General features: G+C 37.6%; 11 protein-coding genes across 12 annotated transcripts; 8 read left to right on the forward strand and 3 right to left on the reverse strand.

Annotated features, from left to right (window-relative positions):
* Positions 1 to 6,647: 6,647 nt before the first annotated feature.
* Positions 6,648 to 9,168, forward strand: LOC131320619 (peroxidase 4-like). The gene is made up of 4 exons (XM_058351367.1): positions 6,648 to 6,959; positions 7,378 to 7,569; positions 7,906 to 8,071; positions 8,554 to 9,168. The coding sequence occupies exons 1-4, from the start codon at positions 6,741 to 6,743 to the stop codon at positions 8,946 to 8,948; spliced, it is 972 nt and encodes a 323-aa protein (XP_058207350.1). The 5' UTR covers positions 6,648 to 6,740; the 3' UTR covers positions 8,949 to 9,168.
* An 11,935-nt stretch (positions 9,169 to 21,103) lies between these two features.
* On the reverse strand, positions 21,104 to 22,219 carry LOC131320620 (uncharacterized). Its single transcript, XM_058351369.1, has one exon. The coding sequence runs from the start codon at positions 22,153 to 22,155 to the stop codon at positions 21,556 to 21,558; it is 600 nt and encodes a 199-aa protein (XP_058207352.1). The 5' UTR covers positions 22,156 to 22,219; the 3' UTR covers positions 21,104 to 21,555.
* A 10,270-nt stretch (positions 22,220 to 32,489) lies between these two features.
* LOC131320621 (WEB family protein At2g38370-like) lies at positions 32,490 to 35,593 on the forward strand. The gene is made up of 2 exons (XM_058351370.1): positions 32,490 to 33,156; positions 34,058 to 35,593. The coding sequence occupies exons 1-2, from the start codon at positions 32,974 to 32,976 to the stop codon at positions 35,432 to 35,434; spliced, it is 1,560 nt and encodes a 519-aa protein (XP_058207353.1). The 5' UTR covers positions 32,490 to 32,973; the 3' UTR covers positions 35,435 to 35,593.
* Positions 35,594 to 43,784: 8,191 nt separating this feature from the next.
* On the reverse strand, positions 43,785 to 46,835 carry LOC131321248 (uncharacterized). Its single transcript, XM_058352251.1, has 6 exons — positions 46,520 to 46,835; positions 46,008 to 46,265; positions 45,356 to 45,924; positions 45,033 to 45,262; positions 44,627 to 44,949; positions 43,785 to 44,467 (listed from the first exon to the last, which is right to left on the reverse strand). Exons 1-6 carry the CDS (start codon positions 46,833 to 46,835, stop codon positions 43,785 to 43,787), a joined length of 2,379 nt encoding a protein of 792 aa, XP_058208234.1.
* An 8,630-nt stretch (positions 46,836 to 55,465) lies between these two features.
* LOC131320622 (adenine/guanine permease AZG1) lies at positions 55,466 to 59,154 on the forward strand. Its single transcript, XM_058351371.1, has 4 exons — positions 55,466 to 55,986; positions 56,077 to 56,350; positions 57,622 to 58,108; positions 58,467 to 59,154. Exons 1-4 carry the CDS (start codon positions 55,571 to 55,573, stop codon positions 59,024 to 59,026), a joined length of 1,737 nt encoding a protein of 578 aa, XP_058207354.1. The 5' UTR covers positions 55,466 to 55,570; the 3' UTR covers positions 59,027 to 59,154.
* A 5,602-nt stretch (positions 59,155 to 64,756) lies between these two features.
* On the forward strand, positions 64,757 to 65,834 carry LOC131321249 (ATP-dependent DNA helicase SRS2-like protein At4g25120). Its single transcript, XM_058352252.1, has 4 exons — positions 64,757 to 64,972; positions 65,342 to 65,398; positions 65,487 to 65,592; positions 65,680 to 65,834. Exons 1-4 carry the CDS (start codon positions 64,970 to 64,972, stop codon positions 65,832 to 65,834), a joined length of 321 nt encoding a protein of 106 aa, XP_058208235.1. The 5' UTR covers positions 64,757 to 64,969.
* A 5,362-nt stretch (positions 65,835 to 71,196) lies between these two features.
* Positions 71,197 to 76,071, forward strand: LOC131320623 (phosphoglucan phosphatase LSF2, chloroplastic). 2 transcript variants are annotated; one of them, XM_058351372.1, is made up of 5 exons: positions 71,197 to 71,534; positions 72,910 to 73,115; positions 73,572 to 73,742; positions 73,986 to 74,197; positions 75,774 to 76,071. In XM_058351372.1, exons 1-4 carry the CDS (start codon positions 71,237 to 71,239, stop codon positions 74,187 to 74,189), a joined length of 879 nt encoding a protein of 292 aa, XP_058207355.1. In that variant the 5' UTR covers positions 71,197 to 71,236; the 3' UTR covers positions 74,190 to 74,197; positions 75,774 to 76,071. The 2 variants fall into 2 exon arrangements, with proteins under 2 accessions (XP_058207355.1, XP_058207356.1); XM_058351373.1 differs by having other exon boundaries at positions 75,784 to 76,071.
* Positions 76,072 to 87,205: 11,134 nt separating this feature from the next.
* Positions 87,206 to 92,697, reverse strand: LOC131320624 (cytochrome P450 94A1-like). The gene is made up of 2 exons (XM_058351374.1): positions 91,927 to 92,697; positions 87,206 to 88,483 (listed from the first exon to the last, which is right to left on the reverse strand). The coding sequence occupies exons 1-2, from the start codon at positions 92,668 to 92,670 to the stop codon at positions 87,689 to 87,691; spliced, it is 1,539 nt and encodes a 512-aa protein (XP_058207357.1). The 5' UTR covers positions 92,671 to 92,697; the 3' UTR covers positions 87,206 to 87,688.
* Positions 92,698 to 102,934: 10,237 nt separating this feature from the next.
* Positions 102,935 to 105,044, forward strand: LOC131320625 (cytochrome P450 94A2-like). Its single transcript, XM_058351375.1, has 2 exons — positions 102,935 to 103,749; positions 104,208 to 105,044. The coding sequence occupies exons 1-2, from the start codon at positions 102,991 to 102,993 to the stop codon at positions 104,994 to 104,996; spliced, it is 1,548 nt and encodes a 515-aa protein (XP_058207358.1). The 5' UTR covers positions 102,935 to 102,990; the 3' UTR covers positions 104,997 to 105,044.
* Positions 105,045 to 116,856: 11,812 nt separating this feature from the next.
* On the forward strand, positions 116,857 to 118,898 carry LOC131320627 (cytochrome P450 94A2-like). The gene is made up of 2 exons (XM_058351376.1): positions 116,857 to 117,767; positions 117,910 to 118,898. Exons 1-2 carry the CDS (start codon positions 117,003 to 117,005, stop codon positions 118,696 to 118,698), a joined length of 1,554 nt encoding a protein of 517 aa, XP_058207359.1. The 5' UTR covers positions 116,857 to 117,002; the 3' UTR covers positions 118,699 to 118,898.
* A 15,343-nt stretch (positions 118,899 to 134,241) lies between these two features.
* LOC131320628 (uncharacterized) lies at positions 134,242 to 134,953 on the forward strand. The gene has a single exon (XM_058351377.1). It carries the CDS (start codon positions 134,380 to 134,382, stop codon positions 134,728 to 134,730), a length of 351 nt encoding a protein of 116 aa, XP_058207360.1. The 5' UTR covers positions 134,242 to 134,379; the 3' UTR covers positions 134,731 to 134,953.
* Positions 134,954 to 138,149: the final 3,196 nt, after the last annotated feature.

Below are 138,149 nucleotides of genomic sequence, written 5' to 3' on the forward strand. Positions count from 1 at the left end.
CTTGCGGTTGTGCTAGCTCCTCGGGAAAGCTAGAGGCATTCGGTTCTTGTAAGCACCCGCAAGACTTACAAGTTGTAATCTTTTAAAGATTAGTCTAACCTTCAAGTAATTGCTTGAGGAGAAGTGGAGTAGGGCCGGACCGTGGACAAATCCGGACCGAACCACTATAAACGGGTTCTATCTCTCTATCTCTCTATTTTGATTGCATACTTATTGTTTGCATATATTGTTAGAGATAAATTTTTATTGGTAATTATTACTAGCAATCCTATTCACCCCCCATCTAGGTTGCATAATTTGGGTAACATAGGCGAACTTTGAAAAGTTATGTGAAAAAAACAATGTCGTTTTAAGAACTTTGAAAAGTTCTTTTTTTTCTTTTTTAGAAAAGATAAAAAGATAAGCCCTAATTACATTCATCTCAAAAAATCTTTACATTCCATCTTCATCTTCACGCCCAAAAAGATATATAGAGAGAGAAGGCAAATCCCACAACTGGGTTCCATCAGTGCCCAGTTGTTTCTTTGACGACGGACAAACTGTTCTACTAATGCCCAATTTTCACGTGGACGAGCCGTGATCTTTATGATTTATTGTAGTAGTGAAATTTAGTTATTTCGGATGTCTTCCAAGTATACACATTTGACACATTAGGTAAAAAGGCAATTATATTATTATGGCTTATCCTTATCTGAAAAGGATTAAAATTTAATTGAGAAGCCACCATTGAAATTAAAATTCAATATAAACACAAAATCCATGTAAAATGGTTAGTTTATAAAAAAAAAAATTTAAAGTTTGTCTATAATGTTACAATGTGCAGGTTGTGATAATTTTCATAAAAATACAAAGCGCATATTACAACAAAAAAATACTATTGTCTACTAAATTTAGTAGCTAAAACTAAATTTTTCACCCCAAGAAAATCTTTTGGTGACCAACAACTAATTTTGATTGGCAAAAGATCTGATGTCATATTTTTAAATTTTTTAAAACAATGTTTATATATGTATTTTTATATATTTTAATATCATGGTAATTTCATTTCAAAAAATTTAGCAAATTTTAAGGAAAATAAAGTTTTCTCACTTTAAAAAGTAAGTATAAATATTTTTGTTTTCTAATGTAACAGAAGTTCTTGGCTAGCTTAGTAGTAAAGGCTTGGGAAATCAACTAAGGATGTGTGAGTTCGAAACTTGGCGCAATGACAAGAAAAGATGGTCAAGAAAAGATCACGCGCAATGATTTTTCATCTCAGTTTATGGTAGTGTGATCATTTTGAACTTTCAATCACGGTTATAGACCATGATCTATAAAGTGACATACAATCACACCCAAAAAAGAGAAATGATCACGCTCAACAGAAACAATCACGGCTTATAACTATGATAAAAAAGAAACGATCACACCTTTTGACCGTGATTGTTTCTCTCTTTCAATCACGGTTTACAACCGTAATAAAAAGAGAGTGACTTACAATCACACTCAGATCCATCATGGTAGCAAGAGCGTGATGAAAAACTTACAATCACGGCTAATAGCTGTGATCTTTATGGTTTATTGTAGTAGTGTGATCTGTTTATATTCACAACACTATGAATTTGAACAGTTCATTTCTCTTTTATGTTTCTTTCCATGAAACACTTTTATACTGTATATTGTATCAATCCCCTGTCTTGAATCCATTCAAATCGAACTCATTGCAAAATTTTATGAAAACGAAACACAAAATGAAATTAAGCTCGGACTCAATTAATCATCTGATAGAGCTAAATCTTCAACTTGTATTCTAAACCCATTACTGGTGACATTGAAAAGGTCACCTTGCGTACAAAAACTTGGGCAGTTGTTAACCAAATCCCCTGAAATTTGAGCACGCCTTTTCGTTTGGGCTGCCTTCCGAAATTAGGCCTCTTTCATGTCATCACCCACCAGGCCACCAGTAGAAATGGCAATACGTCATGTGTCTAAGTCAGCTTACACGCACATCGACTAATATTGGAAAACCAATTCCACTGTTCACTTGCGGGGGTTGCAATTAAAATTAAAAAAAAGCTAATATGGACTAGTCCCAAATAAATTAATAACACCCGAGAAATTTTGAACCTGAGATTGTAGGAGGGAGCGATAGACTTAAAAGTTGTTCTTCACTCGTACCCTACTCATCCTCATACTCGGACCAAACTCTATTCATGAGTTCGACTTGCCCATTGTCATGCCCAATCCAATACCCTTTTGGTCCTTGCCTTGGGTTTGGGCTGATTTTTTCAATCTAAGAAGTGTGATTTACCCACCGAATAAAAGTAAAGAATGAATAAAACTTTTTTTGCCGATAAAAAAAATAAACGTAAAGAATGATAGACTGGACAGTGAACATAATTATAACAAATATAGGTACACTTCTGAATCTTAAACTTTTAAGGCCTGGCACTCTCGCCCCTGCACGGTGTCGCGCATAGCCAGAAATTTAGATCGGGTGGGGGCATCAATGAGTATGATTTCAAAATTTTTTATCTTTTACTTATAGTTTACAACCATAACATGAAAGAAATGAACTTAAGACATAAAATTTGCTACAATACACATACACATAACGAGTATTTATGGAAAACAAGTACATTAAAGAGTACTTTTTTGAAAATATGACAAAGATACTAAGGAGGTAAGTGTTATAAGAGAAAAAATGTGTATAATTTTTTTTAATACAAATTGTTAAAGCATTTATAATTTGAAGGAAAAATAAAACTATTAAAAATTGCAGCGGGGACGCGTGCCCCCACTAGGCACCATGTGGCTCCGTCATTGCGGCACTGCATACATCTTCTTCTTTTTTTTTTTGGGTATACCCTTCACAAATTTTCCTTTATTGGAAACAAGATGGTGCATCAAGTGTGGTTTCCATAGGCAGTTGTCAAGAAAATCAAGGCATAGAAAAATTTCTCTGAATCATTCTAGTAACGTACCAATAATTATAATTTTACAACTCATTTGAATCATTGTGTTCTTCCAACTCATTTGACTTCTTACGTCTAGCAGCCTCTCTCTCTCTCTCTCTCTCTCTCTCTCTCGTGGCTTTTCCTTTTGTTTTATCCCAAAGGAATTCAATCAGATACAACCTAAACAGATGGGGATGTCCAGACTATTTTTAGTCCCCGACTGCTTATTAGGAGTGGCCTATAGCTACAATTTTACGCACCGACACAATAAAGCCTGTACATGCATGTGTGAAGATAATCAAAAAAAACTAAGAGCAGGGACAATCCGCAGGGACAAAAGCGTTTGGTTCCATTTGGATCCTGAAAAAATCTAAAAAAATATCCATAAATTTTTGAATATTATTTTATGGGGCTCTATAAAAAATCAGCTTCAGTGGATATCGGTAAGTATTACTTTTGGATAAATAGGGGCGAAACTGTCAATTCACCCCTACTTAACCAAAAGTAATACTTACCGATATCCACTGGAGCTGATTTTTTACAGGCCCCATAAAATAATATTCAAAAATTTATGGATATTTTTTTATATTTTTTCGGGATCTAAATGGGACCAAACGCGTTTGTCCCTGCGGATTGTCCCTGCTCCTGGCAGGACTGGAAGATAATGCTTGATTGGAAAAATATTGTTCAACATATATATTAGTAAAATATTCGGGAAAAGAAATGTGAAATGAATCGGACGTCTTTATGTTAGGTGCCTTCACTGTCCCAGAAACTGAAGCTTCCAGTGTGGACGTCATGACTAAAATCACCGTTTCATATAATACTAATGGAAAACTCCAAGGGTTTGGACCCGTGGTTTTAGCTCGAGACTTAAAAATTTGCTTCCTCTTAAAGTCAAGTTCGAAATCTCATAAACACTAGCAACTATTATGGGTCTAAGAATTAGATAAGATGCGGATAAGCTAGTATTTGAGTGCTATGTGATATTAAAAAAAAAGAAAAATCCTAAATAATGGACACTAATCAATTGGCATGTTAATCACCTTCGTAGTCAGCTATCTAGGAATAGTAACTTAACGTCCTAATCAAGATAAATTATACTACTTTATTTCTCAATTTCTACTTTTACATGCACGACAAAGGTAATTAAAGTCTAGCTAATTTAGTTGAAAAGTCAAATTTTAATCCTGTCTTTTTTGTGTAGAGAAAAAAAAGTCCACATTTTGCATTTAATTCATTCTCATAATCTCTTCGGTCTTCACCAAATCATCAGTTTAAGATCAAAGTTTGTTACGATATTGGGTCCCTCTTTGACAAATTGCTAACCACGTACTTGTCACAGTACTCAACACTAATTTGCATCCCATGCATGCTGCCAAAAGCCAAACTCGCTCCGTCCCAAGATGTTCGACACTTTCATGTTTTTTATTGTCATGTGTAATTATTGGAAAATTTATATAAATGATCCTACTAATTTCATCTGAGTCTCATTTTCGTTTTTCAAGTATCAATTCCAACTCTTTTGACCTTCAAGTTTGGTTTCGTACTAAATTGGTCCAATTGATAACTTTTGTAAACCAAATTGGACGGAAAAAATCAGATTGATTGCAGTTTGAACATTGTAGTTCGTACCAAATTAGTCCAATTGATAACGTTTGCCTTCAATCTGATTTTTTCCGTCCAGTTTGGCTGACAGATGTTATCAATTGGGCCAACTTGGTACGAAAATCAAACTTGAATGTCAAAAAAGTTCCAATTGATACTTGGAGGACGAAAATGAGACTCGGGTGAAACTAGAAGGACCATTTCTATAAATTTTCCATAATTATTGTCCATTTTGAAAAGTCAAAAGCAAAGTATGGTGAAAGGAAAAGTCTACAATACACACTCTTTAAAAGGGTATACCATATGCATATATTTTATGGTTCATTCATAACATTTAAGTGTGTTTCGTAATTTTTGTTCTAGAATTCATAACCTTTTAGTAGTACGATTTGTAACATTTCATTATGATTCATAACATTTTGGTGTATCTCGTAACCTTTATACGATTCGTAACTTTTTAGCAATACGATTCGTAACATTTTCTCTATAATTCATAACATTTTAGGGGTGCATATAATACACATCCAAATAAGATTGTGTATTGTAGTCTTTCCCATGGTGAAATTCCATTTTACCCTTTTTCTTTTGGGCACAAAATGTCTTCAAATTTTGAAGTACTAGAACAGCAAGATTGAACACTTGGTGTTTGCATGATACAGTATTATGTCTTTTTTAAAAGTTAGAACTCCCAAAAGTACCTAAAATTTCAGGACGGATGGAGTACCAATCGATCATATCCTTTCCATTCAAATTTGGAATTAATACATATTTGATAGACCAAGCTAAGTAATCACATAATGCACGAGCGAGAGTAAAAAGCGACCACATGAACGCGAAGACATCTTTTTAAAAATATTTTAAAATATTAATGTTGTGTTTGGATGAGTTTTTGAAAAATTTTGTAGGGTTATGAGTGAAGAGAGAAATGAGAGTAATAATTGAAAGTATGGGTAATAAGTGTTTTTTGAGTTGAGAAATTTTTTTACATATGTTATTTGAATTGTAAGCCACCCCCAATCTCAATACGCCTAATGATGTAAACCGAAATTCTTAGGACAACTGTGGTTTTTTTTTTTTTTTGTGTGTGTGAGAATTAACCGTTAGGTCAGTAGATTCGAGATATGTGAAGGGGCGGGCGCGGGCGGCACAGGCCACCCCGGTCCTAACTTTTCACAAAAAAACCACAATTTTGCTTCATAACTGCCAACCAATTTTTAAAGGCTATTGTATAACCTTTTTTTTTTCCAGCAAAAGAAATTTATTAATTTCTAAAAAGATACAAAGATTAAAAGGACAAGGACATCTAAAGGAAAAGTTACTTACTTAATAAGACTACCCGAGACCTAAAATGTTGGCAAGAGACCAACAAAAAAGGCCAAGCTCAAATCCTAAATAAACACCCTAAACATCCATCTACACCCAAAAAACAGCCACCAAACAAAGAGGACGCTTACTATTGTAAAACTATTGTTGATGGATCGATGATTAATTTTTGAAAACATGATTTTTTTTTAGGTATTATATAGTATGAATAATATTAGAACACGTGTGCTTTTTTTTGGTAGTAAACACTCTCTCCGTCCAAAATAAAGTGTTCGGTTCACAGAATGAGAACTTAAAAAAAAGCAATTAGGGAAAGAAAAATTTGAAAGTTTTTGAACCAAGATACTAGATTTTAACGAGTTCCTTTAGTAATGTTTTAAAAAAGTTTGAATTTGTTCAAAAATATACGTATTCTGTAAGTTAACTTCACTTGCGGATTGAACATTCTTTAGGATGATGGAAGGATTATATTGACCCTGCAAGTTTGAGTTCTGGCCCCGCAGGCCGCATCTAATAAAGTGTTCGTTATGATCGAGCTAACATTTTCTAAAAGTGGCATACGCTTTTCTCCCACTACTCGCAAACCTTCGCTCAATCAATCAAAAATCAATCCATTCAAACCCCTATTCTGCTTTTTGTTTTTTTCTTCTTTCCACAGTAGAAATGCCATGCCATGCAATGCAATGGAGTCCGCGAGTTAGGTAACCTGCCTCAGCCCCCCACTCCCCGGAGAGATAGCACTCTAGAAACTCTCTCTCTCTCTATATATATACCACCAAGGTCTAAAGCCATTATTCTTCACAACACACACCTAGCTATTCTCCTCTTCAACACCACTTCTTTCTTAAGTCACTTCACATTATATACACAGCAATGGCTTTGTTCTCTTCCTCTTTCAGGGCCATTGTGACTCTGGCATTCCTCATACTCTTCATGGGAAGCACTTCAGCTCAACTCTCGACTACTTTCTACTCCAATTCTTGCCCAAACCTTTTCAGCACTGTCCAATCTGTTGTGAAATCTGCCATTGCAAAAGAAGCCCGGATGGGCGCCTCTCTCCTTCGCTTATTCTTCCACGACTGCTTCGTTAACGTAATTTTCCTTCGCTAGTTATGATTTATTATTATTACATAATAAAAAGCTTTTGGAGCCTAACTTCTGTCAAAATCTTTAGTTCTTGAAGCAACTGAGAATGTGATTGAAGAAAGAAGAAAATCATTGAATAACAACTTGAACTCTTATTTTGTAACTTACTTTACCTCTTGGATTCTTTGTTTTTGCATTGTCATCAAATAACTACTTTAATTGATTTCCGCGCATCCAAAATTAGGCAGATTGGCGAATTGGTAGTGACAATATATACAAATAAAAATCATTAGATTAAAAGTACTTGGTAATTTGGCAACTAGGACACCTAAATAAATGTCCTGTTTCTATAGCTAAAACTTATCCTCAGACCAGCTAGTATAAGTTTTCAAACAATCCCTTTCTCTGTTTTTCCATTTTCCAGGGATGCGACGGATCAATCCTGCTTGATGATACATCTACATTCACCGGGGAGAAGGGGGCAGCTCCAAATTTGAATTCAGTCCGGGGATTTGATGTCATAGACAACATCAAGTCCGCGGTAGAGAAAGCGTGCCCGAATGTTGTCTCCTGCGCTGATATATTGGCCATTACTGCTAGAGACTCTGTTGTCACTGTAAGTAGTACTCAAAACCTATAAAAAATGAAAGCATTCAATCCAATAACTTCTTAAGCTAACCTCAGGGGTTTGGTTAAGTGAGCATGAGAAAGTAAATGTTTGTCCTCCATGAGGTCACATATGTTCAAATCCCATGAAAGCTAAACCTTAGGCCACTGGAGGGTTTTGCTCGGTCGTTAACTTTAGGACTACGGAATCTGTCAACGTGCGCCTAAGCTGGCCCGGAGATCCGTTTTTAAAGAAAAAAATAAAAATAAAAGATCAACTTCTTAAGTTCATGAATTACTCTAATATGTAGTTGTTGAACTTGTTGCATGTGTGATGCTAACGCAGCTTGGGGGGCCTAGTTGGAGTGTAACATTGGGAAGAAGAGATGCAAGGACAGCTAGCCAGGCTGCTGCAAATACCAGCATTCCTCCTCCAACTTCTAACCTTAGTGCCCTTCTCTCCAGATTCAGTGCTCTTGGACTTTCCGCCAAGGACATGGTTGCTCTCTCTGGTTTGTTCTCTCACGTAATCTCTTTTGTAAAAATGAACTTTTGTATCAGCCCAATAGTACTTCAATACAATAGCATAAAAGGCCCATCCAGAAATATTACTACAAGTAGTTTGAATAGAAGTAAACTATCTCACTTTTTATGAAAATATTCACCATAGCCTAAATAAGTTGACTTTTATGATAAAAAAAATACTAATAAGTTGACTCTTTTATAACAAGAATCATAATTGAAAACAGATTTGTCGGACATCTCCAACATTAGTCTTTGGTCGGTTTGTACTTTGTCATAACCCAAATAAATTGACTTATGATAAAAGAATAATAATAAGTTGACTCTTTTAAAATAGTAAGAATCAAAATTCAAAAAAAAAAAAAAAAAAAATTTCGGACATCCCAAACAGAGCCTTAATTCAGACCTGAAAATTGCGAAATTGTAATGACCTATATATAATTTGTTTTATTATCTTCTTTGCAAAACACAGGATCTCACACAATTGGGCAAGCAAGGTGTACCTCATTCAGAGCACGCATATACAACGAGACCAACAACCTCGACTCCTCATTGGCCCAAACACGGCGGAGCAACTGCCCCAGCGCCGTCGGCTCGGGCGACAACAACTTGGCCCCGCTCGACCTCCAAACCCCAACATCTTTCGACAACAACTACTACAAGAACCTCGTTAATCGGAGGGGACTCCTCCACTCCGATCAACAGCTCTTCAACGGTGGCTCTACCGACTCGATGGTCCGCACTCTTAGCGGTAGCCCGAGCACCTTCGCCTCTGATTTCGTTGCGGGCATGATCAAGATGGGGAATATCAGTCCCCTCACTGGATCCAATGGGGAGATTAGGAAGAATTGCAGGAAGAGAAATTAATTAATTAAGTGAGCGATTGGGATAATTTGGGGATTTTGAATAAATGTACCATGGTTGATGTTGGAGATGTGTGTAATTGGGATAGCCCGTTTTGGTCAAGAGAAAATTAGCAGTTAAGTTCGTTCAGGAGTGTATTAGATTTCCAGGTTTTCATGGAAAATCTAGATGAGATTTCCTGTGAAAATCCTAAATAAAAAAACCTTCGTTTTGTGGACTTCAATTCTGTTTTTTCAGTACCAAGTTCCTGAACATTATGCAAAGCAAGGAATTTGCATCAAACAATATTAATTCTAGCACTGCACCCACTTACCCTCCCCCAAAAAAAATAAAAAATACTCACATGAGTGGTGGGTCCCGCTGATGTAGGAGCATAATAATTCTAATCTGGAAAACGAAGAGTTATCTTAATTAGTTCAAAGTGTCTTTTAGTTTCTAGTCAATGTCTTTTAATTTCTGGTCTAAGAATATGTGTTTCTAGTAAGTTGTGTTTTTGTTTTAATAGTGGTCTAGGTATTTGAAAGGTCTAGTTAAGAATTGTGTAGGTTTTATTAGGAATCTTGAATGCAAGTATTTCTTGCTTGAGAGTGAGTGATTCCTCCGACAATCAAGTGTGTGACTAGGTCGCGTGAGTGTCTTCCGCGATTAGCAACATCGAGTAATTCCGTTGCCCCCGGTGAGTGGCTTCCAGGGACTATCCCATCCTTCGCGGGTTTCGGCCTGCATCAAATTGGTATCAGAGCGGTGATCCTACCCTGCTGAGTTTTCATCCTGTGGCATTTTGAGATAAAATGTTGCGCGTGAATGAAAGACCGAGGAAAGATTATGCGTTGGAAAGAATTTTTTTCGATGAAGATTCGACAATTTCTTAACCACTGGTGGATTGGAATTTGCCTCCAATTTATGATGAGTACACTAAAGAAGGATTCTTAATCATCAAACGACATCAATACTCTGGTTCGATAACAATTGGAAAGACCATAGTTAAGTGTTACCAAACCTTTCAGCTATGATGGACATGAGAAGACAATAAAGTTATCTGCTCCAAAAGTCTCACACACTGTTAAGCACCCGTTATTGCATTGGAGGATGCGCTAGCTGTCTAGTCTTAGTTACTCTTATAGCTTAAATAGTTGTTTTAAACTGCTTTTGCTCGTTAGATGTGTTGGCTCTGCTTGTGTAGAAAATTGGCCAAAGAAGGAATTCTAAAGCAAGGCAAGGCAAGGCAAAGCAAAGCGGCTGAAGTTATTGGGTTCGGCATCGATGTAAAGAAATCCATTACATCGATGCCGAAGCAATTAATGGAATCAGACATAAGCTGTTCGGCATCGATGGGAAGTAAGGAGATCCATCAATGCCGAGGTCATTAGTGAAGCAGTGTAAGCCTTTCCCCATCGATGCCGAGGGCTTTAGGAGGACGTTTTGGAGCATCTTGGAGAATATTCTGTGCGCGTACTTGGAAGATATAAAAGCCGTGATGTTACTTTGTAAACAAGTAGAATAGATTTGATTACATCATTTGTAAATCTAGATTTAGATTTTAAATTGTTCTTGGTTGTTCTTTAATTTCCAGCTTTGAATCTTTAATTTTCTGTCTTCATTAATTAGTTTTTGATATTGTCGTCTTCATTAAAGTTGTAGTAAATCCATTGATCTATCGTTTAATCTAATTTTCTTCTAGCGTTATTATTTCAATTATGTTAAGTAGATTTTTGCTTACTCTTATCTCAATAGATATGTGTGAGTAGCTTTTCAAGGTTTGGTCATGGGGTGATTAGCACCTCATGGCTCAAGTAGAATTGTGTTTTTCACCATAAAGTTTAAACCTTTGGTTCGAGAATCGATGTGGGGTTCGGGTTTATTTGTCAAATCGCTAAGGTGTTAATCTCCTTGATCATGTGTATGTAAGAGTTTCGCCTACTTACCACACATGATGCTTGGAGCTCTGATGCACGAGGCATTTGCTAAAAAAATTATAGAGCTGGCTTGGTAATCGAACCATCTTATTTTTCGATTTGGGAACTTTAATTGTGTATCCTGAACCGCGTAATTGGGTGAGAAATGCAGTTTAACTTGAGTCGTGAGTGTTAGTAATTCCTAGACCTAACCTACTTTTTATCTTAGTTTATTCGCTTTTCAATTTAGCTCATTTTACTTTTCACTACACACATAAAATCAAGTTGACTGTCTAAAAGCCGAAAACCCGAGCTTACATCTACAAATCCAGCAAAGCCGTATTAATTATTCCCGTGGGTACGATCCCGGTCTTCCGGATTATCATGTTTCAACTGACGTATTAAGCCCTACGCTTGGGGCGTTATTCCATAATATCGAAGTGAACGAAGCATTTTTGGCGTCATTGCCGGGGATTTCTTATTATGGCTTTCTTGGAGGTTCGACAAACCACTGTAAGTATCCCGCTTTCGTCTAGTAGTAGTTTAGTACTCCTTCCGTCCCTAAATGTTTGGCACTTTCATGTTTTTTATTGTCCCATATTATTTGTCCATTTTGAAAAGTCAAAAGCAAAATATGGTAAATTTCCTATGTTACCCTTTTCTTTTGGGCACCAAATTTCAAATTCAAATTTTCAAGTACTATTCAAAGTACACTAGAAGGGTAAGATTGGACACTTGATTTTTGCACAATACAATAATATTTGTTCCTTAAAAGTTAGAACTCCCAAAAGTGCCAAACATTTAGGGACGGAGGGAGTAGTTTATTTGTTAGTAGTTCATATTTAGTTTGGTGGATACCTCTAACCTGGTTATACCAAACTTGAGGTGTAACGAAGCCAGGCTAAATATTGAGTTTGTTCTTAGTTAGTTTAGCGTAGTTAATTTAGTTAGTTAGCTTAAATTGATTGCATTGCTTAGCCGAGGTGGTGGCATAATCCATCGCATATTCTGTTTGTTGAGTTGAGGTGACGGCATAGCCCCTCCTGTCTGGTAGTTTGTTGGTAGTTAGTTAATATTTGTGTTAGTTTATGCCTGTTTATCGAAGTCCAATTTCCAATCGGCTTCATCGTTCTTCTTCACCGCCAAGAATCTATAACATTGTTAGGGCGTATCCTGCCCACTCTCCGCCTCGCAAATTAAATCACAATCGCAAAGGCCCAATGGCCGAAGAAGCTCCAGTTCGTACTCTACATGATTATCTGAATCCAGAACGGGCTCCTCAAGTATCTCCTATCGTTATTCCAACTCTGACTGCTGGGAATGCATTTGAATTCAAAACTGAGTATCTTCGGATAATTCCAGAATTTCGGGGGCGAGAATTGGAGGATCCTTATTTGCATATCCGGGAATTCGAGAATATTCTACATTCTTTCGTTACAGTTCCGGGGCAACTAGATCAAGCTCACCTGAAGTTGTTTCCATTCACTCTCAAAGACAAGGCAAAACAGTGGTTCAATTCTTTGAAGCCTCAATCTTTGCGTAACTGGGGAGATGTTCAGGATGCTTTCATCACTAAATTCTTTCCAGCAAGCAAGACGAAGTTACTTATCGATCAGATTCAATGTTTCAAGCAAATGGATGAAGAGACTTACCACAAGTATTGGGAGCGATACAAGGACTTGCTTATGTCGGTTCCTCATCACAACCTTCCATTGTATCTCAGAGTCAACTATTTCTACACAGGGTGTTCTCAAGAGAGTAAACAGCTTCTGGATACTATGGGTGGAGGTGATTTTATGGGGAAGACACCGGAGGATGCTTGGGATTACTCTGAGTCACTAGTTGAGAAGACCCAGTCTTGGCAGTTTGCAGATCCAAGAGATAGAGCGATGTTCAATCAAAGTCCTACAAGTTCAAGGAAATTCTCTATTGCGGAGCATACAACTTTTGAAACTCGATTGATCCTTTGGAAGTTGCTCTTACAGCCGATGAGGTCGAATTTCTCGAGTCTTCTGAAATGAGTTATTTGTGTTCATTGTTTAATGAGGAAGATGAAGCTTGCGCTATGAATTCTTGGACTCCAAAGTTTGAAGAGTTTGAGGAGCTACCACCAATCGAGAAGATGGTTCTTCCATCTAGTGTTGAGCCACCGAAGTTGGAGTTGAAACCCTTGCCCAACACTTTGAAGTATGTTTTCCTTGGAGACAATGAGACCTATCCTTTGGTAATCTCCTCCTCTCTTAGGAATCTCTGAGAGATGAAATTGATTACTTTATTAAGGAGACACATGAAAGCTATAGGATGGACCATTGCGGATATCAAAGGGATTGATGCTACTCTTTGCTCTTATCATATTGCTTTGGAGGATAATGTCAAGCTGTCTTGCAAACCCCAATGCCGTTTGAACCCTATTATGAAGGATGTAGTTCGTGCTGAAGTTTTGAAGCTCTTGGATGTTGGGATCATTTATCCCATCGCTGATAGTAAATGGGTGAGCCCAATTCAAGTTGTACCGAAGAAATTCGGAGTTACAGTTGTGCGTAATGAGGAGAATGAGCTAGTGCCAACATGTGTTTAGACGGGATGGAGAGTCTGTATTGATTATCGGAAACTCAACGTAAGCACAAGAAAGAATCATTTCCTTTTGCCGTTCATCGATCAGATCTTGGAAAGGATAGCCGGACATGCATTCTATTGTTTTTTAGATGGTTATTCCGGTTACAATCAAATTGAAGTTGCTCTAGAGGATCAAGAGAAAATGACTTTCACTTGCCCTTTCGAAACTTTCGCTTATCGACGTATGCCGTTTGGTTTGTGCAATGCTCCGGGAACGTTTTCAAGGTGTATGATGGGGATTTTTAGTGACATGGTCGAAAAGATTATAGAGGTTTTCATGGATGATTTCTCTATTTTTGGTGACTCATTCGAAGCTTGCTTGTCCAATTTAGAGAAAGTTCTAACACGATGTGAGGAAAAGAATTTGGTGCTAAACTGGGAGAAATGTCATTTCATGGTTACTCAGGGTATCGTTTTGGGCAACATTGTATCGTCAAAGGGAATTGAGGTGGATAAGGCCAACGTTGATTTAATTAGGAATCTCCCTACTCCAAAGTATGTCAAAGACATCCGTTCTTTCTTGGGGCATGCTGGGTTTTATCAACGTTTTATTAAGGACTTTAGTGCTATCTCTCGCCCCTTGTGCCATCTTCTTGCCAAGGATGTACCGTTTGAATGGTCTCCCACATGCGAGCAAGCATTTGTCAAGTTGAAGGATAGTCTCACTTCTCCTCCTATCGTGCAACCACCCGATTAGAGCCTCCCGTTTGAGCTTATGTGTGATGCAAGTGACTATGCTGTAGGTGCTGTCTTGGGGCAAAGGAAGGACAAACACCCATATGTGATCCATTATGCAAGTAAGACGTTGAATGATGCGCAGATGAATTACACTACCACAAAAAAGGAGTTATTTGCCGTGGTGTTTGCTCTTGACAAATTCCGGTCATACTTGATCGGTGGCGCTCCTATTACCATTTATACGGACCACTCTGCTCTCAAGTATTTACTCACCAAGCAAGATGCCAAAGCTCGTTTGATAAGGTGGATTCTACTTTTCCAAGAATTCAATTTGACCATTAAGGATAAGAAGGGTGTCGATAATGTGATAGCCGTCCATTTATCGAGGCTACAGTTTGAGGATCCTACTCCGAATCTTTAGATTATGGACACGTTCCCGGATGAACAGTTGCTGGCCGTTTCAAGTACCCCATGGTTTGCTGACATTGTGAATTTTTTGGCTACAGGTCTTTTACCACCGCATTGGTCTCCTCAAGAACGTCGTCATTTCCTTCATGAAGTACGGATGTTCTCATACGACGACCCTTATCTTTTCAAGTATTGTCAGATCAAATCGTGCGCCGTTGTGTTCCAGATTCAGATCAACGAAGAATTCTCGAGTTTTGCCATTCGGAAGCTTATGGGGGCCACTACTCATCTAAGAAGACTTCCGCCAAGGTGCTACAATGTGGGTTCTATTGGCCAAGTTTGCACAAGGATGCTTATCACTTTTGCGTCGCTTGTGAACGTTGTCAAAAGCTTGGAAGTGTGACTCGGAAGGACGAAATGCCACTATCAAACATTCTAGTAGTCGAGATTTTTGATTATTGGGTCATTGACTTCATGGGACCGTTTCCTATTTCTTTCGGGAATTTGTACATCCTATTGGCGGTTTATTATGTATCGAAATGGGTTGAAGCAATTGCAACGCATACCAATGATGCCAAGGTGGTGTTGAAGTTCCTTAAGGATAATATTTTGTCACGCTTCGGAATGCCAAGAGCTATCATCAGCGACCAAGGCACCCACTTTTGCAATCGCATCTTTGAAGCCTTGATGAAGAAATTATGGCATCACTCACAAGGTCTCCACCGCTTATCATCCTCAAACGAATGGGCAAGCAGAGTTGGCAAATAGAGAAATCAAGCATATCTTGGAGAAGACGGTGAATCCGAACCGTAAAGATTGGAGTCTTCATTTGACCGATGCACTTTGGGCTTATCGCATAGCATACAAGACCATCTTGGGAGCTTCGCCGTATCGTTGGGTTTTTGGAAAAGCATGCCATCATCCGGTAGAGCTCGAGCACAAAGCATATTGGGCAATCAAGACACTGAATTATCGTTTACCGGCCGCCGGGGCACATAGAAGGCTACAACTCAACGAGCTTGGAGAGATTTGGAGAGATGCTTATGACAACACCGCCATATACAAAGCAAAAGTCAAAGCTTACCACGACAAACGAATTCACCGGAAAGACTTTGAGGTTGGCCAGAAGGTACTCTTATACAATTCTAAGCTTCATTTGTTTCCTGGTAAATTACGTTCTCATTGGGCTGGCCCATATGTTGTTGAACATGTTTATCCTCATGGTGCTGTTGATGCTTTGAATCCAACTAATGGTAAATCTTTTAAAGTAAATGGTCAAAAACTTAAACCATTTCTTGGTATTTTTGAGGTTGGAGAACCGGATGAGGAGTTGATCGATCCAGTTTACACGGTCGATCCGTTGATCTAGCTTGTCTTCACTATATTTGCACGGAGAGTGAAAGCGTAATCGCTGAACTTAATTGTTTGTCGGACCTGGCCCCCAAGTAGGGGGTACCCACCATTGACTTGGGTATACGTAACTTCGCACGCCGCTACTAAAAGAAGGATCGTGTGCCCAGCTCCGGTTCGAAGGGCAAATCATTTAATATCAGTGACATAGGGCTTTAATTAGCTTTTTTGATAGGAGTAATTCACAGTAAAACACTCACGTCTTCCAGATTAGCCCCAACGGGGGCGGTATAGATCCATAGGTTAGGTCTTGATATTCCCGTGCTAACGCACTTGGCTCTATCTTATTGCTTACCTGGTTACGATCTTAGGGGACGCTGGACTTCATTGTTTGGCAGAGTCTAGCTGTGACTTTGACGCTCCGAGTTCTGATATTAAATTGTATATATTGTACTTATTTGTTTTTCCTTCTTGTTTTGCCATATTTTGTTTAGTATGCATGTTTTGTTTAGTTATGTTATGTCTTTCTTGTTTTGAATAAAGTCTTGGAGACACCTCTCATGCAAAAAGATTTCACCAATGTGTGTGTGTAAAAAGGGCTTTCATTAGTTATTCTTGGTAATAGTTTATCGTTAATGATCCATGCTCTCGGTAATTGCCCTAATCGGAGGCAACTTAGGTCTGTGAGTGAGGTTTAATATTGCCTGGAGTGCACACTAGGTTGTATTGTATCTTACTTTGTTTTGATCCTAGGGGACGCTAAACTTAGTTGTTTGGCGAGGTCAAGCGATAAATTTTATTACGGGCGCTAGCATAACAAATTTTCGACGGTCTAGTATAGCCACCCATTTCTCACCCTACCGGTAAGAGATGAGAAGAAAAGTATGATTCGTGAGATCGCGTGATGATCGGGTGGTGCATTGCATTTCATTCTATTTCGCATGTCATTTTTAATTGTTTTGTGTGTTTTCTTAGTGTTTTCTTTACCTTCTGTCTTTTCACTTTTGTTTTGTTTGAAAGCCGGATAACACAGGCCGGTGGTTCTAATGTCATTTGTTTTGTGGAAAGTCGTCCTTTTAAGTTTTCTGCAGGGTTTATTTGCTACCACATCAGCCTTGGTAGTTTGGGCCTAAAGCCGGAGTGAGTGAGGCGTTCAAGAGCCCTAAGCATGTGTGCAGTTAAGTGCCGCAGTTGTTAGTCCGATAAAGCTTTGGATATGGCCAAGTGTGACTAGCTATGGTTTCAAGTTGGTAGAACCGAAGGAGTAAACCTTGGAAGCATCTAATCTGGCTGGAGTAAGGCATTGACATGAAATCCTCCAACTTGGTCGAGGAATTTAGGGGTTGACATTCCCCTTGGACGGTATACTTGCACACTCTTCCTCTCTTTGTTCTTGTTCTTCATGCTATGAGAGCATAGCATCGCTTTAAGTTAGGGGGAGAGGTTAGCTTATGTGCCACTCATTTTCATTTTTGTAAAAATTTAAAAAATCCAAAAACAATACAAATTAAAAATCAAAAAATGAGAAAATTGAAAATTTTCAAAAATAAATAAAAACTTTTTACTTGCAATTCTTCATTTTGTCACGATTTTTAGCTCTTTTCATGACTTGTTGCATATTCAATAATTGTTAGTTGGCAAGAGTTCGTAGCAATCCTAAGAAATTTTGTACTTCTCAATTTGCATGCTTAGTTGAAAATTGAACGGTTTAGGTGTTAAGTAAGTTTTTGAGCAAGTTTTAGCCCATATCCCCATCTTTCAATAAACAATGTTTGTAGTTAGGAAAATAATCGCATGACCATCTCTAATTGTGTTTGAATTTCGATTTTCAATCATTTTGGAATCCAAGGCGCACTTAAAAAAGGATACAAGGCATTCTTTGCATTATCATACCACATATGTGTCACCTTGTCCAACTTTGCATCCGATTATTTTCCCGTCTTTGATCTAACCTAGGTATCTAGTTGTTCGGAGGGATATTGGGATGAGCGTTCATTATAAAAAGGTGTTTTGGGGGTGTTATTTGAAATGTTGGAAGTTCTGGGTTTCAGATTGAAGGAAGGGCAAAATTGCTAAGTTATATGCATCGGCATCGATGGGAAGTAAGGAGATCCATCGATGCCGAATGGATTTTCCAATTATCCAGCTAACAGCATCGGCATCGATGGAAAGAAATACATTACATCGATGCCGAGGTGTCTTTCAGAAGCAGTTCAATCGAGTCCAGTGTTTAACATACACTCTACTATCGAATCCAACTTCAATTTTGGGAAAAAGAAAAGTTGATGGAGTTGAAGTTGAAGTTGTTAGTCATGAAATGATTGATAACTTGGAGTTACATGCAACTGAACCATCCCAACAATTTTCATTGCTTTCAAGAGTCATGAAAGTGTTCTATTTGCGAGTTGGTCGCAAACCAAAATTCAAGGAACATCTCGTGCAAAAGCAAATGATGGAACAACTCATTGGTCAACCCGTGGACCATGGGAAGTTATAATCGAGGTCGAGTTATTTTGAAGAAAGGGAGAATGATGCAGGAGCATAATAATTCTAATCTGAAAAACGATGGGTTATCTTAATTAGTTCAAAGTGTCTTTTAGTTTCTAGTCAATGTCTTTTAATTTCTAGTCTAAGAATATGTGTTTCTAGTAAGTTGTGTTTTTGTTTTAATAGTGGTCTAGGTATTTAAAAGGTCTAGTTGAGAATTGTGTAGGTTTTATTAGGAGTCTTGAATAGTCTTTGTAATGCTTATAAATAGTTGATCTAATGAAATGAAAAGTAGAGTTTGAATTTATGAAAACGTTATGCAAGTATTTCTTGATTGAGAGTGAGTGATTCCTCCGACAATCAAGTGTGTGACTTGGTCGCGTGAGTGTCTTCCGCGATTAGCAACGTCGAGTGATTCCGTTGCCCTCGGTGAGTGGCTTCCCGGGACTAACCCATCATTCGCGGGTTTCGGCCTGCATCACCCGCACACATTGGAGGTGCTAGTGTGTTTGAGACCCATCATTCATGTGTGTCTGGGTGTGTAAATAGGTGTGGTGCTAGCAAAGTTGTACATCAAATACTATGAACGAAATTCTAGAATTCTGACTAGGAATGATAAACTAGCCAAGCAGGTAGTTGATCAAACTTGGTTTGATAACTTAATGAGCATCAAAAATATGTTCAAGCTTAGTTTATTTATGAAGCCGATCTCAAACGAGTTTTAATCAAGCCAAACACGAGCTGTTCTCAAGTAATTTGAATTTTTTATACTCCCTCCGTCCCATTTTTATTGTCTATTATTCTGTTTGTCTCTTTTATGCCTTTTGCTTATATCTTTTAGTATGGATCTTAAAAAATATGCAATATGAATCTTGTTTGATAGATCTCGATTAGTTTTATAATACAAAGTTTTCAAAATTATGAAAAACATATAGATTGAAAGATATAAGCAATTCAAAAATAGCACGAAATTTAAAAATGGATAGTAAAAATGGGACGAATGGAGTACATAATAAGCCGAACGAGTCAAGTAGTAGCTTGTTCAAGCTTGGCTTGAAACCTTAACTAGCTTCAAAAAAAATGTTCAAGCTTGATTTGATTATGTAACAAATCAATCTTAAATAAGTTTTTGATAAACAAACATAAGCTCAGACTCGAATAACTTGATTCGTTTAGCGGCCTTAATTTTTAGTGGTCCTGGCCTCAAACTTTAGTTTATTTTGGGCTTTAACAATGTAATAAATGTCTCACTCTCCCTTGGGCTGAAGCCCACTTATTTTGTTCTGGCAAGCAATAATCTGGCATTCAGCCCGGGAGAAAAAAATATATCTTGCATCGGTGCATCGAATCATGAAGGGATTATTTCGGTTCGCGGGACCAGCTTATTTTCTTATTTTTTTCAAATAATGATAAGATATTTAAAGCATACTCAAATTTTTCTAATTAAAAACTAAACTTGTTTAGCTAGCATTTACTTATTTGTATTTATTTGAGGAAATTATATTTGCAATAATAAAAATAGATATAGTATGAACAAAACCATGTTACTTGTTTGTTCCATAAATTTTTTTTTTTTGTTAAACTTAGATGTCCAGGCTAACAAAAAGAACAATGAGCCAAATAAGCCCCAAGACTGTTAGAAATTTTCAAATTATATTTTGGTTAGAGATTTTTGTGAAAGATTGCAATACATTTTCACATGAGTTGTGTTTTTTATGTATATATAGTTACAACACCCAATAAATTGGAATGTATTTATTTGGAATGATGTATTTGTAGAAGAAGGGATGTGAAATGTAAGAGTGCCTTAGAAGGGACATGACGCCTCCCAATTAATTAGGGTCTACTAGAGACATGATTTTTGCAAAAAAGGTGCCTACGTACAAAGAGGCACGATCCTTCTTAATTAATGGTTCCTAATAGAAAGTGATTTTCCACGTGAGTGTCCCCAAAAGACATAATCCTTTCTATTATGTGTCTAATAAAAATATGACCTTTCACAAAATGACGTCTATAACTTTTGGAGGAAGATGATTTTTTGGAGGAAGTTGATGATTTCGAGGAAGGTGGTTCTCTTTCTTTGGAATTTTAATTCTGAGGTTTTGAGGTTTTTTGGTTTTATTTCATTCGGAATGTTCTTGTTTTCTTGGCGTTGGGTTGTTTAGGCTGTAGCTAGGTTGTTGGTTTGTTTAATTAGGGTGTGCGGGTTTATGTTGTGGTGTTTCGGTTGGCATATTTCCTTCTTTTAGTTTTGGTTTTAGAGTGGCGTTTTCGCTGGTTTACCTGTGATCCGTTTAATCTTTGTAATCCTTTTCAAAGATTAATAAAATCTTTTTTGCCAAGAAAAAAAAACTTTTGTAAAGTCATTCAACATCATCAAAAACTTCATATTGAATTGTGTTTTCTCTGCACACTACTCTATTTTCAGAATTATAGCATGCAAATATTTTGTTATTCGGCAGAAATAGAATATTAGTCTTTGATTCTATTACGTTTGCTTAGTAGATATTTTGTCTATCTTAAATTGTGCAAATGCATACATAAAGAATTTTGAGTTCGGGCTTCGTTCTACTTTGAAGGCAAATTTTATGTAACTTGGTGCATACGTTCTGGTGTGGGAAAATATTATTTTCAAAAAAGTGATTAAGTAACGCGCCTCGAAGTGGTTTTGTGTTTTCAAATTTCCAAATAAAAGCCGTCAAACCCCACTTCCAGAAGACCATATTTCCAACAAATTAAGACTAGTTGCAAATGTAAAATTATTTGAGTCTCTCTGGACAAAAAGAACACAAAGACTAGGAAGGCGGATGGTGCAGCGAGGCCAGCGCCTCAAAAGCGTTGCACCGTGCAACGCTCAATTTCACAATCCATAAGTATTAACTCTTTCCCGGAAGATTTTTTTAAAATCTAGACTATTAATTGCCAAGACGGACGATCTGGATGAAGCGCTACACCGTGCAGCACGCTTGGGGCGCTACAGCCTACTGGGTCCTGAGATCCCCTTTGTAGTGACGAGTAATACACCAGAAACCGAGAATTGCGTTCCCGCAGCTAGCATCCAATTTATTACAACCAAATTCTTGGTTCTGGCACCCAGAGCCAGCACAAAATGTTATAATTTTTTCAACTACTAAACCAGAAACTAAAATGCAGCAGATGAATCACACTAGTCGTGCCTAGCTTGCACCAAACCACAAAGTTGAGGCAGGAGATCCGGTACTGCTTCGTCGCAGCTCAATATCGTGATCCTCTTCATCTACCCTAAAACAGACGTTTGATCTTCGGGGGAACAAAAACCAGCTCCGCGGATTCTTCAGAGTTGAAGCTGAAGAATACGAGCCCGACGAACATGATGACGATACAGAAGAAGATGACAACGGCGGTGGTGGCACATGGTTTTTCCTTGACGGTAATAGCTTAGGGAAAATGGCGAATAGAAGATTTTGTTTGGGACCTTTTTTCGGAACCGCGTTGGTTTTAGGACTGGAAGTGAATCGGTAGGAAGGTGGAGGAGTGAGAGGAGTAAGACGGGAAGAATGAGGACCAGAAGTTAATACTGGGTATTTAGGGGTACCTGGCTGGGACTCCCACGTGAACGGGACTGAACCAGAAGATCCTCCATAGTAGAGGACTCTGAATGATGGTTCAGCCAGCTTGGAGTGGGAACTGATCATCTTCTCGAAGGAAAGCCTTGAGAGGAACTTTTCATCACTAATTGGCATTTCTGCATTTCCTCGAATATTGAGCTGCAATTCAAGAGTCTTTTTCCTCGCCATGAAGAGATCTGAACGATATGAAATAAGGTGAAGGGTAATAATAAAGATATATCTCCTAGCTAGGCAATGTGGTTGGTCTTTATGACTGTATATGTTGGTTAGGAAATCTGTCCTTGATTTTTTTTTTTTTTGGGTTCCACAATCAGAGTGTCGTCGGGTAGGTCATCCACGGTGGTATAATCAAAAATTAATTGTTCTTAAAGTTAAACGATGTTAGTGTAAAAGATGGCACATAATGGTATAATCAAACTTAGCAACATTCTTATAAATAACCAAATTTTGGATTTTGGATAACCAAAACTAGCAACAGTTTTTAATAATCAAAATTTGTGGATCTCACGCCACATAAAGTTAACTAGTTCCAAAATTTTTGTATACACGCGTGTTTCAACTGGTATTTTCTTCTTCTCTTGTTCGCCTACTCTATATCTTCTTCACTTCACCCACAAACTATTTCTCTTTATTTTCCTCAAAAAGTGAAGTTCATATCTTTCGATTATCTACAATTCAACCCATTGTTGCCGGATTAAGGTACTTTACTCTTTTTTCCCGTTTTTATTCCCTCCTCCCCCCTCCCCCCCAAAAAAAAAAAAAATTTCATAATAAGAGGAAAGGAAGTCACCGATTTTTACCCAAAATTAATTAAGAGATGTAATCGATATATTTTTGCCCAAAAAAAAAGTAAATGGAGGGAAGTGAATGGCGGAAAACAGAGGGGGAGAGAGAGAGTGAAATTGTAGTGGACCCTTATTTTGGTTATGGATTAGAAGTGATCATTGTGAAGCTCAACATTGTTAAGCTTAGCAACTTTTTAAGTGAATAATCAAAAACTGATGTGTCAACTTTTGGTTATCATTTTTTGATTATACCATTGTGGATGGTCTTACACACCTTAACTAATACCCTCACCGATCGGGTCAAAAAAAGGCCATACAGTTCTAGAGAATTCTTAAGAAATATGTCCTTGATTTTCGCACAGCAAGTTCTTACCAAAATGATGCGAGTGTAATAATGTCTATTTTATCTTTAAAAAATTAAGATAAAGATGCATGGCTTCAATCACCAAATCAAATCTAATTGTTTCTTGAATAATAGAAACGCGTCTTGGACCAAAAATAAAATCTAAACGCATAACTCTACGAAATAAATAACTCATAAAAAATTAACATGGAATCCACAATGAGCCCAGCATCCGATTGGACAAATTCATTCGGACAAATAAACTGGAAATAACTAGATTTTTTTATTTTTTTTTGGTCAAACGAAAATATGGAAACAATTAGATTTACCTTGGTAAAAGTTAAACAAACACAACTCAGGCCCAAATAAGCCTCGAGTTTTTTTGGGTTTGTCGTCCAAAATGGTGAAAACTGTTTAATGGTTCGATTCAAAAATAAATAAAATTAAAGACCCTTTATATTTACACAACAAGCTGAAAAAGACATGCACATTTAATACAGCTTTCCCTATTTTGTCGCAACATCAGCCACACTAAAGTGGTGACCACTAAAATTATTGTTGCGGGTATATAACTGAGGTTGTCACTTGTCACATATATAACTATGGTACCCAGCCAGCCAGCTAGCACCCAAATTTGTTTAAACTTTTCAATTGTGTCCTTTTGCTTTTCTGTAAATGAGTGCGGCCTTTGATGTGTAGTGGACTCTACCGTGTGTCGACTTCAGCTAGCCATCAACGATAACTTTTGAATTTCTTCGTTTTGGAAATTTTACCACCACAAAATATGAATGGGATATGAAGTTGGCCAAACTAAAATCATACCTGTTGTCTCGTTTTAAATCTACAACTTTGCCAACTACCGTCGAATAGGAACGGATGACAATACACACGCATTCTTCGAATTTCTTTTTTTTGAATAGCACATTCTTCGAATTTCATTGCACATTCAGAGATTTTACGCACTTCTCATAGATAGTGACGCCGTCCTAAAAGTAATTGTTAGTATTTTTTTTGACAATATAAAGTATAAATAAAAGAAAGACCAAATTAATTAAGTATTGACCCCACTTCTCAAAAATTCTGGCTAGCTCCGTGACCAAAAAAAATGTTTTTGTGAGTTGAGGGGACCCCTGTTAGAAATGAGTTTTGATCATTAAAAAAACACGTGCAATGTGAAAGACCTGATACGTACCAACAACCAAGTTTTACACCTCCACTGAAGATGCTCAAAAGTAGGTGCTCCTCTTGGCTTTAACTGGCCGAACTGTGCCTCCAATTCTGTTATTTGCAAACACCAAAATATAGCAAGCCTTTCATTAGAAACGACAAGGGGTCTGTCTTTTTTAGTGCGTTAGATGGTGTAGTGCGTCTTGATGTGCTTAACTTGAAATGTCATCATGACTATTTAAATCGTTTAATTTGTGAAAGATGAAAGATTCTTACTGGAACTTGTACATTTCGATGAACACTTTATTTGTACAGAAAATTAAGATAATCAAATATTGGCTTTCATGAAGATTTGTGTTGCTATTGAATTTACACTGATCATTTATTTCTGTATAACTGTAGGACCTCTTTTCTACCATCTTTCCTAAAACCAATTGGTGTTAGCGAAAGCTTCAATTAAGTCTTTTATGGCATTCGATATCACACCCGCAAGTCTGTTTTTACAGTGGTCGCAGGAAGTGACATTGTGTAACCAAATCCACGTTGCACTCTGGGCCCAACAATAACAAATATTCTCCTTTCAAAGGACAAACGATATTTAATCAATTTGATTAATGTATTTTTTGGATGATTTTTACTCGGTGAACTTCACAAACTGAGCGATTCAGATTGCAAGGATACGATTCCACTAAAACCCTCCGAAGCGCATTATAGGGTTGAAGAAGAAGATTATAGGTTATTGACCCTGTTATACACCCCAAAATGAAAATATCGCCCGAAATATAACTCTGCACAGTACAGTGTGTGGGTCCCACATTTAACGTGAGTGAGTTTATTGTGTATTCGTGTGTGCAAGTATTTGGGGTTTAGAACAAGTGTGTGGATGATGACTTATCAAAAAAAAAGTGTGTGAATGTGTAGGGAGCATTGAATGCAGAAGCTTCATTGATTTGGTAGACCGGCAAAAACAGACCCATAAATTGCCTAGGTAGGTATTAGTGTGCCCAGCAGTAATGACTAATGAATACCTCAGTCTTGGTTGCTGCCATTTGCTTTTAATTTTTGGCGTCACTCTTCCGTTGAGTTAAAGGTTACGGAACCGCGCGAGTAGTAATCTTTCGGCAACCCCACGTCTGGTGCGGTGGTAGTGAATCGTGATCACTGGACCTCAGAAGTCAGAACACTTTTGATATAGATAAGAGTTCGACTCTGCTCTTGTGCAATTCATGTGTTGGCCAGTTTATGCAGCCTGTGTAATATAGGCTTTTGTCCCAGTTTAATTAGGTCCCCCGCTAGTAGACAACAGGAATGGTCTCCCCGACTCTTCCGAATTAGTCGATTTAGTGAGCTTGATATGGCAGAGGCGGCTTCACAACCACTGCAAGGTGATCAATATTTTTTGGTTAAAATGGTAAAATTTCATTGATACAAAAAGGCAGATACATAAGATAATCACCTAAAGGTAGCATTCGTTCTTAATCAAAGGACTAGAAAGCCACAAAAGATTGTAGCCTTTCCGGGTACAAACACCCAGACCACTACTGCCTCTCAAAGCCAAATAATGAAATACATGTTGCTTTAGTTTTTCGTTTTTTGAATACCCAATTCTAATACTCTTGAACAACCAACCAAATTAAAGTTAATAGAACACCCGGCTAAAAAAAAACCCAACCACAACCCAATTACAAAGATGAGAACTTCAGAAAAGTGTGAATTTTTTTTTCCGCCGTATTACTCTTTTTGGAATAGAGGTTATCTTTTTTAACCTCACTAGTTGTACTAATATATGAAACTTTGCCTATATATTGTTGATTAATAGAACTTGTTGAATTAAGATAATTTCTGAAGACCCTACTACAAATTTTTGGAGCTGCTTCTGTCGGATATCGATTCATTAGAAATATATCTGCCATTTTTTTTCTGAAACAATGGCCAATGACCAAATGAAGAAAAAAAAAGATGTCATTATGTGTTAGCTTACAAGCTCATTTGTGCTTTTTTTAAGTTTCAACCTATTACATCAGTGAGTTAAGAAAAATGGTAAAATTGATCAGTACGTATTTCGTACAGTCTTCTACAAAAAAAGATATGGTATTTTTTCTCGACATGTTTTGCAACCACAGGAATTTATGGCTGTGAATGTTCAGTAAATTTAATTACAGGAAGACATGATCAACACTATAAAAGTAGTGGTCAATTTTCATAATTCAATTTGTCTCGATAAGCTTACAGAAAATCAATCTCACCGTTCATTTACTGAGTGGTCGTTTACTACAGTAGTAGCATATTCCTTCAGGGAGAACACAAATGTGTTTTACGCTATTTAATCGACTGGGGGAAGCTGCTGTGCAGCTTTGTGCTGTGCACCCGTTGGCGATGCCTTGCCGGCATTGGTCCGGCAATCAGAGACGTTCACCACGTAGAGCTCGTCGAGTTCTACGTGCGCGCCAAAAATCAGCTCGATCAAATATAGATAAGTACCTCATCCGAACACATATAACTTGAAACAAATGGATTCAGTGGTTTTGATCCAGTGTTTTGTATCCATTACGATTTTTTTTTTCAAGTTATATATATTCCGATAAGGCACTTAACAATATTTGATCGAGTTGATTTTTGCGCGCATAGAGAACTCGACGAGCTCTACGCGGTGAACATCTCCGATTGCCGGACCAATGCCGACAAGGCGTCGCCGACGGATGCGCAGCACGCTGTGCAGCACGAAGCTGCACAGCAGCTTCCCCCAGTCCCTATTTAATTTGTTCTCCAAAACTCTTTGTATGAAATTTGTCACTTGGGCTTTCTCTATTTTGATTCTCACCTTTTCTTTCTTGAGGGACAAGAGAAGGAAAAGATTATATATTGAGATGAATGTGCGGTGAAGAAAGAGTCTGGGCACTGGGCGAATTGAATAATTTTTCCTCCTAGCCACTTTCATGGGTTGCTCTACAGTTCTAGGCTCATATCAATCAATGGGCTCCCGAAACATATTCTGGTTCAGTCCAATAGCGTGGGATGGCCCATTGAAAACCCCAAAATCTTGTGGATTGCATAGGTAAGTTGGTAAATGGAATTATCCTATTGACCTTCGTAAAAAAAATAGAGTGAGGAAGGCTGCATAATATCGGGAAATTTTTAGCCGGTCTTATTTTTTGTTTGGAGTTTCTTGCAAACCTATTTTTGTAAAGCTATCTCATCCAGTCCCTTTCTAAAGATGTTTTTACTATTTTATCTTTGTCACTTTTCAACACTTCCAAAATTCACACACCTGTGAAGAATTCACACACTACAGAATTTATATCCCAAGAATTTACACCTCACAGAATTTACACATCTTTGTAGAATTCATACCCCTTTGCAAAATTCACATATGATTTTTACTATTTATACTTAGTTGCAGAATTCACACTCATTAACAAGAATTAACACCCCTCGAATTGACACTCATTTGCAAAAATTTTAGAGGCGAGAATTCTTGGGAGTGTACATTCTTAATGTGAATTCTGATTTCTGGGGGTGTGAACCCTTACAGAATTTATACCCTGTTTTTGGCAAAATTCACACCCACGCTGTGTCAACATATTACACAATTCACACCTCTTAAATGTTCAATTCAAACCAACATCTTGTTAAACTAAATTTCCGATTGACCAAAAAATAAACAGTACACGATTGACCAAAAAATACAGCAACTTGTGAAAAACAAAGTGGGAAAAACTTGAAACTGGGGGAAGGTGTGTTTCATCTTAACAGTACACGAGAACTCAGAGTAAAAAGAAGAAGAAAAAAAAAGCCAGCGAAGCACCGAATTCGGGAAAATGGAGAAGAAGGCGACGCTGAGAGAGTGGTTCGACCGAGTTGACTCGGACAAAACTGGAAGCACCTCGATTCTATGAATTACCGCCATATCCGCCGCCATCGCCTCCTCTGTCACCGACGCCGGCATCGCCGTAACCTCCATATCTTCCACTGCCGCTACCTCCATACTCGGCGCCACCAGCGGCCCACCGCTGCCTCTGTAACCTCCACCGCCTCTTCCACCGTAACCACCACCGCCTCCATAGTTCCCGCCATCGCAACCACCATAGCCTCCGCCTGCGGATCTGTTGCCTTCGTGATCGTAAGCACCCGACATGTTCTAGGGTTTCCCAAGTTTTTTCATTACATGCAAGATTTTGGGTATTTTGGATATCTTACTTAAAACGGGACTTATGCGAGTAGGGCTTGATATGGTATGGGACGACAAAAATGGACCGGCTTGAAAGAGGCCAAGCCCCGTTTGTTATTTCCGGAGTAGAAAATGGAGTAAAATGAATAAATAAAGCCCCGTTCGGTTTTTCTGGGAAATCAAAATTTCCGAAATTTTTTTTACTTTATCTTCTTTTTCTGTCAGAGTTTAATTTTTCGGTTTGTTTTCAGTAAAAAATCATTTCCTTTAAATTTAAATCATATTTCAAATTAGTCCACTAGAAAAAGCAAAAAAGAAGGAAATTTTATTTCTTTTGTTTTTTAGTTTATTTGCTTTAAACATTATCATTGTTCTCTTTTAGTATATGATAAACAGAAACACTTGACCTTGGATTGCACCCAATATTCCTGTAACATTCATTTGAAATGTGAGATCTGGGATTCGATTCTTATAGGCAGGAGGTTGACATTCATAGTAATCTAACAAATATTAACATGCAAAGAGCATCTAGACAAAATGAGTCTTGTTGGCTATTAACTACCAGAAGTACAATTTTCCGTCTCCAACCGGACAACCATATTTACCAGGCATTTTGCCTATTTGCATTTTCTGACTAGCTACATGTAGTTAGTGAGATGAAATTAGGCTTATTTTGTAACCAATCTTGGGTTCATTTACTTTTGTAATTCGTACTTTAACTAGGCAAAATGGTTAATAGTGTTTGAGCAAATACATTATTTCTTTTTTGAACCGGAAAACTTATATTCATAATGACCAAAATAGTACAAAAGACTAGAGTCCGAACAACATCATAAAATAAACAAAGAAAAAACAAAAATAAAAATCCGTTAAAAAAGAATAGCCGCAGTGATAGAGACTATCAATCCACTCGTGAATGTGGCTGGAGAAAGTAGGAGAAATAAAATCAGCCGCTGAAGTTCATCGCCCATTCGTCCCACCGTCGTCGTTGTTGCAAGGCGCCACCACCGCTGCTGCTGGAGAACACATTGCCAAGGCTGACGAATCTAAGGACAGAAAAGCCCAAATCTGAAAAATCAGATCCAGGCTTCACCATCCAAAATTGATGGGGTAAGTGGGAGAACTTCTCTCCTAAGAATGAGAATCTTGACCACTGTAGAATTGGGGGATGGTGTTGTGTGGTGGTGTGCACAGTACCGTGCTGAGCACCTCCGAGCCGTCAGATCGTGTATCTAACGGCTCAGCAATGACAGCTCTCGATTGTTGACTGTCGAAATAAGATTCAAACCGTCGGATACATGATTTGACGACTCGAATATGCATAGCACGGTGCTGTACGCCTCACTGCACATCACCAACCCGAAATCTCATTCTGTACAGGAAATCCAACTCTTTAAGGGAACATGCAATTAATGCATGTCCCCTTGGAAAGTTTTGTTAAATTTCCAAAGGTCTTTATTCTTTGTATTCAAAACTATTTTTAATCATTTATGAGGCATAGTTTTAGGAAATTTACACACAATTTTTAGTTTAATTTTTCAAAGATGACAAATGTTTCGGGACATTTCAAAATAGAATACCAGCAATATGGGACGGAGAAGCACTTTTCATGTTTTTTTTTTTTGCCAGGTAAAATAGCCATTACTGTTGGAGATGCTCCAACGTCCTATCGTCCGGAAAAATTAACTTCTCAAAGCATTCCAAACCGAATGAGAAAATGATAAAAGATGGCTGCTTTGGGCCAGAAATTGGTTACCAAACTCACCACACTTCGAAAATTGTAATTGCACTTTTGTACCTTCAATTACGCATGCAAGTTCCGCAATCAATTGCAATTACTACAAACAATGCTTTTGTTTGCTGAGTGCTTTTTAAAAGTTAAAAATTATTTCTTTGGCTGATATAAAAAGTGGATAAATTAACACCCCTTTGCTTTTTGCGTGCTTTTATCTCGGTCAAATATTGTACGTGTTGTCTGCACTAGCTTGTGTACCCATGAGTTTTCCCGACCCTTTCCGGAAAGAGGAGAAAAAGGAAAATTTGGGACCATTGCCAACTTTCACCTCTTTTTTTTTTTTTTTAATAACAGGATATCCGGGTCAGCTTGCGCGCACATCGATTAATTTCAAAGTTTTGAAGGTAACGAGCGGATATAATCCTCCGTGATCCCAAAGTTTGAAATATTTGGCCTCCGTAGAAATGAAACATATGACCTCATAAAGGAACACTTATTGCTTTCTCATAAGAACTTGACCAAATTTTTTGGGGTTAAGTTTCACCTTTTGTTGGACCACAAATGTCAATTTCTAGTTTTTTTGTTACTAGCTTCGATTTAATAAGAATTCAGAAATAAAAACAAAATAATAAGTAATTACATTTGAATCGCATCTAGGTCTTTGATTCAGACTAGGATTTATTGATTTTTTAAATCATAATTATTGATAGGGAGTTGATTTCTACATTCCTTGTTTTGATATCCACACTCCTTTTTTTGTTTTTTAGCAAAAAAAATACATACACTTTCAACACTAAAATCTAAACAAGAAGGTGTGATTATCAAAAAATAGAGTGTAGAAATCAATTCCCTTATTGATATTCAATCAGTTTAGTTAGAATGAACATTAACACAGTTTTTTCTAATTCATCCGATTAATTAATGAAGTGTGTAATATTTCATATTTCAGATTTATAGCCATAGTTCAATGAAATAGATTTTTGTATTAGATTTTAAAGTACCATCAATACACGCCAATGATGAATAAATAAATAAATCAAGATTTATTAATTCATGACCTGTTTCTTATATCAAAAATACTATCAACAACCCTAAAACATTAACATTTTGAGTTCTCCTAATAAAATAAAATTAAAATTCGCACATTTCTTTTTAGGATTGTGATTTTGGCACTCGAAAAATTGATGGAGTGGAACTGAACTGTGTTAATACACAAAACTACGTCGTTTTGGAGCCACTCCATCAATTTTTGGAATGCTAAAATCAATTTCCTTCTTTTTATCATCATTTTGCATTTTTTTTTTGGTCTCATTCATGTGGATAATGGATATACGTGACCCTTTCGGTGTGTAAAATCTACATAGCAAAGGAAAGGATAACATGATAAGTTTACAAAAACAAAGAAAATAATATGTGTGGATCTAATTAAGAAACATGTTTTATTTTTTGTTTGAGAAACAGCCAACAACATCCTATATTTATTATAATAATCCACTAAAAGAACATGTTAAGGAGGATCCAAACCGATGTTTAAAAAAAAAAAAAAAAAAAGGTTAATGCGAAGGGTACCGAGAAAAACAGTGATGGGTACTAACCATATGTGGGCTCCACTATGGGATTTTGCAAAATGTCCCAAGCCGTTCATTATTTTTTAAATAACTTTTCAAGTTCACTTGTAAAAATTCAGGTCAATTCGAAAGTGCTTGAAAACTAAATGTTGGATCAAGTACTTACATTTATTGGATCAATCTGAAATTTTACAGGTAAACTTAAAAAGAAAATTAAAAATAATGAACGATTTGAATCACCACGGTTCAAGTTCACACTCTTTTACCGTCCGCACATGCCTTTTTTCAATTGAATTTTGATGATCCAAACCGCTCAATGTGTTCAGAACATGATTTTAAGAGTAGTCGCAAGAAATCGGCAAAAAAAATGACTGGAAAGAGATTGATTTGAGCAGTTTTTTATTGAACCGTTCAATAAAAAACTATTCAGATGAAATCCTTCCTGGTCATTTTTTTTTTGCTTATTTACCTTGAGTACCTTAAAATCACGCTCTGATCATATTGAGCGGCTTGGATCATTGAAATTAGATCGGGAACAATGAAGTGCGGACCGTAACAACATCCGGAATTCCCTGACCGGATCCGGACAGCGATTTGAACCATTTATGAAAAACCCAAATGGGCCACGCATAGTCGGTACCAATAGACGGTAAAAAAAGGAGGATCCAATCCAGGGAGTGGGCGAACTCGGACCCACCGAAACCCACAAACACAGGATTTGTGTCAAAGAGATCGCACGCACAGTCACCACTGCTCTCTCTCTCTCTCTCTCTCTCTCACGTACAGTCACTACTGCTCTCTCTCTCTCTCTCGCACGTACAGTCTACTGCTCGCACGTACAGTCACTACTGCTCTCTGTCACTACTGCTCTCTCTCTCTCTCTTTCTCGCACGCACAGTCACTACTGCGCTCTCTCTCTCTCTCTTCCTTTTGTTCGTCAACAATGTCAAGGGGGTGATGTAGCTGTAAACAGTTCTTTTTCTTTCCAGACACCATCATTACCATCACCCTCCTCCCATTATCCTCCGGCATACCCAAAAGTGAAAAAAAGGAAGCTCTTTTCACACAACACTCCCACATTCTACCTCCCTCTCTCCTCACAAAAAGTTTGGAGACAAGAGTTAATAAATGTCCATTCAGTGACTCACTCTTCTGCAAATTCAATCAATTAACCGAAGAACCCACTTGTTCTCCTAAACTTCTGCGCCCTGACAGACAGTATGGCCGAAACCCCAGAAACGGCGCCGGCGAAGGAAATCACTAGCTCCGAGACCAAGAAGATCGTCAATCCCAGGGCGGAAATCGACACGTCACCCCCGTTCGGGTCTGTTAAAGAGGCCGTGACCCGTTTTGGCGGCAGCGGGTCTTGGATCCCCCATCACCTCCTCCGACTTGCTGCTCATGTAACTCTCAAATTTTTGTACTTGTTTCTCTAAATTACTGTTCTTGGCATTCGTTTGTTACCTTCTGATTCCTTTTTTTAATTTGCTATCCCAATAATTTTTTTTTTTTTTTTTGTTGAATTCAATAATTGGTCCATGCTTATGTGAACATTTGTGTTGTGTAAATTGTAATTGTGATATTAGCTCTGTTGCTCTCACTATTCTGCTAGCATGTGACTGCAATATGTTGATTGTTCTGCTATGTTTGGTTGTTGTTTTCGGAATCGATTTTTGGAAAATAGTTTCTTGTAATTTGTTTGGTTGTCAGTTTTTGAAACTTGCTTTGTCACAATATAAGTCTTAGGAACACTCCTATCGATCAGTCATCTCTCACATGTGTGTGGCCCCACACATATGTGAGAGAGGAGTGATCGGTAAGAGTGTTTGTAGCATGTAGTACATTATCTCCGTCACAATGTAGTACGTAGAATATCAAAATAACTTGAGAGGGATAATTTCTTGAAAATGTTCAGCAAAAAACGACTCTTACAACAGCAGCTAAACAGGCCTGAGTTTTGTGGGTGTGATGATTGTTGACCTGTAATTCTGTACTCTAGTTTGAATTGTAAGTTACGACTTACGAGGCATATCCGAGAGGTACCAAGATTTTCTTATTGTTCGTATTCCATAGAATTTATCCCTAATTTAGAACCAATATGGTATCCTATCAAAATTCCGATGAGAGGATTCCTTGTTACCATACACAAAGTCAGGACTTTTAGAAAATGATCACCCAAGGAAGAAATGGTCGTATCACGTTTCATGGTTATATATTTGTGCGTGTAGCTGTTTTATTAGGATTTGTGCATGTAGCTGTAAGTTTCTTGTCGGTAACATTTTATTTTTTACTCATAATGAGCAGCATGGCTTTGAGGAGTACGATTTAGACAAAGTGGAGGCACAAGCGGCAGCGTTGGAGAAGGATCTTCTTGCGAAAGAAAGGGAAACACTCGGGGTTTTAAGAGAACTCGAAGCAACAAAAAAATTTGTAGAAGGGTTAAAGCTGAAGCTAGTGAAAGAAGTGTCTGAGTGCATGGCTTCCCCCGAGTTAAGCCCATTGGGAACTTTGAGCGCGTGTCCTGCTCCATCTCCAGGCTTAATCCTAATGGAGCTGAATCAAGCAAAACTCAACCTGTGTAAAAGTACAAATAATCTCGCAGCAATTCAAGCTTCTGTTGATTCTTTGAATAAGAAAATGACAAAAGAGAAAACACCCATGGAACTAAATCTCCCAAAGAGGGAAATACCGAATCCTGTACTGGGAGAAAAGATTAACAGCGAAAGAGCAAAGCTGCAGTTAGCAACCCAGGTAGAAAGCAAAGGTGATCCTAGGAATTCGCCAAATATTTCGAGGCAGTTGCAACAGTTTAATTTTGAGGCAGATCAGTTCAAGAAAATAGCAGCAGCTGCTAAGTATGAGGTGATGAAGGCAATGTCAGAGATTGAGCAAACGAAGACAAGTATCAATATGGTTGAAATGAGGTTGATTGCAGCCAGAAAGATGGAGGAGGCCGCTAGAGCGGTTGAAGCTGTTGCTTCTGCTGAGATGAAGACTCGATCGAATAGTGCTATTGAGGGAGTAACTCTTTCATTTGAAGAGTATTGCTCCCTAACCCAAAAAGCTCAAAAAGCTGAGGAGTTGTCTAAGAAGAGAGCTAGGGATGCCATGTGTCGTATTAACGAGTCGAATGCATCCGAATTGGCTATTCTAAATAAGCCAGAGGAAAAGTCCCAAGAAGAAGCTATGGGTAAAGTAGAGGTTGCAGAGAGAAGAAAATTTACTGCAGATGAGGCATTTTTCCGAGGGAGAATGGAACGTGATGAAATGAGACAGTTGGAACAGAACCCTACATTCAAATTCAAGAATTCCTATCCGTCTTATGGTCATCGTGATTCCCCACTGATTGATGAAGATGAATCCAACATGATAAAAGAAAAAACAGTGCCTGTGTTAAGGTCAACGATTTCGATTGGGGATATACTGAGCAGGAAGTTGATTTTGCAAGATGATTTTGTCGTGGGAAATCACGTGGAAGGCCGCACTGGAAGGCAGCAGGTGTCTTTGAGTCAAATGCTTCGCGAACAGAGCGGGCTTATCTTTGAACCTAAGAAGGCAGTAAAAGAGGGGTTTGTTCACAAGCAGTTCTTTACACAGAGGAAGAAGTTTGGATTCATCGATATATCACTCCCATTGACAAAGCAAAGTAAGAAAAAGGCGCAGGCTGGGAATCCGAGGTGATTTGGTTTACAGCTGAATGGTTCTTCCATTACTCTTTATTAATAGTGTGTCGTGTTTATTTGTATTTTTCATGGCTTGAGATCGTGTTTCCAATGTTGTGTTTGTGCTGAGGGATTTGTATTTGGTGATTTTATGTTATTACAGTGATATTTGCATTAATTTGTTTCTATTGCATTCAAATTCATTGCAAACAGATTTATGAAGCATATTCTTTGAAAGGAGACAATGGTGATGAGAACTAAAGCAGAATCGCACAAGTTGAAAATTTGACATATCTTGGTAACTTGGAGCTCTTGTAAAATCAATCATGCTAGTAGCACAAGTTAAGACTCATATCTCTTCTCTTAAGCAACTCTAGGTGCTAGAAGCGCCTCGGCTAGTGAAGTAATTTGGCGATCTCTTGTGTTATTCAAAACGCAAAATAGGACTCACCTTGGTCTCATTTGATAATGCAAGCCGTTCATTTTGAAAGTCTAGATTAATTGAGTTTTGGTAGTATCTGTTTGAACCAATCATACTTGTCTGAAGAGCAATAAATAGTTAGGGTCTAATTGTCTGTCGCTTTTAGAATAATTATGTTTCGATCAAGCAGCTGTCGATGTTCGCTCACCATGATTCATTGCATGAATGCTGTCCAAGTCTACATTATAAACGGCTCGGATCACCAAACGAAATCGTAACGGGTCTCATTTTACATCACGTGAGGGACTGATGGATATACTCAATCACAATAGGAGGTGACCATTATTGGCATTGAAGCCCATAACAATGAGCCCAGCACAGCCCCATTACCGGCCCGCCCTTAGAAGTAGTTCTTGATGTTGTGTCCACCAAGCCCAAATTAGATTACTTGCAAAGCAGGAATCACCAATTACCAAAAGCAGGAATCCACCTCTTGAAAGTGGTACAAACAAAAAGAAGGAAAAAGGGCTCCATCTGAAGACCACAAGTTGCATCATCGGAATAGAGATAAGGAGGATAATGGAGGATTCAATGAGAACAAAAGGTATTTTGATTGAGAGAACAATGCTCAAACCAAAATCTTAGTTTAATTAGTCCACTAAATGGACAGCATGTCGGCCACCTTGAAATGGGTGTACCCAATCTGGTTTTGATGGGGAAGGCTAGAGCTATTATTGTGTTACTGAAAAACTAGTCACTTTTCATAGTCCTACTACAAGCCACTCACGTGACTTGCACGTGGATTCAAGGAAAGAACGTTTAAAAGTGCTTTGAAAAATAGGACCCGGCTTCTTTATAGTTGGGTTTTAAAGAAATCTATGATGTTACGTATTGATCTTCCTTCTTCACAATCAATATGGTTTCAAAATTTAACAGAAAAAAGATATTTCTAGTAATAATTCTAAACCATTGCTAATAAAAAAAATTGAACCATTGGAAACAATTTCAGATGGTTAAGATTGTGGGAGAAGCTGTGTTCTTGAGAATACGAGAGGATAGTAAGTAATCAAGGAGTTGGCGTGGTAGTGAACAGTGATGACCACTTGTAATTAGATATCGCAGGAAATTTTTGATATGACGTTCGACTCCCATCCGTGTGCTAGGGCAACTCATACGGGAGACATTTTTATTGTTTTGATCGGATCCCTTTCTACTAAACGATAGAATTACTTCTCCGAATCAACCAAACCATTAAGCCAAAAGAAGCGGGGGTCTGCTGTCCATAAGAAACGGCAACAGTCCCATTGCACAGGGTCAGCACCCATGCCGTCCTTTGTAGACAACAGATCCCCGCTTCCTAGCGAAATACTCAAATTGTAAAAAAAACCACAATATAATACTAGAAGCCATGCATTATGATTGCCCTGTAATTGGATATTATGAAGGGAACCTTGTATACGTTGTCCATGTTACGTGGCAAACAGTTGTGGTAATCACATAAAAACACACATGTTATGCTTTCAGCTGTCCCACCGTATGTAAAGATTTAAGGGATATACTCCTAAAAGAGATATCTCAATTATAGGGAGGTGAGGTTTCCATAAGCTCAAGTAAATCGAAGGCCCTAATCAGAATAGCCACGCATGCCTAAATACCCCCAAGCTTGCAGTGTACCTTATCTAATCATTGAAGTATGTTTGTACCTGAGATTCCTCTGTGATCTGTCCATGTTTTCAGCTTACACATTGCACAGAAGAACAAAAGCCATCCTCCGAATCCTCCACTGGGAATTCCTGTGCTTTTGGTACAAACACGTACCCTCCTTTGGAGTAACCCCACGGCTCTTCTTTTCTTTTCTTTCTTTCTGACCGGCAAATGGTATTCGGTCCAGTTTATCCACACCTCAACTAATTCTTTCTGGTCCAGTTAAAAGTATGCTATTTACGCTGAAACTAAAAAAATCACTTTTTTTTTTTATAGCCTGATCCCAAGAATTGAATCTTATCGTATATGGATTTCACAAGAAATTACTTTTACTTATACATGAATTGATAGTACCATAGCTAACACCTACTGATGCCCTCTTGCTAAGGTGTCCTGTTAATAATATATGCCTAGGGTTGCAATCAATAGATACCCGGCCCTTCTGATTTATGGAGTACCACATTTCCAGTAATGTAGCTAGTGTTAATTTCTAATTTGGTCCAGTATTTATTAGTGTGTGATAAATAAAGCAGAATACTTCAGCATGCAGTTTATTACTTAACGTGCCAAGTCCAAGTTGTAAAAATTAATTCAGTTCCATTTTAACAAAATTTATTTAGCAGGAATTAAACATCTACAAACAAGTGCTCTTAAGATATACTTATATGTTTATGATCGTGTAGTAGATTATCATATTATTATCTCTAAAATATGTTTGACCAGATTGATCAAACCTAGAATGTACTCGATGAGACAGCATTCGAGGCCCAAAACATTAGAAGGGCAAATTATCCTGATCATTTCTGTTCATGATCGAGGAACATATATATATATATATATATATATATATATATATATATATATATATATATATATATATATAGTTCATGAGATTAAAGATCGAAATTAATTTTGTGCCTTAAACTAAACAAACAAATACTAGCTCCCACATGCTTAGTTGCATGTGTTTCTTTACTTCGAATATTAATTGCAGACTTAATCATGATCATCAGATTTAATTAATCAATTATCACATAAAGTAGAAACTAACTAACTTTAAAGTTGAGACAATGAAGGGTACCTAGCTAGCTAAATGGAGAAATTAAGAGTACTTTGATTCCCTGTTCCAGATTACTACTTCACTTATTAGAGAGTTTAGAATCATATATATTCAGTAGCAATCTAGTGAATACGTACAGTAGTACGTATATGATGAAACTTCCTTCACACTGATCTGTACCTTTGCGAACGAATTTGTTCCAAATTAATGTAAGATGTCGTGCACGTATTTATTTACTTAATTACGTTTTCAAACTGTACGTCGTCATGCACACAAATAACGTTGTACTCCACAGGTAGCAATGGCGGCTAGCTAGCTAGCTTTAATTAGTTACAGGAAAATGATTGTTGAGATCGAGATAGAGAAAGTAGTGAAGCAACTTCAATTCACAGGATACATGTCATGCATTTTACACGGGTGGTGGTGGTTGCGGGTCCTTAACCCTTTTCAAATACTCCTACCTTAAGATGGCTTCCATCTTATTCATGCCCGGACTCACCAAATGAATGTGAGAGAGAGAGAGAGAGAGAAAGATTAGAGAGAGTCGTATGTGTCACGCACAGTACCGGTCCAACGTTTGGATTGCCTAAGTCCAACCGCAGAGAGAGAGCTGAGAGAGTCGTATGTGTCACGCACAGTACCAATCCGATGTTTGGATTGCCCAAACCCGACCGTAAATGTAGTTGTTCAAGTCCGTGGGCTTGTGGGAATTACCCTGAAGCCGGCTCTAGTCACGACTCACACATACACCCATATAAAACATAGTTTAAGTATCTTCTTAAGATTGTTTTTTTATCTTTTTCAAAAGGGTGTTGATTGATTTCGTTTACTTATAACACCTAGCTACATACTCCATTAGCTAGTAATATATATAGCAATTTCAAAATATATCTTGTCTCTTTTCTCTCTTTTTTTTCTTATCATAGTGAAACCCTTCTAGCAATCGTTGCCGTGTTGTACGTTTAGACGAATTAATCATTTAACTTTAGGGTTATTTTTATTTACGCTTTCAATATATTCCTTAATTATTTTGTTTTCCATATATATATACAAATCCTCCAAATCATGTGCTGAATTCTACTACAATGCAAGTAGTCCATATCACAAACTATTAATTTGTAAGCAACTTGTACTTAATTACACATTTCACTGTCAAGCTAGAAAGAGAACAGATCGAGGGGAAGAGCTTATAATAATGCCCTGCTTTCTAAAAAACTATTTATTATTGGTATGTGAAAGCAACAGAAAGCTAGAACCATCCACTAATCGAGGACCATTCATATTAATTTCGTGGACACCAAAGTGCAGCTAGTCCATATCTTCATTTTTCTTTGCATTTCCTTTTCATTGTGCCCATCATTTGAACTCCATAATGCATATCTCCTTTTGTCTTTGCCCAAAGCAAAAGTTTGGATTCAACAATATTGTCCTTAATTATTATGATTAAACAAAACCCAACTTTTGTTTAAATTTTACTATGCATGCATGTGTGCCAGTTAATACCGCGTTAAAAGTCGTCAATTAATTACAGCACAAAATTTTAATCGTGACTTTAATTACCATTATCAAATAATAAAAAAGAAGAAGAAGAAGACGGCTAATGGGCTTTAAATTAAAGGTGTTCGGACAGCTTAAACGCATCTTGATTTATTTTTGAGGGCCAATTTTTAGTATTTTACAATCTTCTATCAATGGAGAGCCGATTAAAGTCAGGAAAAAGCAAGTGGAGTGGAGTGTACACTCGATCCCCTGCACATGGGCAATGTTCGATTTCCGTCAGCACTCATCCACCTTCTTAAGTCTCCTAAAATAGAGTAGATTAGAATCATCAAATGCCAAAAAAAAAGTCAGAAAAAAAAGTCAGCAAAAATAATAATCCATATATACACTAATTTAGATGATCATACATGTGCACAAGGTGTGGGTTGGTCCAACTAAATATTTATGGGAGAATTTTTCATAAATCCACTATACCACTTTCCAAACCCCATAAGTCCACTTCTAAATTCTATAACCTCGTAAGTCCACTAACCTATTAGTAAAGATATAATAACCCCGGTTAGTCTAATATACCCCTGCTTTTCAAAAACATTTCGCCCCATATTTTTTGCCATTTCAAAAAATTTCTATCCGAAAATTTCAGTCCCCATTATAAAACCCCTCCCCCTTCCCCCCCTCCCCCACATTTCCAAAACAAACCAGGCTGAGAGGAAAAAAATGGAGACGGTTTGCTCCTTTGTTCCATCGTCTGTTGTTGTCGACGTTCTTTGTAGTCGTCTTCAGACGATCTCCGTCGTCCACCAACAGTTGATCTCGTTCACCAATAGTCGCCGTTGTTGCCCTTCGTTTCGGTCGGACGCCGTCGCGCTCGTCGCAGTTGTTCGGCTCTGTTTCTCCATCGTCGTCAAATTCTCATCGTAGTTGTTCACCTTTGTTTCATATCCTCGTCGCCGTCGATCAATCTCCGATTTCGTTCGATTCATCTCCGTCATTCTGCATCCTCGTCGCCGTCAAAACCCTTCGGTTCATCCCCATTGCCGTCAATCTCCTCCGTTTGATTCGATCCATTCTATATGTTTCATAGAAAACTAAAAGTGAACGCTGGGTATATATATTTGATAGGTCGGTGTATGGTATGGTTGAATTAAATTAGAAATTCGATTGATAGTATATATGGTTATATCAATGTCGATTGACAGTATATATCAATGTTGGTTAAACTGTGTGTGAATAGTTGGTTCTACGTGATATGCTTTTTAATATGGTTATATGATAGATACAGGTTATATAACCTTATATATTTATTCAGAAAATTCCAAATATATCAGAAGCAAGTCAGAGAGATCGCTACGCGGACCAAATCAATAAGTGATTGATGAAAAGCAAAATTATAACCTTATATTTTTATTCAATAATAAAAAAATCAAATAATCGAAATACATGGTCATATATCAAAATTTGTACAACGTTACAAAGATATATGTAACTCTTAAAAAGGAGAATATATAACGTTATATATGTACAATAACGTTATATATAGTGTATCAGAAAAGGAGAATCTTCGACTGTTATATAACGTTATATAAGTACAACAACGTTACATACGAAACTATATTGTTACTCGAAGCAAGTCATTGAGGCCGCTGCGTGGACCAATTCAACAAAGTAAAAATATAATGTTATATGGGAGTTTTTGTGCAGCGAAACTCCAAAAAAAATTATAGAACATGTACCATTTTATGTTAATATATGTACGTTCAGATGTAAACGTGGAATGTTATATGTTCTTATATTATAATAAAAAAAAATTTCAAAAACTCATATAACGTTAAATGCGAGCCGATGAATGAGTATATAACGTAAAATGTAAGTATCGCACGTTAAATGAGAACTGATGAACGAGTATATAACGTTATATATGTACAATTACGTTATATACAGTGTATCAGAAAAGGAGAATCTTCTGTCTCTTTATTCCAACGTAACTGCTGAAATTTCAAACATAGAATGGATAATGGGCTAAAAATATGGGATTTGAATGGAAAGGATAATCTCTCTCTCTCTCTCTCTCTCTCTCTCTCTCTTGGACTCTGTTTCCCTTCTGGATATGGGAACATTGTGAATATGGGAGATTTTATAGGAGTGAGATATATCAGATTAACAGTTTTTAAAGATAAGGGTATTTTGGTTCTGAACTAATTCCTTTTTTAATTGAATTGGACTTAAGGCCTCACCAAAACCTAATTAGTGGACTAGAGGGGTTATGAAATTTAGAAGTGAATTTAGTGGGTTACAAATATGCTATAGTGGACTTCCCAACAATTTTTTAAATATTTATGGTTTTGTTGAAATTTAAGTCCATGACGTCACCCATTAGCATTGCTTTATTTTTATTTGTATTTTGTTTTTGGTGCTTCGGAAATTCATTAGCATCGCTTTCGCTCAAGCTAAATTGGAAAATCATTAAAAGCCCAAAATCCATTCAAATATATATTTCACTACAAGAAAAATTCAATTGGGTGACGAATGAAAATCGTCACAAATTGCATGTTTTTCGTCACAAATAATATAGGTGACGAAAAAAAATTTGTCGACTAAAGGTTGTCGAGGATTCCTACCTAGTGACGAAATCTATTTTTCGTCACCTATAGTGCCTTTTGATGACGAAATATTTTGTCACCAAAAAGTGAATAATTGGTGACGAAATTTTTTTCCTCGCTTATTGTGCTTTTTGATGACGAAATTTTTTGTCATCAATTATTCCTTTTAGCGACGAAAAAATTCGTCACCAATGAGACACATCGGTGACGAAATTTTTCGGTGTAAAAAATGTTTTCATATGGGAAAAAATATAATTCTTTCTTGCTCTTGCTGGGTTTCGAACCCGAGTCCATTGAGTTTTTCGCGCAAGTTCCAACCAACTGCACCACACACAATTTTCAGTAAATATTTGAAATATCTAATATATAACACATATGCTTAACATGAAAATATATTTTGAATGTAATTTTGAACCTTTAAACATTAAAATTAGCAAATTTGATAAACATGAAAGTTGTAGGCAATTGAGTTATTGTTCAAACCTAATTTGAATTATTTCAATCGGAGTTTTTAGTAAAGAGTTACATCTGAAATACATTTAGTGACAAAGCGCAATTCATAAATTTCGTCACGAAAGGTGCCCATTTGACGACGAAATATATTTTTCGTCGCTGAAAGCATTAAAATGGTGACGAAAAATAATTTCGTCACCAAAGTTAAGCATTTGGTGACGAAATAAATATTTCGTTACTAAATTACTCTCATTTAGCGACGAAATATATTTTTTGTCATCAAATGATTATCTTTGGCAACGAAAAATAATTTCGTCACCTTTTTTAAGCTTTCGGCAACAAAAAATGTATTTCGTCACCAAATAGGTACCTTTGGTGACGAAAATATTTTTTTCGTCGCTAAACAAGTATAATTGGCGACAAAAATTATTTCGTCACGGAAGTTATCAAAATAGTGACGAATTTATTTTTTCGTCGCCAAATATCCTCATTTAGTGACGAAATTAAATTCCGTCGCCACTTTTTCGTTACCAATTTTAATTTTTCTTGTAGTATTTTTTTTGACGGGAAAAAGAGAAGATATTATTAACGGAGAATCCGGTCGAATGACCGGACATCAACCAAAGCAAGATTAGCTAACCCCCCAATTTTCTAGACTAATGCCTAATAGGGAACGCTTAGCCAATGAATAGGCTACCCTATTACAGGAACGATTAACATTCACGAAACTACAAGAGGAAAATAAAGGCAGAAGAACTAAGCAATCCAAGAGAATAGAGCTACAATCTGCAAAAGATTTTTCCGATTGAGTAAGTGCTTGAACAACTTCGAGAGAATCACCCTCCACAACAAAATTTGAAAGGCCTCTATTAGCAGTAAAAACCAGAGCTTCTAGAAAAGCCAAAACCTCAACAACTTTGGGAGATAAAAGCCCAGGAAAAGAGGTAGCCAATATGCCCACAATCTGCCCCATATGATCGCGAGCCACAATGCCAATCCCAACTGAACCATTTTTCTGTTGAACAGCCCCATCAACATTAAATTTTACCACATCAGCAAGAGGTGGTCGCCACATAGGAACACTCCCAGAAGTAGCCAAGCTTCGGAGAGAATGACCAATAACTTGGACAGCTTTAAATTCAGAACAAAGGGTTGAGGCCTTGTCCAGAATCATAGAACCATCCCAGTTAAGGCCATCAAAATGCACTAGATTTCGAGTTTTCCAAATGAACCAGCAAATAGAAGCACAAAAAGCACCCATATCCACCGATGCATCAGACGCAAGAGAATTATGTGGGAAGGAATACCACCAATCTATAAAGTTGAACGAGTTCCACATAGAAGAAACCACAGAACTAAGCGGCGAATCAAGCCACACCGCTCTCGATAGCTTGCATTGGAAAAGCAAGTGTTCTAGCGTTTCGTAACTGGTCTTACATCAAGGGCAGAAGGGAAGAATATCAATACCTTTACAATTTAAATTAGCAAAAACAGCAATAGCATTATGGGAACACCTCCACAGAAACATCTTGATTTTGTTAAGGATCGGGAGAGACCATAAACTTTTCCAGAAAGAGTCGGAAGGAATGCCCAAACTGGACTCACCACGTTCTCGAGAGTGCTGCGGCGAGACGCATTGTTTAGCCAAACGATAAGCTGATTTCACTGAAAAAGACCCATTGTTGGTGTAGTGCCATAAACCTTTATCGCCACAGCCTTGTGAACTAATTGGGATTGACAGGATTGAGTCCACATCTGACTCCGAAAAGAGATCTTTAATCAGTGAAACGTTCCAGCTATGGGAAAAGTTAATGATAAGATCCGAGACAAGATGAATATGACTAAGTGGGGAAGCGGTTGGTGGGGGAGGGCTAAGCACCTTAAAAGAGATCTCGGAAGCCAGGGATCGCACCAAACATCAATAGAAGAACCATCTCTCACATTCCATCTCCAACCCTTACGAAGGATAGCTCTACCTGCCAGAATGCTGCGCCACGCCCAAGAAGCAGAGCTTGGGCAAGAAGCTTCCCAAAATGTTCTATTATAAAAATACTTGCCCTTAAAAAGTGATAGGAATAAGGAAGGGGGACCTTGTAAAAGACGCCAGCCCTATTTTTCAAAGAAGGCAAGATTGAAAGCATAGAGATCGCGAAAGCCAAGCCCACCATCAGCTTTATTATCACAGAGCTTGTTCCAACTAACCCAGTTAATTTTGTTCTCCCCTTCCTTAGAACCCCACCAGAATTTACGAATAGCACAGCAAATATCCTTGCAAACCCGTTTAGGGAAGAGAAAACACTGCATCACATAATTGGGCATAGTTAATGCCACCAACTTGATCAGAACTTCCTTTCCTGCCATATTGAGAGTAGAATCTTTCCAGTTTTGAAGCCTATTAAAGACTCGGTCTTTAACGTACTTAAACACCTCTGTCTTGGATTTACCAATGATGGAAGGTAAGCCCAAGTATTTGCCACCTTGAATTTCACATGTAATATTAAGAGAGTTAGAAATACCTTCCTTCACATTACTAGGGGCGTTTGGACTGAAAAATAAGGACGATTTATCCCTATTCACCAATTGTCCTGACGTCGCCTCATATTTTTGCAGAACCTCATTACTAGCATGATAGCCCGAAGCAGTAGCCTCCCAAAAAAGTACTGAGTCATCGACGAAGAATAAATGAGAGATTGATGGGCAGAATTGCCCAATTTTAACACCATGGAGAGTACCAGCTGAATCCACTGACTGAAGTAAGTAGTGGAAACCTTCTGCACATAATATAAATAAGAAAGGAGATAATGGGCAGCCCTGTCTAATTCCTCTAGATGGGAGAAAAGGTCCCCTTTCTCACCATTGATAACTGTAGCAAACGAAACCGTGGAAACACAGGACATGACCCATTGAATCCACTGGTCGGCGAATCCAAATTTACAAAGGACCGCCTCTAAATACGACCATTCAATTCGATCAAAAGCCTTCGCCATATCAAGTTTCAAAGCCACCCACCCGGTTTTACCATGCCGCCTATTCTTCAAAGAGTGCATCAGCTCATGAGCAATAAGGATACTATTCGATATTTGACGACCCTCAATAATAGCACTCTGATTTTCTGAGATTATGAGAGGGAGGATGGGCTTAAGACAGTTGGCTAAGATTTTTGTATTGATCTTGTAAGATATAGTACAAAGGCTAATCGGGCGGAACTGGCTGGGCTTAGTAGGGCATCTCACTTTGGGGATAAGAGTGATTAAGGTTTGTTTATACTCCATAACATGTTAGAGGAATGGAAAAAGCTTTTCATAGCGGCAATAACATCATCCCCCATAGTCGACCAATAAGATTGAAAGAAGAGAGGGGTCATACCATCGACACCAGGGGCTTTAGTCGGGCCCATACCCTTTAAAGCAGAAAGAATTTCGGAATCTGTAACGGGTCGGACAAGGGAATGGTTCATAGCAGCAGAAATCTTGTGAGGGATGACCTCCACAGTATCATGCATTTGGAGATTAGGGCCGGCCGTGAAGATACCTGAGAAGAAACGTTGGAATTCTGTTTTTACTTCCTGAGGGTCACTTGTCCAGTTACCATTATCCACCTCAATACCAGAAATACGATTACAGGCCCTTTGCTGCATAACCGAAGCATGAAAAAATTTCGTATTCTTATCCCCATTATCCATTCAAATATAAAAGTACAATTATTTGTTCGTTAGAATAATGAAAATATTCTGATTGATTATAGTTGATAGAATCGATTGTAATTGATTAGGATCAAGGATTTGATTATTTTTCCATAGTATAAGATTTGATTTTGTTTCCATATTTTAGGATTCCACTATTATATTAATACAAGAGCCTATGTACATTTTATATCGAATTCAATAAAACATTTATTCTCTTATATTTAACGGTTCCACCAACAGATTTTTATATTCTTCTGCTGTGACTAATGTGCGGATTACAAAAAAAAAAAACCGTCTATACGTACAAAATGGATACCGATGGGGTATCAACGGACACGATCGAGAGGCTCACTCCGATTCCCGCACAGATAATTCGAGCCGTTTAATAATTAAAAAAATTCGAGTCAGTACGCCAAAAATCAATTCAATCCGATATATGTATGTTCTCTAACTAATCTTCCACTTTTCATTTAGATTACAAGATCCTGAAATTTGAATTAAAAAAAATGAAAGATTAAATTAAGCACCTACACATATCAGATTGAGCTGATCTTAAGCGGGAACTACTCGGTTTTTTTTTTTTAAATTATTAAACAGATCAAATCATCTATACGAGACAAGGAACGGGCCTTGTGTGTTCATCTGTACCCATTAGAGCCCGTTCCAAAACTGAAATAAGAACTTATTTTTTGTCTAATAATAAGGTGTGTTCCACAAAAGGGTGAATAAGTACTTATTTTTTAAAAAAGGTAATTTCAAGCTAAAAAATCATGTGCTTACGCAAATAATTTTCCTATCACTATGGATCTTGTTCGATAGATCTCATTGAGATCTTTAATACGGTGCAAAAAAAATTGAAAAATTATTTTTCATTTATATTATTTTTAAGTTTGAAAATGTGAAAATAAGCTGCTTATTTGGGTTTTGTGAAATAAAGCACCAAAATAAGTACTTATAAAATAAAAAGGTTTCTAGAACGGGCTCTTAGTATCTATTTCGTCGGTCCCTTTGGGATTATGCGGATAGAATAGTGACTAATGGCCCACAAAGTATTTTATCATCTGCAAAAAGTGTATGATGAAGTCCATATATGTGTTTCCGACAGAAAAAAAATACATATACGTTTAATATCGACAAATGAACGAAATATCTGAGTGCCCTAATGGTGGCGCCTTTGTGGTGTCCCCCTAGTTTGGGTTCGAGTCATGGTACTTCTTTCTTTTTCTCAACAAAAAATAAGGTATTTCAAAATCGGGACGGTTTTGGAGACATTTTAAAAAATATTTCAAATCTCAATCTCACAGTTTTCGATCAAATTCTGATGATCCGAACCGCTTAATATATTCAACGTGATTGTAAGGGTATCCTTATAGAAATTGGCAAAAAAAAAGACCGGAAAGGGCTTGATTTGAGCAGTTTTTTATTGAACCGCTCAATAAAAAACTGTTCGGATAAAGCCATTTTCGATCTTTTTTTTTTGCTGATTTCTCGCGAGTATCCTTAAAATCACGTTCTGATTATATTGAGCGGCTCAAATTATCGAAATTCGATCGAAAATTTTGGGGCCTTTTTTTAGGTGTCTCCGAAATCGCCCCGTTTTAAAATTCTCTGCCTTTTTAAAATTATTGTGTGTTATCTAGAAACTACTGTATTTGGCAGTGACTGTAAAAATTATAAAAGTGAAAAGGGAATACGAATGTAGATTTAGTAAATGTGCTTCATTTTTCGAACATCTGAACTCGTGGAGGACAAACACTTACTATTACTTTCTCCAATATCGCACGTCATGTGGGGCCCACTTGGGACCCCGCACGAATAATCTGAACAGTTCAATAATTTAAAAAAAAATTGAGTGGGGCTGTGAATAATCAGCTCAATTCGATATGTGTAGATACTCGATTCAATCTTTCCATTTTTGAAAAATCGAAAAAAAATGCAAAGAATGGATTTTTTGATTTTTCAAAATTAGAAAGATTGGATTGAGTACCTACATATATCAGATTAAGCTGATTTTTCATAAGCCTACTCGGATTTTTTTTTAAAATTATTGAATGGCTCGTGTCACGCCCTCGATTTTTAACATAATAATGATAATAACTTTAAAAAGGAAAACCACCGCGGTATACTTATAATAACCCAAAAGACTTTCTCATATTCATTTATTGAGTGCGATCCAGTTCGAAAGATTACAACAATGGCACTCCGGCCCCAGAGTTCCAAAGTTTAGACAAAGATAAGTTAAATAATTACAATACTTTTGAACCAAGGATTTAAATGAAAATTACAATTTATGTCTTCTCAAAAGAGTTTACAAAGATATCTGAGTTGTTTCCTTGATGTCACTTTCAAATGATGAGATGATATGCACGCCAAGTACTCCATGCTAATACTCTCGAGTTGTACCTGAAAGAATGATAGGTTTGAGCAAAACACATGCCCAGTAGGAAAATCTCTACACACTTTATATGCAAATGAGGAGATTTGAACATAAAAGAATGAAGTCAGAGACAATGATAGAGAATGCAACCATCGTAACTTCACGAGGGAACTTAAGAATTCAAGGGACACTTCACTGGTCATTCATCGATCTACTAGCCATCTTTTTCGTGTTCTTATTGACCAATTTCAGTTGGTACACTTCTGCCGTTATTAGCTTACATTCCGGGTCTTAAGGACCCCGCACATCTCTTATGGACTTCCAATATGAGCTCAAGTAGTTCTTCTTCAATTAACATACCGAATAGTGAGCTTAAGAACTCTTCCGGGTTTTAGGGCCCCATATACCCATAATACCTTTCCGGGTGCTTGGGACCCCATACATCCGTTCTACATTCCGGGTACTCATGACCCCGTACGCCAATTCAAGTTCCGGGTATCAAGACCCCGTATGCCAATTCAAGTTCCGGGTTTCAAGACCCCGTATGCCAATTACCACTCATCTGTATTACCTTTCGTCATATGTGTTTCTTATACTCTGATTTCGCGACTGTCGATAAAGGGAGATTGATTTTAAGTGACAGTCCGCATACCAGTTCATATTTCCATTTTATTTCCAAACTTGTTATCCTCGTACGATATGGCATCAAGTGTCAAATTCTCGCATTTGCGTCTCATGATCTATCCATCCTCTTATCTAACATTCAATCTTATCAACACCCACATTTAGCTCAAGCATGATCACTCCGTCTATCTTAGCATCTCACATTACCACTAATAGTTAAACAAACGCATCAACAAAGCATTAGGACGATAATTTATTCCATTTGATATTTGTGCTCAACGCGACGAGAACCAACGAATGAGGATGACCAAGGGATCATTAGAGTGCGAAAGACTATGTTTGGAAGTGGTTTAGAATAGTTAGAAGTGATCGGAAACCAAAACGGTGAAAAATGAAGCAAAACAATAAATGCTGGAGATAAGCAACAGGTATCGATACCTAACACAAAGGTATCGATATCATTTGGTCAAAAATGGTTCCAGACACAAGGGTATCGATAACAAATGATTTTCTGGGTTTTGGGACACAGTGTTATCGATAACAAGGGAAATGTTATCGATAACGATGGCTTTTCTGGGTTCAGTAATGCAAAGGTATCGATAACAATGGCAAATGTATCGATAACAAGGCTGTTCGAGCAGATTCTAAGCAGATCTTTCATGGATTTCAACTGTAACAACAATCACAATAACCATAGGCACGATTTCATGCACAAAACCAACTCAAGAACATATAAAGAGTGAGAGAAATCCCTACCTCGAGGGTTAAAGCCGAAATCAAAAGATCACCCAAGCCCTAGAACTTCAAACCCCGAACCGAGCCGAATACGAGTCACCGAGCTCCTACGAACGCAATACGAGCTCCAATACATGCAAGGATGAAAGATTGGAAGGTGTATTGTATGGGTTTTGAGCTTTGGTGGTGGAATGAGTGAGAGAGAGAGAGAGAAGCCGGGAGGGAGGGAGAGAGAGTCGCACGGGAGGGAGAGAGTGAGAGGAGGACTTTTTTTCCCCTACACACACACTCACCCTATATATACTAACATATACACTAATCACACTTGCACCCCCTCAACTTCCAATTCCATCACTCAAACCCCAAATCAAACAAACTTAGTAAATTTCACATTTTCCCCAATTTTTAACATTTGTAAACCTTTAAATAAATCCGAAAAATACGGGTCCTTACAGCTCGGATCATCCGTGTGGGGCCCGGAGTAGGCCCCACACGGCGTGCGGTGACTCTAGACTTTTCGTACTTTCTCATACATACTTAGCCAAAATATCTAAAGAATGCGCGCAAACTGACCCGAAGACCACTTTTCATTAAAATAATAAAATAATAAAATCCCTTGGGGTTAAGACGAAGTCTTGTCTTCTGGAACTTCATAGCCAATTAGCCCCTTCCCTAATCCAAATTCAAGGCTATATCTTGCTCTTAATCTTTTTACATATTTTGTCTAAATTTGACTAATTCTCTGCTATATAGAAAATTTAGTCCACTAAAACATTGATGAACTTAAATGTCAGCTCCGTGTTAGTGGGATATTATTTCATTAATCAGCAGTAATGCTACACACACAGTAAAAATGTACAGATTTTGTGCACAGATTTGTTTGTAGGACCCACTTTGAGTCTCACACAAATGATCCGAGCCGTTCATTAAATAAAATTTTTTTTTCTAAGTTCTCCCTCAAAAAATCAACTCAATCCGATACTTATAGGTGCTCGATTTAATTAACTTTTCATTCAGATTTTAAGATAATGAAAAGTTAGATGATTGAATCGAGCGCCTATAACTATTGGATTGAGCTGATTTTTTGTGAAGGCCCTTAAAAAATATTTTACATTTAATGTACGGCTCATATCGTTTGTGTAAGACTCGGAGTGAGCTCCACACACGAATTTGTGCGTGATATGTGTGGAAAATATCTGTGTAAATAGACTTACTAAGTAATTAGTAACGTATGTGCAACTGCTTTATTTTTCTTCCCGAAACCTACTTGAGATTTTCAGAACTTTATTCACTTTCAGCTTTTCAAAATCTATAGAATCGAGAACCTGTTATCAAAAATCATTAGTAAAAAACTCCAAACTGAATTTTAAAAACTAGAATCTCAAAATATTGAAAAATAATTTGTTGTAAACATGCACATAAAAAGTTAGCGACATCACCAAATGTTGTCCTCTGGGCATTTTTGTGGATAAAAAAAAACTATAAAAAAAACGTTGTTTCAGTCGAACTTTTTATTTTTGCTTTCAATTCTCTTTCTCACGAAATTTATTAATTTAAGATATTCTCAGAAGGATTTCTTGCTCTTGCTTTCACTTTTGCTCATGCTCACGCATGCATTATGCCCTCTAAATTAGGTGGCTGGTCGAAGACAGAAAAAGTCACAGAAGGGTTTTTCAATGCCAGGTCAAATCAGAATTGCTTTCTAACTGATAAAGTAAGGACTCGTTCTAGATCACGTTTTTAAAAGATAAGTATTTATTTCAGATTTTTAAATTTAAAAATAACGTAAATCAAAAATAAATTTTTAATTTTTTTTGTACCGTATAAATGATCTCAATGAAATCTATCAAATAAGATCCATAATGATAGAAAAATTATTTACGTAAGTATATAATTTTTGAGTTTGAAATTGACTTCTTAAAAAATAAATACTTATTTCCCATTCGGGAACGAAGGCCTAAGTCTTTTCCACTAACCTTCTTAATTAAAAAATAAGTACTTATTTACAATTTCTAAGTTTAAAAATAATAGAGTTACGAAAATAATTTTAAATTTTTTTTATATGGTTTAAAAGATTTCATTGATATTTAGTAAGCCCATTATTTTTTAGCTTGAAAATTGTAAATAAGTAGTAATTATTTTTGCCTTTTCTGAAAATGGGTTTATTAGAACACCATGGAAAAACCAAGGACCAAGTGGTAGCCTAGAGAATCCACTCAAAAACCACTGGATTAACACGGAAAACCAAGGGAAACGATTGTCACTCATTTTTTTATTAACGTCATTCGTGTATTTTTGCACAAACACAAAACAAATAAAAACATCCAAAATAGTAAACAGACAATAACGACACAGATGTACGTAGCATGCAAAAACAAATTGACAATACACAACTACAATCCACAGCAGTATACTGTAGTACTAAAAAAGATATGCATACAGAGAAACTTTTTTATATCCCAGGTATACAAGGGCTTTTAGTATCCATTTCCGATTCGTTTTCAATTTTTAGTTCACTTCCTAAGCACACCTTGATAATCGGCTTCGTTCATTTTGTAAAATTCGACGAGAACATTAATCTTGCAAAAAAATTATGATTATCGAACTTTAGTAGATACATGATCGGCACATGTGAAAAATGCAAAAAAACAAAAATTGGATCCAAAAACACACTAGATCAGAACCCAATTTTTGTTTTATGGCATTTTTCACATTTGCCGATCATATATCTACTAAAGTCCGATAATCATAATTTTTAACAGGATTAATGTTCTCGTCAAGCCCTACAAAATGAACGAAACCGATTATCAAGTTGCGCTCGGAAAGTGACCTAAAAATTGAAACGGATCGAAAAGAAATACGAAAAGCCCTTGTATACCTAGGATATAAAAAAGTTTCTCATGCATATATAGGGTGGGTGAGAGCCAAGTTGGGTACGATAAAACGTCTTTTTTATTTATTTAATCAGCACCCACTGAAACGTCTTGAATTCAGTCTTGAGTAGTTGAGTTCGTGTCTTTTCCTACTATCTTTGCCGCGTTTCGGTTTCTTAAAAAAAAAACTTTTGAAAAAAAATGTAATTTCATACTAAAAAATCATGTGTTTACGTAAATAATTTTTCTACCAATATAGATCTTATTTGATAGATCTCATTAAGATCTTTTATCTATCAAATAAGATCTTTTAAACGGTACCAAAAAAATTAATTTTTTTTTTCATTTTTATTATATTTGAGTTTGAAATTACTTTCGTTTAAAAAAAAAAAACTAACACCACCTTAGTCATAATAACTTCAAGTAGTGGCGTAGCCGGGATCACAATTAATTAGTGGGGCACGGGCAGAAGTACAATCGAAGTGAGGTGGGCTGTAGCCTAGGTTAACTTAAAAAAAATAAAAATTATTTGTAAAATTTAGTCTGTGTTTTGATTTGAATTTAAAATTTTTTAAAAAATACTTTTTAAAAAGTAAAGAGAACAAGGCAGCCCAATAAATTTTACTCCACCTCATTTTTTTTGGTCCAATAAATTTTACATTGAAAGAGAACTTGTTGAAGATATCGAATCAGATTCGATAATAATGGTTTCTATACATAAATTTTAAATTAACCTAGGACAGATTAGATTCCTAATTCCGCCATTGAATGGGGGTACTTCTTAAAAGTATTTTACCAAAACCTAATTCATAATAGACGATTGTAGAATAATGTAGAAATTGTGCTAAAAAAATAAGAAAAGGTAACATACTACCTCCGTCCCACTTTAAATGTCCCCGTACGAATACCTGTGCATTTTTCAAACCCCCAAAAGATATATTTTCTTATATAATTTCTTTTTACTTTTACACCAAATTAAAGTATTCAATGGGTACTTTTAATTTGGTGTAAAAAATAAAAAATGGAAATAAAATTTTTGGGGGTTTGAAAATGATTGAATTCCCGTAGGGGACAATTTTAGTGGGACGGAGGAAGCATTTATTAAGATAGTTACTTAAGCAAATTATTAAACTAAATTATTGCTTGAAATGTCTCAGCGGGTCAAGTCTAGCTAATAGAAATTAAAAACATGATAGAAAATAGTGATCTTCATCCAATTACAAAGAATATGATTTTTCCAATTTTACTCATAAATCTTCAAATTTGAATTGTGTTGTGGACATTATGACTAAATTATAGATAATCGCTAAAGTATATAATGCATGTAGCCTATGATGGACATTATGTTTTAAGGAGTTTCAAATAGAAATAGGATATACAAAATGTATTAGAATAATTAAAAAGAGAATAATATATAGAAGACAATTTATATAGAAAAATGCAAAATTGAATAAAAAAGAAAAAAGAAAACTTCAATTGGGGCTCGGGCTCTCACTGGACCGTTTATCGCCACCACTGACTTCAAACTGTTACCGCTAACTGATTAAGCTGATTTATTACAGAAATTCTGAATAAAATATTTTAAACAAATCAATGGCTTAAATTGTATTTGTGAAATTTCGAGGTGGGTCCATGACCATCCCATGTACTCATATGTTTTGTTTTATTCAAATGGTAGGAGCGAAACAAAAATCTAATTAGTCTTTGAGTAACTAGTATTTGGTGGAGTAGTAGTTGCTATAACTCATTGATCCTTCTAAAGTCCGAGATTGAAGTTTGATCATATCCAATGGAAAGTTATCTGGTCGCCATATCCTCATCCTATTTCTTAGCGAGAAAAAAAAATGGTCTCAAGTACATTTTTTCATTTAAAAAAAAAAGGGGTCTCAACTCTCAAATACGTTGACAATATACTTTCCCCTACGAAATCCATTCCCTCCTCTCATCCCGCTTCCCTATTCTACCGGACCCACCCACTCTTTCTGCCTAATCTCTTCACTCTCTCTCTCTCTTACACACACACACTCATTCACACACACGCACGCAAGGAGTACATATAGTATCTCACAGTCACACATAAACCCACGGTCAGTTACTCCTCACATATCCAAAACTCTCTCAAGATGGAAATGGAGACCCCACCGCCGCTACTCAACCCAAGTCCCTCCCCGCTCACTCGTCTCAACTCGTTCGTCGCAACCAGCCGGGTCGGGAAACGCTTCAAGCTCGCCGAGCGCAACACCACCTTCACAACCGAGCTCCGCGCCGGCACCGCCACGTTCCTCACCATGGCCTACATCCTCGCCGTCAACGCCTCCATCCTCTCCGACTCCGGCGGACCCTGCTCCGTCGCCGACTGCGTTCCCCTCTGCTCCGACCCCACCCTCCCCCACTCCAACTGCTCCGGATCCCCGAGCCTCACCCTCATCCAACCCGACTCCGCCTGCAAGTTCGACCCGGTCAACCCGGGCTACTCCGCCTGCCTGGACCGGATCCGGAAGGACCTCATCGTCGCCACCGCGGCGTCCTCTCTCATCGGGTGATGATCTTGACATGTCTTAAAAATTCAAGATCCTTGTTATAGTATCTGTTTTCCGCCTGTATATTTAATACAGATATAGATTTACAGGTGCGTGATCATGGGAACCTTCGCGAACCTTCCGCTGGCGCTGGCGCCCGGGATGGGGACCAACGCGTACTTCACGTACACCGTTGTTGGATTTCATGGATCCGGCAGTGTTTCGTACCAGAGCGCTCTCGGCGCGGTTTTCATCGAGGGTTTGATTTTTCTGCTGATTTCGGCGATTGGGTTGCGGGCCAAACTCGCTAAACTCGTTCCGAAACCCGTCCGGATCTCCTCCTCCGCTGGCATCGGCCTTTTCCTCGCTTTCATTGGTTTACAGGTACGAGTCGAATATGTGTAGTGCCACGTCATCGCTGTGTTTATTACTGATCCTAAATGTTAGAAAGTGATTTTCACATTTTTTTTACAATTCATAATCTTTTTTTTTTTTGTCTTTGTCCACATTAATTTTCTATCGTTCTTTTTTTAATATATATATTTTAAACACATTCAAAGGTAATATTGCAAATACATGTGAATAAAAAAAAAAAAGTGCGCACATTAAAAATACGAGTGCAATAATTATTTCTCTAAATGTTTACTCCTAAATTAAGATAAACCTCACTATTTGGAATGTTCTTAACTTCTTAGGTTTTGGATTTAAGGGGGGTAGTCAAAATGGGAATAAGTATCGTGTATCATTTTTTATTTTTTATTTTTTATTTTGAGTTATCATATGGGGATATGTATCTTACTGATTTGTATTGGGAAGATACATTAACTTGTAAATATAGGCTAAATAATAGTCATACCTAATATAGAATACAAAATTTTGTTACAAAAAGTCACAAATAAAATAAGATTTTCAATATTCAACCATATAACTAGTTCTGGAGTAATTATTTCTTTGCTGATAAAAAAAAAAGTAGTTCTAATTAACAAAAAAGAAAAGAAAAAAAGAAGTGACATAAGCATCTTGGACCTTGGAATTAAAATGCATTTCACTGAAGATAAGATACATTTAGAGATAGTTATCTATGTTATTTTCAGACAGATCGAATCATAGGATACGCATCGTATTGTTTGCGAATCCATGTTTCGAGAAAAACACCAGAAATCAGACAAAAAAAAGCATCAAATGTAGGTAACGTGTTATTAGAAAATGAAATGAAAAACAAATGGGGTAGGACACATACTGCACAGCTCCAGTGTGTGGGGTCCATCCCATTTTGTGAGTGTGTAGGTAAGTGTTTGTGTGATTGTGTGTGATTGTATAATTATTAGTGCAGCTATGCCTACACACCGAAATTGTGTACAAATAAATAAAAATAAAAAAAGAATGACGCGATATTGACGTATTAGTATCTCTCCACCAAAGCCATTCTAGTTCGGTGAAAATTCGTGCCCAAATTATTGGCTAATAAGAGTTCATGAAATCTACCAATCACGAACCAATCAACAGAGAGTTAAGTGTCACTCTTCGAATTTACGATTTCACTCTCGATCAATACTAGTATTTCGGTATTTCCTATATTTAGGCCCTCGTGTATTTTTTGTTTGTATACCTCATGTATTGATTGATTATCATAAGAGTATTTTCCTCGTTTACAGAACGACCAAGGAATCGGGCTAATAGGTTACAGCTCATCGACCCTAGTCACCCTCGGCGCCTGCCCCACCTCCTCACGCGCCTCCCTTGCCCCTGTCGTCACCTCCGCCAACGGCACCGTCAGCCTCCTCTCACGCGGCACAGTCTCCGGCGACATCCTCTGCCTCCACCACCGCATGCAGAGCCCCACCTTCTGGCTCGGCGTGGTTGGCTTCGTCATCATCGCCTACTGCCTCGTCAAGAACATCAAAGGCGCCATGATATATGGCATCGTCTTCGTCACCGCCGTCTCCTGGTTCCGCCACTCAAACGTCACCGTTTTCCCTCACACTCCCGCCGGCGACTCCGCGTACAAGTACTTCAAAAAAGTCATCGACATCCATGTCATCAAAGACACCGCGGGCGCCTTGAGCTTCAAATCCATTGGCAAAGGGCATTTCTGGGAAGCCCTAGTAACATTCCTGTACGTCGACATATTAGATACGACAGGTACCAGGCTTGATTAATAATTATATACGTTAATATTTTTTGGGGGTAATTATTTTTATACGTTAATATTCTTTACTATGCCAATTATATCCAATGAATTTGTAGTAGTGTTTAAATAAAATTATGCTAGATATTTTTTAGGATATTTGTTTGATCTATTTTCTTAAAGTGTAAATCTTCACGCTTCTTTTTATACAACACACTCATTTACGTTAATTATACGATGAAGTTGCATTTTTAGTCACCAATATGTTATTCTACCGGAAAAGATATGTACTAATTAAAGAATTATAAAAGTATGTATTTAGTTTACTAATTTGTGCCCCACTAAGCAAATTTCTGGTTCCCTTCGTGGCAGGTACTCTGTATTCCATGGCTCGATTCGCTGGATTCACCACGGAAACCGGGGATTTCGAGGGGCAGTACTTTGCCTTCATGTCAGACGCTTCGGCGATTGTGGTGGGGTCCCTACTGGGGACGTCGCCGGTGACAGCGTTTATCGAGTCGTCGACGGGGATAAGGGAGGGTGGGCGGACGGGGCTGACGGCATTGACAGTGGCGGGGTACTTTCTGCTCGCGTTCTTTTTCACGCCGTTGCTGGCGTCGATACCGGCGTGGGCGGTGGGGCCGCCGTTGATACTGGTGGGGGTTCTGATGATGAGGTCGGTAGTGGAGATCAAGTGGGATGACATGAGGGAGGCGATACCGGCGTTCGTGACGTTGATTCTGATGCCGTTAACTTATTCGATTGCGTATGGTTTGATTGGAGGGATTGGGACGTATATTGTTTTGCATCTTTGGGACTGGGGGGTGGGGGCTTTGAGGGAGTTTGGAATTGTTAAGGGGGTGAAGAGTACTAGTGAGGTGGTAAATACTCAAGTTTCTAGGGATGAAACCACAAAACCATTCGATGTTTAAACAAAAAGAACCTCTGAAATCTCTCTCTCTCCCTTTGTGATTTTAGTAATTCACTTTTGTATGACAATTTTTTGATTTGGGCATAAAGAAAAAGAAGGTAAATAATAGATCGCCCTCTTAGTTGTTAATTTGTATGATTTTTATTACTCATTGAATTGAGATCGTAAATTTTTTTTACAGGCTAGAATTGGAGAGGAGCCGGACTCCTTATAACTTATTGTGTTCTAACATCAGCCTCTCACGCACAATTTCATTAAGATATTGTGAAAACTCTATGCATGTCTTAATGTGTGGCACTTTTTCTTTTTAATCCAGAGCAGTGTCTAAAATCTTGTGTCCGCTTTTATGGTAGCCTAATTTCAAATTGTTTCGAGGCGTGATACATAATTCAAGTCTGGCATGTGCAATAATAGTATAATACTAAGGTCACACAACATACTCCCTCTGTCCCTTTTTAAGTGTCCTGCTTCGTAACTCCAACTTATTAAAAAGACGTCATCATTACACATTTCACATCAACTTTTTCCTCCATTTTCCCTACTTACCCATCATCATTACACTTTTACTCACTAACTTTTGAAAATAAAATCTACTTTTAGGGACAAAATAGACAATACACTAACTTTTACCCCTCTAACTTTACAAAATGGACACTTATTAAGGGACAGCCCAAAATGAAATACTGGACAAAAAAAAGGGACGGAGGGAGTATTTCTCTCTATACAACAAAACGTAGTTAAAGGGAGTATGTCAAAGTCATTCGTGCAACATCATGGTTATTAGCACATTCGAGGATTCAATGCTATCATTATCATGATAGACTATAACTTTGATCATCGGCTACCCATTCAAACTTTTTAATGGCTCCCATATTGTAAAACTGAAGAAAGAAGCATATATGACTAAAGTAAGTATATTATATGGTTATTGCGAAAATTCATGTAATGGATCATAACCCACTTGGTGTCATAATCATATGATGGTTTGAACACCAATCAAGTTGCAAATAAGTCCTAAGGTGAGGTAGCCATTAATATGGGAACAAGTCCTTTATCATGGGTAGGCACCAATTACTATATTCCCAAAAATGGTCCCAAAGTTGATCAATGGGCCATTTATGCTGGACTCAATCTTATTTATTTATTCAAGTGGACATGAGTTCTCTTTTCCTTTTTTTTTTTTTTTTTTTTATGAGCAAAGAAAATTTTTCATATCGTTAATAAAAATGATACAAAACAGAAACCCTGAAATGACATACCAGGGAACATCATGCACAAACGATAGTACCTCACCTATCACTACACCTTACCTCATACTCTCTCCGTCCCTTTTTAAGTGTCCTGCTTCGTAACTCCAACTTATTAAAAAGACATCATCATTACACCTTTCACATCAATTTTTTCCTCCACTTTCCCTACTTACCCATCATCATTACACTTTTACTCACTAACTTTTCAAAATAAAATCTACTTTTAGGGACAAAATAGACAATACACCAACTTTTACTCCACTAACTTTACAAAATGGACAGTTATTAAGGGACAGCTCAAAATGGAATACTGGACACAAAAAAATGGACGGAGGGAGTATATTTTTTTAAAACAGAAAACAAAACAAAACACCCAAAGTTTGTAAGGCACCAACAAACACCCAAAAGGAACCCAGTCCAACTAAGTATGCTAGGCTCAAACACCTAAAATCTAAGAATTTGTTTGTGTTTTCTTTTTCTTTTTCATTTCTCTCGGCTTCTCATTCATCATTGAGGTGCCGTTTCAGGTACCAACAAATGAAGGCCAGGTAGTGATGGTTCTTTGATGAAGCATGCAAGGCCGCGGCGGCAATCCATCAGATCAGTTGGATTAGCTTGCCAATAAGTGCGTGGACGTGGTTCTTGAGAATACACAATGCCTCAATTGACAAGGGCGTGGCCGGCTGCTTTGGAGTTTGCAGGGACGCTGAGAATGGATTTGTTCACTGTCAATTGGCCGGTGGATGTAATGCCCCGATTTTTGAAAATGTAAATTATGTCCTTGCTAAATGATTAAGCAATCTTTAGGACGAATTAAACAAAGCAAACCTCGATGGGTGTTTTCTCTTCTCATGTGATGGTTGGTATCGCTTTCAATAACTCCTCCTTTCCGGTGAGGGATAAATATCGATCTCAAATATATCTGAGAGTTTGTTTGTGTTTTTTCTTCTTTTTTGTTTCTCTTGGCTTCTTATTCATCATCGAGGCGCCGTTTCAAGTTCCGACAACGCAGATAGTACAGTGATGATTCTTTGACGAAGCAAGACGATAGCGGCGGTCGTCTGACTACGAATAAGATCGGTTGGATTTGCTTGCCAACAAGTGTAGGGAGTATTGAGAATACCCAACGCCTCAATTGGCAAGGGTGTGAGCCACATGGCGGGACTTTAGATTGGTGTTGTGCAATGAGATTTACTGCACCGTGCTGCGCACCTTCGAGCTGTCAGATCGTGTATCCGACTGATTGGATCTCATCTCGGCAACCAACGATCGAGAGCCGTTCATTGCCCAGATAAGATCCGTGCCGTTGGATGCACGATCCGATGGCTCGGAGGTGCAGCACTGTGCTGTGCACACCACTGTACAACATCATCCCCATTCCACATGGCGGGTTGCTTTAGAGTTTGCAGGGACGCTGGGAATGGATTGGTTCACAGTCAATGGGGACGTGCATCAGCTAAGAAAGATTCTGGGTAATGAAATGGTATGGGCAGTGGATGTGGAAGTCATCGTTGAAGATATTAGAAGGTTGACCCAATAGTTTCAAAACTACGGTTATCATTTTGTTTGGCGATCGGCAAATGTGGCTGCGCACGAGTTAGCGAGTTTCGGGGTCCAAGGTTTTGGAGTTAAGACTCAAGAAATTAGACCTCTTGATTGGTTATTATTTTCTTTAGGCACATGTCAATATCCAACCAGTAATCCTTTTAAGTATAAAAATAACACTAATAGCGATCAATCCGAAACGGTACCCGGTATTTGACCAGTACCGATACGTACCGTACCAATAGGAAAACCAGTATCCTGACCGGTACGGTATTCAAAACATTGCATACATGTTACCGTTGAACTACGTCTACCATACTTGAAAAGTTATTGACATACATAATATTTATTATGTTTCTTCTATTCGGGGGCCATATGATTGGGTCCAAAATGGGAGGCCCAATGCGGTCGCCTGGTAAACCTATGTCCAAGGCGGACCCTACATCTGTGTTAACTTTTAGTGTACTTATCCAGTCAAATGGAACAAGGGAATATGTTTCCCTGTTGTTTTAGTTAGCTGGATACTTGGAGGATGATCTTTTGACGTAGCGGAATTCACAATAGACTAGCTGCATACTAATCAAATGAATGATAGAACTCGAATTCACTAGCAAACCTTGCGCTCAAAGAAAAAAAGAGAAAAACTCTAAATATTGTTAATGTAAAAGTTTTAAAAGTTTCATAATTGATTAGGTTACAACTCTTTTTATAAAATCCTAACCCGAGAAATTCTTCTGTAAAAGAAATCTTAAATCATGCTAAAACAAGCGGCATTAAAGAAAAGATATTTCCTAATTAATTAAAATAAAATCCCAATTCCTATATACCAAGAATCTTAATAAAGGTAGAAATCAAAATCAAACTAAATACGGAAAGTTAATAATTCTAACCTAAATAAAAATATTTTTAATCAAAATTTTATTTTAAAACAATAAAAATAAAATACAAAAACCCTCCGTCTTTGTTCTACATCATCTTTGAAAGAGAAGGATAGGTTTACATTGTAACGTGGGTTGTTTAGTTGTACTTTTTTTATGTGGTTGCCTATTTCTAGTGCTATTTTTCATTTCATAATTAGGCAAATACTTGCTTGGGCATTGTTTCATTTGCTCCTCCTATGATGGGAAAGACTTGTTTCTGCATTGCCTTATTACTTTGCAATTTGCGCTTCTAGAGTTAATTAGCTGATATATTATTTTCTCTCTCCTGTACAGAAGGGTTCCACCGTTCCAAGGTATAGGCGGCCAATGCGGTACAGACCATACTAACCGCAGATCTTGCATTTGTGGATCTGAGGATACACTCTAGGTTTTGTAATTTTCTCATTTGTGAACAATCAATTGCAGAGTTGAGACATTGTAGGAGACTTGATTTCATAAGAACTTGTACCATGATATGCACACTAGAAAGACAGACCCGCTTTCTTTTCTTTTTGTTCAGTTTTTGTAGCTTACTATAGGAGTCAATGGATTTAAGTTATTTGGTTGCATGCTTCTTATCTATTTCGGCAAAATTTGAAATTGGCAAACTGTACTGAGATGTTTCTGTATGGTGGATTTTATTATATTGGAATCTGACAAGATTTAAAATATTTCTGATTTATGGTTCAATGACAATTGCTATAATAGATGAGTATGAAGAGATGGTTTTTGTCCACCATTAATTGACGAAGCTTTGGTTATAGAACATAAGATAGGCGTTATTTTCCTTAGCTTTTTGGGTTTTTTTTTCCTTCTTGTTTTGTTCTTATTTATATTTTCCTTCTTTTTCAAAGGACTTGGGTCCCGCTAGAGGCCAGTGCAATAAATGCACTATAATAGTGCATGTTGGGGTGACCTTGTGAGATTTCAATAATATGTTTTGAATCGTTCATTGTATAGAATTTGTTGAACAATTTATTTGTGAAACACAAGACAGATATTTATTGAAATGCAAATTTCAAGTGAAACCCCATCTCTCTCGCCAGTGGGAGCCAGAGACACTTTTCCATCTAGGCTGTCAGAAGTTGGAACCTTTTTTTTTGTTGTTGAAAAAAGTAAAGGGTACAGAACATTTCACTTAGAAAATTTGCACTGAAATTCCCGGTGAAATATCTCAAGCAATGGTCAAGGTCAAGGTCTAGGTCTGGACCAGACACCATCACAAATTTTCCACATATTCAATACAATCATACTCATCCATTGCATGCACTTTGAATATTCAAAAATACATATACTATTAGTCAAGCCTGGGGGCTTGGATTTGATAGTTCAGTCCGCTCGGAGTAGCTCTAGTCCATACATTCTCAATGAAGACGAACTAATTTCACCGTAACTCCCACAACACTACAAATCTCAATTTCAATCATTTCTTCATTGTCAATTCTATTCAACATACGACACGCATCTAGTGGGCTTGAATTCTTAACCCCTTAAAGACGCAATTGGGTCCATTTATGTAGCAAACAAATTAATAGTACTAGAAGTGACTGACAACAATGGTTCACAAAATTAATTTTCTTGGAAAACTATGTGGTGAGGAAAATTTAGGTATACAAGTTTTTTACAATCAATAGTGGATTCTCATTCTTAACGAGGGAATTGATTTTTGGATATTCCATTTGTGGTGAAAATTACGAAAGGAGAAGATAATGGGAGAAGAAGATAACAAACTAATTAAAATGAAATACAGAACTAATTATTATTTCTTCTTCTGGGTATCGTTGGGAAATTGAGAAGAAAATGACTACGTATTTGTGAATAAAATCCCCTATTTTGACAATTTTGGTTAATATTTTTATACTTTTTCAATTTCTTTTATTGGGACATTGATTCTTCATCCTCAAAATTTTGATGAAAAGCTAACACAAATGCACTAAACATTTAGGCTCCGTTTGTTTCGATGGAAGGGAACAAACATTGAGGCTCCATTTAGGCTCCGTTTGTTCCGTTGGTAACAAATATCCAACGGAAGTACCAAATGCATGCTTCGATAGACCTGGATGCTGAAGGGAACAAACCTGACTAGTGGGAGCCTTCCTGCAGAAAAGAAAGACCTATTTTAAGTCCTTATACTAGAAATTATTTATCAGTATGATCATTGCAGACAGCAATTGAGAGTTTAGAGGAGTTCAGTACCTAACATGGAGGGTACCTTGTTGAAATCCCAAAATGGTGCAACTCGATTGATCATCAATGCCTGAAACACTAATTCTGCTCTTAATTATTAGGCTGATGGTTATAGTATTTGTAGAACTCCAGCAAAAGCTTTAAGATACTGTATACAAAGTTATGGGGCTTGAATCAAGTCTATGAACATTGAAGATAGTCAAGATACTGTATACAAAGTCATATGGATCCTCTGTTTTCTGCTTTTGACAGGAATGAGATGATGATCATAGTGACGTTATGTAAAATATCAAAAGTCATGTAACATTACGGTTCCGGTTTTTGTGCTATAACTGTACAATAGGATGTTCATGCCGTAGATGTTGCTTTGTTACTCATGCATCCTATAGTAGCATTAATACTAACTTATTTCAGGCTAAAGCTTCTGGAAAGACTGCTGCAGATTGCCGTCAAGAGGGGGATGTTGTAGGAGTAAGCAGAAATTAATTAAGTAGTTTCATCTATCCTTCCTGCTATTTTGATTTGTGTTTTACATTGCTTACTTTTGGTTGTGGTTTAGGCGGCTGTTCTTCAAAATTACGATGACATATTAAGATCCTGTAATGCTTTGGATTACCATGACTTAATTTGCTGTTCAGTGAAGCTGCTCAGCGATTTTCCTGGAGGTTCAAATCCTGTCTACATTTTAACCAACTTATTGGCTTACAGTTGATCTGATGTCTCAACTCTCAAGTATGTTTATTTTCATGAAGTATTTAAGAAGTGCCAGGAGTCATGGAAAGCAATTGTGATAGACGAATTTCAAGACACAAGTGCCATTCAATATGGTCTGCTGCAGCTTCTTTCATCTCATAAACGTATTACCATTGTTGGTGATGAAGATCAGGTGTATTTTTATGTTTCTTAATTGCTACTAATATTGCTATGTAGTTTTCACCATATCAATTAGTTAATTAATTCTTCAATTATCAAAAGAAGAAAGCAAAAGCTGCACTCGTAGTCATGGATGAAAGCATGATCGATCACATGCAATGCAAGACACACAACTCAATGTGGTTTTTCAGCTTGTGATGATTATTTTATTTGTATCCAATGTTATTGGGTTGGTCTCTCCAGAAAAGACAATTTTACTTTTGTTTGTCCTTATTCAAAACAAAATAAAATCATATTTTTAATTTTGCGTTAAATTTTTGTGTATTATTGATTCGTCTCGATAAGAGAAATTCGAAAAGGTGTAATTATAACTTTCATTCAAATATTTTTGAAAATATTCAAAAGAAAAGACTAATTATCCTTTTTTTTTCTTTTTTTGATAATTTTAATAATATTTGGGTAAAAATTATAATTTTTTACTTTTTTGATTTGTCTAAAAAAAATAAAAAGAAAAAGAAATTATTACTTAATTGTGCGTACGTGGTTTGTAGTTGAGCTTGACTTTTATTGACTTGGTAAAGTATAAAGGATTGAGACCTGTTATTTATGATGCCTTGTCATGTCCTACAATCCAAATGAAAAAATAGAAAATTGGATCGAGAACCTATACATATCGGATTAAGCTGATTTTTCACAAGTTCACTCGGTTTTTTTTAATAAAAATTATTGAACTACTCAGATCATTCGTGCGGGACCTAGAGTGGGCCCTGCGTGCCCGGCGGTACCCTATGTATACTCATGGTCGGTCCCCTTAACTTTACTTTAAGGCTCCATTTGTTTGGACATAAAATATTTTACCTATTTTTAGGTGTTTGGTTTTGTAAAAAATGAGGAAAATATTTTATATGTAAAACATTTTCCATCAATTGGATGAAAATAACTTACCCTTAAATCTTCTGTAAGTTATTTTCCGAAATGATCCCGCTGCCTTTTGCTGTAATTCTCATTGCTCAGTTTTCTCGATCGTCAGTCCTGACCCACGTTCAATTTCAATAATCTCATATCTCTCCACCCGTTTAAACTCCTCATCTCTCTACACTATTTTATTGATTTCTGAAAATATTTTCAAGTGCTAACCAAACACCGAAAAATAAAAATTTGAATAATTAGTTTGAATAATAATAAGCTTGTGAATAATTAGTTTGTCAAGACATCGATGGGTATATAAACCGAAAGAAATGTATAACTACATGTAATTTTTTTATTTATTGAAATGTAATAATTTGAGTCTCCAAAATAAATAAAGAATTAAATGGAAGAGAGTATTATATATCATAGGAAGATTCTATTAAAGTTGTTAACTTTGGTAAAAGTTGGAGGTTCCTGTACATCGATCTCCTCCCATTGGATTCTTCATATATATATGTGTTGGTTCCAAACTATTCTTGGGGAAAGAAACTGGTCGGAGAGAATAATGATCGAGTTCTTGCTAATCAAGCATATGATTACGTTAATCCACCAATTATATACTCCATTTATATATAGCTTAATTAAGTACCCATGCATGTTTGGACAGCATAGAATAGAATCCATTTTTGCTTCTAGAACTTTATTAATTAATTTTTCCTTTCGGGCAATGGCAAACACGTGTTCAGTTTTTCACCTGACATTAGAGAAGTTGTTTATTGGACACGTGGCACCCTTGTTGATGGGAGGAACAAAAAGAGAGAGAAAAAAGAGAACCAATTGATCAATCAGATTACAAAAAAAAAAAAAAACGCCCACCGACTTCTATACCACGTGGTTTTGGATCGTTTTCAGGGTGTTGAAATATTTAGTTTTATGGTTCTTTTGGGGTTCTAAAACGATAGGCTTAGAAAATTAAAAATTAATTATGATCCTTACGATAAAATGATCAAAAAAAAATATTTTTGTATCGGTTCGAACGAATTTAAAATTAGATCTTTTTATTTGATTTTATAGTTCTCTTAGGGCTTTTCAACGAGAGCCCTATAATTAAAAATTAATTATGACCCTTTAATATAAAATGATTAAAAAAATAAAATATTTGCACCGATTTAAACGGATTAAAAATTGAAACACTTAATTTTTTAATTATATTTTTAAATATATAAACCATCTAACTAAATTAAGTGTTCCTATTTTTAATCCGTTTGAACCAGTACAAAGATCTTATTTTTCTAATCATTTTATTCTAAAGGGTCATAATTAATTTTTAGCTCTAGGGCTCTTGTTGAAGAGCCCTAAGAAAACCATAAAACCAAATGAAAAAAAATAACTATTCCAATTTTCAATCCTTTTGAACCGGTACGAAGATCTTATTTTTCTGATAATTTTATCCTAAAGGGTCATAGTTACTCCCTCCGTTCGATAATGACAGTCCCACTTTCTCTCTCTTATCTCTTTTCAAATAAAAAAATTAACTACTTCCGTGCATAATTTTTCAAATTTTTTCGCACCGTATTAAAGATCTCGATTAGTACTTTAATTTGGTGAGAAAAAATTCAAAAAATTATAAACGGAAGTAGTTGATTTTTTTATTTGAAAAATGGCACGACTTTTCATAATAGACTCTTAATATGGAACGGATGGAGTAATTTTTAACTCTAGTGCTCTCATTGAAAAGTCCTAAGAGAACCATAAAACCAAATGAAAAAAATCAAGTGTTTCAATTTTCAATCAGTTTGAACCGGTGCAAAGATCTTATTTTTTTGATTATTTTATCCTAAAATATCATAATTAATTTTTAGCTCCAAATCTCTCGTTGAAGAGCTCTAAGAGAACCATAAAACCAAATGTTTCGAAAAAGAAAAAAAACAATCCAAAGCATATAGATTTCAGTGGGAGTTCACCGACGTGGAAGTCGGTGGGCGTAGCGTTATTGTTAAAAAAAAGGGCAAATTTCAATTTGATCCCTCATGGTTTGGGTTGGGTGTGTATACACCCCTCCCCCTTTGAAAATATCACCACATAACACCTGGCCTATGGTTTGTGGACTGATATGCACAGTTAGAGTTCCCGTCTAATTTAACAGGAGGTGTGATTCACTCGCCTATTTTGCGAGTGATTGTGAGTACAACAATTTTAAAACAAAACACCCTAATCCATCCCTAAAATTAGACAAGTGCCATCCTATCCACCTTCATCTTCTACATCTAAACTGGTATAAACCTAAACCCTTACCCCCATGGACCAACATCCACCATGAATCAAATCTTAATTTGTGAAACCCTCAGCAACCTTTGTATGGGTAAAAAATGATTTCTCTTGTCGTCGACCTGAAGCCGACCCACTCGACCATTAACCCCGCTAATCACTAAACCCAAACCACTATATTTGACCGATTGAAACCCTCTGCCATCGCCTTTGCTCACAATCCCTTCATCCACTATCAAATAGTCACATAACCCCTTAAATACACCATCAAATCAAACCAACATTCTGTTTCGCTATCCTGTTCTTCATCATCTCTGTTTGCTGTCACTTTCGTAAGAAGTGATTTAGGCTCAAAGAAAGCAGCTCGGGAATCCTCTTCACCGTTTTCAGTTCGGTTAGTCCTTTCTTTTCTGACTAAATAGAATACATAATCACTCTAAAGATGAAGCTCAAGAAAATTGTGGAAAGACAGGACGAGATGTGTAAGAATTCTGCATCTTGTTGTTATTAGGGCTTCTACTGTTAAATTTTTTATCCGAGAAGAGGGCTTTAGAATGAATGGTATTTGTTTGGGTTAGAACTTGAAGATTGGTACCTTCTGTTGATCGATTTGGGATAGAAAAATAATAATATCTTAGAAAAATTCAAAAAATATGGTGGAATCCATGGCTGCCCATTGAAGGGTTGGGTCAAGAGATGATGATGGTGACGAAGAGAGTGATCTATTGAATTCAAGAAATTGAGACGTTGGTGTGGAAGGAGGAGCAAACTGAGTTGAGGGAGAGGTAGAGAGGGAGAGAGAGCTGGGGTAGTGGTGGGATGAGGAAGAAGACAAGGGCATTATAGTCATTTTATAAATTTTGTTAACAGAGTTAGATGTGCACATCAATCCACAAACCACAGGGTGTTATGTGGTGATATTCAAAAAGGGAGAGGTGCATCCGCACCCGACCCAAACCACGAGGGGTCAAACTGAAGTTTATTGAAGTCATTTATTTCTTTAGAGCAAGTCCAATGGCTGTCATTTTTTGTGCTACACCCATAATTTGGAACCATAGAATAGAACTTGGAGCTCCAATAGGAAGCAATATTTGGTTCTAAATGGCACAATATCAAAATTGGAATCAAGGAGTCATCCTTGCCACATCACCAATCACAACAGATTAAAAGGAATTGGACCAACGAACATGAAAGTTTAGTAAAAAGTGGCCAGAATCGAAAAACGTCGCCAATATTCAAAAAGGGAGAGGTGCATCCGCACCCGACCCAAACCACGAGGGGTCAAACTGAAGTTTATTGAAGTCATTTATTTCTTTAGAGCAAGTCCAATGGCTGTCATTTTTTGTGCTACACCCATAATTTGGAACCATAGAATAGAACTTGGAGCTCCAATAGGAAGCAATATTTGGTTCTAAATGGCACAATATCAAAATTGGAATCAAGGAGTCATCCTTGCCACATCACCAATCACAACAGATTAAAAGGAATTGGACCAACGAACATGAAAGTTTAGTAAAAAGTGGCCAGAATCGAAAAACGTCGCCAAACTACCCTTTAAATTTTCGGAACACATTGGAGTACCCTTCATCCTTGTTGCTGAACTACCTTTAAATGACTATACACCAGGAATTGAATAGAGAATACCTGATTATGTCGGAAAGTTGCCGGAACCGAAAAACGTCACCGAAATCGTCATTTTTCCAATTAACGTTTTGTTCAGGTATTCTGGTGGTGATCAGAGATGGAGATAAGCTAAGTAAGGATGACTAGAGTCCTATAAGCTAATTAGTTTTGATTTTATCAACTTTATTTTATGATTAGTTCCTCATTTTCTGTACATTAGTTCCCCATTCACTCATCCAAAATTATTACTCCAGACAAGAAATTTTTCCCAAAAAATACTTTGGAATACCTCAGGGCAAGGCATTGGTTGGCGTCAAAGAAGGCAGCTTCCTTCAAGATGGTTGGTCCTAGTGATCTTCAAACAAATTCTATTTTTTTTTTTTTCCTAATGTAATTCAGTCCCCCAAAAAAAAAAAAAAGAAAGGCATAATATATGGGTTTTCGCCCTTTTTGCTTGCTTATGGCCCGTGGGCTCTTGTGGGCTTTACTTTTGGACCTGGGCTCTTATGGGCTTCAGGGACAACGCGGATAAATCCAAAGGGCAATAATCTGGTCAAACAGCGCTGGTATATATTCTGCCACACAAAATTGAGTGGAAAATACCAGCAGAAGTACAAGACAAAGTGTAAAAAAAAAATGGGAGCAATTGGTAACACCTTCCTCTCAGCATCTATCTTCACCTCTCCCCTTGAAAACAATCTTCTGTTGTCGAAGCCAAAAAATGCTTCCATGAAATCTTTGTGCGATGTGGCCGTGGTTTCAAGAAATCCCTCATCAAAATTGAGTAGAGTTTCTTGTAAATTAAGTGGGAGCGGGATTGAAGAGAAACCCACGAGCAATAATGGGGTGTCAAACTCCAAGAACAGAATGGAAGAGTACAACACTGCGATGAAGAGCATGATGAGAAACCCTTATGAGTATCACCACGATCTAGGTGGGTTTCTTTCTCATCTCTTCAGAAATAAGCTCTTTCTGGTGTTTAGTATTTCACTGTCGTTAAATGCAAATGTGTTTTTCAAATATGCTCCTGAAAGAAGGTGGGTGTTGCCATTCTTGTGGTAGGAGGAAAATTTCTGGTTCAGTTGTTTTTGATTCATTTTGTCGTGTGATGATGAAATTGTTGATTGTACTTTGAGAATGCTAGCAAAATGGGGATTGAAGCTGGAGTAGAAGCTAATCACCAGTATTTATCTTTTGCGTTTCTAATTCTGGTTAGTTTGTGTGTCATTGTAGACTTCGGTTGCATTCTTGTGACTTTTTTGTCCGGAACTTTTTCCGGTATTTTTTATTTTTCGTAAATGTTTGTTTAGCTTTTCATTGGAAATTTTAGATTAATCATTCATCTTGACGAAACGAATCGAAAAAGTAGAAAAATATAGATAGAAGTAGAAAACAAAAAAGATAGTTGTTGATATTTTTTTTGTCTTTAGTGAATTTTTTTTATTTTTGAGAATAATTTTTTACTTTTTAGACTCTTGTCGTGACGGATGATTAATACAAAAAAATCATGCAAATCTAACAAAATTTTAGAAAAGGCGAACAAAACACATAAAACGAAAAAGGAAAAAACTTAAGAAGAATGAGCCCTTCATATTAATTAAGCTCTTCAAAAATGTCAACCTGACCAAATATCTGGTGTTTGGCTAAATATTTACAGCCCGGATTAATATGTCTTGGATTATGATCCCACATAGCGCGGAATATATAATACCACGGGAGGTGCGATATTATTGGTTTGATCACTATTAATTCACTGGGATTGTATTTTCAGTTGCATTATGTATCTCTTCACTAGTAAATTATCCTGTTGTTTAACCAGCTATGAGCATCCTATTGGACTATGTAACCAAGGTTTTTTGGTATTTGGTTGAACATAGTTCTGATCCAGATTCAACATCCATCGGATATACAATTCCGCAAGTGTGGGGGACGGAGGGAAATATTGTGGATTCTGGAGTAATTTGGAGTCTTCTCTTTGGTTGAGCGTTGAAGTATTATCTGTGAAGCTTTTTCCATGTAGTTAATCGTGTATGATTCTGCAAATATATGACCCATTTGCTGCTACTCTCCAAATAAATGTAGTGGTATTTTTTGGTTTTCCTGTTGTCCATCTCAGCAGATAGTTGTTTGTAAATTGTTCTTGCTGAATAGGGACCAAAAACTGTGAAAGACAAAACTTTACAACAAGATTCCTATTATATGATGATACTCATGAACAAAGCTAAGTTCAATGCACAGTTTTTGTGGGGAAAGTAATGTGATATATTTAGGTCTCTTTGATGCTTTAATTAGTCTTATTATGGCTTCAGGCATGAACTACACATTGATAACAGAGAGTTTGATCGTGGGCTCCCAGCCACAGAAACCTGAAGACATAGATCATCTAAGAAAGGAAGAGGATGTTGCCTACATTCTTAACATGCAGCAGGACAAAGACATTGAGTATTGGGGAATAGACTTGCAGTCAATCATAAAAAGATGTCAAGACTGTCAAATCCGTCACATGAGAAGGCCTGTAAGCCAATCAACACCAATGCTTAAGGACTTTTGCAGACTAATTGCATAACTTTTATCTGCTTTTCAGTTCAGAATCACTTTATGTATGGTCTTTGGTTCGTTGATACTTTTAGACATTAAAAACTATTTCCAAATTCCAACACCCAGCATGAATATTCACAAAGAAGCGTGACAGTTGGGTTTTAGAATCAGCGAAGTTGCATATCATTTGTGGTTATCGTTATTTAGATCATTTCCTGATGTAATCCTTATTAAGTGCTTTTAGTAGGTCTTTCTGGAAAATGATTAGATAGCTAGCTTCCATTTTATCGATGATTTTCTCTCTTGGTGAATGCAATTGACAGTGGCTTCTTTGACAGTCCTTAAATAGGTTGAAAACATCAATTGGTTTATATATTAGCATTGGAAGGTTTTGTTGCTCTGTTACGTTACCATCTTTAGTATGCGTTGGCAGGCAAAAGATTTTGATCCAGATTCCTTGAGGAATGGATTACCTAAAGCTGTTTCATCATTGGAATGGGCCATTTCAGAGGGAAAAGGAAAAGTCTACGTGCATTGTACAGCCGGACTGGGAAGAGCCCCTGCCATTGCGATTGCTTACATGTTCTGGTTTTGTGACATGGATGTAAGTACTCAACTTTTCTATTTGTTATCCCTTCGTGTCGTGTTCTGTAATTGCTCCGGACTCGGGAGATATATTTAATTTTTTATTTACTCTTTCAGTAATAGTATGAAGTTTAACTGCTTTGATATGTTGGGCATGGCTTATCTTAGTGAAGTGATTATTTCACTGCTTACTCTCTTTTTTCGACATTCCTAATTGTTCTCTCATCTATGTATTTGATACAATGGTTTGTGATTGTGACAGCTGAATACGGCATATGATACACTTACTTCAAAGAGACCTTGTGGACCCAGTAAAAGGGCAATACGTGGAGCTACATATGATTTGGCCAAAAATGATTCCTGGAAGGAGCCCTTTGAAAGTCTTCCTGGGCACGCTTTTGAGGGCATATCAGGTTGGGAAAGGAAATTGATTCAGGACCGTGTCCACTCCCTCCGTGGCACTTGATAATACCTGTAAGGTTTCTTTGTCTTGTAATTCATTGAATATGGCACGAAAGCGTAATCATGGACCCATTTTTCAATCCAATTGAACATTTCCCTTCATGTCTAGCACAGTAATTTATGCCTTGCCCTGCTGTTTGCATCACCCTCTCAAAGATGGTGCAAACACTAGCTATACAACTTGGAAAAAAACTTTGTTAAAAGGGAGTGAAGAAACATGTGAAAGATCGAGAACGAAAAGTAAAATCGTTACAGAAACTGAGTTTAATGGCCGTTAGTGTATTTGTTTTATTTTGGATTCCAAAGGCGATGATGGGCGACAAATGGGGACACTACTCTCTCCACTAATCTTGGTAGGGTTGGGATTTCAATTAGGTGCTTACTGGTTATCTTTGCCTTGGGGTGGGCATCGTGTCGTATCATGTTTGAGTCCTGTAATTTTAGGTTTCGTGTAATTTGGGTTTCTTATAAAAAACCTCTCAACTTAAATGTGTCATACACCTAACACTGTTACACATGAACTATTTATTTAATCCAATAACAAAAATGATCACTTTTTCAGTATCTATTCTAGAGTATATTATAAACGGAGAGCAACTTTGAGGCTGGCTCACACTTTCACTTACCAAAATTACCCCCACATTATAACCGCTCACACATCATAAATTCATAACTGCCATAGACCATCTGAATGGTTGATGATAATTTAGTAACGTACATGTCGTGTCCGTAACCCCAATTCCCACTTTTGGTTACACAGCAGTTTTGCATCACCTAACACGGTAAAATTTTCCGCACAACTGTAGAAGCAATAGAGAATGGGGGGTATGTGATAATTCCAATTATAAGATTGCCTTCTCTTCTCCTCATAATGATTTAAGTCCTCATGTAAGATCACTCACTCTCCTGCAAATATTAGTAAATCGCTGTATGCATATATCTTCATCTAAATTAGTGGAAATATATAAAGACATGTCTATTTGGGTGTTCTGTTGTTTTTGTTCATCTAACGGTATGGCTTTGGCTTCGAAGCCTATGGTATCTGTCTGTGATAAATTGCACACGCATCGTGTGTGCACCAAACTCTAGTCACTATAATCCTACTAATTATGAAACCAACAGAAGTATTATCCACAAGCCACACACCAGAAGAGTAAAGATTAAAAACCATTGGGTATCTATTATTTTACAGCACCATATACCTAAAGAGTAAAGAGTTAATTAAGGAATTTAAACCTTAGGGTTCATGCCACATTCATGTGAAACGTGTATACTTGGGGTTAACGGGTCTTTTTAGGAAAGGTTACCACTGTAGTTCTCAAGTTACGTGAGTCCAATCTGTATTGTTTAGTTTAATTTTTGTGTTTTTTTTTTAACGGCATTTTAATTTTCGTGTTGACTATTGTCTGGTCATGTCATGTAAAAACGTAATCGACTCACCCTCTAACTTCCTGTTGGGTTCGAGTTGTGTTAAAGTGTCGTGTCTGAAATATCCAGCCCAATCTTTTCCCATATCTTGTGCTGCCATAGAGTTATACTTCTATAGGTTTTAGTCTATATATATGCTCATGGGTTTGAATATCACCAGGGATTCTGAGCAGATAAATATAGGAGTCCAGAAGACTTTTTCGAGGCACTAGTCTGAAGAATGAAGAGTTACAGATAGCACGGGGCATAAACCCGTAAGTCATCTTTGCCCTTTGTACCAATTAATTCAAGAACCCAAATTTTCACAGAAGAATAAGGAAAATGAAAAGATGGCCTCAACCCATCGCCGTCAGTACAAGCACTATACTGTAGCAAGTCTTTTATGTATGATATCCCAGCTGTCTACTACTTGCTGATTTGCTATCATATACCATTCAATTGGCCGATATTCGCACAGACGTATGCAAACTCTCTTACAGGGGGTGTGTTGGCCGACATATAGATGATTGGATTCACATACGCAACAATAAGGTCCACAGTAAGTGTGTTATAATTTGTGCAAGTGTGTGCAAGTATGTGCGAAGTGCGGTTTTAGAGCATTTGTTTACCAAAAGCTCGGCGGTTTCATCTGGTGATAGAAATCTGCCATTGTTAATCTTCACAACCATTCAATCTCATGAACCAAACCATAAATGCAAAGAGAGGTAGAAAGAACAGTACAGAGTGTGAGACGGAGACGGATTCACGGACCCGCACTCTCAAAATACAAACGTTATAGCTATTTCATTGGAGTTCTATAAATTGGCAGACTAGTAGCATATCCCAGTTATGCTTAAGGGCGTACGATACGAATGTCAAGTGTACATTTACGATACGAATGTCACATCATAGTTTGTGGTGGTGGGGTAGCATGTCACAGTTATGCTCAAGTGTAAAAGCATTTATCAAAGCTAAATTGGGCCAGAACCCAGAAAGCTATGGTTGAGTGGCCCAATTGCAGCTTGGCAAATAAAGATCCAAAATGCTTTTGACTCATTTTAGTAAAAGGGTGATTGACGGGCCGGTCCAAAAAACTGGGCCAAAACTCCTCCAGCTTCATCCCCAATTCTGAAATGCACGCATAAGGTAGTCTCCCTTTTATACCTGAAATACCCTTGACAGAAACGTGTTGCAACGTGTCACCGTAGAAGATGTCGTAGCCGTTGAGCTGGCAGTAGTCCGTACCTTACATTCCATCCTCCAACCCTCTGGCAACCAATTCGGCCTCTCGGGCGTCGCCCTTGAAACCTCCACCAGCGGCTTCTGTCCCTTCCTCCTCGACGACGGCGTCGACGTCTCTGCTGCAGACGAAGGCGAGACGTCGATGCCTTCATTCTCTCAGTCGGACTCGCTAACTGCTCCACCCGGGCCGAGATCGCGGGCACCATCAGCCTCAACCCACACTCAAATCTCCTCCATCCGGCTTGTCAAACCCGTCGACGGGCTCCCCCACGACGTCACCCCATTCCAATCAAGATTCAATCTTTCTTTGATGTCATTTTCTTAAAGGTTATTTGTGTTGGTCCGGACGAAGCTCTGTTGATAGCGAGCAGTCTGACTCCGATGGAGGGAATGGATTTGCTTTGCAGTACTGTGTTTTTTTCTATGGCTAGTAGAACTGTGTGTGGAAGAAACAAGATCTGTTTTACGAGCAAATGAATTCAATGAAATTCACAAGCTCAAAGCTAGCAAAAGTTTGTGAAAATTTTAAACTAGTGAAATTAGTGTAATTTGAAATTAGTAAAATTTAGTGAAATTTGAAAATCAGTGAAATTTGAAAAGCAGTGAAATTTGAAAATCAGTGAAATCTAGTGAAATTTGAAATTAGTAAAATTTGAAAATCAGTGAAATAAGTGAAATTTCTCTACATGAGAGTTTCCCCTCTTCGGAGGTATTCTTTTCTCCTCTTCTTTGTCATTACCCACTATCCCTATTTCCCCCTTCTTCTTACCCAGATCAGTCCAAATTGCGTCCCCTCTCTAGTCTTTCCACTTTTCTTTTTCTTTCTGCTTTATTCTTGGGTTTCATTCATTAAGACGGTCTCCCCTGTTCCGGAGAGCCCTTCCTTCTCTGTTCTATTTGGTTTTCCTTGGTTCTCCATCCCCAGATCTATGGAGAAACCTTTGATCATCTCGCTGGACGATAGCTTTGAGGAGTGTCCCCAGACAACGAAGTTCGTTTTGGTTGGCAAAATCCTTGCTTCCAAGACGTTGAATAAGGTTGGGGTCCAAAAAATAGTCGAGAAAGCTTGGCGTATCGAAGAGGGTTTTTCTATTTCACCATGGAGAGACAATGTCTATGCTTTTGGTTTCAAGAATGAGGAGATCTGTGCCAGATTATTAGCAGGGGTCCTTGGTCAATTATGGGCTCGTTGCTTATTCTCAGGCGATGGGATATGAAAAAAGCTTTCAGTGATATGGATTTCAACTTCAATCCTTTCTGGGTTCAGGTTCATGGCCTCCCGTTGGGTTTTCTTAACCCTAAAACTGGTATGGTGATAGCAGTTGAAGACCCTAGTGAGAAAGGCAGTATGACAAATTTCCTACGAGTGAGGGTTTGGTTGGAAGTTTCAAAGCCACTTAAAAGGGGTTTTTTTTCCTTCTAAGGCCAAATGAGGAAGATATTTGGGTCCATTTCAAGTTCAAACGTCTGTCGGACTTCTGCTATGGGTGTGGTCTGGTAAGTCATACGGTGAATGAATGCAAAGATAAAAAAAGCTTTGATTCGAAGAACTGGAGCTTTGATGGGAACCTCAGAGCTCAAAACGCGGTGATTGATACGATTCAATACGGAACGAACCCTATACCGAAGTTGGTGTATCCGGAGAAAAAGCTGCAGGTGGATAGGGACGAATGTGGCGCGTGTAATGGCAATTCCGAGGCGAGCGTGGGACAGATTGCACGGGATATTCCTATTTCGGATTTGGTGGTGAATCAGGGGAAACTTGTTGCGGATAAGGTATCAACGGAATCAAAGGACGATGACACGTCACATAAGGGGACAAGCATGGGGAGTGGCTCGGTGAGAGGAGTAGGGTGCAAGGATAACTTGATTGTGAATGGATCCCTGGAGCAGGTTGAAACTAGTGGACCTTCATTATTATTTAAGTTACCAGTGGAAGGAGGGCCTAGCTCTAACATCATTGGGCCTCAATATTATGTGGAGGAACCAGGTAGTCCAAGAATGGAGAATTGGCCCAGTAGTACTCCCTTTGAAGGGTCATCTTTAATAGTGGGCTTAGAAGTGGGGTTAAGCCCTTGGTCAAACAAAAGAGAAGATGGTTTGTCCTCCGTTTTTGCTAAAGCTCTGAATTTGAAAAGGAAGAAAGGGGATTCCTTTGAGGAAGAAGAGCTTTCGAAGAAGCCTAGGAGAATTGGGTGGAAAAATGAAGGGGTCTCTAATAATGAAAGAGTGGTTCCTCAATCGACCAAGAAGGAGTACGTTCATAGAGGAAGGGGAACGAGAGAAAGAAGAAGGCAAGGAGGCAGAGCCAGAGGAAGCATGGAGATGGTTTGGGAGGGGAATCCTTTGTCCTCGGATGCAGAGTTGGTGGATGTAGAAGTGGAGGTTGTGGTAGATGGGTTCAATTTCCAGAGGAAGGGAAGTGAGTCAGCGAATTCTGCAGGTGTGGATGGGGGTGAAAGGGCAGTGGTGGCTGGTCTCAAACAGCCACAAGCTCAATGGTGATGCTCAGCTGGAATGTTCAGGGGATAGGACGACCTCTAACATTCCAGATCTTTCAAGGGTTATGTCTGGCCCATCGTCCTCTAGTGGTGTTTCTCATGAAGACCAAGAATAAGAGAAGCACCCTAGAAAGAATAAAAAGAAGTCTTCGTTTCAACAATAGCAGTTACATAGATCCAGAAGGTATTTTAGGAGGACTTGCTCTTTGGTGATCCGATGAGGTATCATTAGATTTAGATTTAAATCAAAAAATTTACTTCATTGTGTAGTTAAATGGCCTGAAGTGTCTCTCCATTGGATGGTGACTTTTGTCTATGCGCTACCTGTGTGGAATCAAAGGTTATTGTTTTGGGAGAGTCTCAAATCCATAGCCCGCGAAAATAAATACCCTTGGTTATGTGTTGGTGATTTTAATGATGTGAGTTCTCAGGCAGATAAGCAGGGTGGAAATACGTGTGGAAAAGGGAGATTGGATAGTTTTCATAGTATGATGACTGAGTGTGAATTCATGGACTTAGAGTTCAAATGTCCGAATTACACGTGGTCCAACAATCAAGAGGGTAGCAATAACATCCAGATTAGGTTGGATCGAGCAATGGCTAATGTGGATTGGCGTAATCTTTTCCCTTAAGCATGGGTGGTTCATGAGTTGAGAGTGGGGTCTGATCACTGTCCCGTTGTGATTCATAGTAGGATTCCGCTAAATCGAGTTCCTTACTCTTTCAAGTTCGAATCTAAATGGACTACGCATCCTGAGTGTAAGGAAGTGATTACAAAGAAGTGGAAGGTTCACCAAAGGGGCTGTGAAGAGGTTCTTTTCTAATGGCTTTCTTTTAAGAGAGCCAATCTAAATGTAATCACTTTCTTTTTCCAATCGTTTTGGGACAAGGTTGGTAATGGCGTATGCAGGGCTGTGAAGAGGTTCTTTTCTAATGGCTTTCTTTTAAGAGAGCTAAATAACACGAACATTACCCTCATACCAAAGGTTTTTTATCTAGAAGCTTTGGGACAGTTCCGACCAGTCAGTCTGTGTAATTTTGCTATGAAAGTGATTACCAAAGTAATGGCAAATAGATTGAAGAGTATACTTCAGGAAGTAATATCCCCAAACTAGTCAGCGTTCGTCCTTAGGCGTCTAATTCATGATAATATTATTGTGGCACATGAAGCGTTCCACTTTTTGAAGATGAAGAAGAAAGGTACGGGTGGATTTATGGCTTTGAAGTTGGATTTTAATAAAGCGTATGACAGGGTGGAGTGGGATTTCGTGGAAGCTTTAATGAATAAGATGGGGTTTCAGGCTACCTGGATTAATTGGATGATGCAGTGTATCTCTACTGTAAAGTTTTCTATTGTGGTGAATGGGAAAGCTAGGGTGCAATGCTCTTTTATTTCTCAAAGTTGAAATTCAGAACTGTCAAGTGATCAAGGATATTCTGTGCAAGTATGGAGAAGCTTCAGGACAGAGAATAAATTTCCAAAAATTTGGTATTGCTTTTTCTTCTAACTTGAATGATGTTGAGAAGCAACTTGTTTGTGATTATATGGATATTCCTTTAATGAAATTAGATTCTAAATACTTGGGGCTTCCATTTTTTTGGGGAAAGTCAAAAGCTGAGGCTTATTTGTAACTTGTTGAGAAATATTTTTGAGTAAAATGCAAGGGTGGAAAATTAAACATATGTCGCAAGGGGGTAAAGAGATTATGTTGAAATCAGTGGTGCACGCTATTCCTTGTTATGCCATGTCTTGCTTTCTTCTTCCAAAAAAGATTTGTGACAAGTTAAATTCCCTTGTGTCTAATTTTTGGTGGAAAGAAGACCCGGAGAATAGAGGAATTCATTGGAAAGATTGGGATATGATGACCTGTGTCAAGTCTGAAGGAGGGTTGGGATTTAGGAATTTTAGAGCTATGAACGAAGCTTTACTTGCGAAGCAGGGTTGGAGGCTGATGAAGAACCCTCAATCCTATTGGGCAAAGATTTTAAAAGGGTTGTACTTTCCAAATTGTTCATTTATGGAAGCAATGAGAGGGAGTAGGGCTTCATGGGTATGGTTAAGCTTGTTGCATGGAAGGGGGATTCTAGAAAAAAGAGTGTGGTGGCAGGTTCAAAATAGGGAGAAGATCAAGTTCTGGGAAGACAAATGGATTTCGTCACTTTCTGGTTTCAAGATGGTGTCTCAAAAACCTATCAATTGCAGTATTGAGTGGGTGTCAGATGTAATCAACAAGAATAGATGGGTCTGGGAGGAAGATAAGCTGAGGCAAGTGGTGAGTGAACAAGAATGGCAAGCGATCACTTCAATTCCAATTCCATGGCTGGAGAGAGAGGATTTTTTGGTCTGGCATTTTTCTAAGAATGGTGACTATTCGGTGAAGTCAGGGTACCGCTTTGCTTTTCAGGAAAGAGATTGTAAAAGAGATAGCCAACCCTCATCCTCGTTCACGCCCAACAAAAATCTCTGGGATGTAATTCGGAAGCTGGAAGTCACTCATGAAGTAAGGCATTTTTGGTGGAGAGTGTAGTAATAGCCTGGCAACAAAAGAAAATCTGATGCGAAGGAAGTGCAGTAACTCTAAAGTGTGCCCCATCTATGGATCATTCGATGAAACTATTGAACATGTGTTGTTTGATTGTTGTTGGACTCGTGCTGTGTGGTTTGGTAGTCATATAAAGCTGAATGTAGGTCATGGCCCCCCTAATTCAGCCAAGGTATGGACATCACAAGTGGTGGATGCTTTGAAAGGCAAGGAGCTCAATCAGTTTTTTAGCAGAGTGGTTACAATAGCGTGGTATATATGGAAATCAAGGAATGAATTTGTTTTCTCATCTAACCCACTTAATCCAGAGAAGACGATGAGAAGAGCTGGAGAAGCCCTTCAAGAATTCATGGAGATTAAAGTCCCAGGTTTGGTTCGCATGGATAACCCTCCGACTATGGACAGTCCTTCCCGGTGGAGGGCTCCGAACCAAGGTTGCTTTTAATTGAATTGCGATGTTGCTATTAAAAAGAATGGGAAGGATGCAATTTGTGCAGTGGTGCAAAGAGATTGGAAGGGACAGGTTTTGAATGGAAGTGCGAATCATGTTAAAGTATCTAGTCCTCTTCAGGGAGAGTTGCTAGCAATTCGGTTTGCTTGTGGAATGGTCAAATCTATGGGCTGCAGAAGGGCGTGTATAGAATCAGATAATCAGCAAGCCATCAAATTGAGTGTGTCCGAGTTCGTTCCCCATGGGATGTGGCCTCCATTGTGATGGATAGAATTGAGGAAGGAGTGTGAGATAGCTCTCAATTGGGTTTGTAGGGTTGCCAATGGACTAGCACATGTTGTGGCTTCCAAGGCCCTCAGAGATTTACTCCCTTGCAACTGAGTGGCTAGTCCACCTCCTTCTATTTTTTCTGTTCTAGCTTTTGAATTTTTCATTTTTGTGCAGCGCTGTGGGCAAGATTTTGACTGTCAAGAAAAAAAACCAGGGAAATTATTGAATTTTGAAATTAGTGAAATTTGAGAAGAAGTGAATTTCACTAGTTGGATTTTGTGTTTTGAGTTCTAATGAAATTCTAGCATTGTTTTGAATTCCAGTGAAATTCACTAGTTTCGTACTAATGATGATAGTTTATCTGTATGATATTGATGCTTAGGTTAATTAGTTTAACTAGTAGTGAAATTCACGAGGTTGGAACTCGTGAAATTCACAAGTTCAAGTGGCAGTTAAATTCATGAGTAGCTCCAAAGTTAGTGAAATTCACGAGGTTGGAACTCGTGAAATTCACAAGCTTCAAGTCACCGACCGGAAAAGTTGCCGGCTAGTTCAATTCATTAGTTTTGAATTTTCTAAAAAATAGTTAAATTTCAGAATTAGTGAATTTCAAAAGCTCCAAGCTCGTGAAATCACAAGGTTAAGCTCGTGAAATTAGTGATTTTCAGCAAAAAAAAATTTATAAAAGTAATGAAATTTTGCCGGAAAATGTCGTCAGAAAAGTTGCTGACCGGAAGTGGTCGCTAGAAAAGTTGTCGGCCGGAAGTGGTTGTGCATTGGAGGTGGGAGGGGGTGGTTGTGTTTAATGAAAGGTAAAAGGGTCATCTTCATATGAGGTTGTCCTTATAGGTAATAAATAAAAATTGAGTTTAGTCTCGATTTTCTAGACCCATGGGTAATTTTCTGTTAGTAATGGTAAATGAGTGAGGATCAAAAAAATATGACTACTAAGGCTCCGTTCTGTTAATGTTCTTATTTTTTAAGTACTTATTTTCTGTTTTATGAGACAGGTTATTCTTGCACAATATATCAACTTAAATTCAAAAAATAAGTACTGTATTTATTTTAGTTAGTAGAACACACCCTAAGAGCATCTCCAACCATTCACTTCAAATTGGAGATGCCAAACTTTTTTTGAAGGCTTATATGGCATTTTGACATCAAATCATTCTCTCCAACCCATATGCTAAATTCTATTGATTTGACATTAAGTTATCCCTATCCAATTTTTAATGTCAACCCTTATGTCAAACTTAAAAGGAAAAGAAAAAAAATCTAACGGCACTCTTTTGAAATTCAAACGGTTGGATTTTTGAAAATTGGCGTACCACTGTGTTGATGTCAAAATTGACATGCTTAACGAGTAACGAGCCTAACGCTACAGAACTGTCAGTAATGATGGCAAAATAGCTTTAAAATGAAGTAGCCATGGACAGCAAGTTCTAGCCAGGCCCCAAAGAAAATGAGGTTAAACAATTTCGGAACTCTTTTTTTATTTTATTCATAAAATAACATTTTTTCGTGAATTATGTTCATAATATAGAAGTAGATTTTGGAATGTTACATTCTTATTCATTGATTAAAATCTATCTATAGGATTTCCATCAATTTTTTTCAACGCATGCATGATATGAATAAATCAATCTTCTTTGCAAACGGAGCCGGTCATATTAGTAGTTCGACCTATGGACTAAAGTTGCGCAGGAATTCTTGAGAAGAATATCAAGTTCATTGTCCCGTGAGTTATGAGATTCGGATGACAATTACGAGCTTAAGATGTTGCACGAGTTATGTCTTTTTATTTATTCGTTTTTTCACGATTGTCGTAAAATCTCTGGCATTAGTTAAAAACAAAGATACGTGATGCACATGCGTGAGCGCAAGCAAATACGAGAGCGTGGAAGTGCCTATTAGAATTTTTTTTTAAAGAAATATTTCATATACTAGTAAAATGGTTTGGAGGATTGAGACCAGAACAGGAGTTCTACGAAAAGGTTACGGTTAATAGTTACATAATTAGGGAACTTTGAAGAAATCAAACAAAAACTATATGATTTATTTATTCATCTTTAAATCATTTCAAGAGATTATTATACTTGGCATTTGATTCGGCCACCTTTCAGATTGGCCAAAATTTGAGAATGGTCAGATGATTTATTATACTTGGCATTTGATTCGGCCGCATTTCTCAGATTGGCCAAAATTTTAGAATGGTCTGATGAATTATTATTATATATACTTGGCATTTGATTCGGCCACCTTTCAAATTTTACAATACTTTTATAGTTTTATATTTCTCTCCTGACGAGATCACAAATGCAATCTAGAGTTGACAAGCTTGTTAAGAATTTTTTAATTTTTTGTTTGAAGAAGCATTTCTTGCGTTAAAGCAAGATTCTGAATTCTAATACATATCAAAACATTGTAGCACGGTGAAAGGATTATAGTTAAACTCCTTTGCCCTTTCACCTTAAGCTTAATTTTAAAAGGGTAAATTTCACTGCCCCCTCCTGAGATCTGCCGTAATAACAGATAACCCCCTCACTTATGAGAAATAGATAGGTATTAACAACTTGATCAACTCCATGGCATGTGATCTCGTCAAGCGAAAAATTGAAGTGTTTCCAAATTTTGAAGATGGCATAATCAAATGCCAAATTGATTTAATCATGTGTTGATATAGTGGCCAAATTTGACTTTAAAAAGTTGGTTACCATCCGATACACCATTGGATTCGCTCAAAAAAAAAGTCATCGAGTTCTCCATCTCCATCTAAATATGTTTCGAGCCTAATTATCTAAATAGTTTGAATGAATATTAAAGAAATAGTTTTATCCACCATTGATTCTCCGCCGCCTATTGATATTGAACATCCATATATGTATGAGATTATATTGGAAGTCAAAAGCAAGGTGATCGAACTTGCATGGTGTTGCAAAACTTGAACATTAATGTTCCGAAGCCGAGCCTGGGCTTTTGCTTCTTAAACCTGCTAGTGTTGGGTTTGATTCTGATAATTACGTACTCCTTTTTAGCTAGCTAAGACCTCGACTAACACTTGTTTAATTAAAATCTGCTTTTGTAATGCGGTTTGGCCCTCATTATTTACAGTCCAGCCGTGTTGGGCTACTGGACTTTGTTTGTTTTTACTGAAAGATTTGAAAAGAGTATTATTCTGGGTCTTCATTTGTCTAGCTGAAATTGGATCGCCCAACAATTGTTTTTTTCGACCCGTTAAGCACTGATGATTATTATGTCTTCTGAGTTCTGACTAGAAAAGCCTGGGCAAGGGATGATCAACTCTAGAAATATATGAAAATATCGATCGAAACTTGAACCCTTGTATAGGTGTGCAATTTCAGAAAGCACAACAAATTGAAATAATAGTCCGTATTGGCATAAGATCTATTCCCATGTTCGCTCCGGACTCTGGTTTGATTCCAATCGCCCAAAACAGACCCAAACAGGCAAATAAAAAATGGAGTAACGGCCCAAATTGGGGCAAGGCGAGGTAAGGTGCATCCGCAGATTGATTTTTATGTCTGTCGTCGTTATCTTTCGGATCTACGTAATGGTTTCACTCCAATTGTTACGTTCATTAAGGTGTCCACATAGTCCAATTGCGCTCATATCAAATGGCTCGAAATTAAGGAACACATTTTGTCCAATACTCAAATTAACCAGAAACAGACTCACAATTTCCTTATCAGGTATGTATGACATTTGAGTGGAAATCATTTGAAGCACAATAGTTGCTTCCTATGTATGTTAGGAATTTCTGGCTTAATGTTTTGGGTAAAGTCGCCATAGTCTTCTGTTGGGGCTAAAGATATATTCCTTAGATCTCGTAATAAAACAGGGGTGAGATTTTACCTGAGTTTCCGACAATAGTTTGCTGGATTTTCTGTAGATCCTTATGTGGTGCAAAGGAAAATATTCTCTAGTGATTATGCGGAATAGCCTATCTGCATATTTATTTGTGTTACCGAACAAAAGATTCATCAAAATTAAGTTCTGACCTCTAAAATAGAGAGTTATGGAGATGGATTAAGAAATCTCTGAGATCAACTAGATGCTCATGGTCCTCTGTATTGCTGTATCATAACAGTATGAATGGGTGGTTTGGGTCCTCTCTCAACATTATCTCTAAAGTTCGTCCAAACTTTTTATATACTACATAAGGATCGATACTTCAATTAATCAGGACATTTAACGGTTTCAAACACAACCTCGTTAAAATTCAAACAATTTTAAATGCAACAACCCCGGCTTATAAGAAAGTTTCAAACACAACCTCGTTAAAATTCAAACAATTTTAAATGCAACAACCCCGGCTTATAAGAAAGTTGCCTAAGAGAGAGATAATCTAGAGACAGCAGTGCGACGTCCAATGCTTTGTTTCACTGCTTTGTCCGTTTCGACAATCAATAGTCCGGATTTTAAAAAACTCTTTTTTCTTGGAATAGTTTTTTAAAATCTGGACTATCCAAAAAACTTTTAAATGGGGAAATTGAAAGCGGTGGGGAATCAGTAATAGTTGAACGGCAGGCACAGACTTTCTTATGCGGAGACATGGCTAGGTAGCAATATAATTACGTTGATCACAAAAAAGACGGCAATCTATATTACAATACACAATTTGTTAGTTTATTCTTACCACAAGATATCCATACAACAGTATTTGATCTAATCATACATGTTATTGTTCAAATACAAAAACAGGAAGAATTATAATGACATACTACAGTACGGTACTTACAAATGCCACTCAACCTTCTATTCCGAAACGGGAGAAACTTATTCACGGCTCAGTTGTGAACAGCTTTTTTATAGCAGCAATCAATCGCGACTGTCCAAAAGTATTCAATCTGGGCGGCCCGGATTTTAATGATTTTTTTCAGAAAAATTTCATTGATATACAAACCGTCCAAAATACTTTAGGATGACCGCGATTAGCGCTGTAAATAACTAATCACGGCACAACCGTGCAAAAAGATTTTCTCTTCCAAGACATATATGCAACACGTACGAAGAAAATTCAGCGGCAGTTAATTACTTGCAATCACCAACCAATCCCGGCATTGGAATCCTAAGCCCTCCTCTCAATCCTGACCGGAAAACCGCCATCCATATGGGCCGTCATGGCCATTACGTAAACCGGTCCCTTACCTTCCTCAAAAGCCGGCACCACCCGGAACCGCCGCAAGACGCCCGCGACCACCCTCTTCATCTGCAGAAACGCCATCACCTTCCCCAAACAAACCCTCGGCCCTGCCTGGAACACCGGGTACGCGTACGGGTCCCTTCCCACGAAGCTCCACTTCCCTTCCCCCCCTCCCCGTGCCGCATCATGATCTCTCTCCAGCCACCTCTCCGGTTTAAACTCTGACCAGTCCTCCCCCCAAATCTTCTCCGACCTTCCCATCGCGTACGGATGGTAGACTACCGACGTGCCTTTCTTGACGAAAGTCCCGTCCGGCAACATGTCGTCGACAGTGGATTCTTTTCCGTCGATCGGCACCGGCGGGTACAGCCTCATGCTTTCGCTCAGAGATGCATGGGTGTAAACCATGTCCTTGACTTCCTCGAAAATCGGGGCTTCGGATTTCTCATGAATCTCCCTCAAGATTTCTTTTTCGACGTTAGGGTGATTGGACACTACCCAAAAAAACCAAATCAATGCGGCTGAGGTCGTGTCGCGACCGGCTAATATGAAGCTGACGACAATGTCCGTAACAAACTCCTCGTCGGAATGGCCTGAGCTCAAAAATCGTGACAAAAGATCGAACGAGTCGATTTCTGATTTTTCGTTTAGCAATTGCTTCTTCTCTTTGATTATTTCCTTGGCGAATTTCCTGACTTCATCCACGGCCTTTCGAAGATTCTGTTTAATATTAGAAGTAACAAAATATGTTAGAAACTTGGGTATTCAGCACAGTTGTGAAATGGGCAGCTGATATGATTGAGAAACTGGGATCAAAAAATGGAATAGAGTTTATGGGCAGAGTGGCTATTATCGCTTGGAACATTTGGAAAGGTAGGAACGACCACGTGTTCGGTCGCGCGATGGTTAACCCTCAGAAAACCATTGCATCCATTCTCCACGCAGAGAAGGAAAGAATAGATGCTCCAGTGAATACTACAGTCCATATGGACAACCCTTTAGTCCAGGAGGAAGTTTCCACCTGGCGGGCTCCGGACTTTGGAAAGTTTAAAGTCAACTGTGATTTTGCAACCTCAGTAACAAAAAATGCTAGCAAAGCTGCTGTGGTCCTCCGGAACTGGAGGGGAAAAGTGTTGGAAGGAGCAGCAAAAACAATGAATGCTTGTTCCAGCCTTGGAGGAGAATTGTATGCCATTAGATTTGCTTGTGAAATGTTACATAGGCTGGGAATGAAAGAGGTAGTTGTGGAATCTGATAATAAGTAAGCGATAAATCTTAGTGTCTCTGAGCTGGTACCACCGTGGAATGTAAGAGCCTTGGTGTTGGATATTCGGCAGTACGCCAAAGAAGGAGCTTTTATTCTCAAATGGGTTCGACGGTCTGCAAACAAGGTGGCGCATGAAGTAGCCTCTCTTGCTTTACGTAGTTCTCTACCATGTAATTAGATTTCGAATCCACCTTTATCTCTTGTATCAGCTTTAAACTCTGATTTTAATGAAAGCCAATAATGGCGTATTTTGAGGATCAAAAAAAAAAAAAAGCAATTAGTAACCTCAATTAGGATTTACTGGCAATCGGGTATTCAGTCATTTTATTTCTTTCAGGTCGGCCTTAGGACATAAGCCCATCAGGCGGCCGTCTAGCGCCCTAAGGGCCCGTTTCTACTAACAAAAAACAATAAAAACTTAACGCATTTTACAATCTCGTTTCCACTAACAAAAAAGTTGTCAACAAAAACTGTTTTTGCTACAGTAATTCTACTCACAAACCTATTAACAACTTATTCACTATTGGAACAAACTTGACATTTCTCAATAACTTATTCACTACCGGAAACACCTAACAACTCTTCAACCATAAATAAAAATCTACAAATTTTTCACTACCGAAAACACCCCTAATTCTTGCCCAACAGTAGGCCCTCTAATTTGGTGTGTAATGTGTACAAAATATTAGCCTATTTTGGTTGCAAGGGAGTCTGGCTAAGCCGCAAATATCTTCTAACTGTAGTCCCTAGTTCAAGGTTCAAGAACTACCCAATGAATTTTCTTGGACATTAAAAATTCTTTATGCCTTTTCGGTTTTGTGAAATTCTCATGTTTTTTGTAAGATATTTTCGACTTTGCCAATTGGTCTTGAGTAGGTCACTCCAAATAGTTAGAACATGAATCATGTTCAAAGAAAAATCTCATTTGACTTTGATGGGTTATTTTAAATTGATTATGATGACCAATTATTGAGGACAAACTGAAAAGAAAAGAAAAAAGAAAAAATTCACAAAAATAAACGAATTTTATCGAAAATGAGGCCTAAATGGTCAAATAAAATATACTTCGGTGTTGCATCTTTAATTGATAGCTCACTAATAAGTTCCTTCTTCAAATCACGTTATTGTAGTTTTCCTACTTGCGTAGTTAAAATATATTCTAAACGTCCCCTCTAAATTCAGAATATGATTTTTATGAGATCTCAATTACTCAATAAAATCAAAAAAAAATGGACATACCTTTAGTACCAAGTTTTAAATCAGTTTAATGTGAAGCAACAAATATGTATTCAACCTTCTTCTTCTTTTTTAAATTGTATTTTATCAACTCGTTAAGACAAACCGAAAAGAAAAAAATCACAAAAATAAACCAATTTTATCCGAAGTGGGGCCTAAATGGTAAAATAAATATGCTCTTGTGTTGCATCTTGATTAATTGATTGCTCACTAAGTTCCTTCTTCAAATCACGTTATTGTAGTTTGTTGTGCCCCAGGGACCGAAACCAACAAACACACACCCCCAAACACACATACACGAAGTATTTACATGGTTCTCCAAAATCGGATACTCTACGAAGGTAAACCGGAGCAATTATTCAAACACTGGAAGCTTTACAAGTGAGGTGAGACAGTCTCCTTACATTGCTACCACAACTGATCCTCACTGGTGTCTCTATTTACAGATGCAAACTACACAAGGCCTAAGCACTCTCTAATAGCCATGCATGGATGGCTCAATGCATTATTTAGAGACAAAATTTACTACGGTGGATGGGAATGGATAGCACCAACTTGTTTGGATGCTCCATGTGGAAGGCAAACCCATGAGAGGTACGTTGATGAAGAGGGGAGCTAGCCGGCCACCATGGCCCCATAGTCAACATAGTTTTCCTACTTGCGTAGTCAAAATTCTAAATGTTCCCTCTAATTTCAGAATATGATTTTTATGAGATCTCAATTACTCAATAAAATCAAATAAAAAAGGGCAAACCTCTAGTACTAAGTAATAGACTAAATCAGTTTAATGTGAAGCGACAAATATATGTATTCAATGTTAGTATAAAATTAATGCAATACAAATAAAGATTGCATAAACTAAATTAAGAAGTGGACACAAATATATAAAAAGATAGTTACTTCAAAAACTAACAAGAGCAAATTAGGTCTTCAGAACCTATTCTATTATATCAGTGTTTCCTCCTTCTGCTCTTTGCTTTTTCTTTCTCAGATATTTCTCCCTTCTTCTCCGTTTGTCTCCAATGGTCTTACAAGTCAATCAATTTATAGGAAAGAAGAGAAACAACCTAATAAATAGGTTGGGTGGGTGGGATAGTAACCTTTGTCTCACAAGTGGATCATCCACAATAATTCACTACATTCAACCTTTTCTACCCAAAAATTGAATTCTACGGTTTTAATTAATATATCAGTCTAGGTGAACTCTTATTTTTTCAAGATTTAAATAATATATCTAGGATCCTTTGTTACAAACTCGCTAAGGGCCCCAACAATATATCTCGTGGCGAGCCTTTGATTATGGGAGTAAACGAGTCGAGCTTTGTAAAGTTCGAGCTCAACTCATTTACTAAACAAGCTTCGTACTAAAGCTCAAGCTCCGGTCATTTGTAAACGAGTCGAATCGGATTCATTTACTCACCGAGCCTACACATACAAGTTTAGCTCTTTCGAGTTGAGCCAAGTCGATCTTTAGATTGTTGAGCTCAGCTCTTTTACTGCATGAGCCTAAAACTTAAGCTCAACTACTAAACAAAATGAGTTGAGCCGAGCCTTGAGCTGTTAGCGAGCTACTCAGTTCGTTTTCAACTCTACCTTTGATATCTTTTTTGACTCCTTGATCTATCGGAAATAGGAGTATGTGCTAATTTTACTCAATTACCTTTTCAGATCCAAGATTGAGGCAGCGCTTAGCCCTCCACAACAGGGGATGAACGTAGTCGAACCTCCGGCTGGTGATCCGAATCGCTTCTTCAAAAGACTCCACGAACTTAACCATCGGCAGAGACGGCACCAACGACGCCGGATCGTACCCGAACGAGATCGCGCACACGTTATCGAACCCGAACCGCCGGAGAATGTCCTGGAGGTCGAGCACGGTGTTGTCAGCCGTGGCGGCCGAGAGTATCGGTATCAGCCGGTCGTTGAGCTCGGCGTCCACGACGTGTTCCATGAACTTGCGCAGCGACTTGGCGTTGAACTCGTGGCTGGCGACCTGCCTCTGGAACTTCCAGCTCTCGCCGTTGATGTTGAATATGCCGTTGCCGAGGAAGTCGGAGAGGACGGTTCGGGCGAGGCTGCCCTTTTGGTAAATGTGGAAGTGGGACTTGAGGATGTGCTGGACGTTGGAAGGGTTGGCCGTGTAGATGGTGCGGGCGCCGAGGGGGCCGTTGAGGAGGAAGGTGGAGGTGGGCGTACTCGTTACTATTTCGGACGTCCATTGGACGCCTCGGTTGATGTTTGCGTAGATTGAGAAGAAAGAGCCGACTATGGGGTAGGATCTTGGGAGTTTAGGATTTTCAGGGGATTTGGATGGGAAAAGTGATCTCCATTTGATGATGAGGAAAATGAGGAGAGGAAGAAGGCAAGAGAGCAGAGTGATACTAAATAGGTCAAGGTCTAACATGGTTGGATAACTTGGATGTGTTTGAGAAATGGGATGAAGACACGCGGTTTTATAGCATCTCTAACCTTGACCCATTTTAAAATTCAAATTTAAAATTTAGACCAAATTAACAAAAAACATTCTCCAATCTTTGCCTCAAATTCTTTTCCATTTTGAGTTTTACCTTTTTTTTTTTCAAATTTGAGACAACTCAAGTCTCTCCCCATTTTTTTCCCAATATTCCAACGGCTCTTTTTTCTTTTTAACGGCTCCTTCCATGTCATTCTGAGAGCATGCGCGACGCCATGGCTTTGAGGCTTTCCCAAGCTTGGATACTCCCCCTCCCCTTCCCTTGGATATCTGAATGCTGAAGTCTCGACGATCTCTTCCTATTCTCTCTGAAAGAATCCTGAAGTTGGTTATGGAATAAGAATCGTGTCGTTAAAAAGAGATGTGTGCTACCCTTTTGGCCGAAATCGTGGGGAAAAAAAGAAGGGAAATAGTATTAAAAGCATAAAAAAATAATACATTTGGGTAAGGAATCATTTTGCCATTGGAATGAGTCTGACCCAAAATGGATTTTTATCTCAATTTTGACCCAAATTTAGGTTAAAATGTGGGTGAAGGCTAGAGATGCTCTTAATGGGTTGTTTAAATCTTTTTTTACTTAGCCCTTGTTCGGTTGTAGGTTTGAAAAAATTTTGAGTTTGATATTTGGGTAATGAGTGATGAGAGAAAATAGGGTAATAATTGGAGATAGAAGTAATGAGTGGAGAGAAATAGAGAGAGAAATGAAATTAATGATTGTATATAAGGGTAATGAGTGGAGAAAAAAATAAAAGTAATGATTGAAAATATAGGTAATGAATGAATTTGGGTTTGAAATTTCCAAACCCACAACCGAATAAGGGCTTAGATGTGACATTGGAAAAAAATCCAAAATGAGCCTTGAGGATTTGGCCAGGTTGGGACGAGAAAGGTGATATATGTTTCTCCTAAATGATTAGTTCGCATATTGAAATTTTAGGAAGCCAAGCGTTCATAATCTTAGGGCTATTGGAGGGTTTGTTTGGTCATTAACTTCAAGACACAAAATTAGTTGAGGTGTGTGTAAATCATTCCAACGCCTGATTATTAAAATTAAAAAAAAAACGAAAATGATTTGATTAAGAAAATGGGAATCTGAGTGCGGCAATGGAGAAATTTGCTAGTAGTATTCTTTCACATCTAATCGAAAATGATTTGATTAAGAAATTGGGAATCTGACTGCGGCAATGGAGAAATTTACTATTTCTTTCGTCTCTTTTCAAGTGTCATATGTTTTAATTTGGGTTGTCCCTAATTAAGTATTCTGTTATAAAATTAGTGGGTAAAAATTGATACATTTTCTATTTTACTCTTAAAAATAGATTTCTTTTTAAAAAATTAAATAAAAGTACAATAATAATGTATTCATGTAGGATAAATATGAAAAATAATATTTTAAAAATACAATTATGTTAACTTTTAAAACTACGTAAAAGTCAAAGATAAATACTTAAAAATGGACAAAGGAGTACTAGTATTCTTTTCATATCTAATCACATGCAATGACTTATTTGCACGTTGAGCAATTACTTTCAAACACATATTTTTGTCTTTAGTCTACTCCCCAATAAATTTTTGACTTTGTAAAATCAAGTCAAAAATTCATTGGGGGACCAAGTCAAAAGTTTATTGGGGAGTCGACTAAAGATAAACGGCTTCGATCATTTTTATGGGATTCGAGATTGGTGCAAAATCAATTCTTTGCGCGGCTGCTGTACAACCTTTGCAGTACCTGTAGCACGACTGCACAAAAATAATCCGAGTCACTCATTTTCTCTTAAAATAATTTGCTAAGAGTTCTTGTAAAAATTTAGCGCAATCAGATTTTCAGAATTTGTAAGGCGAACTACATAGTTTAGCTCAATGAATTTTAAAAATTTTATTTATCGATATTCGATTGAGTTAATTTTTTACAAAAACACATAGAAAATGATTAAAAAAATGAACAGTTCAGAACATTTTTTGAAATCTCAAATGGGCTAAAAAAAAAAGTGCAAGATCTGTGTAATAATATACTCCGTATGTGTGTATAGCAGGATTACTATAGCCGTTCGGCTAAATAAGCCAAGTGGTTTATTTTTTTGTTCTTATTCAATTATTTTCGCATTTGTTAGTTTTTCGTCAATTTCTTGGGGATTATCGTTTCCTCATGACGAAAAGAATCTAAAAAGTAAAAAATTATGACCGAAACCTAAATTTTTTGAATAAAGACAAAAATAAGCCAATAAGCCAATCTTTTTGTCTTTATTCAAAAAAAATTGGATTTCAATCGTAATTTTTACTTTTTAGATTTCTCTTGTCATAAAGAAGTAATAATTCCCAAAAAAACAACAAATGCGAAAAAAATTTGAATGACAACAAAAAAATAAGCCAAGTGACTTATTTAGCCGAACGGCCTTGTCAATTTTTTTGGGAATTATTGCTTCTTTATGACAAGAAGAATCTAAAAAGTAAAAATTACAATCGAAATCCAATTTTTTTTAATAATGACCAAAAGATTGGCTTATTGGCTTATTTTTGTCTTTATTCAAAAAATTTAGGTTTCGGTCATAATTTTTTACTTTTTAGATTTTCCTTTCGTCATGACGAAACAATAATTCTCAAGAAATTGACGAAAAACTAACAAATGCGAAAAAAAATTAAATAAAGACAAAAAAATAAGCCGCTTGACTTATTTAGCCGAACGGCTATAGTAATCCTGCTATACACACATACGAAGTATATTATTACACGGATCTTGCACCTTCTTTTTTTTTAGCCCATTTGAGATTTCAAAAAATGTTCTGAACTGTTCATTTTTTTAAATCATTTTCTATGTGTTTTTGTAAAAAATTAACTCAATTGAATATCGATAAATAGAATTTTTAAAATTCATTGAGCTAAACTGTGTAGTTCGCCTTACGAATTCTGAAACTCTGATTGCGCTGAATTTTTACATGAACTCTTGGCAAATTATTTTAAGAGAAAATGAATGACTCGGATTATTTTTGTGCAGTCGTGCTACAGGTACTGCAAAGGTTGTACAGCAACCGCGCAGAGAATTGATTTTGCGCCAATCTCGGGTCTCACAAAGATGATCGGAGCCGCTTATTTTATTTAGGGTCCCTTTAAAAAATAATCGCAATCCGAAATATGTATGTGCGTTTACGAATCATCCAACTTTGCTTCAAAATTCAGGCCAAATTCTGAAGCAAAGTTGGATGATTCGTAAACGCCCTTAACGATATCGGATTGAGATAATTTTTTACAGGGACCCAAAACAAAATGAACGGTTTCGATCATCTTTATGGGATCTGAGACGGGCGCAAAACTGATCTGTGCGTTGCTGCTGTACAGCCTTAGCTATACTCATATCATTACCGATTTTTTTGAGACCCCAAATGGACCCTCAAAATATCTGTGCAAGATCTGTATTCAAAGGTCTGTGCAAACAAACTTTTCATTTTGTAGTTCTTGATGATTCATTATTGGAAATTGATTTCCGCACTCCACTTTGTACCAGTAACATCCAGTACAAAGTGGAGCGCCTGCATATATTTTTGGAGCGTCAAAATCAGTGTCCTTCATTATTTGGCTCATTAACCAATTGTAGTCAGCCACGCGCGAACACGGCAAAGCATTCTACAATGGAATGGTTTGTGGTGGCACCGCTACCATTTGTTCCCCGTGACTCCATCCTTGGCTCGGTGGACATTGCTCGGACAATCATTTTTTAATAGAGCATATTTTTGTGTGTCTATAAAAATAAAGAGTGCATGTCCCACTTAAGAGCATCTTCCGCTCTCATCCCTTTCTTTCACTTAACCTCAAAATTGAAGTGAAAACACTTCAAAATCAACTCCACTTCTTGACTCAAACTCATTTTAAAATAAGTTTTTTCTCAATTTAAGGGAGGCTCAAATCGTTACTTAGATTTTAGAAAGCTTTGTGCCTCTCAATTGTAACAAATATGTCATTCATTAATGAAGCTTTTAGCAGGAAATTATGCCTAGATTTGACTTTGTTCATTGGGGAGCTCATATCAAATAAAATTTTTACTCAAAATTTCATCCAATTTTGGTTAATTACGAGCAATTAATAAACGAAATCTCAATTCTCAATCCACGAGGAAATAAGGACGACTAGCAGGAAAAACTCGCTTTCGCAACAGCTAATAGCTTTATTCATTCGTCAGTGCATTCGTCACTTTCTACAGAAGATTGCCTTCAAAGATTTTTATCAAATTAAAAACTCATCCATTGGGTCTATTTTTATTAAATGTACAAATTATGGCTAAAAGTCGCTGAAAATAATTTAAACAATACACCAATGAGCACAGACTTGAGATTCTAGAAGATTGTTCCGTGTTGAACAAAAGACTGCGTCTGAGGACTGTAAGGTGGAGGTGGATTTTTTTTTTATAGACAATAAAATTTTATTAAAAATTCGACAAAATGTACAATAGGTGGGGGAAAGAGGGAGGGGAAAAAAGAGAGGGAGGGAAAGCCACAAGGGATTCATTGTTATTTCTTATAGGTGAGGGGAATATGTCATTAAGATAAACTTCAGGGGTATCAATGAATTTACCCAATTTAACTTTGTGATTGGGAGCTTGTTCCAATTAATTTTGGGCGTTGTTATTCGCAGCCTTTTATTTTCTCCCATAGCCTGTTAAAAATTTTCAATTATACTCGACAGTTAGTTACCGAAATTGAGATATATTTTCAGCGTCCAATTACCAAAATATAATATTTTTTTCAACAGCTATTTACCGAAAATGTATGTTCAGCAGTTGTTTACCGAAAGTTGAACATATTTTCGACATGTAGTTACCGAAATATAATCTTGTTTTCAACAGCTATTATCGAAATGTTATGTATGATTTTCAACAACCATTTACAGAAATGTAGTGAGTTATGGAAGAAAATAGAGGGTTGCGAATAGCAGCGCCCTTAATTTTGGCCTCGGTTAAGAGTTCTTTTTTTTTTTTGCCAACCGATACAGACGATATTATAACTCTAATCAAAGATTATATCAAGATGGAAATTCGTCGTTAGACAAAAGATCAAGTAACTAAGACGGTGGAGATTCATCCCATAGATCATACCCCAAATCAACTAAACTTTTTCCTGCATAAACAAGAAACAAACCAACTGGGAACCCACATCAATAAATCGGAGAGAAAACCTCCAAAAAAGGGAGAAGAAGAAGCAAATGATCGCAAACCAACAAGAAAATGAAAAAAAACCTTGCCATTATCATCCACTAACATGGATCTCCAACTCCAGCGACCCAATCATGCACAAAAGCTCCGCACCCACAGTCGCACATCTAAATCGCACCACCAGAGACGAGTCACCGACGAACGGCAAATATGATGGAGAAGGTCTAGCGATAGAGGAACCGGGGAGGCCAAGGCATCGAGAGGTGTGAGGGGAAGACGATGGTGAAGAGTGATGAAAGAATGGGAGAAGAGATTCCGATCGGAGGCCGACGAAGAGAAAAACTACATAGGGGAGATCGCCCTCCCTCCCGCCACCCATTTTAGGGTGGAAACCCTAGGGGGAAGGAGGAGAAGATAGAAACAAAGAAGTGCGATGGCTAGGGTTAGGAAGAGAGAGAGAGAGAGAATCCAGGGACGGATTTAGGCGGGGGCATGCGGGGACACGTGCCCCCACTCCCCCGTGTGCCCCGCTCGAGATTAAAATAATTTTATTATATTTTTGTATATTTTGGTGTAATTATAAAAGTGTGCTAATATATAAACATGCACACTTGCATATATCTTAACAGTCCGGATCTCCTAAGGGATCCCGCACGGCCTTACTGTGCGGGACTCCCATTTTCCGATCGAATTGCGACGATCCGAGCCGCTCAAAGTGATCAGAACGTGATTTTAAGGGTACCCGGGAGAAATCAGCAAAAAAAATGATCGGGAAAGGCTTCATCCGAACAGTTTTTTATTGAACGGTTCAGTAAAAAATTATTCGGATCAAGCCCTTCCCGATCATTTTTTTTGCCGATTTCTCGCGAGTACCCTTAAAATCACATTCTGCACACTTTGAGCGGCTCGGATCGTTGCAATTCGATCGGAAAAGGGAAGTCCCGCACGGTAAGCCCGTGCGGGATCCCTCATTGGATCTTGAGTGTATATCTTAAAAATAAACATATATAATTAGTTTTATGCTTAAATTTATCATATGGTGCATTTATATTTGTTGTTTTACGAGCTATTTATCTGTTTGGAGCTATTTTTTCTTGATTTTCTTTATTTATAACCGTCTGGTTGAAATATATTAAAATAAAATTATTAATAAAACTAGCTCGATCATTCTAAAACTTGTCGATGTTCATTTAAAACTAACTTGAAAAATTGTCTGAGATTTTTGTATTTATTTATACCTAATTTTAACTAAAAGTACACATTATAAACTTTTGTAGCTAGTAATGCATTGTCATAATTTTGTACGATCTTACTGTGGTTGAAAAAAAAAGTAACCTTTTGTCATGATGATTAATAAAGTGCCCCCACTAGTCTGTATTTCTGGATCTGTCCCTGAGAGAATCAATACTCAATAGTCTCCACCCCTTCATCGCCTCGGTTTAGAGTTCAATCTCTGTTTTCTTCACCTAAAAATTGTATATTAGCTGATGTTCTTGATTGTAAAAATGAATGGTATAACTTCACACTATATTTTCGGAAAAGTAAAAAAAAAAAAAAATACTTTAACCCAAATATTTCCAAAAAAATCCAAAAAAAAAAAATCCCAAAAGTCGGTTTTTTGGGCTTTATTTGGGATATTTTCAAAAATATTTAGGTCAAAGTCATAATTTTTTACTTTTTTGATTTTTCTTGACGAGATGAATCAATAATCCACAAAAGTAAGGCACAAAATTGACAGACGAAATTTTTTTTTGAATAAGAACAAAATAAGAAGAAAAAAAACCCACAAAAACTTAGGCCTATTGGCCTAATAAGCGAAATAGCTTTTTTATTTTTTTACCTTATTTAAATTTTTTTTTTGCATTTGTTAGTTTTTCATCAACTTTTTATGGATTATTGATTCGTCATTACAAGAGGATTCTAAAAGTAAAAAATTACGATCGAAATCTAATTTTTTTGATAAAGACAAAAAAAGCTAATAAGCCAATTTTTTGTCTTTCAAAAAAAATGAATTTCAATCCTAATTTTCTACTTTTTCAGATTCTTCTCCTCATGATATATAGCAAATAATCTACAAAAAAATCAACCAAAAGGTAACAAATACTAAAAAAAAAATTGAATAAGAAAAAAAAAGGAATTGATACACACTCATTTTTTATTATTCGCACTTCCTTTTTTATCTTTTAATAAAAAAATATATACACTTTCAGTACTACTCCAAAAAAATGTAGTAAATAACAAAAAGGGTGGGTTTTTTTTTTTTTTTTAACAGAAGGGAGGGTGAATATGAATGGGAAAAAAAATATTCTATCGTACACAAACTGATGTTCTTGACCGTGGAAAGTGGAAACGTCATTCCTATCATACAGAGTTCCTACGGCTTCATTGGTGACGAAAAGCGAAGCCAAAAATGGATGGTACGGTTGCCGATGGGACAAGACACTTCTCGTGCGTGTGAATGGTGATCCACAACGTTGACCAGGGACTCCATGGTTCAATAATATCCAGAAATCATTTGGATTGCGTGACAATTTTATATGACCTCTTTTGACATTAATTATAGCAACCCTGCTACGTCAAATAAGAGTAAATTATATTCATTGGCGGCGTAAATATTTATTTTTTTTAAATCGGTTACATTATGTCACATTTTGAAAATTGTGGTTCCGATTAATTGCAACGTTAGATATTGTAATTGATTTGAAGAAAATAAATATTTATATCGACGGTGTGAATAATTTGATCTCTATCAATAAAAACATTTACGCAAACACTAACTCACGTATTATGTTGTGTGTATCCAAGTGCTTGCGGGATGTGTTTGTGGTTGTAGAGTTTGTTCAATCATAATAGTATCACAATTAGCAAAAGAGAATTGTATGTGAAACTTTTGCTCAAGTCATGTTGGCACCTTGCTTATACGATTGTTTGGGAGCTTAGAGCATCCATTATGTAATAATTAAAAGTGAATAATCAAAACTTGTCACATTCGATTTTGATTATCCATTCAGAGGTTGTTAAAGTTAGCAATATCAACTTTTATATTATTTATTTTTTGCCCATAATCAAAATGAGTTGGCAAAAATTTAAATCTAATAGTCAATTTTGGAGACCAAATCTCTAAAAAGAACCCTGGTCCCTCCAAAATTTTCTCATAAAGTGTAAAAGAGGGAATTAATTACAAAATCTCGCCTCAATATGTGACATCTATTATCTATTTTTGTGTTTTAAAAAATGGGTTGGAGAAACTCTTACAAGTGTTCTTCTAAGGTACATGGAACTACCGGGGGCGCATACAACCATCAGTCCAATGCGCAGTACAAGTTTAGATTTCCCGAAAGTGGATATCCCAAATCCTTGATTCAGAGAGTTAAGAGACCAGTGGTGGATTGAGTTAGGGTCACGTGTCCCCCACTCATTTTTATCGACTTGTATATATAGATTTTTTTTTTATTCACCGTATGTCCCATGTAAATGATCGCAATTGTTCATTTTTAGAGAATAATGTTTAAGCCTTATTTGAAAAATATCAGCACAACCGAAGAGCGCTTAATCCATTCTTTCAACTTTAGAATCATAATTTAAGACTGCAAATTCTGAATCGAAACATGAATGAACAATCAAGCACTTAACGGAGTTCGATAAAACTAGTTTTTGCAAGGAAAACTAAGAATTTGCTCTTTATAAAATTAACATGTCCGATCATTTGAGTGACACTCAATGTAAGATAAAACTAGTTTTTGCAAGGAAAACTAAGAATTTGCTCTTTATAAAATTAACATGTCCGATCATTTGAGTGACACTCAATGTAAACCTGCACATTGCATTTGTAGACTTTTTTGTCCCCAAAATTTGTATGTGTAGAGTTATTAATAGAAAAATAGATAATGAACACATGATAAATTTTTTAATGCAGATTGTCGAGGTGCACAATTTTGCCCAAATAATTGGTCATTAACAAACATACTCCCTCTGTCCTAAATTCTTGGTTCTCTTTCTTTTTTTGGAAGTCTCAAAAGATTGGCTATATTTTTTAATTTATAATTATAATATTTTTTTTATATCAAATATGGATCTTGTTTGATAGATCTAAATGTGCTATATTATACAAAGTTTTTAAAATCACTTCAAAAATTATAAATTATAAAATATAATCAATTGAAAAATAGCACACACTCCCAAAGAAGACCAATATTTTGGGACCGAGAGAGTATATACTTTATACTTTGTTATTTTATTATGAATGAAAAGATTATTTTGGTGTGATTGTACTTAATTACAACTCATGTTTTACCGTTATAAAAAAAAAAAAGTTGTTGCCTCAATTTTGTCAAATTTTTAGGTCCGTAATTGAAAGAGACACTTGAAACAGCCCTTGGCTCGAAACGGTTCAGATCTTATCTCGACAATAAACGATCAGAAGCCATTTATTACCGAGATGAGATTTGAATCGTCAGATAACTGAACTTATGGTTCAGATTGTGCACAACACCATACTGTGCACCTAATGCAGGTCCCCCCGGTTCTGAAAGACTGAAGCAAAACCGTTGGTTCCCGTTTTTCATATTCACATATGCAGCAGCTCAACTCATTATTGAGACCATAAAAGATCTCGTGGCTGCTTCTTCTTTGGGGCAACTGAAAGTAGAAGATTCCCCTTTGACAATTCTTTTGCGGAGTACTAGAAATTAGTCCTTTCCTTTTTCTTTTTTTCTTTTTTTAAATTTCAATGCAACGGTTATTTATAATGTTATCTTACATGATGTAGATCTCATGTATGTTAGGATCCCATCTCATGTAAGAGAAGCGTAACAAATAACTGTTACATTGAAAATTTTCTCGTGTTTGAGCTTGCATATACCTCGACTAATCAGCTTTCTGATCCGATCAACCACAAGTCATTCATGCCGAAACTAAGTAATTTACACGAAATTACTTTAATATGGTATGAATGGAAACTCCGTAAAGAATTTTATCACCTTTTTTAAAATAAAAAAAAACATGTTCAATCACAACCATCTATATAAATACCCATACCTCTAACCCCAGTTTTTGAAAACATCAACAACTATCGAATTTGTATTACTAAAACCACCATATTCACAACAGCCATGTTAGACCTTGAGCTCTCCACTACCCTCCTCGCTTTTCTCCTCCCTTTCCTCTTCTTGTTCATCGTCAAATGGAGGTCCATTTTCACCGCCCTTTTCCCATCCAAATCCCCTCACAATTCTACTAATAAAACCCCAAAATCATACCCATTGATCGGCTCTTTCTTCTCGATCCGCGCAAACCGAAGCCGTAACGTCGAGTGGACATCAGAATTGGTAACAAGCTCACCCACTTCCACCTTTGTCCTCCGCCGCCCCCTCCGCCGCCGCCAAATCTTCACGGCCAACCCTTCCAACGTCCAGCACATTCTCAAGTCCCACTTCCACGTATACCCCAAGAGCACCATCAGTTATTCCACCCTCGGCGACTTGCTCGGCGACGGCATATTCAACACCAACGGCGAGAGCTGGAAGTTTCAGAGACAAGTCGCGAGCCACGAGTTCAACACCAAGTCGTTGCGGAAATTCGTCGAGCACGTCGTGGACACCGAGCTCAACGACCGTTTGATACCGATCCTATCAGCAGCCGCCAACAGCAACACCGTCCTCGATCTCCAGGACGTTCTCCAGCGGTTCGCGTTCGATAATGTGTGCGCAATCGCGTTCGGGTACGACCCGGCGTCGTTGGTGCCGTCTCTGCCGCAGGTTAAATTCATGACGTCTTTCGAAGATGCGGTTCGAATTAGTAGCCAGAGGTTCCAACACATTCATCCCCTGTTATGGAAAGCTAAACGCCTCCTCAATTTTGGATCGGAAAAGGTAATTAAAATTACTACGCGATTGTTAATATACCATTTTAGGTACACCCAATGTACACGATTGTGTGGGACTCCAAGATGGTTTTCACACAAATAAAATTCGAGCCGAACAGTTTAAATTATGTACAAAGTGTTTTTGAAGGTTGTTGCAAAAATCAATTTAATCGAATATCGGTATGAGCTTAATTCAATCATTCAATTTTTGGTTCCTAACTTCTCAAAAACTAAAAATTGAATGAATCGAGCTGTTACTAATGTTTGGTAGTGATAATTTTTTTATACGGTCCCTTCTAAACATATTGTAAACAAATTCTGTTTTCCAACACGGAAACTTGAAAGTTTAACAAAAATGTAAAAAAAAAAAAAAGAAAAAAGACAAAAACGACAGACAAAGACAAAATACCCTAATGATTGAATTTGCGAATTTCTGATATTTTTTTTATGCTGAATCTTTGACAGAATCTCCGAAATGCCGTTGAAGAAATCAGGCGATTCGCCAAGGAAATAATCAAGGAGAAGAAACAACTGTTGAACGAAAAATCAGAGCTCGAGTCGTTCGATCTATTATCTCGATTTCTAAGCTCTGGCCACTCCGATGAAAACTTCGTAACAGATATAGTCATCAGCTTTATATTAGCTGGCCGCGACACGACCTCGGCTGCATTGGTTTGGTTCTTCTGGTTAGTATCCAGAAACCTTGATGTAGAAAGAGAAATTCTCAAGGAGATTTACGAGAAATCTGAATCTCCGATCTTCGAAGAAGTCAAGGACATGGTTTACACCCACGCGTCGCTGAGCGAGAGCATGAGGTTGTACCCGCCGGTTCCACTCGACGGGAAACAAGCCGCCGCAGATGATGTGTTGCCGGACGGGACGTTTGTGAAGAAAGGTACACCGGTGGCGTACCATCCGTACGCAATGGGGAGGTCGGAGAAGATTTGGGGGAAGGACTGGGCGGAGTTTAAGCCGGAGAGGTGGTTGGAGAGAGATGGCGCGGCGGGGTCGGAATTAGGAAAGTGGAACTTCGTTGGAAGAGACTCGTACACGTACCCGGTGTTCCAGGCGGGGCCGAGGATTTGTTTGGGGAAGGAGATGGCATTTCTCCAGATGAAGAGGGTGGTCGGCGGTGTTTTCCGACGGTTTCGGGTGGTGCCGGCTTTTGAGGAAGGCAAGGGGCCGGTTTTTGTATCCTACCTTACGACGAAGATGGATGGTGGTTTTCCGGTGAGGATTGAGGAGAGGGCTTAAAGATTGTGGTGACGGCGGCGTTTAGTGTCTTCTACCGCTGATTTTTTTTCTAAAGAATGCTAAGTATCAAGAAAATGTATCCGAAAATTGTCTCCAAAGAACAAATTAACGATACTAATTTGCTCTTTCAAAATAATTTTTGGATACGTTTTCTTTACACTTGAAATTTCTCTTTTTTCTTATGTGGATCCTTATATTCTTACTGTTCTGTGTAATCATTTTATACTTTAGTTGGTTGTGGACATGTGTTAAAAGAGTTATGTATGTAGCATTATTCAATTTTATATACGAACAATAATATGACTCGGTCAAATACTTTTGTTGGCCAAATATTTTTTTTCAAACTAAGAGTTTATCGGATAAGAGTCCTCAGTTAATAATATTTGGAAAATTTATAAAAATGGTCCTCTTAGTTTCATTTGAGTCTTTTTTTCGCCCTCTAAGTATCAATTGCAACTCTTTTGATCTTCAAGTTTGGTTTTTGTACCAAATCGGTCCAATTGATAACTTCTATCAGACAAAATGGACAAAAAAAATTAGATTGATCGCAGTTTGAACGTTGTAGTTCGTACCAAGTTGGTCCAATTGATAATGTCTGCCCTCAATCTGATTTTCTTCGTCCAATTTGGCTAACAGATGTTATCAATTGAACCACCTTGGTACGAAAACTAAACTTGAACGTCAAAAGAGTTGCAATTGATACTTGAAGGACGAAAATGAGACTCGGATGAAACTAGGAGGACCATTTCTATAAATTTCCCATAATACTTCTTTCATTTCATATTGAGAGTTTCACTCTTTCTTTTTATTTTTTAAATAAAAAAATCAACTACTTTCGTGTATAATTTTTTGAATTTTTTCACACTACATTAAAGATCTCGATTAGTACTTTAATTTGGTACTAAAAAATTTTAAAAATTATACACGGAAGTAGTTGATTTTTTTATTTAAAAAATGACATGACTTTTCGTGGTGAACTCTCAATATGAAACAGAGGGAGTACTATTACTTCTAGTATCGTATATTTGAAATTTGATTTCTAGTACATTGTAACTAAAATTTTATTCCCTACCGAAGATTACAAGCATTAAAAATAACATAAGTTTTGAAGGAATGCTTGAGTAGAATATCAAAATATTCATCATTAGATGCGTTTTGAGATCCAAATGCAGTTTCGAGCTTATGATGTTGAATAACCATGTTCTTTTGCTAAGTCATTATATTTATTTTTGCTCCTTTAACCTAAATTATTAGCGGTTTGTTTCAAATGAAAATCTCTTAAAATGTGGATCCCCCTTTCCTGATCGAATTTTGATGATTCGAACTGCTCAATGTGTTCAGAATATGATTTTGAGTGTACTTGCAAGAAATTGGCAAAAAAAAAGAGACCAGAAAGGACTTGATTTGAGCAGTTTTTATTTGAACCGTTCAATTAAAAACTGTTCGGATGAAGCCCTTCCTGATCAAATTTTTTTGCTGATTTCTCATGTGTACCTCTAAAATCATATTGATCGCATTGAGCGGCTTGGATTATCGAAATTCGATCAAGAAAGAGAAGAAATGGGGATGTCCGCATTTTAATTAAATGTGGGGGGTCCTTAAGGGGAAATGACTGAATTCTTAGATACAAGTACAATAGTTTTGGGATTTGATCTGAGTAAAGGCCCCGTTCTGCAACGCAAAATAAGAACTTATTTTTTAAGAAGGCAATTTCAAGCTCAAAAATGATAAGTTTATTGAAATCTAAACATATGCAATATGGATTTTGTTTGAAATATCTTATTGAGATCTTTAATACGGTGAAAAAAAAATTAAAAAATTATTTTTCATTTGTATTATTTTTTAGTTTAAAAATGTGAAATAAGTACGTATTTTTTAAAAAAGTGTTCTGGAACGGGCTCTAAGTATTCCAACATCAAATCTAAGGAACGATGTCCTATTCATACTTGGTTAAATCTACACATACACATGAATCAGAGCAATTGTTTTCCAACTGCATAATCACTTTTTATTTTATTTTCAAAGTTTAGAGAGGCTGATATTGTACATTATAGAAATTTCAGGCCCTGTTTGATTGGAGGGATTGGATTAGGAAGGATTATAGTTATGGGATTATTAGTCCGGAGACTAAATAGTCCATGGACTATTTGGTTGTTAATCCTCCATATCCCATGTTTGTTTTGCGTATGAGATTGCATGATGGACAAGCCCAATCCCAACTAATCCTTCCTATCCCATGTTTATTTTGAATCCCTCTTGACAAGGATTAGCAGTTCAATTGACTATATTGCCCCCAAAATAATTTACAAACCCACCCATTCTTATATAATCTGTTATATAATTTTTTAAACTAACTTACCATTCACACCGTGAATTTCACAGAATTTTTAAATGCTTGAAAAAAAAAAGAGTTGGTTTTTTTTTGTTCTTTTTTTAAAAAAGGATCACAATCACAGTAAATTATGATCAATGACCGCCTAGGTGAGTTCCCGACTCACCCAACTTTCCACTCTTCCAGACACTAGAAATGATAAGCATAGCATAAACCAAGTGCTACATATAAAAAAGTCATTAGCATAGCCATTAAATCAATGGCCGCCTAGGTGAGTTCCTGACTCACCCAACTTTCCATTTTTTTTTTATTATTATTCATAGAAAAGGGATAAAGTAATGGACATAAACAAGGGTTTGGAACAGCTTCCTCTTACCACAGCTCTGGGGAGGCCGCTGGAAACAGGTGGGAGATAAAAAGAGATGAGGTGTGTTGTTTAAGTATATTTTAGGGCAACTATGAGGGTATTTTGATAACTTTAACTTCTAATCTGGAGCCCCTCTAATCCCCGGGCTATCTACCCCGGTCCGGATTATATTGTCCAATTCAGAAAGGATTATTAGTCCGGTTGGGATAATTAGTCCCAAGATAAAAGCTTACACAAACATGGGACTAATGGGGGTGGGGGGATTAATAGTCCAATCCTTCCTCTAATCCCCCAATCAAGCAAGGCCTTAAGTTACTATATGTTATACAACGTAAAGGGTGATTTTTGCAAAGTTAGGGAAGGCCCGGGCTGGGCCTCCCCACCCTAATACTTACCTTCGTCCTTGATGTTAGAGTTGGAGTGGTGATGGCTGTAGCTATAGTGGCGGTGGTGGTGGTAGCTTTGTGGGATGGTGGCAGTGGTAGTTATAGTGGTTGAATAGGATAGTGGTAATGGTAGAGGAAGTGGGAGGTATAGAAGAACTACTAATAAATTCAATGAGAATTATGTAGTTAATAGGCTAGTTACTTAATTTTTGTAGTTAATAGGGTGCTCGAGAGAACGTAACAAAGAAAAATAATCCTAGGAGAGCTTTGATTAAAACAAATACCAAGAAGTTTATCCCTTCACCTAGAACTGGAACGATGTATAACAACGAAATCTACCAAGCAAAATTAGAAGGCGATTGCACTCATATGGCACGTGTGACATGACACGACAACTATTCAAAATAGTTTCAAGTGATCCTCCTTCAATTGTCTTCCATTCTCTCTCAATTGTCAGCTTCCTTTGATTCTTTCTTTTCTCTGGTGATTTTTTCCCATCTAAAAGGAAAGGAGTTAGATAAAAAAAAATACCCAATAAGTACTGCGAGTCAAACTATATCAAAATACAAGTACCTCTCTTCCGGAGGTTGCCCCACTTCACCCGTCTCTTGCTGCACCAGCCACTACTAGCTTGATGAATCTTCCTCCAACCTCGCGATGGCTCACTCAGCAGCAACATCATCAGCAAAATGGATTTTGGTTATCATTTAAAAAAGTAATTAGTATACCATTCTTTTTTTCTTTTCTTTTCTTTTTTACCTTAGGTTAGATCATTTTAAAAAGTAATTTTCGTTTACATCAACGTTGTCTCCAAAGCCCTATTAGGAGCAATGTTCAACTTCCAGTTGAACCCGCCCAACTGGAATTTAAATTCAAAATGAATAAAATTACAAATTAATTATGAATAAAATACTACTCCCTACCTCTCAATTTAATAGTCCACCATTCTATTATAACGTGACAAAAAAACTAGTTATATCTTTAAATTTGTAATGAATTTTATGTTCAGTATAGATATTGTTTGATAGATCCAATTAGTTCTATAATGGGCAAATTTCACTGACCGTCCTTGAGGTTTCTGACACAAACAGAAATCTCCCCCCCTGAGGTTTCTGAAATAACACTACCCTCCCTTTCTTTAGCTGACAATATCGAATTACCCCCTTCCGTTAGGCTAACTTTAGAAAGTAGATGGAAATGATGATTTCAGTATACATAAACTTTAAATATACCTATATTACCCTCATCCTTACTCTCCTTTTCTATTCACGCCACAAAATTTCAAAGCAATTATCCCAATTGCAAACTCAAAGTAATTATCCAAATTCAGAACCAAACAGAGGCAACCAAGTGAAATGCAGATTTCATTCATCCAAACAGTAGTCAAAACATTAAACTGCCTTCATATGCAAATTCCATTCATCCAAATAGCAGTCAAAAGATTACATAACAAGGCTATATGGACCTCCTGTTGCAGTCAAAAGATTACATAAAAGTGTCATATTCTTAGGTTCCAAATTACATACATGACAAATTACATAACCTGGGCCATTCAATAGAGGGCTATACAAAAAAGAAGAAGAAGAAGTCTATTATGCCCTATACAACCATAAACCGAGTATTAGTCAGCCTCAACTGTCATATACAAAAAAAAAAAAGTGATCTTCAAAATCTGCATGTAGATCCCGAAAAATGCTTCAGAATTCATCATTCAACAGTTCCATTGTAGTTGAGGATGAAATTGAAATATGCATGAGCATAAGGCATGGCTGGAAAAAAAAACAGAAAACAATGCATGGATAAGTACTATACATTCACACAAAAAACCAATTGTGATGTGTTTTTTCCTTATCCTCATGAAGTGAATGCATGACATTGTTCATCTTTGCAAGTGTACAAGCATGTACAAACTCATTGCGGTCATGTGAAAATTCATTGCAGACACATTGCAGTCATGTGCAAATTCCATTCATCCAAATAACAGTCAATATTATCAGGGTTATACCAATATTATCAGGGTTATACCATAATAGCGATCAACATAAAGTACTTCATGTTTTTAGACATCGAAAAATACATAAAGTTCCATGTTTCAGTCATCCAAATACCAACAAATATAAAGTTTCACCACGTGAGCCATCGAAATTACGTATAAGGGCTCTACCATAACTTGGGGGGAAAATGATGGCCCAGGACGTGTTTTGATAATTAATATCTGTCAAGGACATTTTCAGCATTAACAAATGTTCTCAGTATGTCCTTGATAGGTATTAATTATCAAAACACGTCATTGGCCATAATTTTCTGTCACGACCCTAATCCACCCCTTGAGGTCTTAATCATGACAAATGCCAGTGATTTCTCACTAAGGCCAAATCACAAATCAAATATCACCTAAACAAATGATAATCAAAAGGGCTAAAACATAACAGCAGAAGCAAAAGTCAACTTTTATTGATAACAAACCAAAGTCTTACATAGGTTTTACAAACCAAAAGGTAAACCTCTCAGAGCTGTGCTTACTTACAAACTCAAAACCTAAACAGACCATATACAAAGCTAAGTGACCATGAAACATAACTTCCTTTCTACAAGCTTCCAAATATACAACACATCTCAAAAGTAAACACGCCACCACACAACACGTCGCTTCTTGAAATGTGGAAAAGAAAATACATAAGCCAAAACTTGGGTGAATGATTAATACTTAACTCACATGCCTTCCATGGACAATGCAAAATAATTTGATAGTATCTTTAAACAAAGAACTCAAATCCATAAGCCAAATATAATGCACATTCCGCTATTCAAAATTCAAAAGCTACCAGGCGTCCCCGGTAATGGATAAGCCAGACGTTTACGCATTATCCCAAAACACACACCAACCTCAAACACCCTTGCTAGCCATTAAGCCATCCCCTAGCAAGACCGGACGTTGGGAATGCCATTAAATAGATTCGTAAATATTTCACAAATAGGTCCACCTTCCATTGTTAAAAGACTCAACAGCATTTGAAGTTATTTCACCATATCTTTTACCATTAAAGTACGCGTTTGCGTAGTTCTCATGCGGTAATGACTCAACAAACTTCTTTATAATAGTACACAGCTCATCAAGAGCCTTGTTGAAAGTTAACACCGAAGGGGCATGTGCAATATCGTTGAACAGATTGACTAATTTCTCCCTTAAACCCATTTAATAATCGACCAGAAATCTTATCCTTTAGGTTTCCCTTCAAATGCTGCAAACAGTAAGAATGATAGCCATCTGGAAAAATTGCAAGCGCATACTTTACAAGACCGGAATGACGATCCGATAAGAACGTGATAGACTGAGAAGACACAAGAACATGTGCAATATCGTTGAATAGATTGACTAATTTCTCCCTTAACCCATTTTATAATCGACCAGAAATCTTATCCCTTAGGTTTCCCTTCAAATGCTACAAACAGTAAGAATGATAGCCATCTGGAAAAATTGCAGGCACGTACTTTACAAGACCGGAATGACGATCCGATAAGAACGTGATAGACTGAGAAGACACAAGAACAGTTGACAACTTCTTCAAAAACCAGCACCGATTCTCATCAGTCTCAGAGTCTACAACACCAATAGCAACAGGGAATAATCCTACTCCAACAGAAGGCAACAACAAAAAAACATTATATTCTCAGTACAACTTCAATAGATAACTATAACTATCAAAATATATTCTCTGAATATTGATAAGAACATACAGATGTGGTTAACTATGAAACTCTGAACATATAGATGTGCCAAATCTGCTATAGCTCTACTCTGCAATTTTCAAAATAAAGTAAGAAAAAAGTAACATTGATTAGCATCACTTCCTACAGCTCTAAGAAGCGTTCCTTTGTATCTCCCCTTCAAAAGGTACCATTAAGTGCCAAGATAGGGCGGCAATAGTTGAAACCTCTAATGCAAACATCAAATGCCAGAAAGAACCTTATGAAACGACTTGTCTCATTACAATATTCCAAATCCATGTTTATGCCTCGGTTTTCTCCTTTACTCATGTAGCGTACCACTGGAGTTTGTCAAAAGACAATTCAAAATTACTAAATAACTCAATATTCGCCATCTCAACACCTAGCACACATGGTGATAACCTATCATACTACCATACCGTTTCTCAAAATGTCTCAAAGCCTCTATAGGTGCATAAGATGGCTTCGAATGAACCTCCTCAAAAATCTCTTTGGAAACAATTTTTGACGTCATTCGAGGATTTTTTTGAACTGAAAAATGTACCAAGACAGTTATGTTCTTTGTGAAGCTCTCTGACAACAAAAAACCCATTCGATCTTTCCAAAGTAGTATGAATAAACCATATATAGCCATTTAGCTTCTTAGAACACTCAGTCGTTACTCTTGTTTGGTCATTTTTCAAATATTTAAAGTTGAATCCAACTTCAATGGCGTATTTGGACAAACAATTCCTAAACTCTACTACACCACCACATGGGAAATCAAATTAACCTAATCTGCAAAAAGACGCATTGTTTCATAATGAGGATAAAACTTTTCAAGTGGATCTTCTTCCTCTCCACAAAGATTACTACACTCACCATACTCAAAAGTTCCACCACATTCACCATTTTGTCCAGCGAAACTTTTACCATATTCGACAAGAGAAGAAGAAATGATCCCCAAAGAAACATCAACACAATTCACCCCATATGCAGTCGCTAATGCAATCACGGAACCAAAATCGTCGTCATTGTCCAATACACAACCATGATAATCAGCAACACTATATAAAAGCCCTAATCTATAAGAAGCCAAATTCTCCCACTTCTTACAAATGCTTTGAACAAGATCATTGAATCCAAAATCTTTGTAACCATAACAACTAGAGTAAAAGCATCATATTTGCACAGTAGTAGAAGAGAAACGGCCATTGAAATAGTGTAATTCTACTCTGCAAAATCAAACACAAACACAAGTATAAGAGGACAGATAACATTATCTAGTACACTTTGCTCTCTGTATACATCTTAACTATCACATAGATAACATTATCTATTTCACTTTGCTCTCTCTATCATTCCTAATTACATTGTCAAACACCAATCAAAAACAAGATAAATGTCAGTAAAACAACTATAGCACAAATTGTTGAACAATGACAGATAGCACAAATTGTTGAACAATGACAGATAGCACAAATTATAGATTGCACATAGCTCCGAAATCAAAATCAAGGCATATAAACACAATAACGAGAGAGAGAGAGAGAGAGAGAGAGAGAGAGAAGAATATCTTCCAATTCTCGCAACAATGACAGATCAAATCAAACTCAGAACACCAAACAAACAAATCATTGTGACAGAGGAAGAGAGAGAGAGAGAGAGAGAGAGAGAGAGAGAGAGAGAGATCACCACGTTGGGATCAACAAGTCGCGATCGATCGATCACCAAAAGAACAAAGAGAGAAAGAGCAGTTGGCTGTTTGAAATCGCATTTGAAAGAACGCATTTAAATACCGAAGGACACTATTGTCATTTCAAGGACCTTGAACAATAAATAAACCTCAGTAATGGACTGGAAAGGCTACAAAAACTTGGGCTAGATTGGACTCTTATTTGGGCCTATTGTTTTGGACCTATGGCCAACTTTTTGATTTTCAAAATGACATAAAACATTATAAATTACATACAAAATATATTCAATTGCAAAGTAACATGAACTTTTAAAAAGAACTGTTAAATTGGGACAAATTGAGTAATTTATAGTTGTGTCCAAATGAAACGAGTTGCTTGATCGCAAGCAGCTCAAAGCTTAGTTTGTTGAGGCTCGACTCGGCTCGACTCACTTAGTCAACACCACACACGATATTATTAAAACTTTTTTTTACACCACGGACGATAGTTACCTCGCAAGGCAAGAGGGAAGAAGAGATGAAGAAAATAAGGGAAGAAAGAGAGATGGGGGAAGCACTTACAGAGAGTAGTACTGCAAATAAAGTTAAATCGAGGTTTCGATTAGTGGAGTGTTAATTAGTGTGCACTAAAAAATGAGTTCTTTCTTTTCCTTTATAGCCATCCAACTCCTCGATAGACGACTAGGATCATCTTAATTGAAGAGAGCTCTAATTGTCCTTTTAGAATACTCTTTAAAAATATCTGTTCCTTCTTCGTGCCTCTAGAATCTATCTTATAAACATCTCCACTCAAGGCTTGCACATAGTGAAGTCTTCTACCGTTTTTTAGAATATTTTGGTCTCTTTCGGAATTCTATAAGATCGATCTCTAGGTTTTCCCATGTTCTGGAACTTCCACAATATTTGGGAGCTTTCTTCAAGAGGAGCTTAAGCGGATCAAAAAAAAAAAAGAGGAGCTTAAAGTTCTAACTAATGTGAAAAATAATTATCGAACGTACTTAATTACCTACACTTAAGGTATTTAGCTTTACGTATTTATTTGAGTTATCAAACAATCCCTAACTAATACTTTCAGTTTTAAGTGTTAAATTAAGTTACTAAACAACCCCTAAATCAATGTCTCCTTAAAAAGTTGAAAATTTTCAAAAAGACTAAAAATTGTGCGGCAAATCTAGAAATATACAGATTTTTTGCCATTCAAAGTGAACACTTTGCTTACCTTTGCTCAAGGTTATACTAGTATGAAATTATGATACTCCCTCCGTCTGGATTTAATAGTCTTTTTTTAGAGTTCGTGTCATTTTTCAATCGATTATATATTCCAATTTATAATGTTTTACGTGATTTCGAAAACATTGTATTATAGAACTAATCGAAATTTATCAAACAAGATCCATATTCAATATGAAATTCATTACGGATTCAAAGATATAACCCATTTTTTAGCCGGTTAGAATAGAACTAAGAACAATTAAATCCGGACGGAATGAGTATATTTTAGCTGTTGGATGAGTAAAATGTCCACTAACCACTTGCATCGAAATTACTCTTAGCGGGGAAGAAACTCTAGACATTTGCTCAGCCAACAAAGAACAAAAAAAACAAAAAACTCCAAAACATTCCTATCGTAGGAAAGTTCCGATTGCGTCATTGGGGACGAAAAGGCTAGGGAGGTCAAATTGTCTTTAATGGCGGCTGACCGGACGAGCCAACCGGCAAGGTGGCCCCTGGCAATATTTTTCTTTTCGAATGGCGCCCCCAGGTAATATTTTTTTTTTTGATCCGGCCCCCAGGTAATATGACCTTTCTTAATCAAGAAGATATTCTCCTTGTACATGTGGGAGAAATGCGAACCAACATTGACCAAGGCTCAAGCCCCAATTACTGTGGAGGGGGGGGGGGGGGTGGTTTGTTTAGGGTTGTGAAAAAAATGCGGTCAACCGTGAAACCGGTTCGAACCGAACTGATTCGTATTGCATATATAAAATATTGTAGATTGAAAAATATAGACATTTTTTTAGAGCTTTGTAATAGTGAAAGCGGACTCTCATCTTAAAACGGAGGGGGTATGGAGCAACATGGAAGGTTGAAAACATGTGAACAGTGGCCCAAAAAAACATGCGAACAATGTTCCTTGCACCAGTTCAAAAAAAAAAAATGTTACTTGCAAACAAAAAGGTTGAAGACTCAATGAAAAAATTAAGTTAGGAAATTCCTCCCAAAAAAATGTGAACAAGGATTAAAAATAGAAGTATATATCAGAAGGAAAGATTTTAAACCTATTTTCGGGTAAAACAAAATGGAAAACAGAAAATGTGGTTCTGAAATTTTTTAGATAAGGAGTCACGTACGGCAACAAAAGTATTAGATTCGTAAATAACTCAGAATGCCAAAACTTTTCCCGTGATAATCTTGTGCATTTTTTTTTTTTTTTTTTTGAGAATTTTGTCATATGAAAATGAAAATTACAAAAAAAGACACTTGAACAAGAGAAGAGAGATCGACAAAATAAAAATAGGTATTAGTGCCTCGAATATACGAGATTGGTGACTAAATATTTGGAATAGCGATGATACCACTTGCTTGTAAATGTTATAGCAGCTGGAGTATTTTCTTAAGGAAGAAGAATAGACCCCGGCCAGCTGGGATGAGCTTGCTTGTGTTTTTCGTAGCTCGTTCATTTGCAAATTAAACCTTGGTAACCAAGTAATACAAAGTGACGGAATCGCTTACGAATTGATTAGATTTTGAACTAGTCATATTCAACTCTTCGGCATATACCGTGCTGGCATGTGCAATGACGAACTAGGACTTATGATGGGACGAGGGCCACCCCATGATTATCTACTACAGTACTAATTTTTGTATTAAATTAATTTTAAACCTATACATGCATGGCTCCTAAACTGGGAATGAACAATATGAATTAATAACGAGTCTTTTCGATTTGAACTCACTAACCCCACAATTGTTTAGGGTTTGACTTTGCAAGAAAGTAATTTTTTTTTTAATCTTCTAATTTCGGCGTAGACGACATGCCTTTGATCGAACCGGGGACACGATAAGTCAAGGTGCATATAAACTAACCTGGCCCGCACACACCTAACTGACATACAAAAAAAAAAAAAAAGAGTTATTTATATTATGGCACCTCATGGAAAAAAAATCCTGGTTTCATTCGTAGCTAACTATGTAAATACACTTGATTAATTATATGGCTACAACTTTAGTGATTGAGAGACAAATATTGATAGAAATCGAGATTTTGATACACCTCCTCCCGCAAGAAACCAAATACAGTAAGAAACTGAAGAGAACACATCATACAAGCCAATAGAATGTTTAGAGACCAGACAGTCATATATCCTCCCTTTGACGAAATCATTATTATCCTATCTGTTTTAATGTCGTCTTGACTTGAATCGAGACCATCTACATATACCCCTGTACCTCCATCCCCATTCTTCAAGCACATCAACTCTTCAAACTTGCAATTCCAAAACCATCCACACCGGCCATGTTAGACCTTGAGCTCTCTACTACTCTCCTCTCTTTCCTCCTCCCTTTCCTCTTCTTGTTCATCATCAAATGGAGTTCCATTTTCACCACCCTTTTCCCATCCAAATCCCCTCTAAATTCTACTTCTGATAAAACCCCAGCATCATACCCAATCGTCGGCTCTCTCTTCTCAATCTATGCGAACCGGAAACGGAACCGATTAGATTGGATGTCGGAAATATTATCCAGCTCACCCACTTCCACCTTCGTCCTCCACCGCCCCCTCGGCCGCACCCAGATCTTCACGGCCAACCCTTCCAACGTCGAGCACATTCTCAAGTCCCACTTCCACACGTACCCTAAGAGCGCCTTCTTTCGAATGACCCAAGCCGACCTGCTCGGCGACGGCATATTCAACACCGACGGCGAGAGCTGGAAGTTTCAGAGACAAGTCGCGAGCCACGAGTTCAACACCAAGTCGTTACGGAAATTCGTCGAACAGGTGGTTGACACGGAGCTCAACGACCGTTTGGTACCGATCCTATCAGCGGCCGCCAACAGCAACACCGTACTTGATCTCCAGGACATTTTCCAACGGTTCGCGTTCGATAATGTGTGCGCGATCGCGTTCGGGTACGATCCGGCGTCGTTGGTGCCTTCTCTGCCGCAGGTGGAATTTATGAAGTCTTTTGAAGATGCGGTTCGAATCAGTAGCCAGAGGTTCCAGTCCATTCATCCTCTGCTGTGGAAAGCTAAACGCTGCCTCGATGTTGGATCAGAAAAGGTGATCCAATTCAACTCAATTTTCAAAATACAGTAAAGGACAATTTTAGAATGCATTTATGAGAAAGTGAAATAGAAAAATACTCCTAACTTTTTGAATTGCCAAAATTTCTAACGTTTTGTTTGTCTATGTTTTGCAACAGAATCTCCGAATTGCCGTGGAAGGAGTCAGGGAATTCGCCAAGGAATTAGTTAAGGAGAAGAAACATCTACTGAATGAAAAATCAGAACTCGATTCGTTCGACCTTTTATCTCGATTCTTGAGCTCTGGCCATTCCGATGAAAACTTCGTAACAGATATAGTCATCAGCTTTATATTAGCCGGTCGCGACACCACCTCAGCTGCATTGATTTGGTTCTTCTGGTTAGTATCCAAAAACCCAAACGCAGAAGGAGAAATTCTCAGAGAGATTTACGAAAAATCTGAATCTCCGATTTTCGAAGAAGTGAAGGACATGGTTTACACCCACGCATCGCTGAGCGAGAGCATGAGGCTGTACCCGCCGGTGCCGGTCGACGGAAAACAAGCTATCGCCGACGATGTGTTGCCAGATGGCACGTTCGTGAAGAAAGGTACGCCGGTGGCGTACCATCCGTACGCAATGGGGAGGTCGGAGAAGATCTGGGGGAAGGACTGGGCGGAGTTTAAGCCGGAGAGGTGGTTGGAGAGAGACGACGCGGCTGTGGCGGATCAACGGAAGTGGAACTTTGTGGGAAGGGATCCTTACACGTACCCGGTGTTCCAAGCGGGGCCGAGGGTTTGTTTGGGGAGGGAGATGGCGTTTCTACAGATGAAGAGGGTGGTCGCGGGCGTTTTTCGGCGGTTTCGGGTGGTGCCGGCTTTTGAGGATGGTAAGGAGCCGGTTTTTGTATCGTATCTGACGTCGAAGATGGAAGGCGGTTTTCCGGTGAGGATTGAGGAGAGAGCTTAGAGATTCTGATGATGGCTCGATCAGCTGATTTTTTTCCTTCTTCCTATTGCATATATGTCTGTTTGTTAATGTCATTATCATTCTTCTGTTTCTGAGTAGAATGCTGAGGGTAACTTTTGTATGACTATCTTGCTGTGTACAAACAGAACATTTCATATTGTCATGGATAATGTTGTAAAAATCTCAATTTTGATCTCAAATATGCAACAACTGAGGGTGCATGCTGTCCCATAAGGAAGTTGGGCTGATCTTGGCCGTCTATGCCAAGAAATGGACGGTTCAAATTGCATCTCAGCTGAACAGATATTGATCGTTCAAAGTTGTTCGACTGAGATGCAATCTAAGCCGTCTCGCATGCACCAGTAAATTGGATTACTATTACTTTTAAGCTCCGTTTGGTGAGTTTTCTTTAATATCTTTTCCACACTGTTATCATCAATAATAGAGACGTTAACTTCATGTGTGATTTCTAGAACCAAACTAATGTAATTGTACAGATACTAGTGTTATATTTGTAGTTCAAAATTACCTAAATCCGCAAAATTACCTTCCTGGTGGGGTGCCAAGTTTGAATACGCCAACCTCTAGTAGTGACACAGGAGGCACCTTTAGCCTTTCATCCACTGCCCCGGCAATTCCTCCTCAAGGAATTATACCCGAAATTGATTGCCCGTTCTCTTCGAAATAGATTATCCCTTGCTTCGCCTTGATGTGTGAAGGTCCGAGACTGAATGCCGTCCTGGCCTATTGAGCCACAATCAACCTCAAGTGGCTCTTCTTGTAATCAACTCCCTTTCAAGTTACCTATTGATCTCAGCAATCATGCAGATTCTTAATCTGATCAAAGTGGTTATTATGGTCTGTTATCTGATAGCACTGGATGTCGGGGCAAAAAAATTTGATGTGATCGATCTTAGACTGTGATGAAGGCAGGCTAAAGTGCACCTATCGAAGCTTAAACACAAAAACAGAAAACAAGTTTGATTGAAGTATTGAAACAAATATACGATGTTAAACAACAATATACTAGCCTGCGGATAATTAACCAATAGGTAACTTAATGGGGATAAATAAAATCCAGAGAACTAACACCAGGGCTTGATACATCTTGATATTTATTTTTTTTGACATGGATGATACATCTTGATATTCTGGGCCACCATTTTGGGGTTTTGGGTTCTTGTATTTGTCCACCAAATCCAGAAGATTTCTGGGCCCAGAAAACTTCGGCCGCACCATTTTGGGCTTTGGGTTCTAGACCTGACTTTTTAGTCTCACTGCCGTGGTTTTTGTTGGGGAAAATGAGGTCAATGACGTGTTTTGATAATTAATATTCGCTAAGGACATGCTGAGAACATTTGTTAATACTGAAAATGTCATTGGCGGGTATTAATTATCAAAACACGTATTGGGCCATCATTTTCTCTTTTTGTTGTGTTGTCCCAAACTAACCCGGTTTAGACACTGACAAAAAAAAACTACATTTATCCGATTCATTTCACTTCGTTTGGTTTGGTTTGGTTTTATATCGTGTTTTCCTTCCATAAATCCGAGATCCAATTGCAAGTGTAACCTCATAGTAGAGTGAAAGTGAATAACGGAGAAAAGAAAATCATAATATGGCCCCTAATTGTAATAGACTAATAGGATTTTATTTTACTTTCAGCATATCAAAATCTAGAAACAGTACTGGAAAGAAGGTTGCAACTTCAATACGCAGTTAGATTATGGGAGCACAGTTGAGTAGGGATGGCAATATGATCACGATGGTTAATTAGCCAAACCGATCAGGACTGTTTTTAACCGAATTTTTAAACATTGTTAGGAGTAGTATTTTTAAACGTACGTTGTTAGTATTCTGATTCTTAATTGGAAAAACCGACCGGCCGGTTTGGTTTTGGGTTTTTATATGTTTGTCCACTTCTGGCCACTATTTCAAACCTCTCAAAAAATTGTTTAAAATTTTGGCTTTTTGAGCTTTTCCTTGAATATTTTTCAAAATACTTATCTAAAAGTCATATTTTTTTTTACTTTTTCGATTCTTGACAAACTAATATTACATAGAAGTTTGGCGTAAAAATAATAAACGCAAAAAAAAAAAATTTGAATAAAGACAAAATAAAAAAAATTATGGTCCACAACTTATTGGTTAATGGAAAAATCCCCTTAGTCACCTTTAAGCATGTTTGGTTGCCTTGAGTGAGGAATCTAACTACTAGGAATCAAAATCTTCACGAATCTACGCATCAGCTACTTCTATTCAAATTATTAGAAATATTATTATCCAAGTGGGAATGAAAAAAATCAAAACAAGAAATCACATCCAAAGTCAAAGCTGGCCTATTTTTAGAGGGACAAACGATTGTGACATTACAACTCCAACGCCTTAAATTTTTTGTTTTCCCATTGATAAAAGAAATCATTTACTATATCATAGGAGAATATGAATATGAAGGAATGAATCCGGGATACTACATTAATTGTAAGAGTCACGAGACAATCAAGCCCAACAATTCAACTAATACAAGAAAGAAGTCCATTATAGGGTAGAAATAAATAAATAAAGGAAAAAACCCTCTAAGGACCGGAAGAACACCCACACAAGATTTGAACTTCTGACTTTAGTGAGATATTCTCTCTATCTCTTTCTAAGTGTCTACTGCGGTTCTACGTGCCATTTTCAATTGCTATATCTCCTCTCAATGTATATTGTTAAAAATATGTATTGTGGATCATATTTGATAGATTTCAATTATTTCTATAAGACAATATTTCTAAAAACATAAAACATAATATACGTCGAGAGATAAACCATTGAAAATAATACACAGAACCGTAACGGGCATTTAAAAAGAAATAGAAAGAGTACAAGAGGCCTGACCAACTAAGCTAGTTCCAGTTGGTTCAATGCCTTTAATTAGCATTGCCAGTAACTTTCATTTTCGTTGCCCTAGCCTTTCAAGTATATCAACCTTCCCTTTACAAACTAAGCTAAACATCCAAGCATAACTTTTCTTTAAGAATAACCCTAGGGTTTTGCCAGGTACTAGGAATGAAAAAAATAATAAGTATTTGCCTTTTATGATGTCACACAATCATAACAAGGTGGCCAAACACCTCAAACTTTGGAGTAATCGGAGGGTTTGCCGAACCGTTAATTTGAAAGTCCCCAAAATTAGTCGAGCTAGGCGAGCGAAAATTGATGACTCGGACATGCGATTATAATTAGTAACTTTAGTTTAAGAGAATTCATCGATCAACAATATTCATCATTACATGTGAAACGACCCGAAAATTCGGAGACATTAATAAAATATTTAAAAGATTATTTTCACAAAAGAAATTTATAAATTTACTACGTCACTAGTTCAAAAGCATAAGTCATTATTTTACAACCGTTTCGAATAAATCAAAATATTACAATATCCAAATAAACTTAGAAGCTTCCAAAATAAAGTAGACTTAAATTAATCAGAGTGACTATGCGCACGAAAACCAAGGTTTTCAGCTTCTTTCTCAATAGGATTGAACTCGATCGAATCGTACGACACTTCTGCTCCGTCTTCGGTACCTGGCGTTCGAGTTACCAGGGCAACATAGTACCGTGAGCGATGACGCTCAGTAGCCAAAACCCACCCGAACCCATAACTTACAAGCAATAGGAATATAATTGTCATGCATCAAAAATAACATAAAAAGAGAACAATCAACTTTTCTTTCATTACTATCCTTTAACCTATGTGAAATCTCGGATCTTATCCACAGATCCGTTCCTACCCATAACCTCTGGCGTAAGGCACTGGTGTGGTCCGACTCCCCTTTTCCAGATCCGGATGAAAAATACCTAAGTTATATACCCGGTATCCCATCCGCGACCATAAGTTCGGATAAAACTTCACCGGATGCGCACGCGAGCACATTCAAGCCCGGGTTGTGACACAAGCACAATACCACCCTTATGTCCCGTCCCAAACATCCGAGAGCCGATCACCACCATGCCGTAGCCAAGGTTCGTAAATCCATGCTTTCAACAGATCACCACCAATCAACCTCCAACAATTCAATCCCCGGATTCCTTGTCCGGAATCCCAATCACAGTCTCTCACTTTATTCAATTTTCCGTTAATCATATTTCAATGTCTAAGATGATAAGTCCGTACATCGCAACCAACCCATGAACCTATTTGTTCAATCTAACAGTACAACAACATTTCACAGTGCAACATTTATCGAAACATGCTCATAGGCTACCAGCAATTAAATTCGCGATAATAACAAATCATGCGATAAAGCTAAACACGTATTAATTTATCATACGTTCAATTTAATCATGCGATTTAAACAAATTACGTTATTCCTTTTATTTTCTCTTTTATTATTCCAAGCTAAAATTCACGTTTACTCTTAATCATCTCGGGGTGTTGACGGTATTAGAAAAATTTGCATTTACAACCAAACTAAGATCGCCTCGAAACTAATTAATGTTGGGACTTATATTAATAGACTCCAATACACTAGAGTTAGATTTATAAGCTAAACAACTTGAGAGACCAAACTGTAATTTTTCCAAAACATTTCAATAATCCCAGCGGCTGGCTGCCTTTCTTTCTTTTCTTTTCTTTTTCCCTTTTTTTTTTTTTTTTAAACAAAACGGGGCAGTGTTCGAACAAAGTGGTTTCCGGCCCGAACTCGGCCGGCGACGTCCGGTTTAGTTATTATCATACCGAAACACGAAACAATCAAGACGGACTATAATTTATATTTAGGGAGGCGAGTTTCGAACTACCTCTCGTCCGGTGATACGATTTTCGGAGGGATTTCAGTGGCGACGGAACTCGGCTGTTTTTGTGGCTGTTTTGCGGACTGTTTTGCAGCTAGTACCGGGGCCGGAACGAGAAGACTTTTTGGGCCCATTCGGAGAGAAAACAAAGCTGTGTTTCGGAGCCAGAATGGGGCTGATTTCAGAGCTCGAAAGGATTGATTAAAAGGTGGGTTTCCTGACTGGGATGGGCTAGTGGCGCCGGAGGTGGTGGAAGGTGGCCCACGGTGGTGATGGTTGGAGGGGAGCCGAGAGTGGAGGGACGGAGGAGGTGGCTCGGAGGAGCTACGGGTGGTGGCGGTTCGGTGGTGAAGAGATGGACTACGGTGGTGATGCTTGGGTGGCGATAGAGGTAGTGGCCCGGTTGGTGCTCGGTGGTCTACGGAAAATGGAGGTGGCGGAGAGGTGGGGCGGTGGTTATGGTAGAGTCCGGTGGTGGGAAGGGGATTGGCCGAAGGTGGAGGAGATGGCTGTCTTTCTCTCTGCCGAAGGGAACTGGAAACAGGAGAAGGAAAATGGGGGTTTATAAGATGGGTTTTGGAATTTATTTTATTTTATTGGAGTGTTGGGGTGGTTGGATGGGATAGGAGGCATGGTGGGGGAGTTGGTTTCTGATTTTTTTTGCAGGGGAAGAAGGTGGGTTTCGGCTGGGGAGAAGGAGGTGAGGTGATTGTGGAGTATTGGTTTGGATTAGGAAAAAATGATCCGGTGCAACTCATGCACACATTAGGAAAATTACTTGCTGGATACGTGCGCGCACAATCGATTACGGAAATAAAATTAGCGTGACGACATAAATAATTTTTTTTGCATTAAATAAAATAACGAGCAAAATATTATTTTTGTTTTGGAAATTATTATTATTTATTAAAAATACCGGGTCTTTACAATCTATCCCCCTTAAAATAATTTCGTCCTCGAAATTAGAATATACCTTGGATTTGAAACTGTTACAGATAGTTGGCTTCCATTGCGTCCTCGGGATCCCAAGTTAATTCCTCCAGTCCTCGATGTCTCCATAGGACTTTGACTAATTTGATTGTTCGTCCTCGGGTAACTTTTCTCCATGATCCTGAATTTCCACCGGTTGTTCTTCAAAAGTCGTATCCTCATCCAGGTTTGACTTCCTCTTAATTGAACACGTGGGTGGGGATGGGTCATACATTTCCATAGCACGGAGACGTGAAAAAGGTTGTGAACTTTAGTGATCTACGGCGGTAAAACGAGTTGATAGGCTACTTCTCCAATTTGCTTCAAGATTTCGAATGGACCAATGTAGCGGGGCAACATTTTCTCTTTCTTGTTAAATCAGATGATCCCACAGTGCGGCTTGATTTTCAAGAACACCTGGTCTCCCATATTAAACATCAAAGGCCTCACTCTCTTATCAACATAACTCTTTTGTCTGTTCCGCGCAATCAAAAGTCACTCCCTGATCACCTTTACCTTCTCGATAGTTTCTCGGACTAGTTCAGGTCCAAGCAAAACGTCTCCTCTAACCTCGATTCAATAGCTGGGCGATCAGCATGGTCGTTCGTACAGTATTTCATAGGGGGCCATCCCGATACCAGCTTGGTAACTGTTGTTATGGGCAAACTCCACCAGCGGTAGGTGTCTCTCCTTACTCCCTTTAAAATCCAACAAAAACTCGAAGCATGTACTCCAGGGTTTGAATCGTCCTCTCAAATTGTTCATCAGTTTGAGAGTGAAAAGCTATGCTCAGGCTGATATTTGTTCCCAATGCTTTCTGCAGGCTTCCCCAAAAGTTTGAGGTGAAACGGGAGAGTCGATTAGAAACTCTAGATGCCAGCACTCCGTGCAATCAAATAATCTCGTTGATGTAGAGTCTGCTATAAGATTCCCTACCTCTTAGATGACAGATGATACTTTTCTCCAAAATGGATGAGAAGATTACAAAAATGTTCAAAAGGTTTCAACATGAGCCAAATGTCCAAAGGTCATAGCACCAAATAGAAAGTACAAATAGTTCATCTTCCATGAATTGAGGTTCAATTAGGTTTGAGTTGGAGTTGGAACATGAGGACAATGAGAATTAAGTTAACCAAAGTAACTCAATGATTTGGGATTGAAAAGTTCCATCATTGCAATAATAGTGTTGATTAAAGATTTAGCAAGCGAGTGAAACGAACAAGTACTTGGGCTTCAAAACATTGCAATGGAATAAATAAGGTGGGTTCTTTTTAAGAAATTTAGATCTACCGCAATAAGTCCTGAAGGATTACAAGGTCCGACAATGAAACCGAACTAGATATTTATTTTGCACCACATTGGCCGAATGCGTTTCCAAAACAAGCATCTAACTCTAGTTATTTAAAAGAAAGGAAAAATAAGGGGCACGAGTGAAGAGTAAACAATGACTTTCGAATCCAAAAATAGAAAAAGTCACTAATAGAACGATGATTGAATCGTATTAGCTCAAGGCATGATACAAAGCTCAAAGAAAGTGAAACATAACAATAATAAGTGCGTCCAAGGATTTGACAACTCCAATATTGAAGATTGAACTACGTTTACGGAATCAGAGTTTTGTAAGATCGGACACATCTTGTTGTGATATCAAAAGAATTGAAGGTTGTGGATAGCTGATAGTACGCTGGTAAAAAAAATAAATAAACGAGGATTGCTCCAAACATGCAGTATTCAATGGGTCAGAAAGGTTATACTCATAATTGAGTATATTGTTGACTTTAAATCAAATTAAGAAAGGTTGGAACAAAATGATCTTTAGGAATACCCAACTCACAAAAGAAAATGTCACGAGAGTTAGGTACTTGGAATAGACAAGGAGTTCAACAATTTGAGCTTTAGTTGAAGTTGAAGCTTTAACAATGGAGAGTCATAATGAAGGTAATTTTAAGAAGAGCCAAGAGAGATTGAAGGTAGCGAGCAGTTAGGATACAATCGATTGAATGAGAATGGAGACTTAGATGAATAATCGTCAATAGCTCGTCTATCCCCCTTAAAAAAAAAAAAAAAAAAAAAACCTTATCGCAAGAGAATGGTTGCTGTTTTCTCAGATATTCATGACCTTGAGCTCTTCATGATCTGTTTGAACTATGATGGTGCCTTCATTGGATGTAGTTTGCATAGTATATAGCTGGGTGATGATTTCGAATCTCTGACAACATCATGATTTTATTCGTTGATCTATCTGCTTTCTCGAGGGGTCTACGACGCTTGAGGTTGGGGTGTCGAAATAGTCGATGTGTCAATCGCTTGTAGAACTTGCATGACCTCCATGTTACTCGGTATCACATAGGGCTTCGTGTTGCGTTAACCTCGAGGTTGGTGTAAACAAGTTGATAACGTGGGCGGCGTCGGCAGTAGTGTTCATGCGAAATTGTTAAAGGGTTTCTACTACGGATTCGTTGCAAAGGATTTTGAAATTGCAAGAATGAAAAAAAAAAAAATTGAATTTTTCTATACAGTGACATGCAAATACTCCATTTTCCTTCTAGAATTGAAAGTAGTTTTCCAAGTAGTAAGCAACGGTACTCTTTAAAATAAAGCGAGCTTTTCATAGATAAAAGAGGGATACAATCATAAGCATATCCTACTTACTACTACCAAAAGGTTCCTTTTTGCCCTAATGCCACAAATACAACTATGGCTATCAGGACCATATCCTAATACCAAAGATATCATATAAGAACAAATAGTAATCGCAATAAGGCTTTTATTATCAACATAGAAAGAGTACAACTTAGGAGATTCTTAAACAGACAGAAATGATCCTAGTTTCCGACATCCTATATCCCGAAGGATTACAATCGCTCCTAGGTCGGCCTACGATATGCCTAATTGGCGTCCTCGGTCTCGCCCTCCTCGAGATTTCTTACCATCTTTCATCGAACGCTTGGCGCAAACGACGTTCGTATTCTTTTATGAACGCTGCGAGTGCGACGGCCACGACGAGAGTCCAGTACCAGAAGGTGTTGAGACGGTTATTCTCGGCGAACCACCGTGGCATGCCTATTGTAAGTACCGCACCAAACAAGATGAGGATGAAGAGTTGCATCCAAAGGGTTTGGATTGTCATGGTTAGTTCGGCTTGCTCGATTTCTCGGAACACGGCGTCTTCCGGAAATCCTCGTCGTCGGGTTGCCATGGCTCGGTATGATAGGATAGCGATTTGGAGGGGTTAAGATGGTGAGGGAGATGAAGAGATGGAAGTGGTGGCGTGATATATATAGGGGCGGAAAAAAGGGTGTTGTGGGGGGAAAAGATTTGAAATTTAAATTTTGAAATTTGAAGTTTGGAGGGTGCGGTTTTGCCGCGCCTAGTGGGGTTATACTCGGTGTTAGGTTCCGCTCTCGTCCCTTAAGAGCGTGGGAAAAATATTTATCCAAGAACGGGCCGCAAAGGTTTACTAACACCAAAATGTTTTCGAGTTTCTAAATTCCACATTCGATTCTTGATTTAAGTCATCCTCCAATTGTTCAAAAATTCCCAGCTCGGCTGTACTGCCAATTCCGCACCTTTCTTCAATCCGAAGATTCTTTTGACAGAATTTCGCCCAATTTGGGACAGTAAACTTAAACTCAATTATCATTTGTGCAACGGACCACTATCTTATGGTTCTACCCATTCTACCCATGGCCGAGGTTTTGAGCCTAAAGCTCTGATACCATTTGAAACGACCCGAAAATTCGGAGACATTAATAAAATATTTAAAAGATTATTTTCACAAAAGAAATTTATAAATTTACTACGTCACTAGTTCAAAAGCATAAGTCATTATTTTACAACCGTTTCGAATAAATCAAAATATTACAATATCCAAATAAACTTAGAAGCTTCCAAAATAAAGTAGACTTAAATTAATCAGAGTGACTATGCGCACGAAAACCAAGGTTTTCAGCTTCTTTCTCAATAGGATTGAACTCGATCGAATCGTACGACACTTCTGCTCCGTCTTCGGTACCTGGCGTTCGAGTTACCAGGGCAACATAGTACCGTGAGCGATGACGCTCAGTAGCCAAAACCCACCCGAACCCATAACTTACAAGCAATAGGAATATAATTGTCATGCATCAAAAATAACATAAAAAGAGAACAATCAACTTTTCTTTCATTACTATCCTTTAACCTATGTGAAATCTCGGATCTTATCCACAGATCCGTTCCTACCCATAACCTCTGGCGTAAGGCACTGGTGTGGTCCGACTCCCCTTTTCCAGATCCGGATGAAAAATACCTAAGTTATATACCCGGTATCCCATCCGCGACCATAAGTTCGGATAAAACTTCACCGGATGCGCACGCGAGCACATTCAAGCCCGGGTTGTGACACAAGCACAATACCACCCTTATGTCCCGTCCCAAACATCCGAGAGCCGATCACCACCATGCCGTAGCCAAGGTTCGTAAATCCATGCTTTCAACAGATCACCACCAATCAACCTCCAACAATTCAATCCCCGGATTCCTTGTCCGGAATCCCAATCACAGTCTCTCACTTTATTCAATTTTCCGTTAATCATATTTCAATGTCTAAGATGATAAGTCCGTACATCGCAACCAACCCATGAACCTATTTGTTCAATCTAACAGTACAACAACATTTCACAGTGCAACATTTATCGAAACATGCTCATAGGCTACCAGCAATTAAATTCGCGATAATAACAAATCATGCGATAAAGCTAAACACGTATTAATTTATCATACGTTCAATTTAATCATGCGATTTAAACAAATTACGTTATTCCTTTTATTTTCTCTTTTATTATTCCAAGCTAAAATTCACGTTTACTCTTAATCATCTCGGGGTGTTGACGGTATTAGAAAAATTTGCATTTACAACCAAACTAAGATCGCCTCGAAACTAATTAATGTTGGGACTTATATTAATAGACTCCAATACACTAGAGTTAGATTTATAAGCTAAACAACTTGAGAGACCAAACTGTAATTTTTCCAAAACATTTCAATAATCCCAGCGGCTGGCTGCCTTTCTTTCTTTTCTTTTCTTTTTCCCTTTTTTTTTTTTTTTTAAACAAAACGGGGCAGTGTTCGAACAAAGTGGTTTCCGGCCCGAACTCGGCCGGCGACGTCCGGTTTAGTTATTATCATACCGAAACACGAAACAATCAAGACGGACTATAATTTATATTTAGGGAGGCGAGTTTCGAACTACCTCTCGTCCGGTGATACGATTTTCGGAGGGATTTCAGTGGCGACGGAACTCGGCTGTTTTTGTGGCTGTTTTGCGGACTGTTTTGCAGCTAGTACCGGGGCCGGAACGAGAAGACTTTTTGGGCCCATTCGGAGAGAAAACAAAGCTGTGTTTCGGAGCCAGAATGGGGCTGATTTCAGAGCTCGAAAGGATTGATTAAAAGGTGGGTTTCCTGACTGGGATGGGCTAGTGGCGCCGGAGGTGGTGGAAGGTGGCCCACGGTGGTGATGGTTGGAGGGGAGCCGAGAGTGGAGGGACGGAGGAGGTGGCTCGGAGGAGCTACGGGTGGTGGCGGTTCGGTGGTGAAGAGATGGACTACGGTGGTGATGCTTGGGTGGCGATAGAGGTAGTGGCCCGGTTGGTGCTCGGTGGTCTACGGAAAATGGAGGTGGCGGAGAGGTGGGGCGGTGGTTATGGTAGAGTCCGGTGGTGGGAAGGGGATTGGCCGAAGGTGGAGGAGATGGCTGTCTTTCTCTCTGCCGAAGGGAACTGGAAACAGGAGAAGGAAAATGGGGGTTTATAAGATGGGTTTTGGAATTTATTTTATTTTATTGGAGTGTTGGGGTGGTTGGATGGGATAGGAGGCATGGTGGGGGAGTTGGTTTCTGATTTTTTTTGCAGGGGAAGAAGGTGGGTTTCGGCTGGGGAGAAGGAGGTGAGGTGATTGTGGAGTATTGGTTTGGATTAGGAAAAAATGATCCGGTGCAACTCATGCACACATTAGGAAAATTACTTGCTGGATACGTGCGCGCACAATCGATTACGGAAATAAAATTAGCGTGACGACATAAATAATTTTTTTTGCATTAAATAAAATAACGAGCAAAATATTATTTTTGTTTTGGAAATTATTAATATTTATTAAAAATACCGGGTCTTTACAACATGAACTCACCGACATCTAGCACGTGTCATATCCACCATAATAAATTAGTAATTAAACTGCATATATAGTTACAACCTTGGGGATGGGAAAAAGTAACCATCCCCGTTAGATCAAGAGGGATTTTACTTTCTATATACTCGCTTTTCTTGACGATCAAGATGCATGCAATGACGTCAACACGGTTCCACCTCCAAGCAACTGTTTGCGCGCAGTGCCCCTATCCTCCTCAACATATCAAAATATAATGTTATCGGACTGATTGGGGAAGTTAGTTGATGTTAGCTGCTTTGCTCTGCTGACAACCAGTTGAAACGAATTCGATTCAAAAATACTACATAGAATATGGAATTCGTTTCGACCGGTGATCAGCTTACCCAAGGTAGAATCACCTTACCAGTAACCAAACCTAGCTATAGAGTGTTACGTTCTATGGTTAGAAATCTTAGTGGCCGGGTTGCCAAATCATGAATTACCCATGCAATAATTTCCAATATATACTTCACATTTAGTGATTTCAAGCAATATTTTTTACATCATGAGGGAGACCATGTTTTTTAGTCCGAATGTGGTTTTGGACAGTGACCAATTTCGGAATTGGGGATCGTGTAAGGCGGAAGTGCTCTACAGGGTTGTAGTGCACAATCTGGGCCATCCTCCTCATCTTTTTGTATCCTCCTCATCTTTTTGCATCTTCAAGCAAAACTAGAGAAATTGATCAGGCTTTCTGAAATTTCTTGATGCTGAATGGAATGTAATAAAAAAAAAATACACTCAATCTCTAGCGATAAATGGGAAAATAAATTTATAAATACTAAACTATTAATAAAGAGAACAAAGAGATAAAAAGTAGACAGAAAACCCCCCCTCGTTTTCAATCCAAAAGTTGAAATTAAATTGGTGTGCTCTTCGTTTTTAAGAGAGACCCTTGTTTCCAATCTTTCAACCCTTTTGGCAGCAGAGAATTGCTTGTGGTTTATTTAAATTCTAAATGAACCCTCGTTTTCAACTCTTAAGTTTCCTTTCTAATGCAGAGAATATGTTTGATTCAAGTCTCGCAGCAATTAATCACTCAGCAGCAGCGGGAGGAAAAAAAGAAAACCCGCAAGTTTTCTTTTTTATTTGCTCAACGATTTAGTGTCAATGTTAACCATAGAAATTGGGGGGATCTAGTAATTAGAGACGACTAACAAGAGTGATGATAATGTTTAACCTCATTTAGTGAGGGTGAATATGGATGACAGTGTTGTAGTATAATTTTTGGTACAGACACGAGAACGAAAGAGAAAATCTCTTTACGGCTGAATAGTAAAAGAGAAGTTATGGAGCTCAATCGCGACCGTTCAAAGTATTTTTGGGCGATCCGGATTGAAAACCAATTTGACTAGTAATAATTGATTGTGATTAACTTTTTCTAAAAAAAGTTTTATTAAAATTTGAATCGTCCAAAATCGAAATAGACGCGCGAGATTGAACAGCTTCGTAAACATCCTGTTCCCAGCGGAGACTCCGTGAAAAAGACATCCTCGATAGTCGAGAAAGAAAAGGTTGGTAGATGCGGGAAAAAGGAGGGTATTGCGTACACAAGTGACGGGTTAGGTTTGGATTCTGTAAGCAGCAGTGGACAAGGACGCGTAGCCGGGGCAAGAGGAGTTCCCAAGATGGGGCACCGTCACCTCTTCTCCGCTGCGCTGGCAAAAGCAAAAGTAACACAGGTTTTGGAGTCAAAGTCCCCCCCGCGTCGTACCCGAGTAAATCTCCTGTTTGTTGGAGTCAATGGTGTGTTAATAGATGCATTTAGATTATTACTCCACTACCAAGTGATTCATAGCTCGATCTGATGAAAGTTACTGCATTTTTTTTTTGTTTAGTTTCTGTCAAACTGTACGCTGTCGAGTGTGATAGCGATATTTTTGAAATTTCATGGTTTTTCATTAGCATAATGAATTGCAAATGTTAATAGGTAATTCTTTTGTTGAAAAATACTCCTAAGTGAAAAGAGTTATAAAATCACACGACCTTTCTTTTTTCCATTAATGTATAACTTTTAGGTACAATACATGTGTTTTGTGAAATATCGAAACAAAGTGACCATATCGAAACAAGCTCTCTAGTGTGAGTCGAATATAAGTGAATGAGCACCAAATTAGAAATTGATAACTTCTTTTGTCTTACAACGAAAATTCATGCAATCATTTACGTGAGGCAATTGGATGTAACGTGCTACGTACTTAAATGAGACCTAGTACTTAAGATTAATGCATGTGACTGGCGTCAAATTATATATGAAATGATACATAAATAATATATTGCTCTATCACCTAAAAATGGTATTGTACGAAGCTAAAGCTATTTTAATTAAAAATAGATTGAGAAGAATACTTCCTTCCTCCATAAATTTAATTTTAGGAGTGAGCACAAGGTTCGAATTGATGTAGTTCTGCAGAAATTAGTAATCGAACCATCCTAGATGTTTTCAAGATATGGAGAGCCAAAACTTAACCATTATTCATATAGAGCCTAGCCAGAATCAAACCAGATTTGTCTAGTTAAGGTTGGATTTCTCAATTCTACCAAAAAAAATAAAAAACGCAATGTAGTTTTAATTGACACTCAAAATTTAAACTAATTCACAAAAAGTTAAAAATCTTTCACCATGAAACTTGCAAAAGGGAATAAAATACCCATAACATTTATTGGATTGTGAATTTTTATATTGATCATAAGCTCTACCCTAACTTAACTCATTGACAATATAACTTTGGACAAAATTGGATCATTGGTTTGGGTAGGGCAATTGATCAGCTTTTAATCTAAATAACTTAAGTGTAAAATTACAGAGAGATTCATACAGTTTGGTTTGATTCTAATTGTGATTCCCAGTTTCGAACCAATAACGAATCTACAAATTTCCATTTTTAATTATTTTAAAATCATAACCAGATCAATAAACCATTCAGCCAGACCAAATGAAATAGTTTTGGCTCGATTTGGATTTGCTTATCTCATTTTTCTCGATTTTCTTGAACACTAGCATTTTTTTTTGTAACGAACGTCGTACTCAATTTAATGAAGGTTATGACCCCCAACCAATAAATAAGAACAATGATCTCTACTCTTTCCTCACCGCTTTCTCAAGAGCACACATGATTTTGCTAATCTCTCATAGTAAACGAACCCGTCTATGGCAACCAACGAGATGTGCAACGATGGTGCATGGGTTCATTTCGGATTCCACACAAATGATTTAAATCGCTTGTTAATTTTAAAATAAAATACTTTATTAGTGGCATTCGTAAAAGATCAACTTAATCGGATAATTACAAATGTTTGACCCAACTTATTAATTTTTCCTTCAAGAATATATCCACAATCGAAAATCCTGAATTCTGAATAAAAAATTGGTACATTGAATCAAACATTTATGGATATTCAATTGAGCTGAATCTTTGGTGGACCACAAAAAAATAGCTGGAAATTAATGAACAATTTGAAGAATTTGTGAGGGACCCGAGCATAAGCCCAACAGGAGGTGTGTGCAAAAGCGCGTGGGTATTGCACTGTTATTTCCTACGACTTTTTGGCCGCTGACCCTTTCCTTCCACTCCAATCTCTCGACCATCCATATAAACTCCCTGAGCCTCCCCAAGCCTTCCCAATCTTCACCAACACACCTCTCTCCCTCTCTCTCTCTCTCTCTCTCTACACACAGAAAGCTACATACTTCTTCCCAACTCCTCAACCCAAAACCACCATCAAATCACCCAATTGACACCTCCAATGGCCAAACCCAACACCCTCTACCGTCTCACATCAACCATACTCATCTTCCTCATCATATCCCACTCCTCCTCTGCTCGACCATTAAATGGCCTCAACCCATCCGCCCAATTGCCGGAAAACCTCGCCCTTCCCGGCGAGCACCGCGGCGGTCCGTCGGAGAAAGATTCCTCCCAACAAGTTTTCCCATGCGAAATGGAGTCCGACCAGAATTCTGGTTCGGAATTTGCCCCGGCAGCCAGGACCAGGCTCGGCGGACGGTACGGGCCCCTGTTTCTGAGTATGCTTCCGAAAGGGTCGTCGATCCCACCGTCTGGACCAAGCAAAGGAACCAATGACGAGAACAACTAGAAGCAGAGTAATGGAATTACTAATTTTCCAGTGTGTAATTTATATGTTGTTGATTCTTTTTTGTTACTGTTTTGGTTACTGGTGGTTTGCGTTTTATACGAAGAATGTAAATACTATTACAGAGGGGTTAGGAAGGTTTGAGTATCACTTGATTTTGATAGAGAGTAAGATTGGAAAAATGATTATTCATCAGTTATATGACAATTCAAGGGTTGTTATTTTTCTTGCTCTGTTCCAATTTTGTTTTTTGTTTTTTGTGTGATCGGCTGTGTGTCCTTGAGATTATTAATTGGGTTTGAATTTCAGGCCAATTTGGGTATATTTTCAAAATTAAGACGCCAAAATAAGCAACTAAAGAAGGTATCAAACAGGTTTTTATAAGGCTGCGTTTTTGTAAACTTATTTGTCCAAAATTTATTTGGGTATTTTTTACTTTTCGTAATTTTTGTTTAACTTTTCATTGTAATTTTTGGAATTAATTGTTTGTCTCGACGAGACGAATTAAAAAAATATGAAAATATAGACCGACCTTGAAAAGAATTCATATAAGACGATCCTTTAGACAAAAAAATACAACTATTTGATATTTTTTTTGTCTTTAGTGATTTTGTTTTTTGTTTTTTGTCATAATTTTTTACTTTTCAAACTCCTCTAATTGAATTAAATGATTAATCAAAAAAATATAATACAAATCTAACAAAAATTCAGAAAGAAAAATAAAACAACCGAAACACACAAAACGAAAAAAAAGTTTAAAAGAACTCAGTCTAAGGGGTATTTCCACTAACAAAAATCACTAAAAACTTAATGCGTTTATCATCTCATTTCTACTAAAAAAAAAATCTCAGTATTTTATCATTTGGTTTTCACTAACAAAAAAGTTATCACGAAAAACTTTTTTTACTACAGTACCTCTACTTACAAATCTATCAATAATTTATTCACTACCGGAAACAACTTGACATTTCTCAACAACTTATTCACTATTTGAAACACCTAAAACTTCTCAATCACAAATAAAAATCTACGAATTTTCACTACTGAAAACACCCCAAAGTCTATAGATGTCATTTTTCACATCATTATTCTATGTGTGGTGTGATGTTAATTTAGGTTCACATGTCATTATGGTGAGAATCACTGGTACTGAGATCATTCGAGTTTTTAATTATTAGTTGACTATGAAACAGTTTAGCTGGTGAGATTGGACTGAAATAAGTCAACAATATTGCTTTCTTTACTTATAGTTTTCAATTCGATGAGATCGGGAAATCCCATCCACTTTGTGAGGATGGGAGCCCCACCTGATGTATTTGATTTTTATTGTTTTCTGATTTTAATAAAATTTCTTTGAAAACTTTGGTCAAAAAAAAAAAAGGTACCAAACCTAGATTTGTTGCCGTGTTATTTTTCAGCAACTACGTTATGATGTGTTAATGTTTAGACCCCAACCAATTAAAGATGCTTCCAATCGACGCTAGTAAACATTTTTCACTCGTAATCTTCGCGTCTACACTTAAAGAAACACATATATCTGGAACCCTATTTGTGACGTAATAGGGATCCTACACTTTTAAGCAACTGCATATATAAAACTCAAAGTTTCCAACAATCATGATGTTAGGGTTCCACATTTTATTTTTTGGGAGAGAGATGGTTCCGCATCTCAATTAGTAGAATTATGTGGGAAATAATTAGCTATTGCTAAATGGTCCACAATGGCTAAGCTCAAATACTAGCTACCACGGAGTAGTAAAAGAAAAGAGAACATGACTCACATGGAATTAAAATAATCGTTCGCAAAGAAAAGGACACTGGTGTATTTTTGAGAATTTAAACAAAACTATATTGTGTTGCCTTCACGGCTTCGATGGCCCTTCTTGTTGTTTGAAATGGTCTTGGCCGCCTGCCTCGACTACAAAAAAAAAAACATTGAACCCAACCTAAAAGGAAAAGGAAAAGGAAATGAAAAGGAAAAAGAGTAGTCATCATTTGGTTGGTTGGGTTATTGGCTTACAATTAAACCTAAGTCATCACCCACTTGGAGTAAATTCTCCTCGTCACTTTCACCATATATAGGCCTTAACTGCTAATTCAACTTTTATGGTCATAAAGACGACTTCGCGCGCGCGGTTCATGCATTCTCAGGACTCCATTCTGATATGGTCCCGACTCCCATGATAACTCTTTGTTCATATAGTGCGGTCTTGGTTGGGTCTACCTACGCCAATTTAGAAGAAACGTTCTGCATTCTTTCACCTAATTCCCCGCTACTACTTAAAACCATTTGGATCCAAAAATACGCAACGACCGCTGAAACTCCATCTTGACTCATCCAAAAACGTTGCTTTGGCTTAGCCGTGCACCCAAACCTCGGAGTCCATCAAAATGGGGCAGCGGTCAGAACCAATCGCCTGGAGGTGATGCAAGATGCTACTTGGATGCTTCATACGCCACACAACAGATGCGGTGGAGATTGGGGGCTGTGGAGGAGGAGTGTTGGAAAATGACTTACGACCTTTCCAGCGGAAAATATTTTCAACCATTTGATGAAAAATGTTTTACCTGATAAAATAATTTCCTTACCTTTTGCACAACCAAACACCAAAAAAAAAAAACAAGTTTTCTCAGGAAAGTAGAGAAGCAAATGGAGCCATAATCTTGTTCTGCCAAGTTCACTTCTATATTCTCCTATCACGCTCTTATATTGAAATGATGTAAGTGGAGGCACTAGTTATACACGCTACATTTTCTTGTGGAACAATTTTTACAATAATTTTTTCTCTTTTTTAATTTAGAAAAACTTGTTTAACTATCCCAACTTACTTTAGTTACACTTTTAATAAGTATCAAGTAGCTTCGAAGAAAAAAAAAAACAAAAATAACATGAATATTTGGAACAAAATTTTCAATTTTCATGATTATTCACAATCAAATTAATTGAAATTTTGGTAATTCAAAGTAATTTTAAAGTTTAGTTTGTAATAAAGACTCTAGATTGATTGAAGATTAGAAAATAAATTTGTTTTGTTCTTATTTAATTTTTATTTACATTTGTTAGTTTTGCACCAAACTTTTGTGGATTATTGATTCGTCTTGACGAGAGGAATAGAAAAAGTAAAATTTTTTACTTTTATCCAAATATTTTAAAAAATAATCACTTTTTAGCAAAATAAGTCAACTAAGAACTCACCCAACAAGAGAGAATGTGTTTAACTTCACATGCAATTAATGGTGACACAACAACGACGAACATTGTATTTTTAGGCTAAAACTTGATGGAGTGCGTGTGTTGTGTTGGGAATTTGGCATCAAGGCTTGTTTGTTTTTTGGTCTCAAATTTTCTGGGACTTGTCTTCAATAAATTTTCTCTGAAATTCCAGTGGGGTCCCAGGCCCTCACTGGGCCCTTAGTTACAT

This window comes from Rhododendron vialii, chromosome 3a (genome assembly GCF_030253575.1).
Source record: "Rhododendron vialii isolate Sample 1 chromosome 3a, ASM3025357v1".
In the NCBI taxonomy this organism is placed as follows: domain Eukaryota; kingdom Viridiplantae; phylum Streptophyta; class Magnoliopsida; order Ericales; family Ericaceae; genus Rhododendron; species Rhododendron vialii.

Coding starts and splice junctions, on each gene's coding strand:
- LOC131320624 (XM_058351374.1), bottom strand. CDS start 92,670: ATGTTAGACCTTGACCTATTTAGTATCACTCTGCTCTCTTGCCTTCTT. Junction 88,484..91,926: donor TCAATCTTGGATCTGAAAAG/GTAATTGAGTAA, acceptor AATATTAAACAG/AATCTTCGAAAGGCCGTGGA.
- LOC131320619 (XM_058351367.1), top strand. CDS start 6,741: ATGGCTTTGTTCTCTTCCTCTTTCAGGGCCATTGTGACTCTGGCATTC. Junction 6,960..7,377: donor TCCACGACTGCTTCGTTAAC/GTAATTTTCCTT, acceptor TCCATTTTCCAG/GGATGCGACGGATCAATCCT. Junction 8,072..8,553: donor GGACATGGTTGCTCTCTCTG/GTTTGTTCTCTC, acceptor TGCAAAACACAG/GATCTCACACAATTGGGCAA.
- LOC131320627 (XM_058351376.1), top strand. CDS start 117,003: ATGTTAGACCTTGAGCTCTCTACTACTCTCCTCTCTTTCCTCCTCCCT. Junction 117,768..117,909: donor TCGATGTTGGATCAGAAAAG/GTGATCCAATTC, acceptor GTTTTGCAACAG/AATCTCCGAATTGCCGTGGA.
- LOC131321248 (XM_058352251.1), bottom strand. CDS start 46,835: ATGGATAATGGGGATAAGAATACGAAATTTTTTCATGCTTCGGTTATG. Junction 45,263..45,355: donor GGGAGAACAAAATTAACTGG/GTTAGTTGGAAC, acceptor TTTGAAAAATAG/GGCTGGCGTCTTTTACAAGG. Junction 44,950..45,032: donor CTTCCGAGATCTCTTTTAAG/GTGCTTAGCCCT, acceptor CTTTTCCCATAG/CTGGAACGTTTCACTGATTA.
- LOC131320628 (XM_058351377.1), top strand. CDS start 134,380: ATGGCCAAACCCAACACCCTCTACCGTCTCACATCAACCATACTCATC.
- LOC131320620 (XM_058351369.1), bottom strand. CDS start 22,155: ATGGCGAGGAAAAAGACTCTTGAATTGCAGCTCAATATTCGAGGAAAT.
- LOC131320625 (XM_058351375.1), top strand. CDS start 102,991: ATGTTAGACCTTGAGCTCTCCACTACCCTCCTCGCTTTTCTCCTCCCT. Junction 103,750..104,207: donor TCAATTTTGGATCGGAAAAG/GTAATTAAAATT, acceptor AATCTTTGACAG/AATCTCCGAAATGCCGTTGA.
- LOC131320623 (XM_058351372.1), top strand. CDS start 71,237: ATGGGAGCAATTGGTAACACCTTCCTCTCAGCATCTATCTTCACCTCT. Junction 73,116..73,571: donor TCCGTCACATGAGAAGGCCT/GTAAGCCAATCA, acceptor ATGCGTTGGCAG/GCAAAAGATTTTGATCCAGA. Junction 73,743..73,985: donor TCTGGTTTTGTGACATGGAT/GTAAGTACTCAA, acceptor TGATTGTGACAG/CTGAATACGGCATATGATAC.
- LOC131320621 (XM_058351370.1), top strand. CDS start 32,974: ATGGCCGAAACCCCAGAAACGGCGCCGGCGAAGGAAATCACTAGCTCC. Junction 33,157..34,057: donor TCCTCCGACTTGCTGCTCAT/GTAACTCTCAAA, acceptor CATAATGAGCAG/CATGGCTTTGAGGAGTACGA.
- LOC131320622 (XM_058351371.1), top strand. CDS start 55,571: ATGGAAATGGAGACCCCACCGCCGCTACTCAACCCAAGTCCCTCCCCG. Junction 55,987..56,076: donor GCGGCGTCCTCTCTCATCGG/GTGATGATCTTG, acceptor ATAGATTTACAG/GTGCGTGATCATGGGAACCT. Junction 58,109..58,466: donor CGACATATTAGATACGACAG/GTACCAGGCTTG, acceptor CCTTCGTGGCAG/GTACTCTGTATTCCATGGCT.
- LOC131321249 (XM_058352252.1), top strand. Junction 65,399..65,486: donor AAGAGGGGGATGTTGTAGGA/GTAAGCAGAAAT, acceptor GTTGTGGTTTAG/GCGGCTGTTCTTCAAAATTA. Junction 65,593..65,679: donor GCTCAGCGATTTTCCTGGAG/GTTCAAATCCTG, acceptor ATTTTCATGAAG/TATTTAAGAAGTGCCAGGAG.